Consider the following 123,813-nt stretch of genomic DNA (forward strand, 5'->3'; position numbering starts at 1 on the left):
ACTCGGGACCACCGGAACTGGGACCACCGGAACTGGGACCACTGGACCCGGGACCACCGGAACTGGGACCACCTCACTCGGGACCACCGGAACTGGGACCACCGGAACTGGGACCACCGGAACAGACACGGAGGAGGTCTTCCTTCTCCTCCTCTGTTTCTGATGGCAGTGTGTAGGTTCTGAGCTGGGCGGAATCAGCGGCGGATGGGGCTCTGGGCTGGACCTCACCAACCCAGAGTCGAAGGGGGGCCATGGTAGAGAGTGGTGTTGAACTCCCTCTCGCCCATCCACTCCTCTGCGACCTCCCCGGGACCCACGAAAAATGACTAAGCGGGTTCCCTTAAAACAATCTCTCCTCTCCCGCTCGGTGGCTGAGAAAGAGAAGTTAGAGTACATTCCGCTGGATCTAGTGCGTGACGGAGTCCTTCTGTCACGATCCACACAAGAACAGAAGAAAGGTAGATCCAATATGCAGTATGTGTTACTTTAATGTTACGGTAATCCAATCTCATAAACAGTCCAGGCAAAGGTCAATATCCAATAGAGCAATCCAAACATAAACAGGAACAAAACAAACGGCAAGAACAGAACTCGGAAGTGGTGTGATACAAACAAGGACTCCGTTACACACACTAAAACAGACAGGGTTATATACACAGGGAATCGACAATGATAATGGGGAAATGGCTGAGTGCAATGATCAGTGATAAGGGACAGATGAGTGCAATGATGAGACAAGGATCGTGGGGAATGTAGTTCCAAAATGTGATAGACACCGTGAGGAAGGAGGACATCTAGTGGACACCTGGAGAACACAACCTGACACAGTGACATCGTCACAGTCATCCAGCGTAAAGTGTGCAGCACGGTACCGCTCCAATTCGTTCGTTAGGCCCACATCAGCAGCATCATCGGCCCTTTCAGCGAAGTCCACTCTAGGTCTTTTCTTTCTCTGACTTTCGTTAGTGACGTCTACGGAAGGTAAAATAGCATTTGTCAGTAATGTCATTTACCAGCATTAAATTGAAATATCCCATTCATCATTAATAACGCAGCCACTTACCCTCGCCTGTAGATGTCCGTGGTGCTGTAGTGCTTGAAGTCTCAGGAGAGTCTGTGGCTTCAAAAGACACAGGGTATATGAGGTTGCCAACGATTCTGTGGAGATTTTTCCTTTCAGACTCGGTGATCATTTTGAGACTTTTGTAGCGGGGGCAGAGGAAGAGGGCGATTTTGTGCGTGTCTGTGAGGATTAACTTTTGATGGAGTAGAGCAGGGTTCTCAAGTCTCACGCATTGGCCGTGAGACACACGCAATTCAACCAGTTCACACGCTCACACGCCACATCGTGTATTTCTCACGCTGAAAAGGCAATGCCAACCAAGTTGTCCTACAAGTTTTATATATAACGTTGTATATGAGGCGCGGGCACACAAAGTGAAATTTCCTGCCGCCAGCACGTATCTCGGCCAGATTGCGTTCGTTAATAGGCAACATAGATGCGCGAACACACGGAAGTTGACGGAACATTCTCGGCCACCGTACGTTCGTTACTAGGTAACCAACAACATCGCGCGAACACGCGTCGTGATGATGGAGAAGGTACGTTGGGAAAAAGCTCGTCTAACATTTTTAGGCTAGAACATTTAATATATAGCCCATTGTATTATTATTGATGCATTCAAAAACTCTACAACTACTTTGCAACCAGGCCAGAAGCTTTGGCTCAGTTTGGCTAGCTTACGTTATCTGAAACTAAGGGAAATGTTAGTGGGTATGGGAAGGAATGAAGATGTATTTCTTCATTTTATTTTAAATAAATTTAAATGTATTTATTTTATTTTAAATTATATTATATATTATACTGTATTAATAGTATTTCTAGTTACATTAAGGCTATATACGTATTAAAGCAGAGTGCTCTGGGTAATATTTTATATCCTGTTAAAACATAACGTTACATTAATCATTGATTGCCATTGCATTTGTATTTTTCAAACACTTGCAACACAAAACACATTTCATAAGCTGGAGTGTGTACTCTTGTGTACACACACACACACACACACACACACACACACACACACACACATACCTTAATAATACTCTAATATGTCATTTGTTCTCAATGTCCCACCACACAATAAATCATTATACCATTTCGACTAGACACATTCAAAATGCAAAAAATATTTGTTTTTCCAAACTGTTTGGAGCAATTTGTGATTTTGAAATGTAACATTAAAGAGTATATTTGATGTGATTAATTGCTCTGTCATTTATCAGATTTACCAATTGTTATAATTTCAATTTGTGCTGGTTAATTATGAACAATGGGTAAATTTGGGGGGCGGGAACAGGTGGGGGCGGGGCTCCATTAGGGCTCCTCCCCCAACCGCATGTGATCTCACTCCAAGATTTTGATAAAACTTGAGAACCCTGGAGTAGAGCAAGTGTGCGTGTACGGAGCAAACACAGGGTCTCCAAAGACTGGTTGGCAGTGTGCGCCCAGATTGTAAAACCACAGCATCACTAAATGCAGTGTCGGGTAGTCCTCTCCCTGCAACTCCTTAGATGCTTTTTTGAAAGGCTCCAAGAAATCTATCACGGTTGTGAGCGTGTTTTGATATATGCCTTCCATGCGCTCTGACTGCCCCCTGCTTTCGAGTAGCTCATTAATTTCCCTGTATTGCTTGCTCACAGATTTGAGTTTCACTTTCAAAAAAGTGTCTCAATATCAGATCCACTGAACGTATGTTTCAGAATTGTGTTCAGAACATGGGCTGCACATGGTATCCAGTGATAATTTTTTAGGGCAGCTTTAATGTTAGAGAATTTAAGTTTACCCGACTCAAACCGGCTTTACAGTGTAGTAAGATGATATCTAAATGCTTAGTTTTATGATTAAAGCTTTGTGGTTTTGATTTTGGTGGGCAAAACATATAATGCAGTGCAATACAGTGATGACTGATTCCTCCAAAGCCCGATGTATCATACTTGATACTTACATTTTAACATCCTATAAAATATAAGTTATTCAGTCTATTTCTGTAAGTGTTCAACTTAAAATATTAATAACAATATAAATGTTATCCTTACATTTCATTTATAAAAAATCAGTAAAGATTTCACAGCAAAAAGGCACCTGAAGGTGAATGTTTTTACAATTATACTAAAAGACTTTTACTAATGAAATATGATACAGGAGGCTTAGAGTTAAAGACACTTTGGTCCCACCGTTAAGTCGCTTTAAGTACTATGTACTTACATCGAAAAATAAGTACAATGTACTTATTGGGTTCATGTTGTATTGTAAAACTTGCTGCTATTGATGTACTTATTGGGTTCATGTTGTATTGTAAAACTTGCTGCTATTGAGGTGGGATATAGGTTAGGGACAGGTGTGGTGGTAGGGTCGTTTTAAGATTTAAGGGTGGATGAAGGTGTAAGGGAAGGATCAACAGTGTAATTACAAATGTAATTACATAAATTAATTACAGCTGTAATTACATGCAAGTATTTTCAAAATATAAGTGCAATGTAAAAACATATATGTACACAATAAGTCCATTGCATCAAATTATTAATTTCAATGTTAGTACATAGTAAAGCCACTTAATATAAAGTGGGACAGACACTTCTAATGTTCAGAACTGCATATTCTACGTAAGTATAACTGCTACATTTGACAAACAGAACTCACTGATGAGAATGTGACATCCCACAATGCAATGCGCTAAACTTGACATTTCATTTCCAGTTTGGCTAATGATAGATACATAAACTATTATTTTTATCATAATTTTAACACAAATTTGGTACATAAATGCAAAATAATATTTACTTCCATTAGGGCTGACTTCTAATAGTCGAGGATTCGACGATTCGATTCGGAGAGGTCTGATTCGACTATGAACCTCATAGTCGAATACATGGGCGTCAGTTTGGTTTGAAATGTGCTGGGGACAGAGACGCATTCGCATTTTCAGAAGGGCTGGGTACCATTTTTATTTTATTTTTTCGCTTTCGCGCAGGTCATGTTTTGAAAGACGATGTCCTGTAGCTTACTAATGTAAATAAATAAAAATGTATTCAAAAATCTGCTTCACATTTTCAGCAGGGCTGCGGAGCGGCTGTGAGTTGACTCCACACGGTTCTCATGTGCGTTAAAAAGCTTTACGTGGTTTAATGTACCTAAACAATGATTACCAAATTCCCCTCTCATGTTGCTCCTCATAACCACTTAAAATGGTAAAAAAAAAAAATCGAAACCAGAGTCCAATTATTATGGACGTTAACTGATATTAAGCGTTTCTGCTTCACATTTTCAGCAGGGCTGCGGAGCGGCTGTGAGTTGACTCCACACGGTTCTCATGTGCGTTAAAAAGCTGACTCCACACGGTTCTCATGTGCGTTAAAAAGCTTTACGTTGTTTAATGTACCTAAACAACGATTACCAAATTTCCCTCTCATATTGCTCCTCATAACCACTGAAAATGGTCAAAAAAATCGAACCCAGAGTCCAATTATTATGGACGTTATCTGCAGGGCAGGACTTAGGGTGGTGGGGGCCCCTGGGCTTGAGTCACTTTCGGGCCCAACCTTCTATACATTACTTTAAATAGAACAAAATGATACATACACAAGCTATGTATTAGAGCTACACAATTCTGGATAAACTGAGTATAAAAATAGAGATCACGATTCTGAACAAACAACTAAACAAAATAACATAATTTATGTTAATTGCTGAAGTCTGTTAAAAATGTTTAATTAATCTGAATTATAAAAAATAAAAAAAATAAAAAAAACTTGGGTTTGAATGAATGATTCAATTCCTCAATCAAATGCACTTGTTTCATAGATGAATCAGCATCTATCAGCATCTATCAAGGTACAGTTCAGCCTATTATTGATTTTTATTTCCACTTCCCTTTTATCCAAAGAGACGGAACTATTTGCACTGTATTTATCAATGGGAAATATATCATGCTAAAATAATCTGTCATATAGCCTACTGTGGCTCACATTAATGGGGTCGCTTGCAGCACGAATTACGTGACCAGCAACATAGTCTGCTTCAAATATTGTGCGTAGTTAACAGTGAGTGGTGGTTTCAGACATTATTTTATTAAAGTGCGTTGGTACTGACTCTTATTCTGCCTGACAGAAAGAAAAGCTCGTAGCTTACTGAAGGAGGAGCGGTTTGATATAGTATGACCAATCAGATGAAAGGGGCGTTTCAGCGCCGCCCACGTGTGCAAATGAAATATTGAACCCATAAACCGATTTGTAAACCACAAACGAAAAATGAAAAATCGAGCCAAAATCTCATTTTTCGTTTTTTAAACTAAACTAAAAAACGAATAAACGAGCTGGTTTTCATTTCTCGTTATTCCATTCCAAACAGGAAATGAAATGACCAAAAAGTACACGGACCCGGTCACCATAGATAGACAGTGTTACATGTTAAAAAACGTAATAATTTATTTATATGACCACTGATTGAAGCTTGAACATTTTTTTTCCAATAAATAAATAATGATTAAAAAAGTTCAAAGTAATCATAAGTTTATTGCAATGCACAAATGTCTTGGTCAGAATGAGGATAAAACACTTATTTACCTGGAAAACATGTGTTTTGATTGTGGCATTTCTTTGAGATTTAGAATCCAGTATTCCTATAGGCTAATTATTGTTTCTTTTATGAATTTAATGAAGAACTCTGTCTCGTATTCTGTCCAACCGATCCATGTAGGCTATTTTGTGTCCATTCGTTTTTCCTTTTTTAACCCCTAATTGAAAAACGAAAAATGAACGGTTGTTGTCTTTTTAAAGCGCAAAGTTGAACACCAACATTTTAATTTGAACTGGCTACACCAGCTGCTGCGCAAAAAAAGTAAATATCGACGAATTTTCTGATTTTTGTTTATGACTTTTTGCCCCTTTATTAAACATTTAAAATATTCACAAATTAATATGGAAAACATGTCGATTTTACTGGTTTCAAAGGCCAAATTAGAACCTGAAATTGATGTTTTTCCCGCAGTGCTGAATGAGAAGAGCCATTAATATTATTAATAAACTATTGCTTTGGCTAAAATCACATCTCCATCTTCGCTGTTAAGCAGATGCGCTTTTAGAGAGAAATGCACATTTCATACAGATTAATCAGAAGGTATTAGCTTTCGATTCGAATTTGTTCATTTTAAAGTGGACATTTCAAGCTTTAGCCTACACAGGCTATATTTTGTTTCAGTTCTCGAGCTCCAGTTTACGGAGATCATGAAAGTGCGTCTGATTGTTTTCTTTTATTTTACAAAAGCACAACGTTTTCTTGTTATTGTGAGTTTACACAAATAAAAGTAGTTGAGAATAATGTATTATTATTTTCTGTATGACCAGAAATGATAGAGTATTTTAAGTTGTTTCCACTGTTGATAGGAAAATGCAAGTGTTCGCGCCCGCGCCTCCGTGCCATGCAGTGCGCGCTCCACACTCAGCTTTGTTCCTTTTTTTGCATAAAAGCGTCTTCTAAATATAGCCTATTAAATGTTATAATATTATTATTTGCGTAGCTATACATGGACCTCGAACACACTGCGTCTTCTAAGTCAGGTGACTGTAAATGCGCAAAAACTGTTTCCATTGCAGTTTTGCGAAATATTCCTTTATCGAATTGCCTGAAAAACCACCTCATGCGAGCGTAAACATTTTTTTTTTTTAGATAAACGGGAGTTTTTGCGAAATTGACGTGTTTCCATTGTGTTTATTTTCAATTTCAATTTCAATTTGCGCAATTTGAAGGGTAGTGGAAACGCGGCTACTGTCTAATGCAGACAGGTTTTTTTCAACGGTTCGGCAGTAAACGAGGCACTAGCCTACGTAACTGCCAATAACCATCGCAATCAGCAAACCTAAATTATATTTTTCATTGCAGGGCAGGGCCAGGTAACAATGCTAGACCAATCAACAAACTTTAAATGAAAAATTAAATAACTGACATATTATTGAAAAAATCAAACGTAAACGGGCGGGGCCCCCTATTGGGCGGGGCCCATGGGCTTGAGCCCAGTCAAGCCCAATGGTAAGTCCGGCCTTGGTTATCTGATATTAAGCGTCTCTGCTTCACATTTTCAGCAGGGCAGCGGAGCGGCTGTGAGTTGACTCCACGCGGTTCTCATGGGCGTGAAAAAGCTTTACGTGGTTTAATGTACCTAAACAACCATCACCAAATTTCTCTCTCATATTGCTCCTCATGTTTATGAAATGTTATGATATATGTGTGATATATATGTGTTTTTTAGCTCTTTTGTTTGAAATGGAAAAAATCTAGCTGCTATCTAAAAAAAAAGAAAAAAAAAAAAAAGGTTCGACTATCAGTCGACTATGGCAAAATCTAACGAATCAGATTCGACTATGAAAATCCTTAGTCGAAAACAGCCCTAACTTCCATTGACTAAAAATGCATTGTAACAAGTCCATGTGACTAATGTGCTGGAGAAAACTGGAAAATGGGAGGATCTAAACGCAGGGTTTTTAATGAAGAAATAAATTAAACAGATATGGAACAAGGAACAAAGGAACAAAACCACGAGGATCACGGAGACAGAAGCAACCATTTCATGTACAACAACTGACAAAGTAACAAGTGAAACAAGGGCTATAAATACACAGGGGCAAACAACTTATCTAATAATAAGGAAACAAGATACGGCTGGGGAGTCTAATCAACGTAAAAACTACAAAGGACTACAAAACATGGCACAGAATAGGAAATAACAAAAGTCCACTCAAGACAAGGGGAACACAAGACAGGAATCATGACATAGTCCCCTCTTTAAGGAGTGGATTCCAGACACTCAAAAAAAAAAAAGTCCAGGAGGGTAGTGGAGTGGAGGCGGAACGGGGAAGGGATGGAGGGCCAGGTCCGTGGGGAGGAAGAGGAAGAGGTCCTGGAGACTGCGGCAGGACAGGGGGCCAGGGCAGAGCAGGCTGTGCAGGGGGCCAGGGAGGCTTGTCTGGAGACAGGCGTAGCGGCAGCCATCTTGTACGGAGTCACAGGCATAGCGGCGGCCATCTTGTCCGAGGATTCTGGAAGGGCGGCCATGACGGGACGAGACTCTGGAAGGTCGGCCATCTTGGCAGAGGGCTCTGCCTTAACTGGACTCTGGACAGAGGCTGGAGACTGAAGGACTGAAGAAGAATGCACCGGTTGGGATGGTGGGGCGAGGGTTCCTTCCACCTCACCTACTGTGTAGGACAATCCACTTAGCCTCAGGACATCCCCGAGGTACTGCTGCAGGGAACAAGAGGTTGTTGAAGCCGTTGGAACCTGTTGGACAAGATGATAGTCCAACCCGGTTTAAGGTGCCCTCATTCCAAGGTACCTTGTAGGAGAGTTCTAAAAATTCCTCCACATAATCCTCAATCTGGCGGCCATCTTGTGTCCTGGAGAGTGCAGGTTGGCAGGATCAAACAAAGTGGTGCCCATGCTGCCGTAAGCCGTCTTAGATCAGGTTGTTACTGCTGCCAGATCCAATTGCGGTCAGTTGTTCTGTAATATGCTGGAGAAAACTGGAGAATGGGAGGATCTAAACGCAGGGTTTTTTATAAAGTAATACATTAAACAGATAACACAGAACTCAAGGAACAAAACCACGAGGATCACGGAGACAAAAGCAACCATTACATGTACAACATCTGACAAAGTAACATTTGAAACACAAGGGCTATAAATACACAGGGGCAAACAACTTAACTAGATAATGAGGAAACAAGATACAGCTGGGGAGACTAATCAACATAAAAACTAAAAAGGCTTACAAAACATGGCACAGAACAGGAAATAACAAAAGTTCACACTAGACAAGAGGGGAACACAAGACAGGAATCATGACAGTGACAATAATGTAGCATACAAAAACATGTTTATTGTTGCATAATGTTGCAGTTTGTGATCAACAGTAGACAATCATTCAATTCTAAACACAGCCAAATAGAACTACATAATATTTACAAAAATTGCATTGTTGTTTTCTGAATTACGAAAAGTCAAAGATTGCATTATAAGGGCCAGATTTACTAAACAGGGCAAATTAGTAAATACAGCCAGATCATTTTCATAATGACCAACCAAGATAATCTACCAAGAGCAGCGCGTCTCAGCATCTGGTTTAAGACAAGCTTTTTTCAGCATTAAATAATGGTGCAAATACCAGTACATTGAGTAGCGCAAAACATAGTAAATCACCTTGCATGATTAATTTAAATATGCTCCTCCCATAAATGTTGATTCTGAAAGGGAAACTCCTATAAATGCATATGCAATAAGATCAGCCACAAAAATAACCCTGTTCACGCCTTTTCAGCGCTAATTTTCCACTGCGTGTCTTTAGTAAATCCTGGCAGTAGTTTTTTAACGCCAAAAGAGGGTTTGCGCTGGTGCAAGCTGTTAGTAAACCTGGCCCTAAATTTTCTCTTTCTTGTCCACCAGACTCGTGAAGAATGGCAGAACGTGTTCCTGATCGCCGCACTGGTGCATTACGGTGGTGTCGTGTTCTACGGGATTTTTGCGTCCGGAGAGAAGCAGCCGTGGGCAGATCCAGAGGAGACCAGCGAGGAGAAGTGTGGCTTCATCGATGAAGACGAGTTGGCGGAGGAGACCGGTGACATCACGCTGAGCAGCGCTCCTTTTGGAGGCCAGGCCGGTCTTGGAGGCCCCGCCAAATCATATGGGGCCACAACACAGCTGAACGGGGGATGGGCGAAAAGCTGGGAGAAAACCGAGGAATACATCCAGGAGGACGCCGAGCAGACGTATAGAGGAGACGGGTACTCGTAGATATTTAATTTCCAATGAGTCGAAACAAAACAATTTTTTGAAATAAGACAAAGTAAAAAAGAAATAAAGAGAGATATAAGTGATTATAGACACACTCAACAAGCATAGCTGTAGGAGTCAGAAACATCTTTTAAAAAGAGTCTTTGTCCAATCTGAAGTAAATATATAAAGAAAATATTTAAGAAGGAATAATGTATTGAGATATATAAATGAGAATATACAGCTAATTAGATATAAAATGTCATATTTAGGATTATATAAAGAATTTATATGGCTAAATCAGTTTAAAGACAATGTAAATGTTTCTTTTAAAAGTACAGATGTTCAATTATTACTGTGGTTTACAACATTTAATCAACTGACAACATTTAATAGCACAGACATCTGTAATCAAAGCACAGGTCTTGGCTGTTTTTTAAAGGTTTAGACTAGTTTTGTTTTAGTTTTGTGTCTTCTACTGTAACTTTAATAGATGAGTAGTTGAGTTTAATTGGTCAGGACCAATCAGAGCAGTAGAGTAGTTTAGATTAACATGTAGTTTTGTTCAAAAGAAACAAGTGTTTACTCTGGTTTAAAGAGCTCTTGCCATTGACCTTACAGAAAATATGCAAAATTTGGGTTATTTAACTATATTATATAACTTAAACCTACAAAGAATGCTGTTTATCATTATGTTCATGTACTGTATTACACATTATAAACTGGTCCCTTTAATTGGGACATAAACCTAGAAGGTAGAGCAAAAATAGACATTATACAACTGCTTGGTGCAGAAAGAATCTAATAGCACAAAATTGCAAATATATCTGATACTCATGTGTATTAAAATAAGTGTGAAATATATTGAAAAACCTTTAAATGTTTGAAACGTCCTAAAGTACACTTGAGAAATTTTTAAAGTGCAATCTTGTATAAATTTTGTTCAGCTACTTTACATCAACGATACATTCAAGTGTGTGCTTGGCAATACAGTCCTGTATTTTAAGTGGTATTAAGCTGGTCTTCATTTAAAATGTTTCATTTTAACCACCATATAATGACAAACCAGACATTTTGATACTTTGAATGCACTGACATGTTGTTATTTGAAAAGAAAAAAAATAAGTAATTTCTATCTTAAGTATGTGTTTTGACATGGATTTACTGTTTCTGTGAGACTGTTGTGAAGCTGGGTCAGTGATATCTGTGCTTACTGTTTATTGGGCCATATTTATCATAGAAACTGTCATAAGAGCGAGGACGGTTCATGTGGGTTGTATATTGTGATGCAACTGAGAGCCTCTTGTATGGTCGAATCCTGAATAAGGACCAGGTGATCATCTAACGTATTTAACTGTCGCCATGCAAAGCTGATGTGATGTGTTCTTGAGTGAATCTCACGAAACCTGTCAGGGACAAGTCTACAGGTCTTATTTAACATATTTCAGTTTTAGTGTTTATGAAAAAATAATAAATGGTCATCAATTGCTCACCCTCATGCCGTCCCAAATAAGACTTTTGTTCATCTTCATCGGAGATTTCTGTCCCTCCATTGACAGCTCTGCAACTACCACTTTGATACTACATAAAGTACAACTAATCCATATGAATCGAGTGGCTTAGTTCATTTTCGGAAGAGACTTGATCGCTTTATATGATAACAGATTTAATTAGTCTTTTATTCACATATAAACATTGATCAGTGAATATAAACAGAAGTTCAACCATAACTGCTTGACACGTGAGAACAAACCTCATTGGTTCTTCTCAAATGTGCTGCGTAGCACCAGAATGAACATCATTGGTTCTTGCATGTAAAGCAATCATGTTTGAGCTTCCTTTTTACCTTAACTGATGTGTGAGTTGATGAATATATGAGATTAAAAGCCTAAATTCAATCTGTTCATCATATAAAGTGATCGTGTCTCCCCAGAAAATTTGGACTAAATCACTTAATTCATATGGATTAGTTTTACGATATCTTTATAAACTTTTTGAAGCGTCAAAGTGGTAGTTGCATAGCTGTCAATGGAGGGACAGAAAGCTCAGATTTCATCAAAAAGATCTTTTTTTGTGTTCAGAAGATGAACGAAAGTCTTACGAGTTTGGAAAGACAACCGTGAGTAATTAATGACATAATTTTCATTTTTGTGTGAAGTAACCCTTTAAAAAGACATATTTGCATTAAGAAAATCTGTTTTTTGACAATTACGACAATTAAGCACATTTCCCCCAAATTCTAATTATAGTAATGCAAAAAAATAAATATATATATATATATATAAAATACTTTTTATTTATTTATTAAACAGTAAAGTATCTCAGTCTTATTACTAATATTATTTGTTATAGAAATAAATAACCTGGGTGGTGCTTATTTTCATGAAAATAATGTCATTGTAATAATAATGTAATAATTTTACAGTCCTAAAGGCTTCATTTTCTTTAAAAAATGAAATGTTACTTGCACATGTTTTGTGAGATTCACTCTGATGCTCCATTAATGACACAAATCAGTGTGTTGTGTTTTGTTAACCAGCAGTAATGTGTCAAAGTCTTACACTGTTCCTTGATCAAAAAATAATAATAAATAAATAAACAAATAAACAAACACAACTATTAAGAACATGTACTGCAATAATTTACTAATAACATCAGCAATCTTGTAATATTCACCATCGACAAATCTGGATTGTCTAGTTTACAGAGTCATTCGAATGGTTGCGAAAGTCTTATCGAAACGTCAGAACCAGCTTATGTTTGTTCTGATTAGAAGATACGTGGACATTTTCAGAGGTTGGAATCTGAGCCATGCTTTAAGTTGTTCTGAAACTCAGCTAAATGTTTTCTAGATTTGTGTATTGTGTGATAACTATATCAGAAACCTAAAGCTCTTTTCATGGCCTCTTGCCTGAGACTGAAGTGATTGTTATATTCTGTGGTTGTGTCAAACAGAGCGATTTGTTGATGTCAAAAGGTGTTAAACTGTATGAACTGCTCACTAAGTGTGATTTTTATATACAATTATTCAAATGAAGACATTATGATGTCTCTCCTTTGATTTTTGTGATCGGTGGACCAAAAATTAAAGGCAATTTTCTGGTTTTGAAAAGATAAGAGTTGATGTTCTTTATAGAGTATGATGATTATTTTTGCATGATATAGTCATTAAAATCATCCTGGGCATTGATTTGTTGTGTCTCTCTTTGATTTTACAGACTTTTCTGTAACAAAGTTTCTCTTTTACAAACATCAGCTTGATAAATTTCAGTGGATCTCACCTTTTTATGATGTGTTGTTAAAGTTCTTCAGCGCCTAGAGTTCAAGCCAGTTTACTGCATTGATTTCAATGAGGATGATGTATCACAGCCCTTGTGAAAAAGAAGTGTGCTTAATTGTACTGAACAAAACAATCTCTGTTACTTTAATTTCCTGTTATCACTGGTTTGAAACAAATTACAAAAAGCTGGTTTCAAACAATCTATTTTGTTAAAAGCTCTAAATAAATGAAAGTGACTTGACTTGACTATTTATAAATGTATATAATATTAATCAAATAAAAGACCGCTTAAGTGTACTTAAAGAGAGGAGACTTTCATGATTGATTCTCAACACACTTATACTTTTAAAAAAGTGCACTTTGTAACAATGTTAAATTAAGTTTTATTTTAAAGTGTATTTTAAATCATTACGTTTTAATAATCTTTTGTCATGCTTTAAAGTGCAATTATGTTGATGCGTTGACTAACATATTTAAGCATATGAAAAGTACTTGTAGTTCTGTGTGTTAAACGAAATTACCTTTGAAGTTAATATATTTCAGATATTCCAAATGTCAACTTCATCGTTACAAATGTGCAATTACAAAAATAGTTAAATAAATGACATATGTTTAATGGAAATTACATTAAATTATACTTAAATAAATAAATAAATGCTTCTCAGTACATTAATTACAGTATAATTTCCATAAAAAATACGTTATACTTAAAAAAAAAGTATACTAATGTGTAGGGCTTACACAAGGGCTTGTGAAAGTGATGCTCGATCACATGCTTCCTGCAACGTACATCCTCAAAATATATTTAATTTCCATCAAAGCATTAGTGTGTAAACCTTATATGTAGCCAGAGTCGATAGATTTGACTCATTACACCAGTGGTCAGACCTGATTTAGGTGCACGACCAACAAAGGACAAATTACCACCAGCAATTAAATGGAAACAAATCTCTAATCAATACCACTTAACAGCCCTATAACAGGCTGCTGAGCGTGCTGGTCTATTATTTGTTTTTAGACATAAAAGTATAGAACAGAATTAAAGACCAAGGCCAATACCAGACCCCCCAAAATCTAGACCATACCAAACCTTCAAAAACCCAGGCCTTCTAAAACCTAGACCAGTACCAGACTCCCAAAAACTAAAACCTAGACCAGGCAGACACCACAAACCCCAGAACAATAAAGACCCTCTAAATCAAAACATCTCAATCAGTTGTTTGATTTTAAAGTATGTTTCATTGTTTTTAGTCTTTCAACTTGAATATGCTAAATTCATTCATTTGTTAATCAGTCAGCATAAAAATCTTTAAATTCTCCCTTTACGTTTCAACCCTGCTGTCTTGACTGGACAACGGTATGCTCTGTTGAAAAGAAAGATGAGCCGTCTCACTGTAATGACCTGGGCTGGCTTCCTCTGTGGCATGTGTTAATGTGACAGGACACACATTGCTGTCACCAGCCGACCGGAACGTGTTTTCCCACAGCCCACCGATGACACGCGTCACGCCAATTGCCTCCGTGACAAACCCACCCGCGTGATACCCATCATCTTAAACCCCCCAAAATGCAGCACACACAGTATGAATGTATGTGTGATGGTGTATACTGATAGGAATAGGCTAAACTTAGTCAGTTTTGGAATCACTATTCTGTTTTTGACCAAACAAAGAGTAATGGATGTGTGTGTGTGTGTGTGTGTGTGTGTGTGTGTGTGTGTGTGTGTGTGTGTGTGTGTGTGTGTGTGTGTGTGTGTGTGTGTGTGTGTGTGTGTGTGTGTGTGTGTGTGTGTGTGTGTGTGTGTGTGTGTGTGTGTGTGTAATAAATGAGTCTGATCCAGTGCTGTGCTTGGGGCAGCAGGTGTTGAAGGGTATCCCAGCATCTCTAGGGGCCGTGGGGCTCTAATCAGCATCCAGAATGAGTATGTAATGACCAAACCTCTGCAGGGCTCATGGGACACCCTCCCAAATCGACTTAACTCTCCCTAAACAGTTATTGCAAAGGGGGTGTTTCATCAGATGGACTCATGTCATGCAGAGAGGCAGAAGTAAGGTTTGCTCAAGCAGTCTGTACATTAATATGATGTTCTCTAAACCTGCTGTCACAAATGACTAAGGAATGAGTCAATGGTGACTCAAACTGAGCTCTTATATCCTAACCTTATCTTTTAAATAATTATTTTTCTCACTTATTTTCTTTGCTAAGGCAAGCATCAATATTAGTATTAATACTATTAGTTACTTGAACAACCCCCATATCCTTAAATATTAACCTTCAAAGCAAAACCTATCCCAACATATTTTTTATGTTGCGGGTCACCTGTATTAATGTATTTTACCATGTTGAAATGATATGACCGCTAAACATACAAGAGAAACCTTACGCTCATCATTGGCTGCCGCCATTATTGGATGCCGTCATTATTGGATGTTGCTAGTTGATTAGTATGGTTTGATGATGCTAAGAGCAAAAATTAGGAACACATTTAGATAACAGAAAGACAAACAAAGAAAAACAATGAGCTGAAATATTGGTACAACATATGCAAGTTGGAAGGATTTGATGACAGAGAAAATCCTGAATAGTGATGGCCAAGTTGCAGGTTTTTTGTTGGGTAAGAGAATTAATTACTAGACCGTCTGAAACTCACTAGAATCAGTATAAATTGTATAAAACCTTAGAAGATTATGCTTATCCACTTCAAAAGATGGCAGTGCAGCATCTAACACCATTGTGGTCTCAGTGCTTAAAATACAAAAAGAACAACAATGCTAACAATAGCTAAATAACTACTGAATGCCCCTTTAAATAAACCCCATTCTAGCAGCATTCTACCAATTCCTAGCAACCACCCTGAACACTGTCACATAGAAACTTCCTATCAATGCTCTAGAAACTTATATAGAATATTTTAGCAACCGCATATCAGTTACCTAGCAAATACATAATAGTCACATCAATGACTCAAAGTAACCTAGCCACCATCTTGCAATGCTCTATAGCCACTATGGGAGATATGCACACTAGGATGTCTAATGCCTGCTACAGACTATACAATTTTGGCAATCCTATAAGTTCATTACAAATCTCTCTGTATGGCATAGATCCAATAAACTTGGGTATGACATGTGTGTAGACTTTACAATAATGACACCTATTGAATCGTAGAATAGAAGAATAAAACATCCTCAGCATGAGCTAGTGGTAAACAAATCGAGCAAGATGAATCGCACTTTGGCAATTGTGTTTTTTATGTGCGCTGAAAAAAAGAGCGAAAGAGGACAATATGGATGCTGTCATGGTTCGGGAAAAGAGGCCAACTTGGCATACCAATCTTGTAAATGGAGCTTGAGGAAAGTAATTTTAAGTTTAAGCGCCATTTCGCGTTGATCAATACCGCATTTCATGTTGCATTTTTATTGGCTAGTCAGTAGACGTAGGTCATAGCAAACACACTGTGAGATGAAGCTAAATTTATGACACTGTCGCAGGCTATCTTTTGTCGTAAGGCCTTGATGACTGCCATCTCTGAACCTCTCTCACTGTAAGACATAGGACCAGCGTTTAGGAACCACAGAAATCACCACGATTGGTCATCTTTTATCTGAGACAGTCCAAAATCGTACGGTGTGTACCAGGCAAATGTGGTTGATTAGCAAATGTGAACGGCAAAAAAATCATATATGATCCAAATCAAAATTCATTTGTGGTTTGAAATCCTCTAATCGTATTACTGGAAATCCGTTTCAGTCTGACTGCTCTGAATCGGATTTTGCAAGGTTTATGTGACTTTCTCACGCCACATAAAATGTCAGACGTTCTTATACAGGAAACATGCTGAAAGTCACTGCAGGTACAAAGTTGTATAATTGCAAGTGCAGGTAAAGCAGAAAATTTAAATAGCCTAGTATAGAGATGTTTTGAGGCCGGCGGAGACGACAGCAGAGAATAAAGCCACACATACTAGCCTCCAACGCTTCTGCTGCTGACTCACAGTAGTCCAGCACAGCGGCTACATATTCCTTAGAAATGCCAAGGTCATGGGCAAACCATGCGCTACGCTCTATCATTTGATCAATGCTTGAGGGCAGGAGAGTGAAGTTTATGTACACAGCACTTGCTAGCTGGCCTCCCTTACACTAGCAACAAACCATGACACCCTAGCAACCACATAGCAACACACCAACTTCCCCTCTGAGCTCGTCTGAAATCGCATAACAACGTTCTTGCCACCACCTATAAAACCCTACAAACCACTTATAAGCACAGTATGTCATTTTTGTCACTAGAGGTCTTATTCAAAACAATACCAAAGGTGTAGCTTGATGGCGCTGTGAAGGAGCGTGGAATGATGGGAGGTGTCGTCTTCACCTCCACTGCGATGGAAATCAATCCAACAGGACTCACAAATCATGTTCATGGATGAGGTAATGAAATAAAGTTTTATAACCGTTATGTTTGATCACTTTTTTTCTAATGAATTAGCCGCATGTTTAATGCTAAATTACTACTCATGCATGTCACTTTGTTGAATTAAATGGTGGGGTAACGCAGTGCAGTTTATGTGTTCAAAACAATCATACTAAAAGTACATTTGAACGTACCCACAGCACATGCAAAAAGGCTGACTTACTATATACGTATAACACATACTGTAGGCTATTTAATTACAGTGCCATAGACTTGTTCTCCAGACTTGTTAAACTGTGTTAGGAAATGCCACTCCAATATTGATTCTTGTGTTATTTCTCCTCTTGTCAAAAACTCATTTTGGGTCATTTGATAGCTCTGTGCTCTTGGAGCTATATTTGGCGACAGAACCTGCTGCAAATGATAACGAACAATTGTGGTCCATGGCTACTGTGCGAAACAACAACAGTGGCGTGTTCGAAGCTTCAACTATTACTTTCACATTTTTTCATGAGACTCACTGTGTTGCCATGGTTTTTATGGCAGTAAAATCGGAAACTGAGGATAACGGGGGCATGATGCCATTGACAGGTGATGCAATGATTAAAATTGGTTAAAATAGCAGATTTCTGCTATATAGCAGAAATAGCAGAAACATTTGGGATAATGTAAGTACACAAGTCAACAAAATATATAAAAATGTGCTAGTGTTTTTTGGATATTATAATGTAATAATCTTAGACCACCCACAACCGCAACCTAGCAAATAACCACAAACCCTAGCAAAAGCAAAATAGTTAAAAATCACTCAGAATACCCTAGCAACCACCAATCAATGCTTTTGTAACCAACCAAAACATCCTAACAACCATACAGAAATGTGTCAACTACTACATGGAAAACTGTAATATTACAGTGGTGAATTTTTCTTCATAAAATGTAAAAATCAAGTTTCAAGAATCTACAGTAACTGATCAATATAGGTTGTGCTAAATTACAAAGGAAGCTCCTAGGGGAAAGAGACCGGTGACTTATCTTAAGAATGTGTTGGCCAGTTGTTTCTCTGTCATGTTTATGAACTAGTGATGCCCTGAGGCATTTATTCATGTAATTAGGTTTTAAATTACTTTCCCCATGCACAGGGAATAGAGGTTCAGTCTCTCTGCAGCATGTGCGAATTACACAAATGCTGTCTGACATCTTTGTGTTTGAAACCTGACGGGTTTGCAGGTGAAAGGGGTCCAAAAAAAGTCTGGTAGTATGGCTCAACGGCAAACATATAGGCACAAAACTAAATGAATATTTCATCACTTATCAACACTTTTCCTCTGCTTGAGAATCGTCCCCTCCCCCTTCCACCGCCCTGTTCTTCACACCATCTTAAAATAGTTCGGTCTCGCTGATGCCGTGGGAACTGACAGTATTTTTTTCTCCCTAGAAAGAGCATCTCTGCATTGGCTCAGGTTGCCAGATTTGCTCTGTAGAGACCAGCAGTGGATTATTTAGCATTCTTCCTCCATCCTGGAGAGAGAAATGAAGGAGGTGCCTAGAAATGCGCAGTTAAGGTAACTGAGTCACCATGAAATCAAAATCAGCCCTATTTACTTTCTTAATATACATTACAGCATATGTGTACATACAGTGCCTAAAAAGGCTGTCTAAGTAAGATGCTTACTAGATTTTGAGGTAGAGACTGCTCAGGTCTAGAACTTAAATGTAACATATGTGAGAATATCGGTGTCTTTCTCAGGAGAATAAACTGAGAAGCAGAAGACATCGGAAAAACTCTATTTGCTCTTCATTTGATCGCATTGCTGTCTAAAAACAACTGAGATATTAGAGAGATCTCCTTTGTTGTATTCTTCCTGTGGTCTGGGACTCAGGTGTGACTCAAGGCCTCTCACCTCTCTCTCTGACAGTGATTAAGAGGAGAGAGAGACTTCTAGAGAAAGACAGGAGAAGGAGACAGACAGAGAGAGAAAGAGCAAGAGCCAAATCCGCTTAAGCACACACTGGGAAGGGCCAACACGTCCCCAGGGACCAACTCTGCTATTCAGAGCTGACCCTCAGCAGATGGGATCTGTGCATGTATGTGTATGAGTCTGAGAGAGACATGGCTTAGATTTTAATGAATCCTACATCTCTCTCTCTCTCTCTCTCTCTCTCTCTCTCTTTCTCTCTCTCTCTCTCTCTCTCTCTCTCTCTCTCTCTCTCTCTCTCTCTCTCTTTCTCTCAGCTTTGATTAAAATGTTATTTAGATGAGACCAGGGAGTGAGAGAAAAAAACATGAAGAGATGAAAAGGCTTGGGACTGAATCGAAATGAAAAGTCCACAGAAATAATGATGGTGTAACTGTGCGTTGCTTGTATCCGTCTTGCTTAGCATCTAGGATGGATGTTTTAGTTTATTTTTTTAGTCCATCTTAGTTGATGGTCTCACAGCGAAATCAACAGTTTTGTTAAAACACTTCCACTATGACCCAAGACATATATCATTTTAAAGCATCATGGGCTTTAGATCCAAAAGCTGTTCTAAAAATAAGCAACATTATGCCTTATAAGATAAGGTATAGAGAAGGCGGTGTAAAGCTTAAGATGAGAGCTTGATTATAAAAATATTTCCTTCTATACTGAAAAGTATTGATCAAAAATGTTCAGTCTAACATCAAACCATTTCACCAGATAGCTGTGTGTGTTATGTGTTTTATTTATCAGAGTATTGTGTCCATCGGTATGGGAGGTGAGTATGATAAAAAGGATGTTAAAGACAGAATAGTTCACCCACCAAACCTACTGTATACATTTATTCTGTAAAAACAAAAGACAACATTATGAACAATGAAATGTTTTGTCAATGGGGTCCAATGTTGTTTTGGATAGTCTTTTATTGTATGGACAAAAAGCATTGAAGCATGCATTTTTCTAAATCTTTACACATCAAGAGTATCCAAATCCACATTATGACTATGTCAACCGTTCTGAGTCTGTAAGTTACTCTTGTATTTCATTGACACTATAATTTAGAGGTTTAAATGTGTTTGTCACTCCCAAAACTCATTGTCTACTTGGCTTTAATGTACTACTACAGGTCCCCCTGTCAATAATTGTATCCCTTAAAACTCATATTTGATCACCAAAATTACATATTTAAACTTAAATTTAAATTTATTTATGCCTTAAAATAGCTTGAATGTAACTCTATACCCTTGCCTCATTTAGTGGTTCTATGAATATGCAAATGAGCCCCGCCTCCACTCACTCACTCAGCTCAGAGATCCACTGGTTGACGATCACACGTTGATCTGATTGGTGACAAGGTAGTTTGTGACGTCAGAAACACCAGCGATTTCAAACCACGTTTTTGAGACTGTCTTTAGTTCACTGCAGTTTTAAGGAGAAAATACAAAATTTTCACCACAGGGAGACTTTAAATAAACACACATGAACCAGCTAATCAAGGTCTTCAGAATTACTAGAAACATCCAGGTAAATGTGTTGGGGCAAGTTGGAGCTAAAGCCGAGGGCACACTGTGCGATTTATAATAGTCCTTTACGATTGATGCTTGTCAGACTGTACGAACATGATCATCACTGTAAGCCATGTCACACTATAAGATCTCAGTTGTCAATTGATGTCAGACTGTACGGCAGTCAAGACGCGTTAAAAGCGGACGCACGCAAGAAAACTTGTCCTGAGTTTTACATCATCAATCAATGACACGTTCAGTGACCGTGAGCAGCATTACATTCGGGATTGAAATGGTAGCTACAAAGAAATCGTACTCGGTTACTAACGTAACCTCGGTTCTCTCTAGAAGAGGGAACGAGTACTGCGTAATATCTTATGCTAGGGGAAAACCTCTTTTCCACGAGATATTGAAGCCAAAAAATGATCCTTATAATTTTGTATTATTGCAAAACGCGTTGCAGCAGCATGCGGCCATGGGCGAGACAGCTCGCGCGCCCATTGGCTGCTCTGCGGCAACTGCATCAGCCTACCGAGTGAGGCCTGAGGTGATGTCACGCTTCGCGCCCTCTGCGTCACGTCCCGCCGAAACGGGCGTGGCTTAGCCCTATAAAGGAAGGCTCGGGACAGCTGATCCCTCCGCCGCAACACACACTCTCATTGCACTAAAAGAGCCGGGTGTCTTTTTCAAGACGCCCCCTTTCCTAGAGGATCACGCAGCTCTCGCGCTCGCTGACGGCGACTGCCCTCACTGCGAGCCAATTGCCTATGGTGACTCTGAGGACTCACCTGGCATCCTTCTCCGAGGCTGCTCCTCCTGACAAGACGAGAGACGTTCAGTGACTGTGAGCAGCATTACACGCGGGATTGAAATGGTAGCTACAAAGAAATCTCTAACATTAATTTTGGTCATGGCTTGTCTTGAAAAACTAAGACAATTTGACGGTTGTCGTAGGAGAAGTCACACTGCAGGACTGAGAGGCAAATCTTCTGACTTCAGAAATCTCAGAATTTCGTTGGAGGTAAAATTTGTTTGCAGCGGCCATTAACCTGCTGTCGGTGAACATGTCGAACTAACGATCAAAGACTTCAGATTTTAGCCTAGGATCAGAGGAATCTTTTAGGATTAGCAAAATTAGTCTCAGACGGCCAAATCGTGGCCAAAATCGCACTGTGTGCACCCGGCTTAAGCTCTGCAGGATATTGGCCCTCAGGACTTGACATCCTGTAAGGAAACTTTAACAACCATGCCAATTGAAATTTGAAGTTGAAGTTGAAGCCAGCAACTACACCAGGTTTCCTCAAATCTGACCCTGGAGGTCCGGTGCCCTGTGGAGTTGAGCTCCACCCCAATCAAAGACACCTGAGCAAGCGTATTAAGGTCTTCAGAGTTACTACAAAATTACAGGAAGGTGACTTTAATCAGGGTTTCAACTAAACTCTTCAGTGCAGTGGGCCTACACAGATCATCCAGCCCAAATATCCAACCACTACCCTACATGGCAATTGCTTTAGCAGAACCTAAAAAGAGCCTGTCTTCCTGAAAAAGAACCTGAAAAAAGAAACCACTTCTTGGATTCATTACCCCAGAATGTGTTGCAAACACTCCTACCAAACCTCAAATGTTCTCACTAACAGCAGCTGCTGTGAACACACTGTCTGGTCCATGTGGAGATCTATTTATATAGTTATCTATCAGCAGAGCTGTCGAGCCTGCTGATGAAATCCAGGCAACACAAGGCAATATCACACAAGATTGAGAGCTGTTCTGAAATGCTGTTATAACACAAGAGGAGAGCTAAAGGGGTCATAATGATTCTAAAAAGAACATTATTTTGTGCATTTGGTTTGATGCAATGTGTTTACATGGTTTTAGGTTAAAAAAAAAGTCATTATTTTACACATACTGTACATTATTGTTGCTCCTGTATGCCCCGCCTTTCTGAAATGTTCCGATTTTTACAAAGCTCATCGTTCTGAAAAGCACGGTGGGCTCTGATTGGTATATACATTTGGGCGGTGTTCTGAAACACACTGACGTAGATTTGTGGAGGCGTGATTAAACTAAGCGTTTTAGGAAGGCGTGGCTGAGCTTTTACAAAGAATATCTTTTTAGGTTTGACACTTTGAAACAGCTACATAACACAATAAAGAAAAAGGAAAACATGAAATCGCATCACATGACCCCTTTAATACTTTCTACAACAAGAGACAATGCATCCTATATGCTTTAAGTCGACACAGACAGTTCAAAGCAAAGGAATGAAACTAGGTCTACGAAACATCTCCATACTTTCACACTGTCACACATTAGGCTCTGTGTTCTCAAATACTGAGTGTGAGTCAGATATTCAAACACAAGCAAAATCACCACAATCACATCTAGATCAACAACAGCGCTCTTTAGAGGGGCTAGGCACCTCAGTCACATTTACTCTCATGGTCCTCTTCTCTTTCCCTTTATCCCGTTTTCCATTTCTTTTCTGGTTCCCATTCCATTTTTCCTTCCTTTCCCTTGGTTCCCTTTCCACTACCTTTCTGGTTCCCCTTCTTTTTCACCATTCTGCTGCTTATTCCCATTCTTGTTTGCCTTTCTATTCTGTTTTCTCTTTACCTTCCCTTTCTCTTTCTTGTTCCCATTGCCTTTCAAATATTGCTTCCCCTTCGTTTCACCTTCACTTTCTCTTCCTTTCTGGTTCCCCTTCTCCTTCACCATTCTGCTGCTTCTTCCTGTTCTTGTTTTCCTTTCCAGTCTGTTTTCTCTTAACCTTCCATTTCCCTTTCTTATTACCATTCCATTTCTAATTTTGCTTACCATTCATTTCACCCTCACTTTTCTCTTCCTTTCTGGTTCCCCTTCTCTTTCACCATATTCTGCTGCTTCTTCCCGTTCTTGTTTGCCTTTTTATTCTGTTTTCTTGTTACCTTCCCTTCCTGCCCCATTCCCTTTCCCATCTTGCTTCCCTATTCTCTTTGCTTTCCTCTTCCTTTCTGATTCCCCTTTCACTTTCCCCATCCTTTTCTAGTTCCCCTTCTCTTTCACCATTCTGCTTCTTCATTTCTCCATTTCCATTCATTTTCGACTTTCCAATTTGTTTTCTTCTTAACTTCCATTTCCCTTTCTTCTTCCCTTTGGGACTGCTTCCCCTTCTTTCTCATCATCTTAAATTACCTCAGTGAATTTGGGCTGAAGTGAGTCTCAGAACTTTCCATCATTTTTCACTTCTTCTCTGTGCTCTTGTGCAGAACTGAGAGAATATGAGTGATGGAGGTGTGAACAAATGATCAGCAGACGTAACAAACAGAGCAAGTGCTAATCACAAAGACAGTTTGTCTGAAACCTTTCAGTAATTCCATTACTCACACACCAAATGCTATACAAGTTTTCACTATTGAACGACATCTGTTAGTCAGATGAAGGATTTTTTTTTTAAATCTAAAGTTTATGTATTTCCCATGTGAAAGAGGATAGGAATGTGTTTTAGTATACTGTCTGATGGATTAGACTGCATGGTAAAATAAGCATGCATTTGAGCCTTTTATGTAGACATTTCAGGGCATGGTCATGGACTCTAAGGGCCCTATTTTAACGATCTGAAACGCAAGTGTCAAGCGCAAAGCGCAAATAACTTTGTGGGCGGGTCTTGGGCGCTGTTGCTATTATACCGGCGGATAAATGACTCTTGCGCCAGGCGCAAATCTAAAATGGGTTGGTCTGAAGTAGCTTCATTATTCATAGGTGTGGTTTGGGCGTAATGTGAAATAAACCAATCAGAGCGTCATCTCACATTACCTTTAAGAGCAGACGCGCTTTTTCTAAAGCAGATTCCTATTGTAACGACGGATTTGCCAGGCGCGCGCCAGGAGCGGTTCACAGCCGAGGAGAGCAACGCTCTCATCACGGCCGTAAAAGAGAGAAGTTACATTGAAATGGAGAAACCCACCCAAATTAACTTTGGTTAAACAGGCGTATGATAATTTGGGTAAATGTGTAAGCTAGATGTATGCTTTTATAATAAATTGACTATCTATCTATCTATCTATCTATCTATCTATCTATCTATCTATCTATCTATCTATCTATCTATCTATCGTAATAATGTATGATTTGCAAAAATGAAAACTGCTGCTTCTGTGTAGATGAGAGAATCAAAGTGTATGCGCGTTGTGCACACGCTACATTGATTATGGCCAAGCATGCGCCATTAAAATAGCATATGAATAACATGCGCAACGCGCCATTGACTTTAAACTATTTTTCCTGGTCAGTGGCGCAATTGTTTTCTAAACCTGCAAAATAGCACGAGGGTACGGTGGCCCAGTAGTGCACAACACAACGAAATGTAAAAAGCAAACATAAGTTCACAACACAACGGAAACAAGCCACAACACAACGAAATAAAGCCACAACACAACGGAAATAAGCCACAACACAACGGAAAATCCACAACACAACGAAATAAAGCCACAACACAACGGAAATAAGCCACAACACAACGGAAAATCTACAACACAACGGAAAATCTACAACACAACGAAATAAAGCCACAACACAACGGAAATGCTCCCCCGACCACTAGAGGGCTCTTGGAGCCCAGTAAAGTTAGTTTTCCAAGCCATTGTTCTAGAGTCAGCAGTCTTTATATATAAATACCACGATTAGTTTTAACAGTGTATATCAACATAAAATATTACTTCAAAATAACCTACATGAATTATAGCTGCGTATTTGATTTATACTCGAGAATGCTTGGACGCGCTTCCACAGCGCAGGGCACGTCTGGCAATTCCACCAAGTGGTTAAAACGTATAATTTATTATAATATAATTTGATAAATAAAAATAAAAACCATTTGGTGAAATAGGAAGGAATTGGCACAATTCCACCTATAATAAGTCAGTCTGGTCACTAGGAACATGATAAAAGAAAAAAAAACTTTTACAGAAATTTCCTAAAAAAAATAATTGTTAATTACTGTAAATACATGAAGGGTATTGGAAAAAAAGTCATTATTAAGTCATTATAAAAGTCATATTAAGTCAGTCTACTATCAAAAACAATCAAGCTTTGGATTTTGAATATGTCTGTTTTTGAATGTTAAAAGTAATTTTAATTAAAACAAATTATACGTTTTAACAACTTGGAGGAATTGGTAGACGTTCCCTCAGGGATAATGCGCTGTGGTAGCGCGTCAAAGCATTCTAGAGTATAAATATGCAGCTATAATGCACGTAGGTGATTTTGAATTAATAAATGTCGATAAACAATGGTTAGCTACATACTGTTAAAACTAATCGTGGTGTTGATATATTTTTATAGACTGCTGACTCTCTAATGAACAATGGCTTGGAAAACTAACTTTACTGGGCTCCGAGAGCCCTCTAGTGGTCGGGAGCATTTCCGTTGTGTTGTGGCCTTATTTCGTTGTGTTGTGGATTTTCCGTTGTGTTGTGTCTTATTTCCGTTGTGTTGTGGCTTTATTTCGTTGTGTTGTGGATTTTCCGTTGTGTTGTGGCTTGTTTCCGTTGTGTTGTGGCTTTATTTCGTTGTGTTGTGAACTTATGTTTGCTTTTTACATTTCGTTGTGTTGTGCACTACTGGGCCACCGTACGAGGGAACGTTTGCGCCGGAACACGCCTCCTCTTTGCGCTGAACCGCCCTGGGGAGCGCAAGTGTATTTCCTAACTTACCGACGTGCATCTGTGGAGGGAAAAGTCTGCTTTGCGCGGGTGCAAAATAGGAATGATACATGCGTCGGTGTACAAAGTCAATTGCGCTGGGTGCAAGATAGGGCCCTAAAAGTACAACAATTCACTTAGTAATTTCAGTAAAAAAGGTGCACCTTAGTAATGGCTTATGGCTCTCATAACTTTTATAGTCAAATAATACGTAATCTTATATTATTATTTAAATATATATATATATATATATATATATATATATATATATATATATATATATATATATATATATATATATATATATATTCACATTTTAAACTCAGAGTAAACAATTAGAACCAGTGATACGGAATATCACTTTTTGGGTGTTTGTTCTTCAGTATTCGTCAGCTTCTGTTCCCCTGTTGTTCTAAAAAGCTGTGTCCATCATCTGTCTGCAATCTCTCAGAGCTTTTCATCACATGCTTAACAAACCATGTCCTCATTGGTGCTGTCACCACCCCGCCCCCAACACACACTCACACCAGCTCGCCAAGTCCATGGGGAATACAGATAATAAAGGTGTGTTTTCATATGTGGAAAACATGTGTTTTTCTTTATTTTGTGTGTTCCAGTAAATAAGCCATTTCTTTTGTAATATTTTAGTTATTTATAAGCCATTTAAAGGCGTTGAGTGTGCAGATTGTGTTATATTGTGATGCTTGAATCAATACTATTGCATCTATTTGTCATTCAAAACTACAGTAAATCCACCAAAGACAGATCACATGACCTTAGAGTCCGTTGAAATAATGGACTTTTAAGATCTCATGAAATCAAAATGATAAAGTTTATAGCTTTTGTTCATCCTTAGGAAATTCTATTTGCTAGTGTTCTCCAACAACTTTTACAGATACAGATGCACACATTCCACACTGACCAATATTGATGACAGATCATCAAAATCAGATGAACTACACAGATTTTTGTCCAAACAAATGCTCTCTAGAATGAGTATGTCCCTCCCCCTTAATACCACCTGCAAAAAATAACAAGTGGCACGGTTTATGGCTGTGGCATTATAATATTTACTCTTCGATACTCTCCATCCAAAATGTCAGTTTCAATAGGAAATACGGTAACATATATATAGCTCATCAAACGATTTCATTGGTTCTTTACATGAAATATCGACAAATCAATTATGTCAATGTTGAATTAAAATGATTAAGATGTACATAAGCACAATTATGGGAAGGAATAAAATAACCTGTGTGTACGAGTACTGAATTTACATCACTTCAAAGACATTCCAACATTCCTGCATAATGTCTCTCCAGAAGTGAGAGGCAGGAAAATATCTGTATTGTGGAAGAATAATGACATCAAGTCCCCCTAAATAATGAATTGCTGTGTTAGGGAGGAAATCTCGCCTCTGATTATTCACTGTGGAAACGGTTGTGTTTTCTCAGCATTGCCCTGCTGCTTTCTCACTGCATATTTGAGCTGAGAGAACACATTTTCTTTGTTTCCAAGGAGACAGGGATGAGAAAAAAGAAGAAGAACTATTTGTCTGCTGTCAAAGAAACCACAGCATCTCCAGAGCATGTGCTCTGGAGTCAGAGAAGAGAGAAACTAGTGTGTCTGCAATTTCTTTCCTGGTTGAATGCAGGATATAGAGCAGGTATAATTGTAACACTTTTTGGTTTTTGCTCATTAATTAAAAAATGTTAGCAGTCCATCTGTAGTCAATATTTGTATCCCTTAAAACTCATCTTTGATCACCAAAATTACACATTTAAACGGTTTATCCTTGAAAAAAAATTCTTCATGCCTTAAAATAGCTTGAATGTAACTCTACACCCTTGCCTCATTTAGTATACACAGTTCTATGCATATGCAAATGAGTCCCGCCTCCACTCACTCACACCAGCTCACAGATCCACTCCTTGACGATCACACGTTGACCTGATTGGTTACAAGGTATTTTCTGATGTCAGAAACACCAGCGATTTCAAACCGTGTTTTTGAGACTGTCCCTGGTTCATTGCAGTTTTAAGGACAAAATACTGAATTTACACATGGTTTGTCTTAAAGCACATTAAAAACACCACTCATATAATCAAGATTATATAAGACATATAATCAAAATTAAAAACTTGATTTCCAACACAGAGGGTCTTTAAGCTCAAAGGGGCTCTATGTAGAACTCAGAAACCCTTGATATTGGCGACGCCGGTGGCCATTAAGTGAACTGCAGTCAGCAACTTATTGCTCGCACTCTTAAGGCTGATTTATACTTCTGCGTTGGACCTACGCTGTAGGCTACATGTCGGTTTTCATTTATACTTCTGCGTCATTGTCCACGTCGACGTGCAATTACACATGCAGAGGGAGCATGTGTAACCCCTGAGGGAGGGGTTCTAGCAGACCAATCACAGCGCTTGTGGTCCGTGTAGAATTGACACGTTGTTTCATTTTTCGAGCCTACGTCGTACACAGAGCCTACGACGTAGCTATGGCATAGGATTGACGCAGAAGTATAAATCAGCCTTAACACACCTAAAGTAACGTACAAGAGACTGAATGTGATTCAAGGCCCTGATATGCTGATGGCGAAGTTCTTTTTCGCTCTTCGCTTAGAAGTAAAAAGAAGTTGGAAATCCCTTTACAGCGATGTAATGTTAACGAACATCCCGACGCCGTCCATGCTGCTGATGAATATGTAAATATGTGCTGCGTGCTTTCCTCTAGATAACAAAATAAACACATGAAACAAAAATGCCAGCGGTGAGAAAACAGCAGTTAAGAAAGCATCTGATCATAATGATGTGAATGTTTGCGATTCACCGGCATCATGCCGACAGATGAGGTCATTCAAATTACACTGTTATGATAGTTTGAATATAAAGCATGTTTGAGACTATACACCATAGACTTTAATAAAAAGATGGACAGCGCATCGCTGCTCTGCTTCTTTCCACTGTAGAAAAACGAAGCCAGAATATCCCAATAATGGTCGTTGCCGATTACGCCGTTCGGAGGCCGAGTCTGTGCCGTGGTGAAGCCGCGGTATCAAGGTCCCGAACATACTCAATCACGCACAGCTGTCAATCATAACGTTATATCACGTTTTTATAGCATCACATAACTAACTAAAACCAAACCTATTGGAAATGAACACTTGAACATACATCTGTGTGATAAGAAATTACAGAAACAATCTTTTGAAAAAAATGTTTGAAGTGTAATTGGATTTTTTATTTTTTTTTGGCTCGTGTCCCATTCGATTACATGGAGAGGATGGGGTTTATGACCTATACTGCAGCCAGCCACCAGGGGGCGATCGAAATGCTTTGGTTTCACTTTTTAGGACCCATACGATATACCAATATAGATCTAGCTATGTGAGACTATCGTTTGAATGAATCCCTTTTCTTTGCTCTTTCGGCATTATCCTGAACATTGTACAAGCATTTGTTTCATGTGTCATAGAACGGAAGAGAGGATCTCGGGAGTGTGAGAAAACGTCACACCCTTTTGATTTTCATGGCCTTCACATAAAAAATCAGTCGTCAAGCTTTCATACACAACGGAGGTCGGGGAAGATCTCGTTTTTAAAGTTCCGTTACAAGCTGTTCACACAATACAGATTTATTTATTTATAAATATCCCAACCAAATCAGGCCTAAAAACATCATTAAAACATTCAACTTGAAACCATAACTGTTTAAAATTCAGTTCTTCACAATGATCCTGTTTGTCATTGGACGCAAAATCAATTTAGAGATAAGACTGACTAATTATTTATTATTTATTAAGAGTACAGGACCTGTTTGAAAAGGAAATGAAACTGCCACTTTTCTATTTTAAAGCAATTACAAACAACGTGATGCTTTTGAGATTTCAGATGAAGTCATGAGCAATGAGGTTTGATTGTGGGTTTCAACAATCTCAAGTGTCCTCATAAATCAATGAACGTGTGACCCTGGCCGATGCAGATTCCAGATCTCTTTCTCCTCCTCCTTAATGTGACAGACATATGAAACCCAGGCCATGAAGCACGCGCCTGCGTGTCCCCGGGGACCAATTTAAAAGGCGCACGCGTTTGCTGCCTGGCCTCTTCCTTCTATTCAAATGGAATCCTGTGCTTAATGCCAACGGTTGCCACGGCGACTGTGATGCCACCATCTGTCACACGGCCTATTCAAAGCAGCCCAGCACCATTTCTCTTTAATGAAGGAGAGATGTGTATTTATTAATTATACAATGATGAAAAACAGAATTACAGTTTAGCCCTAGCGCGCACTGACATGGAAAACTGCTGCTTTGCAATGTTTCTCAGGGTTTTTTTCACACTTTCACACCAATGAATTTCAATGATTATTTTATCCTGCTTAGAAAAGGCATTTTTAGCTGATTTTTTTTTTACCCGATACTATGACCTTGAAGAACTTTGTGTTTCTGTATTTTCCATCTTAAAGGGATAGTTCACCCCAAAATGAAAATGTTGTCATTACTTACTCACCCTCAAATTGTTCCAAACCTGTATGAGTTTCTTTCTTCTGTTGAACACAAAAGAAGATATGTTGAAGAATGTTGTAACCAGTTGACGGCACTCTTTGACTTACATAGGAAACAAATACTATGGAAGTCAATGGGGTCCATCAACTGTCTGGTTACAAACACTCTTCAAAATATCTTCTTTTGTGTTCAACAGAAGAAAAAAACTCATACAGGTTTGGATCAATATTAGTAAATGATGACGTCATTTTCATGTTTGGGCGAACTATCCATTTAAGAGGAATTTAATAAGGCAGAATATCACTGATCTACTACAATTCATTTATTTCTTAAAGTCCCCCTGTGGTGAAAACCCAGTTTTTAATGTTGTTTATATGTCTATGTGGTGTTTTTAATGTGCTTTAAGACAAACCATGTGTAAATTCATAAGTCGACACCATTGCTGAGTATTTTCTCCTTAAAACTGCAGTGAACCAAAGACAGTCTCAGAAACACGCTTTGAAATCGCTGGTGTTTCTGACAACACAAACTACCTTGTAACCAATCAGATCAACGTGTGATCGTCAACCAGTGGATCTCTGAGCTGAGTGAGTGAGTGGAGGCGGGGCTCATTTGCATATTCATAGAACCACATATACTAAATGAGCCAAGGTTACATTCAAGATATTTTAAGGAATGAATAAATTTTTTCAAGGAAAAAAAAATGTTTAAATATGTAATTTTGGTGATCAAAGGTGAGTTTTAAGGGATACAAGTATTGACTATTATTGACAATTTTTAATGAGTAATATCAAAAAGTGTTGCAATTATCCCTGCTCTGTCCTGCAATCAACCAGGATAGAGTTTTAAATGATGAAATTATTGAAAACAGGGGGACTGTAAGAAATGCATAAATGTCAAATATGATAGCAACTCTGTTAAAAATATAATTTAAGAGCTTTATTTTTTATTCAGCTATAAATAAAATAGCTCTAAGAACTCAGCTCTGAAATAAAGCACATGTGTGATGGTGTAAAGAGCGCTGTCGCCCCCTGTCGGCCGGGAGCTCGAGGCATCACGACAAGAGAAAGGGTCTTTCTTTCTCTGGATATATTTCTCAATGAGGGACAAAATGACGTTTAGAAATTTCAATAATGAAAAAAAGACAAAATATAGGCAATGGAGAAACAAAATCAATATTATGATGGCTCTTATAAAATAACTATAATATAATAACACCTGAAATTATTACAAAATGACAAAATATCAGAATTTACCTAAGAGAAAAACATTTTTTGTTGTTAAAAATTGGATATAAAAAAATATTTAGGCTATTATAATTGCTGGCTCTTAAAGAAAAGAAAGAGTCAAAATATAAAAACATGCCAAATATAGGCTATTAATAATTATAATACTATGGGGGAAAAGGCACACAGTTCTAACCTAAAATAGAGCACATTAGTTTAATTAACATCAAATGTTAAATAGCCTAGCTAATAATATTATTGAATTAACTTCCAATCTTCAGTTGAATGATTAGATCAGTCCATACACTGATGCCCTTCACATTAAAGTCTCCATCCTCCAGTTTGAGCGCGTTAAGCTCAGTCTCAGTGTCCTCTTTTAATGGCGCTCCTGAATTTAATAAATCTTTTAATCGATCAGCCAGTGCATTAAACGTCACTGGCCCCTCTGACGTCGGCACCCACACACTCTCCAATACGTCATACTGCAAGCAGGACGCCCACTGTTTCACAACACCCCAATATGCCCGTTTAAACTCCGGAGACTGTCGGGAGAGGACAGTGCACAGTCCGGGAGACAGCGATCTGCACAGTGCACTCAAACACCCGTCGCGATCTTGGATCCAGGCGAGGATAAAGTGCTGAGTGACGGCGCTCGTGTCGTCATCACTGGAGAGGAGCGCAGCGGCTATGACGTCATAAAGGCTTCCCGGTTTTCCCGCGCTGTCCCTGAGGATGGAGTCCAGCACTGTTCTGGCATACTCCTCATTTCCCGAACGAGTTAGGAGAGAGTTCAGGAGTTCCCTGAGCAGTTTGCCTCTCACTTCTGCCTCAACCTGTAACCCAGGATGACTAGTCCGGTCAAACGAGCAGCACAGCAGATTAAAGGCAGATTTGCATGTAATGAAGCTGCTTTGATCAAACTGGAATTCTTGTGCTGCAGTTTTGGGATTTGGGAAAAGCATTTGAACGACGGAGTTCGGCGAGTAAGGGTTTGAGAGTAGATGCACGAGCAGCTTGTGTTGACACTGAGCCAGGTCCGAGAACATGACTGGAGAGTGCGCCGGGAGCGCGTCCTGCAGCCGCTGGTTGGTGTCCTTCAGGCCGGCCTCCAGTGCGGACCGGACCGTGGGGTTGCACTGGAAGCGGGAGTGGAGCTGCTCGCAGTACTCGGCCCACTGGAACGCCCGCTGTAAGGTGTGCTGGTCCCACTCACGCACGCGGTCCGTCTGAGACACGGCCAGTAACTCCAGGATGTTCTTCAGTTGTCTCAGCACAGCCTCCATGAAACTCCAAGCACTGTTACCGCACATAAACAAGTAAGCATGGAATATGAACTTCAGCCAGCGCGTGCTTCGTTCCTGATTCGCTATTGGTGGAGGACGCGTACGACGTCACTTTTTTTTCGCGGTACTAAACTTCCGTGACAGTTTTTCAAAATAAAAGTTGCAAATATATATTTATATATTTATTTTTTACACAAAACGATCTATTGAATAACTTTGATCACTTGTTCCAACGTATAAATAGAATCTCATTTTTACAAATGGTTTTCTTTTTTTGTGTGAGTGAAAATCACGTTTTGTAGCCTATTTTATTTTAAATGTTGTATTAATTTTTATCTGTACTTTATATAATACTATTTCTTTGTAAGATTTGTATGGTATTTGTGTTTTTCCGGCCAGTTAACGTTTTTCTCTACTGTGTGGCTCGTGTTATGGTCTCTCCTGCACGGAGCTGTCGCATCGCGCTGATTAAGACGCGTCGCGTCGCGTCTCTCAGGGAGGCGGTGAGATGAGCGCACTTTGAACTGAGACTCGCAATGACATTCGGCTCTTTGAGGCTCAGTGTCATGGTAAACAGTCTGAGGACCCTGTGCTTGAGAAAAACATGAATTCGTTGGAAACGAGAGACTACTATTGAAGAACCGACTGCAGGCAGTGCATTCTGGAGGGTGAGTGGGTATTTTTTCTGGAAAGAGAAATGTTTCTGATAGATAGATGGATAGATAGATAGATGGATAGATACATTGATAGATAAATGGATGGATATAATTACATATAGTAGCCTACAGTAAAATATTTTTATTCTTTTTAAAATAAAATGCATTAACGTTGAAAAAGTTCCTTCAACATTCATTACCCTAATTATACTTACATAAGTACTTTTTTGAGGAATGCATCTAGTTTAGATCTGCCTACAATATAGTCTGTTTTTGTGGTTTCTCTTTAGTGTTAAAATAGCTCATGAAAGCACCAGCAGCTTGGAAATATTACTACAGTCATAAAATGTCAAGCATACCCACTTGAAAACAAAAAGAAAATAACAGTTTTTTTTTGCTATTAGACTGCAGAAGGCATTTGAGTTTCTCTCATATATGAGCTGTTCAGTTAAATGTGTTATTGTGCACTTATAAAGCCTGCAAATATAATTATAGCCAGTCTGATACATCAAGCATTAAGGAATTGGATTATGCAGACAACTAGACTGAATAACCTAACTGGGAAAGGAAATAGACTTTGATATGAACTTCAAAAAAATTCAGGTTGAATTTAGAAAATGTGATAAAATGATCACTGCATGGAGACTGAAGGCGTCCTGTGTGTGTGTGTGTGTGTGTGTGTGTGTGTGTGTGTGTGTGTGTGTGTGTGTGTGTGTGTGTGTGTGTGATTGATTTACCCTTCACAGTCCTTTAAGGGCAGAATACAATGTGTGTTCTGTGCTTGATGAACATGACACAGCGTTGAAGCTCAAATAACTGCACCAGAATCAGACAATCGAGCTGGAGTATTATCACTTATATTTCTGCATTAGTCATGGTCAGTGTTTGGTTTACGGATGGGAAATTCACACAAACTATGGGAGACACTTATTGCCTTTATATAACTCCACTGTCACAACTTCAAATTAATCTCATCTGTTTGCTAGAAAAATATTGACTGAAAGAATATTATGTTGTTCAATATAATTGTCTGAGCTAAAGGTTTGTCTGTCACACTGTACACTGACCTTTGGTATCAACCATATGTGTCCAATATGTGAGTTTATATGTGTGGTGGTGAATGTACCATATAAATATAAATGTACTCTCCATCTTTGAACTGTGCGGGCGTGTGTTTGCCGAGCATCTGTTTCAAGGTGGTGATCATGCAGTTTTGTGAGTGTCTAATGTCAGCAAAAGATGAGCAGTCTTTGAGAAAAGAGAGAGATTTTAGTGAATGCTATTAAGTGCCACTTTTCTGAAGGAAATCTGTGTGGTACTTTTTCACGCAAAACCGGATGCCATAATGCTATATAGTTGTATATCATATAATTTCATAATAGCCAACCAAGTACAAACACTGTTTTATGATGATATTATGAAATAATTTTCGAGCATACAGAGCTCACGCTGAACAAAAACTGGCTTAAAAAATAAAATAAAAAATTCTGTCATTATTTACTCACCCTCATGTCGTTCCAAAACTGTAAGACTTTCGTTCATCTTCGGAACACACGAATGAAGATGTTTTTGATGAAATCTGAGAGATTTCTGTCCCTCCATTGACAGCTACACAACAACCACTTTGACGCTTCAAAAAGTTCATAAAGAGATCGTAAAACTAATCCGCCTGAATTGAGCGGTTTAGTCCGAATTTTCTGAAGAGACTCGATCGCTTTATGAACAGAATGAATTTAGGCTTTTATTCACATAAACAATCATAAACTCACACATCAGTTGTGATAAACAGAAGCTTAAGCATGTTTGCTTGACGTGCGAGAACCATGAGGTTCATCCTCGTGTTACGCATCACGTTTGAGCTTCTGCAAGAGGTTTGTGTTCATACGTGAATAAAAGCTTAAATTCAATCTGTTTATCATTTAAAGCGATCAAGTCTCTTCAGAAAATTTGGACTAAACCACTCAATTCATATGGATTAGTTTTATGATTTATGAACTTTTTGAAGCATCGAAGTGGTAGTTGTGTAGCTGTCAATGGAGGGACAGAAAGCTCTCAGATTTCATCAAAAAGATCTTCATTTGTGTTCAGAAGATGAACGAAAGCCTTACGGGTTTTGAACGACACAAGGGTGAGTAAATAATGACAGAATTAACATTTTTGGGTGAACAAACCCTTTAACTTGAACACATCTTTGCCATTGTGTTCACATGCTCAACAAACATGTATGTGGCTGCAATGCTCAACGCTTTACAAACACATTGTAAACAGAAACCTTTGACGCCTCTCTCTCTCTCTCTCTCTCTCTCTCTCTCTCTCTGTACACACACACACACTTACATGTGTGTGTGTGTGTGTGTCATTGCTAAAGTGTTGTGTTTAGAGAGGTTTTTATAGTATCTATGTTCTTGGGAGGTTGCTTGTTGGTTGCTTACTGATTATGTCAAAATACCTTAGTCTAATTATTTGGGTCTCTATATATCGCTTGGCTTCCTTCTTTAGTATAAGTGTGCAGGATCATTTTCTCATGCTTTTTATCATCTCCCAGATCTGATTATTTTAGAGTAGCAAAAGTGATGCAGGCACTACTAATAATAAGGCCAATCTCAGATCGTATCAGCTTTATCATTCAAGCCCTGATGATCACCGAATCAGTATGGGAAATATTAAAGACAGACAGCACTGATATTATTAGTGGACCACTGTTCACGTCTCAAAAGGCATCTTCCTTTGTCCATATGGGACAATTTGTCCTTTTTTTAAATTCCTTAGGGTGCCGGTAACACCTCTTTTTTCCTCTTTCTGTTTCTCTGTTACTCTCAACCTTTTCCAGCACAGGAGCTCTTTCATAAAGAAAAGAAAAGAGGAGATTTGGGTTTATCTGATAGACGTTTGGCAGGTAAAGTGAACTCTGGCTATTTTGTGAAACAAGAAAAATATACAGATTGACTTTCAGTTCGCATTGGACTGCCAGCCATTCAGAGCTCAAGACAACAATGTGACAATTGTTGGACCCAAGTTCTCATTCCCAGGTTGCTTAGTGGGATACAGCAGAGAAAAACTTAGCAAGAGGCCCCATTCTGCATCACTGAAGATATTTACACTTCTCAGAACTCATAACTTTTCTCTTGTGCCTCTGGAATTCACATGTGATGCAGTGAATTATGGGTAAGGGGAAATCCCTCGCAGCGCTGGGTGGCATCACAAATTATAGCCCCATTTCTGTGTGCATAATAAACCAGACCACTGCCACTGCATTTAATGCGTAAAAAAAAAAACCTTCAAACAACAATGATATGCAGTAACAAGTTTTGCTGAGAGACAGAACCAGATTAACTTGACAGGATTCACTAGAATTAAAAAAGAATGCACTGCCTTCATCCGTGTTTGTGTAGATCACAGATAGATATTAAACTGGATTGGTACACATTCTTCTGCAAATAGCCTCAGGTCGTTACAGGGAATTGTAACTGCTTTAGACAAACAGGGAAATGCCTCTGTGACTAATAGAGGCTATAGCAGTTATTGCAGAGACACATTTGTTATCAGTAAATTGAACAAAACCTCACAGGGTTCATAATCCTCAACATCACTACATAACCAACTAATAACCAATGCACACTTTCATGACGTAATGCCGCTTTGAGTGTCGGGTAGAAGACTTTTTTTTGTGTAACAATTATGCTCACCAAGTCTGCACTTATTTGAATAAAAATAGCATAAAAACAGTAATTTTGTGAAATATCACACACATTAAAATAAATGTTTTTAATATATTTAAAAATGTAATTTATTCCTGTGATGCAAAACTAAATTTTCAGCATCATTACTCCAGTCTTCAGTGTCACATGATCTTTCAGAAATCATTCCAATATGCTAATCAGTTGTGCTGCTTAATATGAATATAATAACTTTGATGAATATGAAGTTCAATTACAACTATTTATTTGAAATAGAAATCTTTTGTAACATTATAAATGTCTTTACTGTCACTTTTGATCTATTGAATGCATCCTTGCATTAGTTTATTTCCAAAAACCCAAACAATTGAACTAGTTTATGTAGACCAGAATAGCAAAGATAACTGGTGGTGGACTCTTTTGACTTAGGGAAGTGAGAAACCATCAAGCGACCACTCAAAAAACGTACTCGGTTACTAACGTAACCTCGGTTCTCTCTAGAGAGAGGAACGAGTACTGCGTAGAATACGCTAGGGGAAAATCCTTTTCCACGAGAATACTGAAGCCAAAAAATTATCCTTTAATTTTGTATTAATGTAAAACGCGTTGCGGCAGCATACAGACATAGGCGAGGCAGCTCGCGCGCCTATTGGCTGGTCTGCTGGCAACTGCTTAAGCCTATCGAGCGAGACCTAGAGTGACGTCAGACCCAATGAGGGCGCTTCGCGCCCTCTGTGTCACGTCCCGCCGAAACGGGCGTGGCTTAGGTCTATAAATACCGCTCGCAGGCATTATTTCTCTGGTTTTTCATAGTCGAAGCAACCAGAGCGCGTGCAGGCACGGCAGGATACGCAGTACTCGTTCCTCTCTCTAGAGAGAACCGAGGTTACGTTAGTAACCGAGTACGTTCTCTTACGAGAGATACTCTCGTACTGCGTAGAATACGCTAGGGGAACCTAATGTAAAACGCCGTGCGTGCTGGGATCTGATACCATAGACTCAAGGGCGACAGCCCGGAGTTCATACAGTACATAATCACCCAGGGGACTCACAGGGAATCCTGGAAGAGAGGGGGGTTAGCCACTATCTTCCTTATAGCAGCATAGAGCAAGGATTGCAATACTCAATAGCTGCATAACTGACAGCGCCAGCTATGAGATTTTGGCCATACTAGACCGACAGTAGTCTGGCCTGTAGTGCGGGAACCTCTAGGTTGTAAAACCTTATAAATGTAGACGGAGAGGCCCAGCCTGCCGCCATACAAATATCTTGCAAGGCAATCCCACTTGACCATGCCCACGATGAAGCCATGCTTCTCGTGGAGTGCGCTTTGACACCCAGCGGGCACTGCATGCCCTTGGTTGTGTAAGCTAGCGCTATTGCGTCCACTACCCATCTGGATAGGGTATGTTTCGAAGCTGCTAGTCCCTTAGAACGCCCGCTGAACGAAACAAAGAGCTGCTCCGTCTGTCTGAAAACAGACGAGCGAGACACATAAGCTCTTAACGCCCTGACTGGGCAAAGGGAGCTTTCGTCCATATTTCCTTCAGTGACCGGCAAGGCAGACAGGGAAATGACCTGTGCTCTGAACGGTGTATTGAGGGATTTAGGAACATAACCGTGCTTAGGTTTGAGTATAACTCTAGAGTCATTCGGCCCAAATTCCATGCACGTCGCGCTTACTGAGAGCGCGTGTAAGTCCCCTATGCGCTTCACTGAAGCGAGAGCCAGAAGAAACGCCGTCTTGAAAGACAGGTGTTTAAGATCAATCTCCTGCAAGGGCTCAAATGGATGACCTTTCATGGCTTCCAGTACCGTAGAAAGGTCCCATATAGGGACTGTTGGAGGTCTGGGAGGATTCAGTCTCTTAGCTCCTCGAAGGAAGCGAATAACTAAATCGTTCCTTCCAATAGACTGGCCGAGCGTGGTCGAAGAGAACACTGCTATGGCCGCTACATAGACTTTGAGCGTGGAAGGGGACCTGCCCTTATCCAACAGCTCCTGTAGGAAGGAAAGAACCTCCGTCACACCGCAATGCAGGGGTGACACACCACGAGCTGTGCACCAGCTAGAGAACACTGACCATTTTGAGGCATAGAGACGTCGCGTAGACGGAGCTCTGGCCTGTGTGATAGTGTTTAACACTCCCTGTGGGAGGTCAGCGGGTACCCGTTGATGGCCCACACATGGAGGGACCACAGCTCTGGGTGAGGATGCCAAATCGAGCCGTTGGCTTGAGAGAGGAGATCCCTCCTCAGAGGCACTGGCCACGGGGCGGTGCTCGCTAACTGCATCACAATTGGGAACCAAGGTTGGCTCATCCAAAGGGGGGCTACAAGCAGCACTGAGCATCCTTCTTCCATCGATTGATTTATAATTCTTGATTTCTCTTTAAACTCACTTACAACGAACATTTTCTACTTTTCCTCACCTCATAGTTATAACGCGGATTGTTGAGCAGACGCGTCTCAAGCCTTGTGATCCAACGCTGGATACTCTTATAGGTTACGTCCGTGGATCACGGCTGAACGCGTCTTCTCCGCACTCATTTAAGTTACAAACAAACATTTTTTCGCCTATCGTGCGTCTACTCTACACCCGTACCACTGAAAAGACGGATTATATCCAAGACTTAAGCCATAAATTAGTATTAATATTGATAGCACCACTGGTAGCGTCGTTGCTAACTTAACTTACTGTCCATCTGTTAAAATGGCGAATATATCAAATGTAAGTAGTCTACCTTTTGGTGCAGGTGAGGACACATTTGAGCTGCACGCGGTGCAGTCTGAGCTGGAAGCTGTTGAGAAACAGATCCACGACCTTTTAGTAAGAAAAGCCGAGCTGATAGACCGGCGTTTGGCTCTCGAAACATCATGTGCCGAGGCACACAAATCAGAGATTAATGTTACTAACCCGCTGACTCCGACCTCGTCTACTCCGTGCGTTCCTCAACATCGGTCCCGAACGTCGAGGTCGCGATCAGCCATGGTCTCGTTCACTCCGGCTCCAACATGCCATCACGAAGCCTGGATTTTTCCGCAGCGGAAGTCGCGAGTCAGGTCTAGACCAAGAAAACTCTCTCCGACCCTCCCGGTTTTCGAGATATCCACACAAAACCGCTTCTCCCCTCTTCGCGAATCAGAACGCGATGCTGTGATCATCGGCGATTCCATCGTTCGACACGTACACGTTACGTTAAATAAAAGTAAGGTGCACAGTCACTGCTTTCCTGGTGCTCGTGTTTCTGAAATCGCTGCTCACGTTCCCGAGATTCTGAACGAGCGCGTCGGAACCGTGGTCCTGCACGCGGGAGGGGCCGACATCAGACTGCGCCAAACGGAGGTTTTGAAGAAAGACTTCAGGAATCTGATCGATACGGTACGCAGCACATCGCCTGATATAACGATTATTGTGTCAGGACCGCTTCCCACGTATCGACTAGGTCATGAAAAGTTTAGTAGATTATTTGCGCTTAATGAATGGTTAATGTCATGGTGCAATGAGCAGAAACTTCTCTTTGTAAATAATTGGAATCTGTTTTGGGAGCGTCCTAGGCTTTACCGTGCTGATGGCTTACACCCAAGCAGATTCGGATCGGATCTTCTGTCAGATAACATCTCCAAAATGTTAAATACCTTTTGACTAGTAAACAAAAGTCCAAATCATAGTCTCTGCTGCACCAATTTAACTGATATAAATAGTGTAGAACATTGCATAGAAACTGTGTCTATTCCTCGTTTAGTGAGATCAAATCATAAATCTACTGCAGGATCTAGAAAAAATCTAATTGTTATTAAACCAGAAAATGTTGCTATTGGTAATCAAAAACAATTTTTAAAGCTAGGTCTTCTAAACATTAGATCACTCACACCTAAGGCAGTTATTGTAAATGAAATAGTCACAGATAATAGCTTCGATGTACTTTGCCTTACTGAAACCTGGCTTAAACCAAATGATTATTTTGGTTTAAATGAGTCTACTCCAGCAGGATACTCCTATAAACACGAGCCCCGTCTGAATGGTCGTGGCGGCGGTGTTGCAACAATCTATAGAGATTTTCTCAATGTTACTCAGAAAACGGGTTATAAGTTTATTTCATTTGAAGTACTTGTACTAAATGTTACGCTCTTAGATGTTCGAAAAACATCCCTATTATCTCTAGCCTTGGCTACCGTATATAGACCGCCTGGGCCTTACGCTGATTTCCTAAAGGAGTTTGCAGATTTTCTCTCAGACCTATTAGTTAACTTCGATAAAGCATTAATTGTTGGAGACTTTAATATCCATGTAGATAATCAAAATGATGCGTTAGGGGCTGCGTTTACAGATTTATTAAACTCCTTTGGGGTCAAGCAAAACATTACCGGACCGACTCATCGATTTAATCATACACTCGATTTAATTATATCACATGGAACCGATCCAACCGATATAGATATCATTCCACAAAGTGACGATGTCACTGACCATTACATGGTAACTTGCATATTACGTACTCCTGTAATATATCATGCTGCGCCGCGTTATCGATTAGGCAGAACAATCCTTCCATCCACCATAGATAATTTTTCAAACAGCTTATCGGATCTGTCTCAGCTGCTCAGTGAACCCAAACAAACAGATGAACTTGAGGAATTAACTAGCACTATGAGCACCATTCTCTCTGGATCATTGGATATTGTTGCGCCCATTAGATTAAAAAAGGTCAGAGAGAAAAGTAAAGCAGCATGGTACAACAATACTACGCGTGTTCTAAAGAGAGAAACCCGTAATTTAGAGCGTAAATGGAAACAAACCAACTTAGAGGTCTTTAGAATCGCATGGAAAGACAGTATGTCACGTTATAAAAAGGCCCTAAAAGCGGCCAGGGCTGAGCATCTACGCAAACTAATAGAAAACAACCATAACAATCCTAAGTTCTTATTTAACACCGTGGCGAGACTAACAAATAAACAGATGTCTCCTGAACAAAGTATTCCATTACAGTTTAGTAGTAATGATTTCATTAAGTTCTTCACTGAGAAAATAGAAAACATCAGAACCACAATTGTAAACGTTCAATCCTCAATCGCGCCTTATAATTCAGCCTCAATTATCACGCCGCAAGAACAATTACAGTGCTTCACAACTATAGAACAAAAAGAGTTAAATAAACTTTTTACTTCATCTAAAACAACAACATGTTTATTAGATCCCATACCAACTAAACTATTGAAAGAAGTGTTACCTGTAGTGGAAGAGCCTCTCCTCAATATTATTAACTCGTCTTTATCTTTAGGTTATGTTCCAAAAACATTTAAACTGGCAGTTATAAAACCTCTCATTAAGAAACCACAATTAGATCCGAATAATCTAGTAAATTATAGACCCATTTCAAATCTACCTTTTATGTCTAAAATACTTGAAAAAGTTGTGTCCGCTCAACTGGGCTCTTTCTTACAAGAAAATGACACCTATGAAAAGTTTCAGTCTGGATTCAGGCCGCATCATAGCACTGAAACTGCGCTCGTTAAAATCACAAATGATTTACTTTTAGCTTCTGACCAAGGCTGTATCTCAATATTAGTTTTACTTGATCTTAGTGCTGCGTTCGATACTATAGATCATACAATACTCTTAGATCGACTACAAAATTATACTGGTGTTCAAGGACAAGCATTAAGCTGGTTTAGATCGTATTTATCTGACCGCTACCATTTTGTTTATTTAAATGGAGAAAAATCTATCATAACTCCAGTAAACTATGGAGTGCCGCAGGGATCTGTGTTAGGCCCTCTATTATTCTCAATATATATGCTACCACTTGGAAATATTATAAGGAAACATGGAATTAGTTTCCATTGTTATGCTGATGACACTCAAATCTATATTTCATCACGGCCAGATGAAAACGCTAAATTATCCAAATTGACAGAGTGTGTTAAAGATATAAAAGATTGGATGACGCATAATTTTCTTTTATTAAATCCAGACAAGACAGAGGTACTACTTATCGGTTCAAAAAACCACCCACAAAACCTCTCACAATACAACTTTAACATAGTAGGATGTCCTGTTACTTCATCCTCTACAGTAAAAGACCTGGGTGTTATATTAGACTGCAACCTGTCTTTTGAAAATCATATTTCATATGTTACAAGAACAGCCTTTTTCCACCTTAGAAACATTGCTAAGCTACGTAATATGCTATCAGTTTCTGACGCAGAAAAGTTAGTTCATGCATTCATGACCTCGAGACTAGATTACTGTAATGCGTTATTAGCCGGTTGTCCTGCATCCTCAATAAACAAGCAAGAGTTAGTCCAAAATGCCGCCGCTAGAGTTCTAACTAGATCAAGAAAATATGATCATATAACACCGATTTTATCATCCCTACATTGGTTACCTATAAAGTCCCGTATTAATTACAAGGTATTGCTACTGACTTATAAAGCCCTAAACGGCTTAGCTCCAGTCTATTTAACGGATCTTCTATCGCCCTATAATCCATCGCGCTCTTTAAGGTCACTAAATTCGAGGCTTTTGGTCATACCTAGGATATCTAGGTCCACCAAAGGAGGGAGAGCATTTTCACATTTAGCACCAAAACTCTGGAATAGTCTTCCGGATACTGTTCGTTGCTCAGACTCGCTCTCCCAGTTTAAAACTAGATTAAAGACGCATCTCTTCAGCCAGGCATTCATATAATACTTTTAATCCTACAGTTAAATCCGACCTCTAGTTCATAAACGCCAGAGGAGAACTGGCCCCCGACTGAGCCCGGGTTCTCCCAAGGTTTTTTTTTCTCCATTAGGTCACCTGATGGAGTTTTTCGGTTCCTTGCCACTATTGCCTTTGGCTTGCTCAGTTGGGGATATTTGGGGATGTTTAATTTAATTAATCAATCAACGATACTATTGATCAGCATTACCGAACGTAGACGTTCCACTAGAAACAAACATTGATGTATTGTTCTAATTTATTACTGTGAAGCTGCTTTGATACAACCTGTGTTGTGAAAAGCGCTATATAAAAAACTTGACTTGACTTGACTTGACTTCCCTGACCCGTTCTACCACCTGCGTAAGGAGGGAGACGGGGGGAAAAGCGTAGAGAGGACGGCGAGGCCACTCGTGGGACAGCGTGTCCTTGCTCTTCGAGAAAAATTCTGGACAGTGAGCGTTTTCCTGAGACGCGAACAGGTCTACTTCCGCTCTGCCGAATTTCTTCCACAGCAGCTGGACTGTCTGTGGGTGCAAAGACCATTCTCCTGTCGGAACCTGGTTCCTGGACAGTCTGTCTGGTCCTATATTTAGGAGCCCTGGCACGTGCGCTGCTCTCAGCGAGAGCAGGTTGCTGCGGGCCCATATCAGGAGGCGCCTGGTTAGCCTGTACAGAGTCAGGGACCTGAGGCCGCCCTGGCGATTTATGTAGGACACCACTGAGACGTTGTCTGAACGTATTAGCACGTGGTGTCCCTTTATGAGGGGACAAAAGCGCGTGAGCGCTTTGCTCACTGCCAACATTTCGAGGCAGTTGATATGTAAGAGCTTCTCCTGCTTTGACCATTGGCCAAAAAGCGGTCTGCCCTCGAGCAGCACTCCCCATCCCGAGGTGGATGCGTCCGTGGACACCACCATCACTCTCGAGGAAGTCCCCAGGCTTACACCTGATTGGTACCAGTCTTTTGCCTCCCAAGGTTTCAAAGCTGCAATGCACTGGTTGGTACTCTCTTTCTGAGCCAGAACTGCAGTGGGCGCATGCGCAGAAGGCCCAACTGGAGAACTGAAGATGCTGAGGCCATCAGACCGAGCATCCTTTGAAAAGCTTTGAGAGGGACTATCGCGCCGCAGCGGAACGAGCCGGCTGCGCGCCGAATGTCCAGTGTGCGCTGAGATGACAGGCGTGCTGTCATTAGCAGCGAGTTCAGCTCTATTCCCAGAAAAGATATAATCTGTCTGGGGAAAAGCAAGCTCTTTTCCCAGTTCACTGCGAGACCGAGATTCTCAAGGTGATCGAGTAAAATGGTCCTGTGCTCTACGAGCTCTGAGTGAGATTGGGCTAGAATCAGCCAGTCGTCCAGATAGTTCAGCACTCGTATGCCCCGTAATCTGAGGGGTGCGAGCGCTGCGTCCATGCACTTCGTAAATGTACGGGGTGCCAGGGACAAGCCGAAAGGCAGGACTGTGTACTGATATGCCTGGCCCTCGAAGGCGAATCTCAAAAATCGCCTGTGACGTGACGCTATCTGTATTTGAAAATACGCGTCCTTTAGATCTATTGACACAAACCAGTCTCCCTGGCGGACGTGCGCGAGGATTTTTCTGGTTGTGAGCATCCTGAACTGGTGCTTCATAAGCGCTCTGTTCAGCTGCCGCAGATCTAGTATGGGTCTGAGACCCCCGTCTTTTTTGGGCACCAGGAAGTATCTGCTGTAAAGCCCCCCCTCGCTTTGAGCTTGAGATAGGGGTTCTATAGCCCCTTTGCTCAACAGTTTCAAAATCTCGGCTCGAAGTAGATGAGCTACTTTCGATTCTACCGTGGTCTCGACGCGCGCCATGAAGCGGCGAGGGCGTCGGCGAAACTGCAGCGAATAGCCTCCTTTTATGATGTTCAGCACCCATCTCGAAACCCCGGGAAACTTTTCCCACGCAGGTGCGGGAGTAGCTAGGGGCTGGATGCGAAGCACGCTCTGATCGGCTCGCGATACAGCGGCTTTTGTGTGCTGTGACATAAGCGTCGTGCTCATGACATCTGAGGCAGGGGGCGCGCTGATAACAGCGGGCAGAATGCCCGCGCTCGACTCCTCCGCAGTGTTTAGCTGAGAGGAGGAGGGCTGGGCTAGTTTCATGTCTGTGTGTGGGCGTGGGCGCAGAGCAGCGGGCACATACACCACCTTTACAGCATTGCTCGCGTGAGCAGAGCATATGCATACTGGTCCTGTATTTACAGGGACCGTGAGACATGTGGGAAGTAGCGTTAGTGGGCACTGGGTAGTGGGCACTTTTGCTACATTTGAAGCGCAATCGATCTGAGTCGATTTTATGTGCGCGAGCCCTGTGTGAAGGGCTGTGCTTGTGTGTAGGAATGGGCACTGAGTAGTGGGCATTTTTTCTACACATGAAACACCGTCGGCCGTGGCCGGGACACCAGAAAATGCACTCTTTAAGGGATTTATCTGGGTAGCCGTAAAAACGGCTTTTGTGTGCAGGCAAGCGGGTAATGGAACCGGCTTGTTGGCTGCTAAATACGCTGGACCAGTCACATTTCCTGGAACTGGACGAGCGGCAAGCTTTGGTGGAAGTCCGGCCGCAGCGGGACTTGGACACCGTCGCTTTCCTAGGCGTGCTAGGATGATTTCGGGGCCTCTGGCTTCAACGCAACCTTCTGCCGCGGGCCACGCGGGGCGGGGCGGCGGCCGGATGAGCGAGAGCGCGGTCTCGAGCTCTGGGTTTGGCGGCGTTGAGAAGAGGAGGCGGCGGGCAGAGGCTTAGGCTGTGAGCTCTGAGCAGACGGTTTCGCACGGCCTGCTGCAGAACCGGAGCGCTTCGGGAGGAAGTGCTTCATGGCCTGGGTCGCCTTCTGCACCTCAGCGAACCTATCGGCGAAATCTTTGACCGAGGTTCCGAAGAGGCCGGCAGGGGAAAGCGGCGCGTCGAGGAACGCGGTGCGTTCCGACTCAGTCATGTCAGAGAGCGTAAGCCACAGATGTCTCTCAGACACGGTGAGCGAGGCCATGCTCCGTCCAATGGCCTGTGCTGCTGACTTGGTGGCGCGAAGAGCGAGGTCTGTAGCGCTCCTCAAGTCCGGCACGCAGATTGCGTCAGGTCCTCTCTCGTCCAGCTGGCGGAGGAGATCGGCCTGGTATATCTGGAGCGTGGCCATGGTGTGCAACGCTGACGCGGCCTGCCCGGCGGCGGAGAAAGCGCGGCGGAGCAGGGTTGACGTCGTGCGGCAGGCTTTTGAGGGCAGCGCCATCTTAGCACGCCGTCCAGCAGAGGGCGGGCATAAGTGTGCTGAAATAGCCTCTTCGACTGGCGGCAGGAAGTGGTAGCCTCTGTTCTTTGCGTCGTCGACAGCGGAGAACGCCAAAGAGACAGAGGACCGTGTCCTGGCCGAAAAAGGGGAGCCCCAAGATTTAGCGACTTCTTCATGAAGCTCAGGAAGAAAAGGCACTGGCTTGGATGCAGGTGAAACGCGCTCCCCAGGCAGGAAGTAGCCGTCCAGCCGGTTGTGAGCAGGCTGCTCAGGCGTTATCCACTCGAGGCCGAGGCTCGCCGTGGCCTGAGTGAGCACGCGCATGAGCTCCGCCTCAATGCTCGCTCTCTTTCCCGTAGAAGCACGGGCAGGGGGGGCGGGATCCTCAGAGCCCGCCCAATCCTCACTGCCTGATGCTATGAGAGAGCAGGAATCCCCCTCTCGAAGCAGCGCGTCGATCTCATCAGCGTCATCGACAGAAGCGGCGGCAGACCGCGGCCGCTGTCCGTCCGAAAGTGAAGCTGATGAAACTGGAGAAGCAGGCGGGCGCACCGGCGAGCTTTGACGGCTGAGAGAGGGCTCCGGGATTCGCTGAGCGCGGCGCTTCTTACGGCGCGGCACAACAGCAGGTGTGGGCGCAGTCTCGTTGAACAGTGCCAAGCGAGTCCTCAGAGTCGCTAATGGCAACAGCTCGCAGTGATGGCAGCCGCCATCAGCGAGCGCGAGAGCTGCATGTTCTTGACCCAGGCAGGAAGCGCAGATGACATGGCGGTCCCCGTCGCTGAGTGCGGCTCTGCACGAGCCACAAGCAGGCATCTTGAAAAAGACGCAGCTCTTTTAGATGGTGTGAGTCGCGCCGGCGAACACACACACACACACAGTGCAATAAAAGGATATGGGCGCTGGATAGCGCAGCAGGAAGGCGATGAAGGCGGTGCGGCCGGCAGCTTCGTCGACTCGTCCCGCTGAGGTGCTTCTTCAACAGCGCGGCTTCTTCTCGGATCCAGCGATGTGAGTTGCTTCGCTGAAGGATGAAAAATCAGAGAAATAATGCCTGTGAGCGGTATTTATAGACCTAAGCCACGCCCGTTTCGGCGGGACGTGACGCAGAGGGCGCGAAGCGCCCTCATTGGGTCTGACGTCACTCTAGGTCTCGCTCGATAGGCTTAAGCAGTTGCCAGCAGACCAGCCAATAGGCGCGCGAGCTGCCTCGCCTATGTCTGTATGCTGCATCAACGTGTTTTACATTAAAACAAAATTAAAGGATAATTTTTTGGCTTCAGTATTCTCGTGGAAAAGGATTTTCCCCTAGCGTATTCTACGCAGTACGAGAGTATCTCTCGTAAGAGAACTCAAAAAACCACATTGCAACACCCTAACAAACACTGAACACCTTATCCCATGCCTAGCAATGCCCTGAAAAGAACAAGATATGTCCTAGAATCCAGTCAGAACAACATAGCAATGGATCAGAGAATACTGTCAAAGTTTTCACATCATCTAAGACGTATTTTCTTCAGGAAATTGAATCTAGTTAGGTTATCTGAATATTAAATGGCAATTTGTTCTGAGGTTTTATTGGGAAAAGCATGTTTATGTGTGTTTATAGAGCTTTTGGGTCAAAGAGAATCACTAGGGCAGGACTGGAGAGGAGCCACATAGTGGCTGTTCTGTCTTTAAAAAAAGAGAGTGAATATTATATCACAGGACAAAGAAAAGAGAGCCTGGAGCTGGACTGTGATGAGAGGATCAGTATGGAGGATAAGAGTCTACTGTGAAACAACAGAAAGTGCTTGAATGATCAGAGGCACTTTAAGAGAGAAAGACAACGTTTGTGCTCTGTGGGAAAGGGAAATAGTTCATTTGAGGAATTTTGTCAGAGCCAAATGATTGAATTAATGTTATGTAGTTGCACTGATGTAGATGTGTTTGTTTTCTGCAGCATGTGTAGTCCTCTGAGCGGTAAGCAGCAGCCGGCTGGCCCGGGACTCACAGATCTGCAGCAGTACAGTCAGTGGCTGGCCAGTAGACATGAGGCCAGCTTGCTGCCCATGAAGGAAGACCTGGCGCTCTGGCTCTCCAGTATGCTGGGTAAGTCATTTATAATTTGCTCCAATATCTTAGCGCTTCCCATATCTTTCAAATCAGTTAGTATCCATTGAGTCTCAAACAAAAATGCTCACTGGTCTGTTCTGAGTCATGGACAACAGGGAAAACTGGGACAGTGCTACTGTATAAATACAAATAATGCAACCATAAAATGCTATAAATAAAATAATAATGCAATCAACCATAATTATACATTGTTACGATTGCAAATAAATAGCTGTATTTCAGCCTACATTTCTGAAAACACCTGAAATGCATTGCTCTGGGTACATTTTGCTGCACTTTTCAAGTGACACGTCCACAAGAGGCGCTATTGTTTTTCTCCATTGCATTTTGTTCAATTATATTGTGGTGCTTGTAGTATGTCTCACAGGAAAATGCTACCGGCATTAAATATCATTCGTTCAATTTTCTCTAAAACGGTTGAAATGTGAATGTGGCAACATATTATTACATTGGTTGCTTTTTGTATCAAGGCAGTTAGGAATTCAAATATAAGTGAGTGGTCAGTGGCGTTGAAAGGTGAACTGCTTCCCTGCCAGCGTTTCTGAAAAAAAGTTGCAAGCCACCTCTAGCATTTTTTTTATCACTTTCACAAAAGTGTCATGGCCCCCAGAATATTTTGTTGTATGAATATCTGAATGCAATAAGTCAAAAGAAAGAACAGACACTCTTGCTTTTAAACTTTTATTCTATAGCGTCGTCATAGCATTTTTTATTTTTTTTTATCAACATGAATGTTTCATAAAAAAAAGCAACATTTTGAGCAAAAACATAGATGGAGTAGATCGAGTCCATCAACTCTAAGGTTAAGAGGTTAAGTTAATGTTAATGTTAAGTTAACATCTAAGGTTGCACAGTACTATACCTCATCCTGGGTCGATATTTTATTTTATTTTGTTTGAATTTTGCCAATAAACCTGCAATTTGCAATGGGGGTTGAATAATTTCAATTACAACTGTATGCACCTGCTTACATATGCTATCACTGGTTTCTGCTTCTTCTTCACGTCTTTTGATCTGGAGATTATCTACTCTTTCAGAAGATGCCTAATAGCGCCCCCTACCGTATAACAGTGGAAATACTGAAACCCTGAAAATTCCGTCAATGGCGGGGAGGAATTGGGTCTCATTCATGAAACACGAGCAGAACGAATTTTTGTGTAAATCGTGTGTAAAGTGGTTCTGGCGTAAATTTTCGGATTCATTAAAATGTTCGGATTTTCCAAACGTTAGTTGGTAGCCTACGAAAGAAATCTACACCTGCTCCCAGCCACGCGTAAGTAGTGCGTTTAACATCCGAACGTTTTGCTCATTAATAAGGCTGCATTTTAATTCATCTTAATCGGGTACATATTTACACAGCATTTTGAAAAAATATTATATATAGTAATTACATACGGTTTTTCTTTTTACTTTTATTATGAGAGCCAGTAATAGCATCTGCAAACACAGGGCCGGCGCTAGCCATTTGGGTGCCCTAAGCACAAATGCTTGGTGGTGCCCCCCCCCCCCCCCACCCCCCACCCCCCACCCCCCACCAAGGGAATAACAACCATTCAGAATTTCTTAGTTAGGTTCTCTTTACTTTCAAAATAACTGCTGCAAATAAATAATTTTACATTAACAATGGCACCAAACATGAAAAGAAATAAATAATATAAAGGTTAAAATTATAAATACCAAATACCACCACAATTACTAAAAACACAGATTTGGAACAATGTAAACACAGAAAGTTAAAAGTGCAAAGGTCAGGCACAATACAATAATTATGTACATAATTTGACAACTCTGTGAATATGAAAATATACAAACACTGAGATTGTGTTTTTTTTTTTTTCTTCTAATTGCAGTTTCAAAGTTAAAAAAAAAATAAATATATATTTTAGCCATGCAGGGCTAAAGCCCCGGATCTTTTGCACTACTATAGCGACGCCCCTGGACATGCATAGGCGTAATTTGCGGGTAGGACCACTTTTGAAACATCTCGCGGCACAAATGTACCAATACAAACAAACAAAACATCTCTAGTTAACCAGCAGAGCCTTCATTTAATTCGTTTTTTAAATAAGAGTCGATCTAGCGCTGAAATGTGTTGTTTTTTTAAATCAACTGATCAAAGTGCTCGTTGCCGAGCGATCAGTGGCGCGGATACTATGTTTGTTTCTGGCTCGCGCACAGCCTTCACTCAGACGCGCGTTTCAATCCGTTGTGGAGAGACTCTCTATTCGCTCCGGTACAATTAGAAAACAAAAAGCACAAAAAGTGTCCCTGCCTGATATACAACCACTAAAAAACATAATCGGTTTTGATGAGAAAAAAAAAAAAAAAACTATATGAGTGCGGATTAGAACTCAGAACCTCTGACACGCTTGGCAAAATTTCTACCACTGGACCACTTAAAAACACACACAGTTTTCGTCGGATCAACATATAATAGGCCTCATTGAACGACCACTTAAACCCAATATTAACATGCTTTAGACATATTTTATTTGTTATTTATACTAGTACCCTATTGTGATGATTTTTCACGACCCAGATTTTTTGGTGCCCCCCCAAGCACTTGGTGCCCTACGCGCAGTGCGTGATGTGCGTGTGCGGAGCGCCGGCCCTGTGCAAACAGAACACAAGTCCGCAAGTCACAAGTGTTGCAGTCAAGCTTCATGTCGAACCATTTTCTTTTCACTTCTAGGACTGCTCGATTAACAGATGAAACTCCATTAACTGCATCTGTAATATGCTGCCAAGCTTCCTTTTTTTTTAGGACCTGATACGCCACTATGTACTGTACGCTTGAAAATAAAATGTGGCGCTTTGAATGAACTTCTGATGATAAAACTTCAATTTCTGCATCTGAGAAATTTCTCTTTTTCATTCGCTTTTGAAAAGACATGTTGAAATCCTTCGTTTGGTGTCATAATATGATGCCCATATATAGTTGTCAGTCGGATTTAATGGGCGGGATTTATGGTAATTGAGAATGAGCGTGCACGCGCGTCCCATTTACGACTGATTGGAATTCATTAACACACACACATTTCACTATCACATCTGACGTTTACGAAGTATTTGTGAATCAGGATAAGAGTTTTCGGGAAGGTCTCTTTACGCGCAAATCACTCACATATTTACTCGTATATTTGCGAATGTTTCATGAATGAGACCCATCGTGTCATAAATGACGGAAATTACCAGGAAAGAGTTAATGCTCTATCACGTTTTTAAATTAACATACCCCGACTAGGGATGCACTGTTACCAATACCAGTATCGGTATTTGGCCTGATAACTGCGCTCGTGTACTCATACTCGTACTCATTAAAATGATCCATTACCCAAAAAACACCACGATACAACGCTGCATGTGTACATGTTTGATAACTGAACAACTGAAGGAAATATTTTGATAAATGAATTAAGCCAACTAATTTGATTCATATTATTTTGGTTTCTCTACCCAATACTTTTAAAAATGACAAATGCAATGAATATACAGGTATCAGTTCTCTATATCGGCAAGTACCAAAAATGAAAGTATCTGTATCGAACTTGTTCTAGAAAAAGTAGTATAGGTGCATCCCTAATCCCTACCCTAAACTGATAGTTAACAAAAGCAAATGTGAGAAAAAATGCATTTGCTGAAGCAAACATGACGCTTTTGGATGACAGTCCAACCTACTGCCCTAAATAAACCAACCAACAGGCTAAATAAAAACTGCTGTGAGCTAAATGAACGAACTGTGCAAACAGAACATGTTTGTGCTTTTAAAAACATTAACAAAATAGACTAGAGCGCAGGGTCTCGAAACATGTTTTTTCTAAGTTAAACTTCTTTTAACATAACACAGCTGTAACATGTACGTTCTGTGTCCCCCCCCTTCATTAGGTTTCATTTTGGTTTAGTCCTGTGACCTAGTTTTCCCCAGTCTGTTTGATTAGTCATTTCATTCACCTGTTCCTTGTCATTCACTCATCAGCTCCCTTTGTTTGCATGCATTTATACCCTGTGTTCTCCCTCAGTCTTTGTTCATTCTCGCTAATGTTATGTTGTGTTTAAGTGAGTGTCTCCTGAGTTTTTATATTAAATACTGTTATTCCTCTTCATCTGGCTTTTCACTACACCACGTATCGTAACAACAGCATTATCAAAACCTTGTTGTGAGCCCAGACAAGGCACAATGGTCATAGATGTTTGTTCGAAAACAAATCATGCTGTGCCAGTGGCTAAACAAATTTCTGATTACGCTATAGCCCTGACAGGCCTTGCCCTAGTGCTGCCACTGGTTGTGACTTGTGTTTTACGGGACTCATACCCAAGTGCAATGCTGTATCAGGTGATGACTGAGCAAGTTTACTACGTCTAAAATCCGCCATACAAAATGGAGCTGCTGTCACATATTTCCAGTGAGCCTGGGCGCTACTAACATATGCGTGTGCATTAAGGCTGTGTCCTAAGTCCTCCTTCGTTCTGCTGGTGTACAGTATTCTGCAAGATGGAGAGGAAAGGTTTAAATTAATGTCTCATTATTCGCTTAGGTTGCTCAGGGCATGTCCAGCTACACTCTGTGTATCTTTCTTATCTTTTTATTTATTTATTTATGCTGCTATCCATTAGTTTAAGTCATTAACAATAATGCTGTCCTTAACATGTCACACATTTTATGAATGTTTTGATTTTATTTAATATAATCTTTTTATGTGCATATACAAGCATGATTGCATGTGTATGTGTTTCCTTTTCTAACATTTCCCATCGTTAATTAGATTCTGAAATACCACTCACCATTTGAACCAGGAGACAAATTCTGAACCGAAAAGAATGGTAGTGTGTCATGGTCCTGGCGTCTGTTCTGTGTGTGTGTGTGTGGATGGATGGAGGGGGATGTCTGTGGAATTTCTGGCAGCTCTCAGGCTGTGAACAGCCAGCTGAAACCAGGGCTTTGTCTTTGGTCTGCCTGGAGCAAAAGGAAGCCAGGAGCCGCAGTGGGCCGCACAGGGGCTTCATATGCAACCACACACCAACCACGAGGTCCCTATCCAGATCTTCCACACTCTTTAGTGGCTTACTCCTGTCTCTGTGTTATTTCTTTAGCCAAAATAACTCCTCAGATCTCTGAAACTGATCTGTGCTACAGGAACACAATTTGACCTTTTGCTGGTCTTTCCAGGAACCATATATATATGAAAATGACCTATTAGTTGTCATTTAAGTGAAATTACTGAACTTAAAAATACAAGCTTGATAAAAATGAGAAAACTTCAGATGCCAGGCCAGTAGTTGGCGATGTCACTTTGTAAACAAACACTACGCACCTGCGCACATACAAATTATTTTACAGAGCACTGTGCCATATGCACATGCCTAAAACACGTAATAACCATGTGCATGCCTTCACCGTTTTCACAGATTCACTTTTTTTGTAGTTTACATGGAGATAACAGTATCTTTTAAGTATCTTAAGTGTGCAGCGAGGAGTGAGACAGAGACAGTTTGTGTCAAAACAAGAGCAAGACATCAATGAATACTTTTACATCACTGCACCACAACCACATGTTGTGTCATGTTGAAAGCAGATAGAACACATTATAATCACTGATTCTATCTATACTGGATACAGATGTGCATTGAATTTCTAACTGCAGTATTATTGATCTGACTGCACTCACTATTCGATGAGAACTGAAATGAACTGGACAATGACATCACTGTTTTCTGCAAAGCTGCTTTATAGCCGAATTGAACTAATTTAATAATTGATGATCTTTACAATGGAACTGAATCAACACTGAGCTGACTGCTTCTTTTTAGAGCTGCTTTACAGCCAAATTGAACTCGGTTTGTATCATCGAATCATTATTTTCCTGTTATCTCTGTAAAGCTGCTTTGAAACAATCTGTATTGTATAAAGCGCAATAAAATAAAAGTGACTTGACTTGACTGACACTCCATGCGCTTGAGCTACTCCCGACAACAGGACAAATGGAAGAGAAAAAGAAAGTTTGCTCTGACGCGTCTGGTTTAAACAGCATGTTTGCGTCTCTGTACAGCCTTCAGAAGGTCCTCAGCATCAGGAACAAGTAAATGGTTTATTTTTAATGCTGTCCCGGATTGCATCATATGGTTATGTGTACAATCATACAGTGGTCGATAAATGACAAACCTTAAAATGTAACATTTCAGGAATGAGGGTTAATAATAATAATTAATATTTTGCGAATATATGACTTTTTTGTGTGCATAACATTATAAGTGAACCTCAAGGAACATATTAAACTAATAATTACATGCCATGATCCCTTCAATACTGCCAGGAGACTGAGTAATTTCAAAGTAATCTGTTCAATCAGTTCTCACCTATCTTTTTGATACTGGATTCATAAATATCGGGATAGATAGGTGGTGTATATTTTGGTTCTGATATTCAACAATATTATTGATCTGTCTGCATTGACACCATTATATGAGAACTGAACTGAGCTGGATGATGACATCACGGTTTTGTCCAGAGCGGCTATATATATAAATGAACTAAATTAATAACTTTTTTACATCACTGAACTATACTTAAACTGGACTGTGACGCTATTGTCTTCTAGAAACAAACTTTGTAGCATTATTTTCCTTTTATCTATGGAAAGCTGCTTTGAAACAATCTGTATTGTAAAAAGCGCTATATAAATAAAGGTGACTTGACTTGACTTCTTTGGAGATGGAGCGAGTGTAATATATTGTCTGAGATGAAATAAAGGAGGTACATTCAGAAAGAATTCCACAAGCCCTCCGTCTCTCCTCTCCACTGCATAGGCTCAATTACCACATTTGGAACTCATTAAAACATCTAAACCCCCTCGACCACTGACTCTTTATAAAAAAAAAAAAAAAAAACATGGAGTAGATGAGAAAATATGCTCTTTCCACAGAAACTCCAACCCCCTGCTACCACCTCCTGTTTCACAGTGACATCATGTAGAAAGAATGATAGTCTGGAAGTCAGTAAAATGCAGCCGCCACATGTTGATCTCTGTAGAATTGAGTCTGTGTCTCTGTGTTTGTTTCATCTGGATTACTATTGGAAAATAAATCAGCTGTTTCCTTCCAAAACACTTGTCTGATTTTGGGACTGAAATTTGTTTATTTGTGAATCATAGCTGCAACAGATGTCTGGAGTTGGGACGGTTTTGCGTCATTTAGAGTATGATCTGAGAATGCCTTTAAAATCCCTGAATTTTAATTTGAGTTTGGTGCAGATTTTTAGTTTAAATTTGAGTTTAAGCGAGAATTAAGATTAGATGAAATACAAAGAAATGTACATATATTCTGTTATCTTAGATTTTGATAATACATTTCATTTTTCAATAGGAATACCTACAGTATATACATGTCATCGTACTCATTACAATAATAATGTAACAATGAGTATGATATAATGAGTAATGATAAGTATAATGATGTGAGTATTTCCAGAACGATATTAACAATCCAATATGATATTAATACTGTTTGAAATGTTACTTATAAAAATGTGTTTATAAAGATAACCCAAGTACAATGAAGAACAACCAAATCAGAGTTTTTTTTGTGTGAAATATTAATCTCCTTCTTTCATATTTTGCATCAGGTGTGGAAATCACAGCCGAGAGCTTCATGGACAGGTTAGATAATGGTTTCCTGTTGTGTCAGCTGGCTGAGACTCTGCAGGAGAAGTTCAGGCAAAATGAATCCGATGTGAGTTCACCAGAAAAGGTACTAATTTATTATTGTTTATACGCAAAAAGCACTTACTCTGTAAGGCCATGTAATCGTGTTAAGAAGTTATATTTCATCCTAATACGACTATAATTGTTTTGAAGCATGTTGCATTGATTGTATTATATAATCCATATATAAAATTATATAATAAAATCATTAAATAATACAATTTAATTTAATCTTAAATATATTTCATCATATAGGCTGCAGTTAAAGAGTAAGATAAACTGCATTATAGCTGCTGCAAGGTTTATCTGAATAACACTGATATACGTGTATACAGCTGGCTAATGAGAGGTCTGCAATCTGGGTCCGTATAAAAGGTGTTTATTGTGTTTTAACTGGTGAGAATGGCACACTTGGCCAGTTTGACGAGTGACGAAAGAAACGTGTGCGGAAAGCCCTTATATGGAGATAATTTGGGCATGTTTTATGCAAATGACTAACCTTGTGCAAGCGGCCGATTGTTTAGAATACTCCAAATTCACTAACATCAGAACGATGTTAAGAACAAATTCATGTGCATACGAACGTGTTGTGAATTATGTGGAGATTTTTCATGAGAAGTTCTCCTGTGCGTACAAATACGAAATAATCCACGCAATTATTAGTGAATGAGACCCATTGTGTTTAGGAACGAGACGCTGTGTCATTGCGTTGACGCTATGGTAACTTCTTCAGTGTGCGCCGGTGTCTGAATCACATGTAAACACACACCAATACTATTGGCCAAGGACAAAGTCAGGTGACGTTACATAGTATGTGACTACGTCCATAAAATGGCACCGTCAAACAACATCACCTGGTTCATTTGTCTGAAGAAGCCGCACAGGTGTACTTAAAGTATGGGAACTCCCATTCGTTCCCATCTCAGAGAACCGGGTTACATACTTTGCAAAAGTCTTAGGCACATTACTATTTTCGCCAAAAAAATAACAATTATATTTCTAAACATAAATTTTGCCATCAATTGTAATAATCCAGTGAGATTTTTGTATGCACAAGGAGTCTGGCAACAGCCAGTATGCTCCACTCGGAAATCTGGTCTCACCTTCATCGAGTCTACAAATGATTACATGAAGAAACAGAAAATAGCTGAGAATCCAGAAGAACTGTGGCAACATCTTCAGCTTGCTGGCAGGAAAACACTGAGCTGACTGAGTGATAATTGTGAGTGGATATGGGGTGGAAACCCCGCCGGAAACCGCCGCTCCACCAAAAACTGGAGGTGATGGGGTTGGCAGAAAGGTTTCCAAAAGTCATCTAGAAAGAGAAGGGCTATGATATCGAGATACCCCCCTCTCTCTCCCTCGAATATGCTTTTTCAACGATGATGCTGAAGCGGGTGAGAGATAGCCTGCAAGCATCTCAACTTGTGGTTTGGTTATTGTGGTCTAGCCCCACAATAGCTGAATAATCTGACTTCGCTGTTCTTTGAACATGGGCAGAATATGGAGATTTCCATGACCTCACAATCACTTTAGAGGTTGAGAAAGAAACAAAGGTGCCTTTTCGGTGGCTGGGCCCGACCACTCGTAAGGAAGCACTCATCTAATTTATTATGAGGCGCTTCCCTCCTCTGATTGGGCCAATTGATGTTCAATTTAGCCACCGCTCGAGTTACTACCTCGAGCAGCTCCTTATAAGATTTAGAGTAAGAGGGCTGCTCGACAGCTGCACCCAATTCAAAACCTTCCTCAACATCCAATTCCTTGAGGAAGACTCAACCGAAGGCAGGTCCTCATCCAGACCAGAAACAAATCGGAGAGCGGGCTTCCAAATCTGGAATGGGACCCTCTGAGTCTGTGGAAAGAGCAAGAGAAAAGTCATTGCCTTTCTCAGGCCCATCCAACAGCTCCACCTGCGACCCCAATGATTTCGCCTCGCTGCCTCAGTAGACGCAGAACCCAAACCACGGGTTGCAGAAGCCAAGCTCCCGTCATTATTAAAAGAGCGAGGTGGGAGTGGAGCTTCCTCATGTAAATCTCTCACAGTGAGGACAGTCAGCCCCCTCGAGGGCTGACCTAGTGTGCTCTACTCCCAAACAAACAGCACAACGTCATCCCCAGAAACAAAACGTGGGCATGGCGAAACACATCTCCTTAACTTATTCATGAATTAATCCAAACTCCTGTTCTAAAACATACAACAGAGATTTAGACAAATGATTGACAGACATGTGGCTTCTTAAGGCAAAGATGCTGGTGACATTATTTTCAGGGACCATTTTATGGATGTAGTCATCTATTACTTAATATCTCTTGACTTTGTCTATGGCCAATAGTATTGGCGTTTACATGGGATTCAGACACCAATGCATGCTGAAGACGTTCCCATAATATCAACGCAAAGACGCAGCACTGATGTTCCCTCCGAAGGGAACATACAGTTAATTCAAAAGTTACTAAATATGAAGCACATTTTAGGTGACCTAAGAAAATGTTGTTTTCAGTGTTAACTGTGCCATTTTTCCAAACTAAGAATCAAGATCAACTATAGTGACAGGACCCTGACAGCTACACCTGTGGTTGGTGTGCAATTGTAGTTTTATTTCTGTGCTGCGCAAATCATGTTATTTTTCGCCACTTGATCAAGCCTCTCTTCATGATGAGATTTTTTTTTTTTTTGTCATTTCTTAGTGTTGGCATTGTCTCTCCTATTGAGCTCTTTTGCACCGCAACCATTGAAGTTCCCCTTTGTTTCGAAGGAGCTTAACTTTGAGGCTATGGGAACATCCATTGCGTGACCGGTGTTTGAAGCCTGTGTGAAAATATGCCAATTGATTGGCAGATGGCACCCCTATGATGTCACAAGAAGTGTCTGTGAGTATAAAATGGTGCCTTCTTTAGAATTCATCGGCCTTTTTGTCTTTAGGATCCGCTCGTCTAAGTGTGTGCGTGTGAAGATATTTCCTGTCAATGTAAGCTTGAGATCAGAGTGAATGCTGTCAGCTCTTGAGGGAGCTGTATATGCATGCACTGTGATGCATCGTGGTGGGGAAGCTCTGCTCTTGCTTGATTCTTTTCTTGAAGGATCAGAATTGAGCGTCTGCACCTCGTGTTTTGGACTCTGCGTTGCAGAGGCATTTGTTTGATCTTTGCTCAGCAAAGCTGCTGGAGTATGACGTTCATTCCCACCCCTCCATGGAGAGTTGCTGCATAACCCCAGGTTAGCCCTCCATGCAGCGTAGCTCACAGCCGTTCAGTGTAAAACTGCTATGGTGGCCATGGAGAGACATCTGTGACAAGGAGAATTGCAATCTTTCTCCTTAATTTCTCTCATCTTGCACTCTTGACTGCCTGTGAGATTGTCATAGAAAAGTTCACAGAGGTGTAGTCTCAGATAGCAGCTTTTAAGGAAATATATCCCTATTTGGGGTCTGTGATGGTTGAAGGAGTAATATGTACCAGAGATGGACGTAACATATTTCTCTCTTGCTTTAGGCTCCTCCATCTCCATCCTTTGCTGATGTCCTGTCCGGCTCTCATGGACGGGTTTTTCCTACGGAGAAGTTTACGAGCAGTTAGAGCTTTTCTCAGCACTGATGCCCTTTTCAATTTCTCATGCTTAGAGATTAGAGAAAATGCATCTTATGTTTGCTCGCTTCTCTAGGAGAACCTTGCTTAACACTTACATGCTGCTTTCTGCCTCAATAAATACGAAGATATGAGTGTATGCTCCTTATATATTTGCATATGAAGGATTGGTTAGACACAGCTAAAAGAAGATAGGCTATTCCGCCTCTCGCATCCCACTTTATCAGCCATTGTCTCCCCACAGTTGTGAATTTGGAAATAGTAGTAACATGCTCTTCCCGTGTTTACAGTTGTGCACTGGTTGGCATCGGTGAAGAAAGATGGGCTATTCCACTTCTCATGTCCCATTTCCTCACATGCCATTTCTCCTTTATAAATACGGAGATAGAAGTGTATGCTCCTTTTATATTTGCATAGGAAGGGTTGCCAGACATAGCTGAAAAAATGGGCTATTCTGTTTCTTGCGTCCCACTTCATCAGTTATCACTCCTCCAGTGTGGCTTTGGGGTAGAGCATACAGTAGATGGGCCTCCTCTCGCTCAAGAGGGTCATCATGCTGAGGCCTCCGCTCCCCAGAGCTCCGTCTAGACAGTGACATAAAGTGTGAATGGTTCTCTGTGGGCCTCCTTGGTAACTTTATGGTGTCTTTATGGTAGAGCGAAGACACGCCACTTCTCGTTTTAGAGGGTCTTCATACTTAGGCCTCTTCCTCCTAGAGCTAGACAGTGATATCAAGTGTGAGAGGCTGGGCAATACAGCCACTGCCTCATCAGTCGCCCCTCCATTTTGGACCTGGAGGTGATAATGAGGGAAGCGTTTATATACCTCTTTATATAACGGAGGCTTGTACAGATTAGTAAGACTGAGCAAATACCCCTACTTCTCATCTGTCGCTCCTCCAGTTTGGACTTGGAGGGTATAGTGTGGTCATAGTGGAACTATATAACACGTTTCCTAAAAGTTCGTGTGGAGTATGAAGACAGAGTATAAAGGTGGCATCACGCTGTGGCAGCTCATTGTTTTTCTTCCTTGCTAGAGCTGTTGGAATAGGCAATCATTAGTCGATGAGGCTAAGGGTATAGAGCTTGGCCCTCCCCTGTCATCATTGGGTGTTAAAGTAGGGTTACATTCTCCCCTGGGTATAGTTGCTGTTAATAATGCCCTTCTTCAAAAGTCATAATGAAGGTTAAAGCGGGCTCCTTGACAGAGCAAAGGTAGATTGAATCGCAATCTGTGATTCACTCTCTCATCTGTACTTTTACTCCAGTACTTTAAATCTGAAAATCAGCCTGCTGAGAAGTTACCTTGCATGCTCTCTTCGCTAAGGCCATTCCTATTGCTTAAGAGGTAGTAACGGATTGAGGATTTTTAGAGTTGCGATAGCATATTCCTTATGGGAATTAAGGGCATTCATGTCTTGGTGATGTGCCTGAACGAACTTTGACATAATGTTTAATGTTTATGTTTCTTAATGTAAACACTTAATGTTTCCGGTGTAAGTCCTTTGAGTTATCGGTGCTAGCTCACTATGATTGTGCATATCTTCACAGCTTTGTGAGGCAGGCACTTGTTCAGTTAATGTTCCCATGGTGTCAATGTTATGGCACAGCATTGAATTCCCATCTGATCTGCCAATCAATTGGCGTGTTTTCACACATGCTTCAGACACCGGTCATGCAAGGTGTTCCCATAGCGTCAACGTTATGACGCAGCATAACTTAGACGTATTCCACACAGCAACTCATCGTTCTTTTTCTTACCTGTAAACCACATTCACTGGTTCTAATTGTATTGCGAAAATAGCTGTAGCGGTTGACCCAAACGCAGCAATTATTTATCATTCACTAGAATACAATCAAATAGCTTTTCCCACATATTTTGCATTTGCCTTCATTTTATGTATTCTGCACAGGTTTATTATTCTGCAACATCAGAATTTTGTGGCCATACATGCGTGCAGCTCAGAGGAAACATTGATCCTGACCCATCAATACTTTGGAAACTGCTCAGTCTCTAAAATAAAATTATTAGACCATTTTTCTCAAACTATAGACGGTTTTTGCTGTAGTTCCCATATAATCAACTCAATTGCAGTTGAAGGATAATTCCCAGTCATCTGTTGTGTGATTGTGAATTGAACAGTAGTCAAGTCAAGTCACATTTATTTATATAGTGCTTTTTACAATACAGATTGTTTCAAAGCAGCTTTACAGAGATAACAGGAAAATAAAGCAACAAAGTTTGTTTCCAGAAGAAAATAGCATCACAGTCCAGCTTAAGTAAGTTCAGTGATATTTCATTTTTGTTGTAAAAAAGTTATTAATTCAGTTAATTTATATATATATATATATATATAGTCGCTCTGGAGAAAACCGTGATGATCAATAATTATTGTTGAATATTAAATTAAATGTTAAATTTAATGTCCCCAACTACATACATATGTACATAACATACATTAGAACATTAGCACTTTGATTTCATTATTTCATTGTTTTATGCATTTACTCTAGCAATGTTGCATGTAATGTATGTCCTTAGCATGTAACTTAGCATTTTAAATACTGCCATTTATCGGGTTCAGGTGCTTGTATTGAATGCATTTTTAGTTTCTCTCTCACACAAAGACTTTTGTCTGGATTTAGGGACGCTTGCATTTTCCTGCCAAACTTCGGCATTGTGGGACGATGAACTTTGGAAAATCACTGAGCTTTTTCATTTTAACAGAGCAGTCTAATGAAAGCCGTGACTTGTTAAGTGTTCAAAAACTCCTCCAGATGGGAAAACCATTAAGATCAGGAGATTTTTTCGATGGTAAATTAAGAAAATATTTCTGCTTGTCTTGGCCAAAACCCACCTCTTACAGATACTCAGAATGGGGCTTTCTGTTAGTTATGACTCGCTCCAGTTCTGCTAATAGAGTCCCTGAAGGATAACAGCACAAGAACTACACAGTAGAACTCATGGACTGTAGTTTTCTCAATTGGCATATCAAAGTAATCATGATGTAAATACCTGGATAGTTTTGTATGCACTGAATATTGCCCACAACAAAGAGGTGTTTAAATAGAGGAGAGTTTGGTAAGAAGACCACATATTTACGAAGGATCTGTAATATAAACCTGCCTGTGATTGAAAGGTGTACTAAGAAATGTAGTAAACCTTCAAGATAAATGTATTTTGCCCGTCAAAACAAATGTCAAACATAGCAGGTTCAATGATTTTCCAATGTATTAGACATATGTCATTTGTCTAAATATTCCAAATTAACATCAAAATAACATTACGGATCGAATTACAACAGACAACAACATAGCTGTAGCTGCAGTCAACCCAACACCAAACACATGGTTGCAAACTCAAAACGAAGGAAAGATAAACTACAACATAGGACAAATAAAGATAGATGCAAGATATACAAAATACAAAGAATAAAACCCCCAAAAAACACAAATAAACCTTGAACAATACAATATACATACACCCCACCACATGGAATTTACAACACATGAAATAATATCAGAAATCCATCCATTGAAAATAACTGAACATATACGTTAGTAAACATCTTTAACAGCAATACATTTCTCCAAATAACATGGATGGCCAAAGATATAACATGGATGGCTACATATTGTTTCATGTTCATGTTTCAGGTTCCTGTCACAGACTTTGCTTCTGGGAAACATAATCACTTGGTCTCATAAGAACAAGATTGAATTTCAAGACTGTTTCATTTCAGTCAATACTTTACAATCATATAGTTTCAGTACAGATCCATTTAAAACACCAGTCAAAAATGACTAAATAAATAGAAGGTTAAACTTACTGTTATTACTATTTTTAGTTATGTAAATCAGGCTATTTTAAGTTAATATGATTTAAGTTTAAGTTAAGTTAAGATGAATATAAGTGAGATAATAAAGGGTGCCAAATTCTGCCAATGTTTTTAAATGTGTGTAAAGGTGTCAGAGCCCTGCTGCATGTTGGGTTGGCAGATCGCTATACATGTGTGAAAACAGCACGGATGTGAGGAATATTTGAGGAAGTGACTCCTCAGGGATAGAAAGAGTGAGAGTAAACTGCAGTTCATTGATTACACAGTCCAGAGGCTACAGAGACCCAAGATCAAACACATCCACTGCCCTCTAAAAGAGAAACAGAGTGAAAGAGAGAGTTTGTTAGTGTGTAAATGTCTTCTGAAGCAAAACAATAGGTGTGTGTAAGAAATATACCAATATATTTAACTTTTTAAACATAAGCACATTGTGAAGCGTCACATCACATAAGTGTTCTCTGAAGCATGTAGTAAAACTAGCGGGGGAAGAAACTGCACTTATGTCATGCTTCATGTCATGGTTCATAACCGCTACGCCAGGGGCGTGTCCTTCATGGAGGCAAGGGAGGCAGTGTATCCTCAAAGAAATTGGAAGTGAAAATAATTCATTTTGCAAAAATAAAACAGCCAAAATATTACATAATGTGACACTAAGGGCCAGATTTGGTAACAGCTTGTGTCAGCTCAAACCCTCTTTTGGCATTAACAAACTACTGTCAGGATTTCCTAAAGAAACACAGTGAAGAATTAGCGCTGTAAAGTCGTGGAAAGGGTTATTTTTGAGGCCGACCTTATTGCATATGCATTTGTAGGAGTTTCTCTTTAAGACACAAAACTTAAGGGAGGAGAATATTTAAATGAATCATGCAATGTGATTTACTAAGGTTTGCACTAGTCAATTTACTGGTATTTGCGCCATTATTTGCTTGGCAAAAAAAGGACGTCTTAAACCAGATACTAGATTGTGTTGTTCATTATGAAAATGATCTGGCTGCGTCTGTGCTCTTTAATGTGTGTGTCGTCAGTAGATCACGTGCAGAACTTTACACTATCATCGGTGCTTTTTTGAAATTGCACTCTCACGCTAATTTGACCTGTTTAGCAAATCTGGCCCTAAAAAGTGTATGAATCACTCATTTTCTAAAGCAGTGGTTATGGAAGTAAAATAATGTCAAATGTTTTTGAAACAAAAAGCCTGTTCAATTGCACTACTTGAAAAAAAATAGGCATTGCATTAACCATGCTTGCATTTTAATGCATTGTATTTTTAGGGCTTGCATTTTTATGGGCTGAAATTCAACATGGTTGAATATTTAAGCTGTGAATATTTCAATTAAAAACATTTCAAACACATTTTCATTATTAAAAATTCAATAATCCATATTCACCTTTCATATTTCACTTCCAAAATATTCAAACTGTTTAAAAATACAACCTATAATATTCAACAGGCAATTTTCGATCCATTTTATTTCGCTTTGCAAATTCGCTTCCACAAATTCAGTGGTTCAAATTCGACAGTAAATTCAACGGAACTGCAGGAAAAGCAGTAGATTACCGAGATACTCTCCATCTGCTGTTAGTCAACCTCACCAGCAGGTGGTGCAAAAGCGCATGTTGTTGACGAAAAAATAAGTTGACTAGAAAAGAACAGCTGAACATCAGTTCACAAATAAAATTAGTAAAAAAAAACACTAACTTGATGAGATTTATGTTTTAATAAATAGAACATTAATTGCATAGTGTAAAAATACAAAATGTAATTGAATGAATAAATTACATTTGATATATATATATATATATATATATATATATATATATATATATATAAAAAAAAAACTATGAGGACTTTGCCTCCTCATTTTAAAACACTACTGCATGCCACTGGTTCACCTTTTTTTCTTACACACACCTATAATTTCGCTTCAGAAGACATTGATTCATCCACCAGGGTCGAATGGATTACCGTCATGATGGCTGTATCAAAATTTTGGTGCCCATTCACAGAGAGATTGTTTTAAAATGTTGTGTTTTTCTTAAGAAAGTTATACATACTCATGGCATGATGGTGAGTAAATTAGATTTTTATTTCTGGGTGGAGTATCCCTTTAAAGGGAAATTAAAATGTTTACTTAATCACCTTCAAGTTGTTTCAAACCTGAATGAGTTTCTCTCTTCTGTAGAACACAAAAGGAGATATTCGTAACCAGACAGATGACGGCACCCATTGATTTCCATACTACTGTGGTACTCAATGGTGCCCCACAGATGTTTGGTTACAAACATTCTTCATAATATCTTATCTTGAGTTCCACATAACAAAGAAATTCATACAGCTTTGGAACAACTTAAGGGTGAGTAAATGATGACAGAATTTTCATGTGTGGGCGAACTATCCCTCAGAAACAATCCCATTATCCCATAATTCCCAAATGATTGCCAACAGATCACAATTTTTCAGCAATGGTGTATGGGCCCAAAAATGTATTAAGAAATGAACCGGTGTAAATTTTTGGTTTTAAATGTTAGCTTTTATAGCATTAGCTTAATTCAACGTTCTCACATGTGGGACACTTCTAGAACGGTGTTATAGATTATAACAGCTGGTTTTGTTTTTGTTGTAGTTCTTCTCATCATTCCAGTGATCAAATATTACTTTACAAGATGAACTAATACTTTAAAAACTAGTCATTGGGGAAGATTGAGAATGTTCTGGAAAAGCGAGAGAAAACAATCCATTCCAGCAACTAGTACATTCTTCCAGCATGACCTCATCTAACCTTTCTTAGTGTGCTGTATGAAACTATACACTGGGTAAATCTCCCATTGACATTCATATGTTATTTGACCTCCACCATCTCTTTGTGCATGTATTTATCAATCACTGTCACTCTCATCCTTATTGATTATTGATTAGAGAAAGGGGGGATTGTGTTTGTGAAAGCATTTGTGATAATAGAAGCCTGCAATCCGAACCCCTGTAGGGGAAGAGTGAGAGAGAGAACAGACAAAAAACAAGAGAGATCACAAACTGTTCATGGTTAGTGGGTGACGTCTGCCGGCTAAAGCATGAAGAGAGACTATGGTGGAAAAGGAAAACTGTAGGGAATTAGAAAGGAAAGAAAGGAAATGCAAGGGGAGAGACGGGAAATGGGGGAGTTTCTAAAACTTTTCTAAATCCATGGCCAGTAAAATTATTACTTTTAACCAAAAAATACTTGTTTACCCCACACCTAAAGCATGTGGTTTTGCCTTAACATGTAAACAGAATCTCTGGTTTGCTGACTGGAGCTCTGCTTCGAGACCTATAGTGAGCTGCCTAATCAGCATTTTGAAGAAATAGTTTGACCAAAAGACCCTACATTGGACACGCAGTTTGGAAATGGATGGATGGAGCTTGCCTAAAAATAATATGGGCATTTGAGATTTGAACATTATGATGGGTACATTGTGGCAAGCAGAGCGGAGCCGAGGGCGTGAGAGAACGGTGTGAGGCTGGTGGTGTGATTGATAATGAGCGACACCTGCGCAATGCACCGGTCTCATATATCTCACGGAGGAGCGGAAGCATAAAAGAAAGAGCGACGACAGTGAAGGACGAGAGAGGACCAGGCTTGGACTATTTATGTTTTGTTTATGTGTGAGGCAGTCGTCAGTAAGGGACTGCTGTTTTTACTTTTTTTTTTTTTTTTTTTTTTTTTTTTATATGATTAAAGTGTGAAACCTTCAGCGGTTCCCGTCTCCTTTTTCCATGATCCTTTAACAGTGTTACATAGATAATGACTGAATTTTTTGACAACTGTTGTGGCCTGTTTTGCCATAACTGCTTGCCAACAAACTGTCCATTGTTACCAACGTTTTTTTTTCTTTTTCTTACGCTTCTTAAAGTAGCGAGTCATTAGCTCAACAACATGCTAACTCTATTGGTATTGGAAACAATTGTGAGATGACTCTTCACATGAAGTGAGGTATTTAAATCAATCACTTAAGAAGTTTCATTTGAATTTGTATGGCTTCCTCAGAAGGTGTAGCTGCCATGTTTACTCTAGATAGCAAGGCAACTAGCTATGTTTTTGAATGTTTAGATGAGTTAGGTCAGACACATTCTTTACACAAGTATTCAAACACATCTGTGAGCGCTTGGCCAGCATACTTGGATTGGTTATTAGCTTCTAGCAATGCAAGATCGACATGCATCGTTGCATTGCAGAATGTGTTGCCACGCAATTCATAACCAAATGCAAGTAGGCCTATGTTCACTGACCAAGCTGCATTTGCGTACTTGCATTTAGTTCACCCCAAAATTAATTTTATGTCATAATTTACTCACCCTTATTTCATTCCAAACCCATAAGCCATTTGTTTTATTTTGTTTTTTGCTTCGAAACTCAAATGAAGATATTCACTCATCATTTTTGCCCATCCATTGGAAATGAATGCAACCAACACTTCTATGCTTCAAAAAATCCAAAAAGACATTGTAAAAGTAATCCATATGAATCGAACGATTTAATTAAAGTCTTCTGAAGAGACATAATGGCTTTAAATGATGAACAGATTTGATTTAGGCTTTTATTCACTTATATACATTGATCAACACACATAGATATAGCTAATCAAATATGGTAAACATGAAAGCTCAAATATGCTTGCTACATTTGTGTTCTGAAAATGAACGCAAGTCTTGCAGGTTTGGAGCAACACTCATATGTTTTTGGCCTTAGAATGTTTGGGGTGTTTAGATTTAAGCCAGCCTTCTCTTCAAGGCCATTCCTCTTGCATGTAAGACAATTTAAATGCAAATGTCCATCTACAACGCCATTGAGTAACAAATTGAGCAAATTCTGTCTTTCAGTCGATCCCCAGTCGCAGGATTCCTTGCCGAGCCAACGCCGCATCTGGTTCCTTTTTCGCCAGGGATAACACTGCCAACTTCCTGTCATGGTGTCGAGAGGTGGGCGTAGGTGACACCTGTCTGTTCGAGTCAGATGGGCTTGGTGAGTCTTTTAAACAAATCCATCTCTGACACAGCAACAAAGATTTATAAGTAAATAATAATCTCTGCCTTTTTTAAATCTGCCCCGTAAAGACTTTAAGCCTGATTTATTACAACAACTGCATCTCTGTATTTCTAGAGTAAAAGCAGTGAGAGAGCATGTTGGACTTGCACAAGGCATCAGACACAAAATCACATTTTATTTTATTTTATGCCTATGTGTTTGATATGTAAAAATGCATCTTCACATCGAATTGTTAAAAAGTCCCTATTACTGTCATTTACAGGTTCATAATTTTGTTCAGTGGGTCTGCTAGTATAGGTTAACATGATTTAATGTTCAAATACACATTTTCCTTACAAGTTACATTGTTGCAGCACCTGTTTTCACACTCTGTCTGAATGCTCTGTTTTAGTTTGTTTCTTTTAAACCCGCCTTCCGAAAAGCGTTATCTGCTCTGATTGGTCAGTTGGCCAAGTCTGTTGTAAATGGTCTTCCGCTTAGAGCGTGTGCTACAAATGTAATGCCTTACCTTAACCAAATGTGTTACATGATGTCGCTACATAATGAAAATAATGGCAAGATTATACTAACAAGGTGTTGCAGGGGGTTTCTGCTGGATTTGAGATTCACTCCCTTTGGCATAGACTTTGAACTTTGCATATTGTTTACATGCACAAACAGCTATATTACACACTAAAGGAAAGGTTAAAAAAATCATAATAGGTCCCCTTCAACATTTATTTAATAGAGTTAAGCCTGTTAAGAGAGACTGAACCCAAGTCCCCTTGAAAAAGTGGACAATGGTATGGACCAGGGATGGGCAACTTCGGTCCTGGAGGGCCAATGTCCTACAGAGTTTAGCTCCAACCCTAATCAAACACACCTGAACAAGCTAATCGAGGTCCTCAGGATTACTAGAAAGTTACAGTCAGGTGATTTTTTTTCAGGGTTGGAGCTAAACTCTGTAAGACAGTGGCCCTCCAGGACCGAAGTTGCCCATCCCTGGTATGGACCATGGTTCATGTGGCGATGAACAGGAGATGTCAATGAACAGTGTGATTTTCAGTAAAATGCCCTCATAAACTGGTAAATATTGTAACTGACACACTCTGATGTTCTCCCATGTTCACCTAATAAAGTGTTAAGTGACAACATGGAAAGTGACAATCATTCTTGGGAGAAAAAAATCAAGGTTTCAAGGTTTTATTAAAGGGTTAGTTCACCCAAAAATGAAAATTCTGTGAGTAATTACTCACCCTCGTGTTGTTCCAACCCCGTAAGACTTTGGTTCATCTTTGGAACACAAATTAAGATATTTTTTATTAAATCTGAGAGCTGTCTCACTCCTCCATAGGCTTCTACATGTATGTTATTGAAACTTGCCAGCCCAGAAAGTTAGTAAAATAGTCCAAGTGACTACAGTGGCTCAGCCATAAGTTTATCAAGCGACGAGAATACCTTTTGTGTGCAAAAAACAAACAAAAATAACTATTAATTTCCTTCTGTGTGGGCCTCAGATGTGAGTTCACGTAGTGTAACAGCGCAGCGCAACAGCGCAGCGCAACGTCAGAACGTAGGCTCACTATTGGTCGACGCTGGTCATGTGTGTGATGTGTGTGATGCTGGTGAGCCTACGTTCTGACGTTGCGCTGCACTGTTAAACTACTTGAACACACAAGAGAATGTACAGAGAATGTGTGGTGTGTTGTGTGTACATGACGCAGAGATCGAATGTAGATGTATTTGTCGAAACTTAAGTATGAAAAGCTGTCCTAACCTCACTTTCATATGAAAATTCATAAACATCTACCTGGATGCCCTTAAGATTTGAAATGCAGACCAGTGCAGGAGCAGATTTGTGAAGTGTGTGTTGCTGTAAATCTGTTCTATATACCACAAACTGGCTAATCTTTAAATTAGCATATTAGCAAGTGTGGTGCATGATGTGGTAAATTACAAGTTATTCAGCCATATTTCAATTCAAAAGAAAAAACACATTCAAAAGCGAAAAAAAAAATACTTTAATAATTTTTTTCTTCCTTTCCCCCTCAGAAATAGCTAAATGAAAACATGGATGCGTTATGTTCAGGTGGGATGTTTGAGGTTTGATATGGAGATTACGGATTTTAATGCATGTTGTTTTGTGTTGCCATCACTCAACCTCACTGTATCATGGGAAATGTAGTTTGTATGCTCCACAATTCCTTATGAAAAGCATGGCGTGTTGTTCAATCACTTCATGCTAAAAACACACTGAGAGTCTCACGCTGAGAGAACATTAGCTGTCAGTGAGTGTAATAGTGTAATGAATGACTAATTCATCATCACCGTGTCATTCTGTGGTCTTGGTTTCATCATTCATCCATATTGATGTTTTCAGTAGTTCTTTGATTTGTACAGTATGTTAGCACAAAATACAGTGTCTTTTTTATGTTTTATGTCTCATGTTTTTATTTGTATGTTCTTCTAGTGTTACACAAACAGCCAAGAGAAGTTTGCCTGTGCCTGCTGGAGCTGGGAAGAATAGCATCCAGGTAGTCCACAACATTTTTTATTATTATTATTCTTTCAGCACTCGCACTCTCATGTCGCTCCAAACTTTGGTTATTTGGTGAAACATAAAACACTGCAAAATTATGTAATTTTTTGATGTCTTGTATTTTTGTCTTGTTATCTAATCATTCCTGAATCAAGATACATTTACTTGACAAGCAAGTTTAAACAAGTTTATTTCTCTGACCTCGTTGGCAGATATTTTTTCTTGTTTTAAGCATAAACTCACTTAATTTTAATCAGTTTGTAATTAAACAAGACTTATCTTTTCATTTAGCTTATTAAGTAAATGTATCTTGATGATTAGAATGTTTAGCCGATACTTTTGTACTAAATAAAAATACAAAAATCCTGAGTAAGATCCTGAGTTTTTTTTTTTTTTTTTTTTTTTTTGAATTAGATATTTTGAAGAATGTTGGTCACCAAACAGTTTTGGTTCCCATTGACTTATATAATGTATATAATTGTATATAATCCCATTTAATAGAAAAAGTATATAATTTAATATCAAATCTTACAAGTAATGGTAAATTAATTTGGCCAAACCCATTCAAAGAATCTTGTGGTTCCATGACTATATTGCTTTGTTTTTTGTAATACGCAATTTTGCATTGTATGTTTCAAAATCACAATTTTGTTATACGTGTAATCAAAGTGTGAATGGTAATTTTTGTGACAGGTATAAGGTAGAGCCACCTGGACTTATAAAGCTGGAGAAAGAGATTGAACAGGAAGAGAAGAGACCTGAACCTCCACTCTCACCTGTACCTCCCGCTTCCAATTCTCAATCTCCATCCGTTTCTCCGTCCATCTCGTTATCTCCATTCAACAAGACCAACTCCAGCAAAAAAAGTACCGGCAAGCTACTGGATGATGCTGTGAGTAAAATTTTTCTTTCTCAGATATCACTATTGTTATCTGTACCAAAAGTTCCACTCTGACAAAACTTTATTTTCCTCTAGAATGATAATGTACAGTTTTTTGTCATTTTGCATGTAATGTGTGTTCCAGGTGAAGCACATTTCTGAAGATCCACCTTGTAAGTGTCCAAATAAGTTCTGCATAGAGCGACAATCGCAGGGCCGTTATCGTGTTGGAGAGAAAATGCGTTTCATCAGAGTAAGTAAAAATCGCAACAGACCTTAGTCAGGTTAGATGCCATATTTACAAAAATATGGAAATATGTGACTCTGCCTACATTTCTGCGAAACCTGAGAGACGTTACTCCGTGTTCATTTTGCTGCACTTTTCAGGTGAAACATCCACAAAAGGCGCTATGAGCAATAAAAAAAAAAATCTCCATTGCAGATATAGGTTAATTAAGCAGACAAGGGTCATGAATATAAAGTGCCCGTGAGTACAGAATGGTTGCAAAATTATATTCGGTACTTGTAGCACGTTCACAGCAGTTTCAAAGTGAAATGTCTAGTAATTTGTGCTAAATTGAGTGATACATTTTAAATTCCAAAACAGTTAAACGTTACTTTTATACTCGGCACTGTTGTACATTACTCGTATCTGAGCGCTCTGCATCGCTGTATCAGGACAGGTGAGTTACAGAGCAAGTTTACTATGTCCAGAAAGGCCATAAATATGGAGCGGATTATGTGGTGCAAATGTAAAAAAATTATTAGTTTACAAATCATGCACTATAGTAAAAGTGTTTTGATTTCAGAACTGTAATGTGTATGCTGTGTTTCTTTATTTCTGGTTCTCCCTGTGCCCTAATTTTCCTACTGTGTCAAATTAGTCATTATGTTCACCTGCTCTGTCAATCATCTTGTTAGTTATTCTGATTATTTAAACCCTGTGTTCTCCCTCGTTCTATGACCGTTCTCGTCAGTGTATGTGTTAATAGGAATTGTGTATATCTCCTGCGTTTATCTTGTTTCTGAGTATTTGCTATTTAAATCTATCTCCTAGTATTATTACTCGGCACGCAATTTACTATTATACCACATTACGTGACAACAACGTAGTATTTACGGAACTGCACGAAAATATATGAAGAATCTGTAATTTGGCCAAAATTTATTTTATTTTGTAAATTATAAACCAATTTTGATTTTGATGGCTGCAACACACTCCAAAAAAATTGGCACAGAGGCTAAATAAAAGTGAAAAGATTGCAGAATATCCAAGTTAAACTGTTTTGAAATAGTGTTCACAATTAGCAGGTGAACTGGTAATAGGTGAGGGTATCGTGTTTAGGTATAAAATGAGCATCCACCAAAGGCTCTGTCTTTTCAAACAAAGATGGGTCATGGCTCACAACTTTGGGCCAAATTTCATGAGAGAATTGTCAAAGAAAAAAAAACAAACACATTTCTCAATGCATGATTGCAAAGTATTTACAGTAGGTCTTTCACCAACTACCATACACAATGTTGTGAAAAGATACAGGGAATCCAGAGAAATCTCAGTGCATGTAGGGCAAGGCAGGAAACCTCTGTTGAATATGTATGACCTTTGACCCTCAGATGGCACCGTCATGCTACTGTGTTAAATACAGCCACATGGCCTTGGGATTACTTTGGAAAACCTTTGTCACTGAACACAATCTGCCACTGCATCAATAGATGCCACTTGAATGTATTTTACACAAGGTGAAAGCCAGACATCAGTTCAATGCAGAGATACCGGGGAGCCCGAGCTCATCTCAGATGATCCAAAACACAGTGAAAATATGTGCTGTGTCAGAAGAGTCCACATTTCTGCTTGTTTTTTTGGGGAAAAAAACAGACATCAAGTTCTCAGTCCCAAAGACGAAACGGACCATCCAGACTTTCCATCAGTGACCGAGGGTAAATGCAAACATCTGTCCTGGTATGGGGTTCATCATGGGTGACTTTGCTTATGTGTGAAGGCACCACTGATGTGGAGACGTATAGAGTCACAGAGACATAATCTGCCATCAAGATCTTTCCTGGGAAGCAAGAGAGTGTCAGGCCTCATTCTGCACATGCTAAAACAGAGTGGTTTCACTCTGCACCATAGAAGGGATGTGCCTCATCCTTAGTCCATATCTGTCTCTTATTGGAAATGTATGATGGCCCATCATGAAGAGGAGAATCAGACAGTGATGACCACAGACTGTTGAGCAGCGATCTTGTATCAGGAAAAATTGGGAAAGGAAAGTGACACAGTGGTAAACATGCCTCTGTCCCAACTTTTGTGGAGTGTGTTGGAGCCATCAAAATCAAATTTTGATTATATTTACAATATTATGTTAAAGAGGATTAACAAATCACAGATTCTTGATTTTATTGCATTTTACAAAATGTCCCAACTTTTCTGGAAATGGGGCTGTATACTCTAACAGGCTCATAATTATCAAGCATCGCATTAGTTCAGGCAGGCCACGTCAGCCAAGCTCGCATCAGCTGATAGCCAGCTGTTCATGACGTGTTCCAGTCCAGGGTCGAAATCTATCACTGCGGCACATATAAACTCCCATTCCTTCAGTATTTCCTCCATAGCATCGCTGCTCACATTTAAACTCCCTCCTCCAACCCCAACTCCACCCAACCGAACCTTTAATCATTCTGACTATTTTGTTTTTCCTGTACAGTTCAATACATTGCAAGCTTTTCTATCATGTGTTTGTATTTTCACAACTCCTGACTGAAAATATGAATAATGCATAATGTATAATTAATTCTAAAGTGAAAATCATAGTAACATACTATTAATAACGAAAGTCATTGTAAGCTTTTGAAAACAGCAGTAATAACACAAGTGTTTCTACGTCCTTTTAAAGGAAATACCAATTACTAAGAACCGTATATATAATATTTGGAATACATTTTTTGGGATTTTTTACATTAAGTATATTTATAGTCTTTCACCATCCTGGGTCACTTTTTTTTGCTAAGCTTCAAATGTTTTCAGAGATACATACAATTCTGCCATATAACTCCACTGTGCTACTTCTCCATTTTAATAAAAAACATGCGCTTAGATGGATGTGTTTGACCGTTGTGCTTGTGTCTTGCGTCTTTTCCAGCATCTTATGCAGAATGCAGCATTCAAAAAATGAGACGTTCAACTTTTAAAAAACACATCTCAAGACCTTGTCTTTTTCCATTCCACAATTTTAACCACAAAAACGTGTTTTGTGTGAATGGTCCCTTATGCTGCTTTTTTTTGTGTGTGTGTGTGTGTGTGTCAGGAAGCAGCTGACGCCTTAAAATGATTTCTAGAAAGGCAGCTCACTAGGTTTTGGAACAGAGATTACATTTTTATTTACATTTCACACACACACACACACACACAGCAGTGGGGTGTCCCATAACAGCACAGACTCCACTAAATAGTGATTAGTGAGGCAGGCCTGGTTACCATGGGAACCTGTTACTTGGCAACAAACGGTTTAAAGATGCTTTTGATCTGAGTTATCCTCATTGTGTATCTGTGTGTTCAGGTTGTGTGTTATTACTCCGAGCTGTGCAGTAATACACTGATAACTGCTCTCATGAGAGGATATATGCAAGATTACATCACTCCCATCCGTCATAGCTCATTAGAAGCTGTGTTTAAATGAGTGTTCTCACTCATAAATAGGACATGAAGACTGGAATTGTGGCCAGGTCTTAGAAACTCCTGGTTGGCTGCTTAAACTTTAATAAAATGCAGGTGCCAGTGTTTTTAAGAGATTTTTTGAAGTTTAGATATAAATTGAGAGGGAAAAAGGAATAGATTGAATAATCCATGTAAATAATTCTGACATCTCTGGTTAAAACATAGCTCACCAGCATATGTTGTGTTTTGTGCTGGCGTCCCCATAGACCCTTTTCACAGCAGCGCCATCTTTGATTTTTAATGGGAATGCAAGCAAGGATGTAGGGATAGACATTCATCTCTTCAGTGGGTTGTGCTACTTTTTAATGTGTTTTTGGATTGTTCTGTGGATGAAACACTACAAAAATATCTTGCCAAGAAATTTCATTTGACAAAAAACTCCCGACAATATGAGCTATGGAAAATTTTAGGCTAAGTGATCTAGGAGCTTTATACAGCTTCTTACAGCAGATGCTTCTTACAGCGGAAGTCTATCCCTCACAGCCTCACATTCATACCTGTCATGGCGCTGCTCAGAATAAGGTAAGCTAGCTTCACCAGAGAAAAATAGGTGGAGGACACTGACTGCTGGTAGGAAAATTATTTGAGAAATCACAAAACTCAATATGGTGGCTATAAGGATAAAAATCAAACAATTCAGCCAATCACTGCACATTACCTGGACCAAAAATATATATATTTTTTACAGATTTTGTTATGTTATAAAAAGGTCATAAACAATGTGAGTTGGTGATTTGGAATGAATTTGACAATCTGACTCATACCTACATTTGTAAGTAAAATCACCATGAAGGTCCACCCCTAAAACATACACATGAATGTGTTCACACCAAAACAAATGTTCAGCATGAAAATTAGGTCTGATTTTCACTTGCTATTTGTCTGTTCAGACCAATGCAGAAAGGCAGACAGGCTTAATGAAAATGCAATTCTGTCAGGACCACTTCTGTCAAAGATAATTGACCATTAGCATACAGTTTGGATTCGCGGTTGTAACAGAGTCACCAAATCAGCACTCTCCGCCCACTCGTTCACTCTCCCCAGAATTCTGATTCCCTGCACCTCAACATCATCATCACTATATAGACTCTCTTCTCCTTCACTCCCTTGTCTGGTCTTGTCCCTACGAACGCATACAGACTCTATCCTGATACCTACCTGTACTTACCCGCTTCAAGGATTCCTTACCCGAACTCCGTCTTCAGACATCCATCTTCAGCTACCTGTCATCCACCTATAGCCTGCTGCTCTCTCTCCGTTCATCTACAAGACACAGACCCGTATTATCATCCAGCTAAGTCCTTCATCCATTCTGTCTCTCTGCCACAAGCACACCTGTCTGCATCACTGTTCGGATCCGTGCCACTGCTCAATAAAACTGTTTACGTATCACTTACTTGTCTGCTTCCCTCTGTATCGTGACAGAAAACCAGACCACATGCAGAGGATCGCCCCACCGATCCGTTTGCAGACCTGGTTCACGGCGTTCGTCCTTCCCTCCATCCTTCAATAGCTGTCAATCCACCCACCATCCCGACGATCTGATTCAAGCCGCACGTTCATCACTTCCGCACTCAGCACCTTTTGCAATGCTCCCTATATTTTGTGATGCAGCCTCACCAGTTCACCACCGATCGCGCCAGAGTCGCATTTGTCATCTCGCTGCTGGCTGGACGTGCACTGCAGTGGGCTGAATCAATGTGGCAATCCAATGCTCAAATCATTACTTCACTCTCAGATTTCTTAAGACACTTCAAGGAATGTTTGGACAAACCACTTCGGAACTCTCTGTTCATGATCAACTGTTCAATTTACGCAAAGCAGATAATTCTGGAAGCACCTACGCTCTTCAATCCCACACTCTAGCTGCCACGAGTGGCTGGAATGAGACTGCATTGCTCACCACTTTCTGACAAGGGCTTAATCCCGAGTTTTGTTAACTGATGGTTGTTTATGACAACGCGATGGGTCTCAAGAACTTCATTCAAAAAACCAGTAGCTTAACGTCTCACCGCTTGTTCTCTCCTGAACCCCGCTGTGTATCCTCCGCCCTCTGCACCATCTGTCGCCCTTCCAGCACCTGAACCCATGCAGGTTGATTCCTACCATCTAACTCATGCGGAGCGTCAGAGGAGAATTCTCCATCAACTGTGTCTCTACTGTGGGAGAGAGGGCCATATCATAACCGCCTGCCCGGTTCGACCACCACGCCCATCGTTGAGTACCATTCAACTTCCACCTCAAATAGACTCTTTATCCCGTACTACGGTATATGTCATAACTCCCCGCATTTGTGTTTCAGCGCAAACTCTCAACGACTCGGGTTCCACGGGGAACTTCACCTCTCCCCAACTTCTCCAAAAACTAAATATCCGTAAAAAACGCTGTTCACGGGATTTGAGGATTCACACCATCCAAGGGAAGCCGCTGGGTCGTGGTCATATCTGGCATCTCTCTCCCACACTGACACTCTGCATAGGATGCCTGCACACCGAGGAGATCACGTTCATGGTGCTGGAAGGATCCACCACAGACCTCATCCTGGGACACTCGTTGATGTCACAACACCAACCTCACATCAACTGGAACACCAGGGAAGTATTACAGTGGAGTAGTGCCTGCTTCCAATCCTTTCTCTCCACTGTCCATAAATTCTCCAAGTCTCGTTCTCCATCACTCGCCACCCCGGAACCACCATCACTCTCCCTCAATTCTACCTCCGTTGAGAGCCCGGAGATGGATCACAAGGTGGCGATCCCTCCAGAATACCGGGTGTTCCAGGATGTCATCAGTAAGCGATTAGCAACCCAACTTCCAGAGGGCAGAGTTTATTCACTGTCCATCCCAGAGCAGAAGGCCATGGAGGAGTATATTCAGAAGGCACTTCAACAATGCTTCATCAGACCATCTACATCCCCTGCCGCTTCGAGCTTCTTCTTCGTGGCAAAGAAGGACGGAGGCTTGAGGCTATGCATCGACTACAGTCACCTTCACTCAAGTACAGCTATCCACATCCTCTGGTCCCGACAGCTCTGGAACAGCTACGGGGAGCTTGCATCTTCTCCAAGCTGGACCTGCAGAGCGCATACAACCTCATTCGTATACGCCGAGGTGATGAGTGGAAAACAGCCTTCATTACCCTGTCAGGACACTATGAATATCGGGTCATGCCGTATTGCCTGTCCAGCTCACCTTCTGTCTTCCAGGGCTATATGAATGAGGTATTCCGGGAATTCCTCCAATGATTCGTCATGGTCTGTATCAATGACATCCTCATCTATTCCTGGAACCTGGCCGAACATCACCTCCACATTACGCAGGTCCTCGAAAAGCTCCGCCATCACCATCTCTACCTCAAGCTGGAAAAGTGCGAGTTCCATTCCACCTCCGTACATTTCCTGGGATATGTCATAGATCAGTGGTTCTCAACCCTGCTCCTGTAGGACCCCCAACACTGCACGTTTTCTTTGTCTCCCTAATCAAACACACCTGATTCAACTCATCCGCTCATTAACCCATGTGATAATGAGCTGATGATTTGAATCAGGTGTGTTTGATTAGGGAGACAAAGAAAACGTCTCGGTTACTGATGTAACCCTCGTTCCCTGAAGGAGGGAACGGGAGACGTAACGTCGACGTGACGACGTAATTGGGATCACTTCAGGGAGCCCTATCAACTTCGAGTGTCTACAGAACGAGCCAATGAACGTTGGCGTGCGTGAATCGCGTCACGCGCCCCGCCCCGCCGCGCGGGTATAAACAGGAAGCGGGCGCACGCACACATTGTTTTTCGCTGAGGAGCCGAGATTTGTGACGGCCATGCAGCGATGGTCAGCAACGGTGGCGACGGGACGTTACGTCTCCCGTTCCCTCCTTCAGGGAACGAGGGTTACATCAGTAACCGAGACGTTCCCTTTCAGTCGCTCACGTTCGACGTAACGTCGACGTGACGACGTAATTGGGATCCCATGGAAAACGCCACGGTTGCTGCCACATCCAGCGCCCTACGCAAGACTCTCAGACCCCCAACTGCTGGGGCGGAAGATCTGCGTAGAGGGAGTTCAACTGCTGTTCCATTATACCCCACACAGCGGAACTCTTGGATAACACTGGGAAAGCGTACCTCTCCAGGGGAAAGAACGCTGCGGAGCCACATCCTGCCCGAAGGGAGGTAACATGTGGAGAATACACATATGGACTGGCCGAAGGGGCAGTGCGACATATGGAATGTCACTGGGGTGGCTCCACCCGAAGGGGGAGACACACCGGACAGTGACGGCAGAGCAGACTCTGCCAAGGGAAGACACGGGCTCACCGCAGGGAACTGGTCGTGGAAGAATACACATATGGGATCGCCGCAGGGATCACCACATATGGAACCCAGCCTAGCACAAGTTACACAAGCATACGAGCACTAGGCCTGGCGTCGGACGCTCCGCAACGTCCGACTGCCGAAGGGGTGCGGAGGAACTCACAGGGTTCGCCAATGGGGAACTCGACTGGAGTAAAAAGCGCACGTATCCGTTCCTAGGAAGGGAGTGGCGCAGCAAGCCGACACTAGAGCGGGAACTTCGGTGTTACCGGCTAGTAGAAGCGAGCACACAGGAAGAAACCGGCTCAACACGTAAGCTATAAAACCTAGCGAACGTGTTAGGTGTCGCCCAGCCCGCAGCTCTACAGATGTCTGTCAGCGAGGCGCCGTGAGCCAGCGCCCAGGAAGAAGCGACACTCCTAGTGGAGTGGGCTTTCAACCCAGGCGGGCAGGGCACGCCTTGGGCTTCGTAAGCCAAGGCGATGGCATCCACTATCCAGTGGGCCATCCTCTGCTTGGAGACAGCCTTCCCTTTCTGCTGGCCTCCGTAACAGACGAAGAGCTGATCTGAGGTCCTGAGGCTTTGCGTTCTGTCCACGTACAGATGCAGAGCGCGACGGGGACAGAGAAAAGCCAGGGCTGGGTCTGCCTCCTCCGAAGGCAGCGCTTGCAGGTTCACTACCTGGTCCCGGAAGGGAGTGGTAGGAACCTTGGGCACGTATCCGGGCCGGGGTCTCAGGATGACGTGAGAGTTATCCGGGCCGAATTCTAGGCACGATTCGTCGACCGAAAATGCATGCAGGTCCCCTACCCTCTTGATAGAGGCCAATGCAACCAGGAGTACTGTCTTACAGGACAGAATTTTTAACTCAGCTGATTGCAGAGGCTCAAAGGGTGGTCTCTGAAGTGCCGAAAGGACCAGAGACAAGTCCCAAGAGGGTATAGAGAGTGGGCGAGGAGGATTCAGTCTCCTCGCTCCCCTCAGGAACCTGACGATCAGGTCATGCTTTCCTAAAGACTTACCATCAACAGCATCGTGATGTGCAGCAATAGCGGCAACATACACTTTAAGGGTGGAGGGAGACAGCCTTCGCTCCAACCCTTCTTGCAGGAAGGAAAGCACGGCTCTGATCGAGCAAGATCGGGGGTTCTCCTCGTGAGAGGAGCACCAGTCAACGAACAGGTTCCACTTCAACGCATAGAGGCGCCTCGTAGAGGGGGCTCTAGCGGAAGTGATGGTGTCAACTACCGCAGGGGGTAGGTCACCTAGAACCTCCGCGTCCCGTCCAGGGACCAGACATGGAGTTTCCAGAGGTCTGGACGCGGGTGCCATAAGGTGCCCCATCTCTGAGAGAGCAGGTCTTCTCTCAGAGGAATGGGCCAGGGAGGGGCTGTCGCGAGGAGCACTAGTTCCGGGAACCAGGTCCGGTTGGGCCAATACGGCGCAACTAACAAGACCTGCTCCTCGTCCTCCCTGACTTTGCACAAGGTCTGTGCAAGAAGGCTCACTGGGGGAAACGCATACTTGCGTAGGCCCCGGGGCCAGCTGTGTGCCAGAGCATCCGTGCCGAGGGTCCCCTCGGTCAGAGAATAGAACAACTGGCAATGAGACGTGTCCGGGGCGGCAAACAGATCTACCTGTGCGGTCCCGAAGCGCCCGAAAATCAGCTGGACCACCTGGGGATGGAGTCGCAATTCTCCCGGTAGCACCTGCTGCCGTGAGAGCTCGTCGGCTGCACGGTTGAGCAGGCCCGGAATGTAAACGGCACGAAGCGACCTCAGATGCTTCTGACTCCAGAGGAGGAGATGGCGGGCGAGTTGTGACATGCGGCGGGAACGTAGACCACCTTGGCGGTAGATGTACGCAACGGTCGCAGTGCTGTCCGTACGGACCAGTACGTGCTTGCCTAGAAGCAGCGTTTTGAAACGGCTCAGTGCAAGACGTACTGCTAACAACTCGAGGCAGTTGATGTGCCAATGCAGTTGAGGCCCCGTCCACAGGCCTGAAGCTGCATGCCCGTTGTACGTGGCCCCCCAGCCGGTGGTAGAGGCATCCGTGGAGACCACAGAGTGCCTGGACACTTGTTCCAGGGGAACACCTGCCCGCAGGAACGAAGGGTCCGACCACAAGCTGAGAGTTTGGCGACAGTGCGGGGTCACTTGGACCCGGCACGAGCCGCTCTGCCACACCCATCTCGGGACTCGATCGTGGAGCCAGTGTTGGAGCGGCCTCATATGAAGCAATCCGAGCGGCGTAACCGCGGCTGCAGATGCCATATGCCCCAGGAGCCTCTGAAACAGTTTCAGTGGTGCCGCTGTTCTGCGTCTGAGCGTGCTCACACAGTTCAACACTGACTGGACACGGGCCTCGGTGAGGCGCGCTGTGATGCTGATCGAGTCCAACTCCATACCGAGAAAAGAGATCCTCTGCCCGGGGGTGAGTTTGCTCTTTTCCCAGTTGACCCGAAGCCCTAGGTGGCTGAGGTGACTGAGCACCATGTCCCTGTGTTCGCACAACTGCTCTCTCGACTGGGCCAGAATAAGCCAGTCGTCGAGGTAGTTGAGGATGCGAACACCACGCTCGCACATGGGAGCAATGGCCGCCTCCGCGACTTTCGTGAAGACGCGGGGCGACAGGGCCAGCCCGAAGGGTAAGACCTTGTACTGATATGCCCGTCCCTCGAACGCAAAGCGGAGAAACGGTCTGTGTCGAGGGAGAATCGAGACATGAAAGTACGCGTCCTTCAGGTCGATCGCTGCAAACCAATCTTGGGGACGGATGCATTTGAAAATGCGTTTCTGCGTAAGCATCTTGAACGGTAGCCTGTGAAGGGACCGGTTCAGGACGCGCAGGTCCAAGATTGGTCGTAACCCACCACCTTTCTTGGGTACAATGAAGTACGGGCTGTAGAAGCCGGTCTTCATATCGGCTGGAGGGACCGGCTCGATCGCGTCCTTCGCCAGTAGGACTGCAATCTCCGCCCTGAGCACCGGGGCATTGTCCGCCAGAACACGGGTGAACAGAATGCCCCTGAAAGCAGGGGGGCGCCGGGCGAACTGAATCGCATAGCCGAGTCTGACGGTACGGATGAGCCAGCGAGACGGGCTGGGAAGCGTTAACCAGGCTCCCAGAGACCGAGCAAGCGGGACTAACGGCACCACAGACGTACCCGGGGTGGGGCAGCGTGGCGGAATGCAGGGACCCGACTCGGACGGCACAGCGGCCCGAAGTGGGGTCTGAGTGTGTGGTGCAACACATACCTGCTTCCGTCGAGGGGCAGAGCGGGTGTGCGGAGGCGTCAGTGCGTCCAGGACACAGCCACTGCTGCCTGCTGGCGATGAAAGAGGGGCTGGGGAGTGACAAGGCATGGCGGCGTCGTCGACTGCCAAGCGCGCCCTCTTGGGGCCCAGAGGTTTCAGAAATTGCTCTTTTTTTGAAAATGTGGGTACCACTGACCCGTGGGTCAGTGGCGGAACAAAAAGAAAAGGAAACAAAAGATTCTCCGCCCGGCCCTCCACCGGGGGAAGGAGTGGCGCCTTCGCCATCTCCTGAAGAGCAACTTGATCCACCTCCGGGCCGCCCGTCTCAGGGTCGTTTGCACCGTCGCTTGCCTCCTGGTTTGGCAGCGGCCTGGACGGGCGGGGTCGGCTTCCTACGGCTTGCTCCGCGCTGAGGCCTGGATGGTTGCTGCTGCTGCTGGGGCTTAGCGGGAGCGGAGGACGCCGCAGAAGGCCGACCTCGGCGACGAGCAGACGGAGGGTCTGCGGCCGGCGGACGGGTGGGAGCAGCAGCGGTCCGCCGGGGCAGGATGTGCCGGATGGCCTCCGTCTGCTTCTGTGCGGCCGAGAACTGTTGGGCAAAGCTCTCGACCGCGTCGCCGAACAACCCAACCTGGGAAAGAGGGGCATCCAGGAACCGATATTTATCGGTGTCCCTCATATCCGCCAGGTTGAGCCAAAGGTGGCGCTCCTGGACCACCAAGGTGGACATCGCCTGACCAACTGAACGTGCGGTTTCCTTCGTCGCCCGGAGGGCGAGGTCGGTTGCCACACGGAGCTCCCGGAGGAGCTCTGGGTCAGAACCACCCTCGTTCATGTCCATGAGCGCCTGGGCCTGGTGGACCTGCAAGAGCGCCATGGCATGGAGGGCGGAAGCAGCCTGTCCACAGGCCTTGTAAGCCTTCGCCGTTAGACCGGACGAAAACTTACAGGCCTTGGACGGGAGGCGTGGATTACCCCGCCAAGAGGAAGCGGACGCCGGACACAGCTGCATCGCGACGGCCCGCTCCACTGGGGGGATATCCACATACCCCTTAGCTGCCCCGCCGTCGAGGGTGGCGAGGGGTGAGGAGCCACTAGAACGGCTTCGGGCACTATACGGTGCCTTCCACGTCCTAGAAAGCTCCTCATGCACTTCCGGAAAGAAAGGTACCGGGGCGGCGCACTGAGAACCAGCACGGCCCGCCCCGAGAAACCAATCGTCCAACCGAGAAGGTTCGGGACGTGGTGGAGGATTCCACGCAAGCCCAACCTTCTCGGCGGCCCGGGAAAGCATAGCAGTCCATTCTGGATCTGGCTCGGACAACGCTACACACCCCGAGGGGGGCAACGCAGCCGAGTCGTCATTTCCAGAGGACAGCTCCCCCTCCGATGCTGCGATCGACATCTGATCGTCAGCTGGAGCCCCAAAGGAAACGGTTGGCCGTTCCGGAGAAGGACCAAGACGTTCACTAAGGGGCCCCAATGGCGACAGCGCTTGTGAGGCGTGAGGGGCCCGCGGAGGATGACTCGACGGGGAAGCCCTCACGGTAATCCTCAGATCACCCTGGTCATGCACTGAAGTAGGTCTATTCTGCGGGGCAGAATAGACACTAGATCGGGGCATAGGCGAGGGGACTGCACCTCCCTTGAGGTAAGCGAGTCTCGATCTAAGCGCTGCGATAGTCATATTCCCGCAATGGGAACATGAACTATCCACAAAAGCTGCCTCAGCGTGTTGAATGCCCAAACACGAGAGGCAACTGCTGTGGCCATCTGCTGGCGCCAGGGAACGACGGCATCCAGAAACGCACAAGCGGAATGACATCTTGAAAAAGACGCAGGGTCACGCTTGTGTTGCTCTTTTAGTAAAAATAAAAAAGGATTTAGAAAACTCTCTTTTGTGTTGAGGCACCCAGGGGTAGCCGCAGTGTGAATGCACACACAGAGGAAACGCCCACCGAACCGACACACACACAAACACAAACACAGTGCTGTGAAACAGCAGTTGAGAGCTGCAATGCTCGCGGCCACCGCTGATCGCGCCGTCACACCAACACAGGAACAGAGAGATGATCCTCTTTTTGAAGTCTTCAAAGGCTGATTCTGATAGACAAAAAGTCTCATAGAAACTCGGCTCCGAAGTGAAAGACAATGTGTGCGTGCGCCCGCTTCCTGTTTATACCCGCGCGGCGGGGCGGGGCGCGTGACGCGATTCACGCACGCCAACGTTCATTGGCTCGTTCTGTAGACACTCAAAGTTGATAGGGCTCCCTGAAGTGATCCCAATTACGTCGTCACGTCGACGTTACGTCGAACGTGAGCGACTGAAAGGGAACGTGCAGTGTTGGGGGTCCTCCAGGAGCAGGGTTGAGAACCACTGTCATAGATCAATGTGGCATCCAGATGGACCAGTGGAAGGTGGATACCATTCGGAACTGGCCTCAACCCACTAGTATTCGCAAACTTCTACAGACGGTTTATTCACAACTGTAGCCTACTCAGTTCACCTCTGACCTCTTCACTCAAAGGCCGGCCCAAGTCTCTGTCCTTAACTCCGTCTGCCTCAGAGGCGTTTCTACAACTCAAAGAAGCCTTCCAAGCCGCTCCGATCCTGGTCCACCCGGATACAGATCTCCCGTTCATCGTCGAGGTTGACGCCTCCTCTACTGGGGTCGGAGCGGTCCTATCTCAGCGGCAGGGTGATCCTCCTAGACTCCATCCATGTGCCCTCTATTCCAAGAAGCTGTCCCCGGCATAGCAGAACTACGACATGGGTAATCGAGAACTGCTCGCCATCAAGCTAGCTCTGGAGGAATGGAAACATTGGCTGGAGGGAGCATATCACCAGTTCGAGGTAATCACCAATCATCGAAACCTCAAATATCTGCGGGAAGCTAAGAGATTGAACCCACGTCAAGCCCGGTGGGCTTTATTCTTCACCAGGTTCGATTTCAACATCTCGTATCGACCTGGAGATAAGAACGTTAAGGCTGATGCCTTATCACATCTTCATCAACCTGTGTGTCTTCACAATGATCCTTCACAATAACTGATTGCTGCTGAAACTTTTGCTGTAGTTTCACAGTGGTAGTATGGCCAGTTTTGAGTGTATTAATTACATAACACTTTAAAAAAAAGGAATTAAACACTAGGGGTGTAACGATTCGTTTTAACAACGATTCGATTCGTATCGCGATTCGTGGTTGTCGATACGATTCAAGGATGATATTGGTTCATTTAGAACGATACGATCCGAAACGATTCAGTGACTTGAAATCGATTCAGTGACTTTTTAGCCAAAAATTATTGTAAGGGAATCAGGTATCAATTAATTATGGATATAAACAAACAAGTAAACAACAATTAATGTCAAATGCATTCACATTTTATTTGAATAAAGTAGGACTGCACGATTATGACAAAAATCATAATTGTCGATTATTCCCTTGATATTGTAATTGTGATTAATTACGATTATCATAACATTGAATGATGTTTTGAATAGTTTGGTCATGGGACCCACATTTCCCCATGGTCATCAAGCCGCGACCCACCTTTTTAGGAATTATATAGGCCTATTATAACACATTTGTTTACACAAAAATTGTTGACACACAAGTTCTGTCCCCCTTTACTTAACATACAAAAAAAATTGTAAGAATATGACAAATACTGATAAACAGTAGGCACTGCGAGGTTAAGCTATATAGCATTCCCAAACTAGTTTTTGTTAATACAGTCTTGGTATGAGCCCCCACAGTCATATAAAAATATACAAAATAACCACTAAGTTGCATTTTGTTATGGAAACAACAACAATTAGGCTACCATGGTGATACACTAGTAGTAACTTAGCTTACTAATTTACGACGTTGCATGCTCGTATTTCTTTTGCGCTTTAGTGAAGTGATATAGCGCGCGCCGGCGCATTTGGCGTGCAATTGAAGAGTGCGCGCTACTGCAGTATAGCGGCTGAGAGGACAGGAAAGTCCGTTTTTCTGAGGTGAGAGACTTTGCGCTGCTTGTTGTCTTTGCGCTGCTGCTGGCGCGTCACGCATGGCGACGACGTCACAGATAGGCAGACTGAATCGAGTAACGTTTAACGCCTTTATCATTAAAAGTGCTAAGAAAAAACATCCATATAAAGTCTGACGTGCCTAAATCCAATGCGTTACTTCCTAGTATCGATACAACCGATTCATTGCCTTTTAAAACGATATTAGATCGGATATATGTCGTCCGGAAGGCCAACTTGCCGAGCACAGATCGATGTAGTTGGATCATAGGAATATAAATCCAGGGCTCCAGACTGCGACCAATTGGTCGCATTTTGCGACCATTTTTCCTGCCGGTGCGACCAAATATTTATTTAGGTCGCGCTGGCGCGACCACAACGTTGCCGAGCAGCGAATCCAAACAAAATAAAAGCGGAACGAAAATGCGCTACTCCTTCATGCTTCACGGACCGTTTATTAGTTCGGACCAATAATAGACAGCGCAGCGCCCCGAACTTGCCAGTCGCGGGCCGATCTCGATCACGCGACACTGTTACAAGGAGATCCAGTGAAGAAATCCATTGAATTCGCCTCAGAATTAATAACATAATCGCTGCGAGATCCAGTGAGAAACGTTCCGATTCGGCGCAGAGTTCTCTGTTATAAACCATAGATATCAGATCAAACAGCGCTGACGTGCAAACCAGGAGAAACACTTATAGAAGGCTTTCAGTCCACAAATCAGCGACATTCACCATGGATTTAATGTAGTAACTGTAACCATAATGTGACAGAAATAGTCAAACGCTTACAAGTGCTAACTGTTACTCATCTTTTTCCAGCACTTCAAAACTATCATATATAAATGTTATTTTTAATGTGATTTTGGTCATCCTTCAAAAATTGTCTTATTTAAACTCTTATTTAAACACTTATTTAAAAATAATAAAATAAATAAATTACCATTGTAAACAGTACGATGCTTATTGGCTATTTTCACTCCCTAATATATATTTTTTTCACTCGGTTTGCTTTTTAATTAAAATTAAGACATTATGAATGATAATAATTAAAGTTAATTTCATCTACACCCTAAATTAAGCTTAGTGCTTTATTGCCAGCCCCAGTGCTATCAGATATTTTCTGTAGAACTCAGTGGCTCCGGTGCCGCTGCCCTCAGATGTTAGTCTGATGCCTGTGAACTTAAAATAAAACTGCACATTGTAATATCTGTACGTTAAGTCTATTTATTATTAAATAATTTGTCAGTATTACAGTTATTTTGGGGGAAATTTGAATAATTGCATTGCAAGCTGATTTAAGGTGTGCCCCTAAATTTTCTGCTTGCGCTCCTAAAATTTTCAGTCAGGGGCTACAGCGCTCCTAGTAAAAAAAGTTAGTCTGGAGCCCTGTAAATCGATACATCGATGTAGTTGATGAATCGTTACACCCCTATTAACCCTTGTGTGGTGTTCATATTTTTGTTACTCAGCCAGTGTTCGTGGGTCTGGTGGACCCGCTGCATTTTTGGGTTTTTAATTCAACACAATCAAAAATATTATGTTAAAATACTCAACATATGTTTACTTCATCCCAATTACAAGCAATATAAACAGCATATATGGTTAATATTTTCTCTTTACCTTTGTTAGATCACATTTAAGAATTGCAACCTCGTGTGAGAATGGCAGGAGTAGAAACACAAAACTCACTCTTGCACTCTTTCACACTTACACACAATCTCTCTCTCACACGCACGCACACACACACTCATGCACACACATACACACACCCACAACACACGCACAGACACACACAACACACACACCCACAACACACACACACAGACACACACAAAACACACACACACCCACACACACACACACACACACACACACACACACACACACACACACACACTCACTTGGATATGTGGTGTACGGTCACTCTCCAGGCATAATGGTTTTTCTAATGTACAAACTGTATAATCTATCCCCCTACACTAACCCTACCACTAAACCTACCAATCACAGAAAACTTTTGGCATTTTTTGAATTTCAAAAAACACCATTTAGTATGTTTTAGTATGAGGACACAGATGTCGTCATAAACCATGTTTACGTTGTAATACACATGTCATTATACACATTTGTGCCCTTATAAACCATATACAAGAACATACACACAATAACAGCAGGCCCTGACAGGAGGAGGACAGAATAAAGGTACACAGGACCTACAATTTCCACACTTTTATTAGCCCCGGGTCCAGTGGACCCGAACATCCTGTGTGTAATATAAATGTGTAGGGGGGGTGTACAGTGTGTTTTCATTGAAAATGTGTTCTGATATATATTCCTCACAGAAAATGAGCCAAGGCCAATGAGTCTCAGTTTGAAAAAATAATTAACTGTATTTTTCTTTTGATAAAAAATGAAAACGGGTCCAACAGACCCGAACACCATACAAGGGTTAAACACTGGATTAGATCAGTGAGTTAAGAGACTGATATTGCTTTATTTAAAGGCAGTATCTGCGTAGTTGCTGATGCAGTGACCATATCTCACTTCCGCCAATATGGATCAATGATTTTGATGCTCTGCACTTCAGCTTTTCATAAAATTTTCTGTCCAATCAAATGCTCTCCAGAATGTAAAGCGTCCCGCCCCCTGCATTATAAATAGACACTGAAGCTGCAAATCAGTCACTTTTTCACACATTTTCTATTTTCTACATGGTGAATGGCACATAATGCCCTATATAGCGGGATAGGGAACAATTCAGACAGTGTAAACATTCTTTATATTGGGGCGAATGAAGTCTGGGTTCACATTACTCTGTCTGTTCCGGTCCAGAGACACACAGAGCGGATCATATGCGAGTCAGCGCAGACCACAAAACATACAAACCAATTTGAATTCTGCAGAGAATGCTGTATTTTAAAACGATACGGAGGACATTAGGAGGAGAAACGGTTAGAGATTAGGAGGAAACTGCAGCTTTACCGAGCTCAATGGCACTGGCCAAGCTGTGATATAAACAAAATGATATTGGCTATTTAAAAAAATGGGAGGAGCTGTTCGATATGTCTCGCACTGTATTCCTGTTTCACTGTAAATTACGTCAACACATCGAATAATGCTGCGTGTTTCAAAGCACTTCATTGGGCCTTTTAAACTTTTATTTTGAAATTGTGATGAACAGGTCGCATATTTAGAAACATATTGATGTATTCTCTTATGTTGGTGTAGGTTTATACATGATTTACCTTACAAATCTGATGAAATGGCACACATTGTGTTCCCAGATGAACGTTATAAGCAACCCAAACTCTCAGCATATGCAGAGATGGAGTTTGAGTTGCGCTCCACGCATGTGATGATGATGATAACATAGCATGTGGAGCAGAATTTACTGTGAACGGAGCTGCTCTGAGATACATGTAACTACACGCATAATAAATCAAAGCTCATATATTAAACCCGCAGAGCATATATTTATTGTGAATTCACAATAGCTCTATGATATAGTATTTAAATGGTTTTAATACATTGTGCAGCCTTAGAAAACGGTCAAATAATGTTTCATAGATTCTCGTCTGTAGAATGTGCCACTTCCGGTATTTTGCTGGTTACTCGACACGGGTAAATTGCAGTGGAGGATTTTTTTTAATCGAGTTCTGGAATTGACTAGCAAGACTGCCAGAACTGATTCTATATGCTTGATATTCACTCTCTGACAGTAGGTGGTGCTTATGGAAAAGCAGAAATACAGCGGTACACAATTAGGGCAGCACTGCGCACCTTTCAGTTTTCTGACACCTGCTTTTCACGGATAAGAAAGGAAGTCAAACAGTTTTAAATTCTAGCTATTCAGCCATTCGCTATGGTGTTTACCAAACAAAATCAAATACAAGAGTACAGAAACAAAAGTTCTATTTCTTATTTCTTCGCATTGATGGCATGTGAATGTTCGTTTTGGTCCGAACAGATGCATTAATAGCCAGCCATTTCAAATTGAAAGTGTTTAACAAATTTTAGTACCAAACATTCATATTGGTGTGAACAGGTCTTTAGATCGTACAAATCGAATTGTTCAAAAAATCGAATAAGATTTAAAAATTTTCATGAGTATTTATTTTGGTTGTATTGTTTTACCCTTTTCCCAGATCCAGACTTTCAATCGGAAATTTGTTGATGAATTTTCACATTTTATTACAGTTTTTAGAAAATAAATGTATAAACATCTAAATATTTATTGTCTTCAGATATTCGGAATTTGACATTTTATTCCAAAAATGTTTGATTTTAGATTATATTGAAATTAAATTTGTATGGAAGTTTGTTTCCGCCAGGGAATAAAAAAAAAAAAAAATGTGCAAGATAATTGCGACTTAGAATCTAACAAGTTTACATCTCGCAATTCTGACTTTATGACATGCCAGTGTGAGTTTATATCACGCAATTCTGAGAGAAAAAAGTCAGAATTGTGAGAGAGTCACAATTACCTTCTTTATTTAAGAAATGCACTGTTGGACATTCATAGTAGACAAATTAAATATGCTCTCTCTTGCTCTCCTTCTCTCTGTCCATGAACGCAAGTGATTTGATTTGAACTTTCCTCTAGCTGTCTAGATCTCATTACTACACAACTAATGTGATTCCTCATTTTAAGGTTTAGATGCGAGTGCTCAGATTTCATTTAAAACACTGACTGCAGCGATTCATCAAGCTAAACCACTGAAATTGATATTAATTCAGTTGCCTGTGGAGAATCACATTAGTCAGAGCTGATTTTAATTTCTCTGTCCCCGAGAAATGAATCAGGCTGCATCACTGCCGCCCCCTATAGAGAGAAACTAACAACTGCACCAGCAATTTCATTCCTTGTGGACCCAGAACAAAGACTGTGCTGCTTGATACATTGAGAGCCCTCTTAAATAAAAATAAATACAGTTTGTGCCAACCGTAATTCAAGTAATTCATGTTTTGTGAATTCTTGGCTGCTTTATGCATGAAAATTCAAGAGACACTGATATTCAAAAGACCAAACACAGTCACACTTCTGCTGTTTATGCATTTCTAGGCAATAATAATAAATAATGTTTAAATTAAAAGTCAAGTTTGTTCACTTTTGTAAGATAACTCTAGAGAAGAGCATTTTCAATTGGTTACAACATGTTTAAATATATATATATATATATATATATATATATATATATATATATATATATATATATAATATTTTCTTTTATTTTCCAGAGAGACTGCCTTGAAATGTGTGTTTAAATATATATATATATATATATATATATATATATATATATATATATATATATATATATATATATATATATATATATATATATATATATATATATATATATATATATAATATCATTTTCTTTTATTTTCCAGAGAGACTGCCTTGAAATGTGTTGCCCAGCAACCAGGGCCAAGGCTAAAAAAAAAAAAAAAAACCATACAAATATTCTGCTTTCTTGTTCGTTTTGCAGTGAAATGAGAGAATCCTGTGAATATGTCTCAAGGACACATTCCTTTTGTGTTTGTCTTTGAGAAAGACCTTTCTTGTTGAAATACCCCTCAGATTCCCCAGATGGTTTAGGATAGAGTTATTAGAAAGCTGCGTTTTCATTTAGTTGTCATTTAAATACACCATTTGCTTCAGTGTGTTTTTCTTTTAGCCTGTTGAACTTTGGTGCTCCTGAGAGAAATTGACTGTGTATGTTCCTTATTGAGGGACTTTTTGGGGGGATAACCTTCAACATCACAGACCTGAACTGCTGTATATAACAAAAATGTGTGTGTGTGTGTGTGTGTGTGTGTGTGTGTGTGTGTGTGTGTGTGTGTGTGTGTGTGTGTGTGTGTGTGTGTGTGTAGAAGTCATGTGGTGACTTGTAGAGTCTGATTGGTAATATATTTGTGGCTCCAGTGCCTGAGGCCCACACAAACGCCCATCTGGAGGGGCTGACCTGTGAATGTTCCTCCATCAGCCAGCTAAGAGCCTTATGAATCTTTAATATAATTTCCCTGCAGGGTTAATATGAGCTGCAGCTCACAGTGTGAGATTTTTCTGCTGTTGTTTATTGTTTAGTGTTCAGATAATTCTCCTGTCCTCACATAACTGTTTTGAGCGTGTGTCTGCAGGCTACGGCTGGTTCAGCTCTTTATCCCACAGGGGAGGGTTACAGTGCATTATCAGAGTGACATTTTGTCATTTCTCACCCTTTATGAAAGATTCTTTAGCAGCTTGTGTGTTCAAGGCCGCTGGGACGGAGGCTGTAATAGAGGGATGAATCACAGCAGAATTGCTACTTTTTATTGGGACTGTGACTAACGGTTATGTGATGGGGGTTTGAAGTGTATAAATGGCATTTTTTTGGAGCTTGAAGCGATTTTGAGAAAATCAGGATCAGATTTATTGTTATCGGTTGGTGAAATAGAAGATTGTGATACTAGAAGATGCTGTGCTTTAAAAATGTTGTAAAAGTAAATTCAAACCAAAGATTTGAGTAACTGAGAAACAAAAGTTGCACATGCACTAAAACAAATAATCTCACACAGAAATTTCAGGCTCATATTAAGAATTAAAAAGTAGCCATGACATGGATTTTTTTTTTTATGTTCCTTATTAACCACTTATAATGTTAATTAAGTTACAATTTTGCAAATGTTTTATATAATAAATGTAGTAATTTATTATTAAGAAGATCGTTTTTTTAGTCTGTTAATTTGATTGGACAGTTTTGGGGGTTTAAAGGTGCCTTGTATAATGTCCACCAAAATATCAATTCATACTCCACATTCCATACCAGATGGGGGCAGTATACCTCCAGAAAGTGAGTTGGTCTACTCTAGAGTAACAACCGAGAAATGGCATAGTCTCTATGCTCCGCCCCTACCTTCACAAAGACCCTAGAGCCATAGCCGAAGCCGAGCCAACTCCTAATAGAGGACGGTTTGACTCCAGAGGAACGTTGGTTGATGTCAAGTGATTTTGAAATATGACATCTTCAAGCTACTCCCCTTCACCTTTACCAGTGAATATGTTCATATTCGTGAGACACACGCAATTTACACTTTTCACATGCTCTCACGCCACACATCAATTTTCTCACGCACAGAAAAATCACGAAGCAAAGAGGACACGGAGACCGACAGACTAGACAGAGCAGGTTAGTTATGATATAAAAAAATCTCAGCTCTCAGATTCTGTCAATTTTATTACGCAATTCAAACAATAAATACCGTTTTGGCGCTTGTAAATGTTACACGACAGATCCCTAGCGCACGTGAACCGATCATCTCTACTAGCTAATAGTAAAAAAAACACAAACACTGTTGAAAGATACAGTAGGCTACAACTTACCAAAATGTATTCCTCATACATAATATCGACCAATCAGTGTTTTTTATCAGCGTGAAGAGGTCAATAACATAGCTGGAGAACAATTATGTCAGATTTACCTCAGGAAAGCCATTTAATAAACATAATATAGGTCACGTAGTTTGCGATTCCAAAAGTGTTTTCCCTGCAGCGGGTGGTTGTGGTGGTGGTAGGGGTCTCTTGCCAAGGGCTTTAGCCATTCTTCCGCTCTCTTCCCTGAACTGAAATGTAGTAGTGAGCTGTACTTTCCACACAATTGACATCAGGTTCAAGTACGCCCACAAGCCGTGCGAGTTATTCGTGTACTGCAGTTTGGCTGGTGGTTATGTTGCCCGCATACCGCCTCCCATGGCCGAAACTGGTATTATGACACCTGTCGGGCCATGGCTAGTAATTTAGTATGCTAATTCAGGTTGATATCTCTGCAGCACTATAACTTGACATTTTTTTAATGACATAATCGCCCTTATTTCTTATTCTTTTGATGCGTGTAGCTCATTTTTTGGATATTTTTACCTCAATTTTTACACATGGCACCTTTAAGATAAAACATAAAATTATATTTATTATTTAAATGTAAAATGAATTCAAACTAATAGGTTTTATAGAATAAAGTGATACAGTATATGTCATGCATTTATCTAATTATTTTAGAATTAAATAATGCACTTGGACACAAAAATATGCACGTCATGTCATTGACCCTAATAATAATTCTTTCTGTTTAGGAACTGTCTTGATCTGATAATCTGAGATAATAACAGATGTTGTGACAAGGCAGTGGACTCCTACATTTAGACCTCTGGAGAATGTAGACAGCTGAAAAAAATAATTTACTGCAGCCTCTCTGTTACTTCACCATAATCTCAGTCTCACACGTCTCTTTGCCTAGAGGGAGTTTCACAGTGGGAACCGCAGGTGACAGATAGCCAATACAAGGGTGTGATTACGCCACTGGAGGTGTTAAAGGAGTTTAATGGCAGGTACTTTATTCTACAAATGAGCTTTCATGAATGATTAGGCCCAAAACTTTTCCGTATGCTTGGCCAGAGCATTGGGTCCATCTGGGTCACGGCACCAACTTAAATGGTTCCACATTGCCCGCTTAAAGCAGAGCTTAAACCATCAATAATCAGCACGGGAGTTGGATGCCCTAACGTGGACACTGAAGAGTGGAGCCCCTAGCATAAGTCGCTAATGTGTCACAGCACCAGTGTAATCGTTCAGTATGTCCCACTTTGAGCAGGGCTCGAACTGATGATGGGAGTTGGGTGTTCTAACAAGGACGCTTAAGGCCGCAGTCTCTAGTGTCAGTTGCTAGCATGCCTCTTGACACCAGGAAAGTAAGGTTTACCTGCACAGCTATCTCGTACCAACTGGCCTTCATCACACTCTCCATCCGGCTCACAATACCACTGTAATCAGTTCCACATATCCTAGTTTGAGCTCAATAAATGTCATGGGAGTTGAACATGCTAACAAGAAAGCTATATGTGACATAAAATTGCACATTAACCAAGATTCAAATGTGTAGCCAATGTAATGTAAGTGTGGAGTCCCATTCAACTAAATTAACATGAAGTCTTGCGTTCCTGTGGCAGTGACAACCCTCAGTTCTCAAGGGAGTCATAGAGTTTATTGGAAGTAAAACATGTTTTCTTATACACTTAGCTAGCTATAAACGATTGTCTGGTTGTCTTCAGACTCCTGAATGCAGGAGTCCTCTATAGGGGCTTTTCAAGTTGTGTACTTGTGTTGCATCATGAATTGTGTTCTGACAGAGTTTTGTGGCAGCTCAATCCATATGTATTATCCATTAATGTTGATTATCCATTTGGGAGAAGTAACATGACCTGAACAAGACATTTTTACACTTAGAAGAGTTGCATCTACATGCATCTCACCTCCTGATGAATACGAATCATCTTGCACAAAAGTGCTTATCCAATCAGTACCAACGTATGACACTCAAAAAAAGCTTTTAGCCAAGAGTCTACTTTCACGTACTTGCATAGAGTGCAGTGTATGTTGGGATGTAAACTCAACCAGCCAACCAACCTAGAGATGTGTATCTCTTAACTCTTTTTCTCTGTCTCCTCAGATGCTGCATAATAAACATGTGATGGTGCGTGTTGGTGGAGGCTGGGAGACGTTTGAGAGCTACCTGCTAAAGCACGACCCGTGCCGCATGCTCCAGATCTCTCGTGTGGAAGGCAAGATCTCGCCCATCTCTGGAAAATCTCCAAACATCAAAGACCTTGCGCCTGACAGCTACCTGGTAGTGGCGGCCCACTACAAAAGCAAGAAGTAAAGAAGAAATGTACAAACGAAACAATGACTTGTAATGTAACTTTGAAGCACAGCTCACTGGCTAGCCGTTGTAGATGCCACAAGGACATGTGAACTTGTGTTTAACTTGTGTTTAAAGGAGAAAAACTGTTTTAACACAAAAAAAATTACAGTGTAGATCAGCTAGTTTGACAATGTACAACTAAAATACTGAGGCAACTGGAATACAGAATCAAGGTTGTTTTATTTGTATACCATTTTCTTTTGTGTAATAACCTTATACTGTAAATTCAATCCTGACTAATGAAATCGCTGGATGAATCCAAACATTCATTTCTACACTGGTGGTTATTCCTTTTAGTGCTTCATTTGCTAACAATATTAATGACTTTTTATGGGGGTATTATTATTATCTTTTGATGCCATGATATATATTTTCTGGCATTTATTGTGTTTGACTGTGATGGCCCTGCTCTTTTGGAGAATGGAATCTAATCAGCCAATCATTGTTCTTGCCAAACATCAGAGTAGAAAGAAATGTGATGGAGATGAGTGTGACCTTGCAATGGTGGTTTTTGAAACTACTGATCTCCTGAGACCATCCAGTGAGCGACAGTTCTGTGCAAAGTCAATGAAGAATAGCCAGACTGGAAACTTCACAACAGTGCAAGGCAGAAGAACACACCTGAAGACACATTACTATAAACCTTTGAAGTCGGCAAAGAGGAAACTTGAGTTCAGTGTAATCCAGTGGTCCATAAGAACTCAATCCAATGAATAGAGCACCTTTGGCATGAGGTAGATTCATTTATCAAATCTGCAGTGACTGTTTGATGTCATTGTTAACAATAACCAGAATCTCCAAGGACTTATTTCCAGCTCTTTGCAGAATCAAGGTTTACCCAATAAAGTGAACAGAACATTGAGTATTATTTGCAGGATAGCAGCAATGCAAGAGGTTTGAGTGTGTCGTTACAAGACGAGATTTATCCGTTTAGCAGCAAATAGTTGCAAATAATAATAAAGAGGTTTTTTTTTAATCAAACACAATCTTTATTTAAGCAATGACTCTCTGTGGTTGTTCTTCTAAAACAGTTCCTGGTCTGAAAGCGTGTCACTGCCCTCTACTGGTAAACATGAACATTGCAATTTCTTTGTCTGATTTATTGTATTATCATACAGTGTTACAAATTTTCACAATTGGTAGAACCCATATCTTTTTCAAAACTCTACACACAGTTCTCTTTACCAACTTTCAGCACAGCACAGCAGTACATGTCATATTAAAAATGCACTAAAACTACCAAAACTCTTCATACATCTCAAATCAACTCACCTCAAGAAAAACAAACATGCTTTGTCACTCATAAAGCAATGACCAAAAACACTCACAACATGTAGCATTATACAATGTTTTCTTTTGTAAAAAAAAAAAAAAAAAAAAATTCTTTACAAAACAAGAATTACAGAAGTTTTCCCCTTTAGTGGATGTTCATGAAATTGAAAGACTAAAACCTGTGTGTTAGTCTTGTGTTCAGCTACATCAAATTGTTTTGATAGTTTTTTTTTTTTTTTTTTTGATTTGGAATATATTCAATATTGTATTACTGTAGAAATGCTGTCTTATTTAGTTTCATATTATGTTAGGTTTTAAACTTAAAATAGTGTTGAAAAGAGTGTAAGCATGTGCAAATTGGCCTGTAGGTACATAGTTTTGTTTGAGAAAGTGATTGTCGTCATAGATTGCATTTCGTACCAAAGAAATGATAAATTAGAGACTGATGCTGTGCTCACTGTGTGAAGAGTTTTGAAAAAGTGGCCTAACTATTGAGTCCAATGATTGTAAAAAAAAATATATAATATATACATATATATCTCCTTTACTCTCCCACTCTGAAAGACACCTGGGAAGATATCTGTTGATTATTTGGTGCAAACCGATTTCCCTGTCACAAGCAGACTGTGATTGCTGTAGGCAGAGGTAACAACTAATTTAAACCGTAACATAAACCGTTTCTTAAAAAGAAATTCATCAAAGGCAATATATGAAGAATTCACTCAGAGTTCCTATAGATATAATATATTTCACACTAATCACAATAGATAATTGACAAGTCATATTATATGTCATGTCACTGTTGCATGGCCCAGAAATATGGATGTTGAGTTTAAATGCAAGTTAAGATTTTCTTAACTTTAGACAACCAAAGCCCTTCAGAAAGAGTAAGTAATTGAGGTCTAATAAGATAAAGTAATGCACATTCTACTTGGTTCAGCAAGTCATACAATCAACAGGCAGTGAAAGTGCTAACTGACAGAATTCATGTTTAACTTCACTCTTAAATATCACACAACATTTCCCACTTGCTCACTGAAAAATCCTACGAGCTTAAAAACCAAAACACACTGGTAACTGATGCTTAAATATAAACGGCTAGATATGGATTAAATGACCCAAAATCCAATATAAAACATGCTTTTCAGTTGTATAAATGTGTATTAAAATGAAAAACGTCAAAAAATAGAGAGCACATTGGTACAAAAGCTGCGTCTGTGAAAATGATGCATGAACATAAACGGAATAGGTTGTGAAAAAAAATACATTAATAGCTAAACTCGGTATCCCAGGAACCCACTAGCTAGCCCATCTTGGCATTAAAGGGGCGTGGCCTGGATGCGCACTGGCGAATCAGAAGAGCTGGAGGATTAGCTTTGTGCAAGAGCTTGGCAGTCTCTATGCAAACTCCCCTGGCTAGTGTACACTTCAAAATAAAGAAAGAAAGCACAAAGAGTTTTAAGAATCTCTCAAGTCAGCGGGAAATACTGCAGATGAAGGTTCAAGGTTGATCCCCAATGTAGACACACCAGTGATCTTCCCTTCAGCCTGTGTTAGCCAACCTGCCACTGGAGAGAAGAAGAGAAGGGAACACTAAAATAATCTTACTTCTCTTCATTCAGTGGGGAAATAACATCAAATATCAGTAAAAGAAGGTCTTTAACCTTCAGAAAAGGTTGTCCGACTCAGAAGGCCAACCCAAATATTATATTAAATATGTTCTATTCATTTTAGAAATGTATTTTTATGTATTTATTTCAGGTTGGCTATAATCCTTTGGAGAATTTATTTTCTAGAATTAAAGTAATACAATTAAATCCTGGATCCTGAAACTGTTTTTATACAAGTAATTTAATCTTCAGTCCAATATGCTGATTTGACATTTCTTATTATTATCAATGTTGAAAATGTGGAAGTTAAAATTAACAGCATTTAATGTAGAAATCTCTTGTAACATTATTAATGTCACTTTTGATCAATTTAATGCATCATTGCTGAATAAATGTAGCCTATTCATTTTAATTAGAATAAAAAAACCCTGATGCCAACAGTAAAATGAAAATATAAAAATGAATATTGATTCATGTGTCAAAATATCAAAATATAATTATGATTGTATGTTGTATTTTAAATTAAAGTCTACAGAAGTGATACAGACTTTTGATTAAAATTACTCTGTGCTATGCAAAAACTAATAATAAATGAATGAGTAAGTTACCCTTAGCCCCCCGCCTCCAGCAGGAACAGAGTTCATGGTCTGTTTCTCGGTTTCTTCCTGTTTCTTCTTTTTCCTCTCCAAGGCTTCTGGGTTTTTGACACCTCTGTAGGTAATCTACACAAAGATCACACAAAATACTGCTACCACACCATACTTGTTACCCAAACACTTGATTTATTCAGTAAGAACAAAAGCAAATTTCAAAAATGAATCAAAAAGTGTGTGATATTATTCAGTGCTCACGTGCTGAGTTATGGTGCACCTTAGACAAGCTGGAAATGTGAGTACAGAGTGTGCAAAAACTAAAACTCACCCATCAACAATGAAATATAACTATAACCTGATAACTAGCCAATGCCATCACTGACCTTATGCAATGAGTTTTAATCTAGATCTGCTGTACAGCCGAAACGAACTCGGTTTGTATCATTGAATCCTTATTTTCCTGTTGATCATTGTAAAGCTGCTTTTGAAACAATCTGTATTGTATAAAGAGCTATAGAAATAAAGGTGCCGTGACCTTGAGAGCAGCGCCATGACAGGTATGAAAGCGAGGCTGTGAAGGATAAACGTATACCGTGTTTTCAATGGCATCCGCAGTAAAAAGCTCTATAAAGCTCAACAAATATATTTATACAAATGCAAAACAATATATTTGTATATATATATAAACTTTTACAATTTAAAAAATAAACTGTTGTTTTGCGCTCATAAGAATGTTTTTACTAAATATATATATATATATATATATATATAGTGGTAGTATCATAGTTGTAGTCTTGCAATAGTTCTTCAATCTGAATCGAAGTGGTTCTTTTGTAAACAACTCACTCACTGACTCACATCAACTCAAAATGAACCCTTTTACACGAGTCAAACTTTATAATACTAATAAATTCTACAGTAACAGAGGTAATGGGACTTTGTTAATGATAATCACGTTCACCATTATGCCAGCAGAAAAAAGAACTGTACGGCCACAAGCATTATGAGATTCCAGCAGCAGTGAGAATCAGTGTCATGTGTTTCAGCTGTGGGATGCGTCCAGAAGTGTGGAAGGAGGACAGGAGGAGGAGGACGTGTACTTACCGTGACGCTTTAGCAGTTCTATGCTTTCCCTTACACCTCTGAGAGACAGTGAAATGGCCCTCCAATTACATATGGCGAAACTAAAATCACTACACCATAAAACACTGGGTGTTTAAAAAGGATTTAAAATGGGATCCCTATTTCTCTTTCTTAGATATTTGTTTCCTTGAAAGGCTGAAGAAGAATGAATAAAAGCAGAAAGATACAGAGCAGGATTGTATAATGAGAGGATATTAGTATAACAAAACAGATTTGTTGTAAAGTGATACCTGTTATATATATATATATATATATATATATATATATATATATATATATATATATATATATATATATATATATATATATATATATATTTTACTCTGACAAGTAAATGACAGATTTACTTTTCTGAAGGACAAGCACATGAAAAGGCTTAATGTCGTCGAGGCCTGTTATAGTAATGAATATACAGTGTGGTGCTGCTGAGACCTGTTAGACTATCAGTGTTATGAATTTGATCTTATATTGTCATTGTGGCTGTAAATGTGTAATGCCTCAGTGACGAACTATCTACTGGCAACAACTGGGGTCAGAGCTGGTGACGATGACAGGACTCCATTATAAGTGGTCAAATCCTGAGCTTGTTCTGATCCTCAAATAATAGTAGAAATCTACTGAAGCACAATTCACCAATAGTATTTCGAAGACAAGGTATTTCAACTCCATTTTGAGGTCATTTTCAGCTCAATTTGATTAATACATGAATCTAACAAAAGCTCTTTCATAAAGTGATTGAAAAAATGTAAAGTGTTTGTGTTGAGTAGTTGTTTGTGAAGTCGTAGTCGTTTCTCATGAAAGCAGTTTTTAAGGAATATTTGTATTTGTAAATTTATTGGTCAGGATAAAGGACTATTTAAGTTTACACTAAACTGATAAAAATGGTAACAAATATACACGTTCCACATTCTAATCATGTAATGTTTAACTTAAAAAAAGTTTCAAAATCAAACCTCTTTCTGTCTCTTCTCTGCAGCTTCTGCTAGCTGTCTTCTCCTTGTCTCCTGTGAAAAATAAATGTTTCAATAAATAATAGTAATAAAAATCGTTTTATCCTGACGAGTCACGACCACAAAACGTGCAGGTCATTATATTCTCATTCATAATGTCACTCAGTAAGTTACCATTATAACGAAGTTGGCGTTCCGTTTAGGCTGTTTAGGAAATGATAACACTTGAAAGATGAACACAGTTAAAGATGTAATGTAAATGAACGCATAAATATAGGCTATAAAAAATACTCACAGGGTCTGGTGTGACTACTCCATCATCTCCAGCTCCACTCAGACAGGGTAAACACATACCCATACTGATGTTGTAGCACAGGGACAAACACAACTAAATTTGAGATCACATATGATGATGCCAGGCCGCTAAGATGAACTCTACAGTTTCAAAGCTTTTCTATGCTGATATAAAGCCACTGTCAAAGGCAAAGCTGAACAGAGCTAACTTAGCACTGTAAACAAAGCTGTGTTGAGCTAACGTTACTTTAGCCAGCTACCGCTACTGGCTACTGATAAATAACGTTCACCACACTAACGGACTAATATAATCTTCAGCAAACCTCCTTCTCACGGCTCCCGACATATGTTTTTTTTTATTTTGGTGTGTAAATAAATTTGATATTACTTTAGCTGAAAGTGAAGTTCTTCTTCTTCTTCGGTTTTATAGCGTGTGGCACTAACGTTAAGGTACATTATCGCCATCTACTGATTTGGAGTGTGGACGATAGATAGATAGATAGATAGATAGATAGATAGATAGATAGATAGATAGATAGATAGATAGATAGATAGATAGATAGATAGATAGATAGATAGATAGATAGATAGATAGATAGATAGATAGATAGATAGATAGATAGATAGATAGATAGATAGATAGATAGATAGATAGATAGATAGATAGATAGATAGATAGATAGATAGATAGACATATCTCATTAACTATATCCTGTCTACTGTGAGATGTGAATGACTGCAGTGACTTTAATGGCAAACATGAATCTGTAAAAAAAAATTTGATTTGTATCTCTTCTATCCACTGTAATGCTGTTGCTATTGACATCATCTCTACTGTGTATACTTAAATGATCTGCTGTTCTCCTATTAACAGAAATGTTTAAGGATGGAATACTGAAAGCAAAACCTGTTCTCCCTATATTACCCTGTATCAGGATATTTAGATCCATATGTAACAAATGCTTGATATTCAGTTTGTAGCCTATCTTCAACAACAGCTACAGTGTTTCAAGAGTCTTTATAAACTTTCATCAACTCTAGTACATAAAAGTTCATGAATACTGCAGGAAACATCCATTGTGGAGATGAAAGTGAAGTTGTCAGGATGACAGTTTTACAGCAGCTCTGATAGTTGAGAGCAGTGAAGCTCAACAGCGCCATGCTGCGGTATGGAAGTGCATGAACGTGCACGGTACCACTGTATATTGATAGTGTAGTTCCTTTACACTTTGATACTGTAAACAATGGTACTGCAAAAAAATGCAGTAAAAATGCAAAAAAAAAAAAAAAAAAACCCAAAAAAATACCTTCCAATTCATGTTGTCACCTAATCAATCAATCTAGTATAATAAAATACTACAAAGATATTTATAAATAACATGTCAGTTGGAGTCACAGGTATGGTAAATGTCCATCAGAAGGGGATAAAGGGGCAATAAAATGGCAAAATCATGGAAAAAAATAGTTGTTTACCAGGTGTAAGTATTTTCAAATTATGGTGTATAGGCTATGTAACATGAATTACCCAATCAGAAGACTGCACTTAAAGGGTTAGTTCACCCAAAAATGAAAATTATGTCATTAATGACTCACCCTCATGTCGTTCCAAGCCCATAAGACCTCCGTTCATCTTCGGAACACAGTTTAAGATATTTTAGATTTAGTCCGAGAGCTTTCTGTTCCTCTATTGAAAGTCAATGGACGGCATACTGTCCATGTCCAGAAAGGCAATACAGACATCATCAAAGTAGTCCATGTGACATCAGTGGCTCAATCTCAAGTTTATTAAGCGACGAGAATACTTTTTGTGCGCAAAAAGTAAACAAAAATAACGACTTTATTCCACTATTCATTTCCTTCTCTCTAGGCCTCGAGTGAGTTCACGTAGTGTTTTTGCGTAGCGCGTCTGTGTTGTACGTCACACGGATCACACATGACCAGCGTCGGCCAATAGTGAGCCTACGTGTGACGTACAACATAGACGCGCTGCGTAAAAACACTACGTGAAATAGCTCGAGGCCCAGAGAGAAGGAAATGAATAGTGGAATAAAGTCGTTCTTTTTGTTTACTTTTTGCGCACAAAAAGTATTCTCGTCGCTTTATAAACTTAAAGGACAAATCAAGTGAAAAATGAACCTGGGGTTAATTAACACATGGTTACCGAGTCGATCGTTCCCTGCGATGCGTTTTCATGAAAATCGAATGTAAAGAGTTTTATCTTTAAAAACAGATTAGCTCATAACAGTAGTATATTGGGCACAGAGTAAGTAAAAATAAATCGCTAGTTAATACCACTAACAAGGCTCAAAATAGCCTCACACTAACACGGTAACATAATGAGGGTCCTTACATACAAACCGAAGCATTGAGAACTTTGTAAGTGTACAGACAGTTTAATAAGAAGATACTTTATAAAGACAGTACATTACGCGTTGACATGCAGGATCCATCTTGGAAAACAGTCTCGACTAATCGAGCCACGAACGCCGTCGATAGGATAGCTGGTCAATAGGAACTACGTTTGTGAAATCTAACGTAGCACGGCGTATTTATTAGATATTTTATCTATTTTTTTTATGTTCTAGATTTATGTAGCAAATGAGAATTGATAAAATTATTGTATAGCCTATATTTTGAGACAAAGGTCTTCTTAGTGATTTTCAGTTTTGTTCAAGCTCATTGAATGAAGCAACAGTTTATGTAAGTAATTCATTTTAATATTAAGTTTTTCAATCATTTATGTAAACGCATGGTATTTGGGGTTAAAGGCGCCCCTGCTGTTGGGAAGAAAGGCACAAAAATGAACATGATAATAAACAGCTGACAGACTTTTCCATGCAGATGGTAAATATCATGTCAAGTCACCTTTATTTATATAGCGCTTTTAACAATGTAGATTGTTTCAAAGCAGCTTTACAGAGATAATAGGAAATTACACTAGCAGAGATTGTTTTGGCTTTACAGCAGCTTTAGAATAAAGTTATTGTCCAGCTAAAGTTCGTTTTGATTGATTCACTTCCATTGCAAAGATCATTAGTTATTAACTCAGGGGCCGCTAACACGACACCGTTCCAACAGAAAACCCTTAACATGCTCCGGCCGCTCATTCGCACAACAACAGTGCCTGGTGGCTCGAGAACGCAAACCTTGAAATAGGTTCCAAGGAGCAAGCGTTGAAAAATGTTGAAAAATGTTGTCATCAGCGTAAACTTCCAAAACGCGGATCTGTGAAAACGCTGACGGCGTGCAGATGCATATTACGTGTTCAGTCTATAGGTATGCATGTTTGAATATATACATACATATATACATGGACAAAGTTTCAAAAATTAAATTGTACGTTTGAAGGAGTATTTCTGTGCCAAAAATACTCCTTCCGGTTTGTCACAAGTTTCGGAAAGCATTTTTCGAGTATGGGCCTGTGTGACGTCAGATGGGGCGGAATTTCCTTATACGGGTCCTAAGGGCACTTCTCCCAGAAGGGCGCGCACGCACCCGTAGACCAGAGTGAGAGAGCGAAAGCAGTACGCCCTTCCACATATCCATGTGAACCGGAACTATTTTGACAGCGTTTTATCTGTAGAGGTAAAGGGAAGGAGGCCTTCACAGGGGAGAGACTAGTTGACACTTCAGGACTGCATTGTCATCATGTCCAGGCGCAGGTCCTTCATCAGATCTGGATACGGCCTGGATCCGGCAGACTGCGGTAAACCTCGGATAAACAGAGAGACTAATATTAGCGTAGACGCCATTCTTCTTATGATGAAACGAGTACATCAGGATTTATGGGAAGTGTCCCGGTTCCGGCTGACCTAATCTATGCAGCCTAACATTGAATTATAGAAGTTGATAATGTGTTATTTGTATGCTAGGTCAAAGTGTTTTTAGTCTAGATTTGAACTGACAGAGTGTGTCTGCTTCTCGGACAATGTTAGGAAGATTGTTCCAAAGTTTTGGTGCTAAATAGGAAAAGGATCTACTGCCAGCAGTTGATTTTGATATTCTAGGTATTTTCCAACTGTCCAGAATTTTGAGATTGCAATAGACATGAAGGACTATAATGCGTTAAGAGCTCACTCAAGTACTGGAGAACTAAACCATTTAGTGCTTTGTAAGTAATTAGCAATATTTTAACATGTATACAGTGTTTAATAGGGAGCCAATGCAGTATTAACAGAACCGGGCTAATATGGTCATACTTCCTGGTTCTGGTAAGAACTCGAGCTGCTGCGTTTTGGACCAGCTGGAGTTTGTTTATTAAGCGTGCAGGGCAACCACCCAGTAGAGCATTACAATAATCTAGCCTTGAGGTCATGAACGCATGAACTAACTGTTCCGCATTTGTCATTGAAAACATATGTCTGTTACAGATCAGTCAGGCTCTCACACCAGCCAATCACAGCGCACTCCCTCTCCTGAATTCTAATCACACACACCTGCACCTAATCATCACCATCATCACTACCACAATAAAGACACACTCCTCACTACTGTTCTTTGTCTGGTCTTGTTCACATGAAGAGGACTACTTAACTTGCTATCTCCAAAACTGAATCTCCTAAATTCTCCAACGCCCATTCTCCAGTCTCCACTCCAGGGTCTTGTCTCCATTGTTCCATGTCTAGCGTCTCGTCTCTCCTCTCCTCTGTGTCTTCGGTCTTCTTCGTTCCTGTCATCCGTCTCACCCACAATCAGTCATCATACCTGTGAGAAGAACCATTCTGCTCATTGCCTGCGCACTGCTCTCCAAATTATCATTGTTCATATCACTTACCTGCAGTTTTACAGATACTAGAAATGTGACTTTCAAATGAAAGATTGGTATCAAAGAGCACACCCAGGTTCCAAACCAACGACGAAGACTTGACAGAGCAGCCATCAAGTGTTAGACAGTATTCTAGGTTCTTCTGTGAGTACGTTATTTGTCCAATAATTAGAATCTAGAATTAAGTAGGAAATTACTAGTCATCCAGTTTTTTATTTTATTTTATATCAGCTATGCATTCTGTTAATTTTGTGAATTGGTAAGTTTTGTCAGGGCGTGCAGAAATATAGAGCTGCGTATCATCAGCATAACAGTGAAAACTAATGCCATGCTTCCTAATGATATCTCCCAAGGGTAGCATGTCCAGAGTGAACAGCAACGGTCCTAGTACTGAGCCTTGTGGTACGCCATACTGAAGTTGTGATTGATATGACATCTCTTCATTTCCAATGCCTCATTTTATGAGTACAGAACCTATTTGTGCTAATGTAGAAGTTTGGTACCATTCTGGGCAATGTTAGTGGGGTAATTTACAGGATACATCCTTGGATCCATTAGCGCCAGCACTAAGCCATTCAGCTGATCTCTAAATAAGCTCAAACTTTAATAATGTTCGACCAAGGGAAAAAAAGGCTTCTGGGGGGTGTTTGGCTCGAGGTCATGGTGCAAAGGACCCTAGGTTGATTTTACTCCGAACCATCCCTTTAACCAGATCATATAATAAAATATATTTTTTATTTGTTACTATTGTAAAGTTTTATACATTTAAATGGGATCTCATTCAATGCTTCCAGACTCAATTTTGTTTCTGTGTTTTTAAAATGAACATTTTAATGACAGTATTGAACAAAACTGAATTCTTTTATCAAAATAAACTGAAAATAGTGAAAACTTTGCTAAAGTGATTTTTTTTTTTTTTTTGATCAAGTATTAACTTAGACATTATTAAACATATAAGTACAAATAAGTATTTGTATCAAAATTGTGCCTTTTGGCCCATGCATAACGGTATTGTTTTCAAAAACTTGGACTTGGAAATCCATTTTCAAAAGTTTGTTTTCAGGCCCCCAAAACGCATAAAAAGTTTTACGTTTTTAGTTGAAAACGGTGTCGTGCAAACGACCCCTCAGACATAATGTGACAATATAATACATTAATGTATTAAAGCAAAACACAACCCAGACAGCAACATAGTGTCTGCCCAGATCGGGCCCACGTCTGGTGCCAATTAAGACTATGTCTGGGAAAGTAGATTAAAATGCTAAGACCTACTTGCTTACAACCCACCGAACTCAGGTAGTGAACTACTGTACACTGCAACAGCCAAGAAGAATAAAACCTAGAGAAAGCTAACTATTAGTATTCCTATTCATCTCAGTGGCACCTGATCAGCTGATGAGGGACTCCCTGGAAGTATGCAATTTGAAATCTGCCATCTTTTGGATCTTGAAAAGAGGGAACCCTTGTGAACCCATGTGTAGGACTCATCACTGCACTTTTAGACTGAAGTGAAGCCAGACAGCAGCTGCACTCAAACTATAGCACTTAAAGCACAGTAAATGATAACATAACTACTGTATGTAACCTATTACATTATTTATGGGAGATTGTTATAGGAGATTGTTGTCAGATCCGGAATACTGTTACATTACAGTAACTGTAACTTTTTGCAAATGTATATAAAACTCCACCCCATGTGTGGTTGCTGAGCTGGATCATGTACAGCACTGTTAAACATCACTGTGGGCTCATAACTGGCACCAGCTTTCTGCTGAATATTACACTATAGTTCAAAACATCACAATGAGCAAACGTCAGTGGTAGGGACTTGAAAATTGTTTGCAAAAGAGATGCAGCTTCAGCCAATCCCGTCGGACTGTTGCAAAGAGCCGGAAAGCTTTGAGTTGGGGAAATGGCCAGGACACTCATCATCACAGGAATCTGGTAATTCTCTGTGTTCATCTTCATGTTGAATTTAACAAGAGGGTAATGTGGGTAACACATTTAAAGCTGTTGTGCTTGTGCTTTTACTATGATTTGTTTTTAGGGCTGCAACTAATTGTTTTGATAATCAGTTAAGTATTTGTATAAATTAACCAAGATTGATTTCCAGTGTTTTATTGATTAGCTTTTGAATTATAAAGATAAAAATACATTTCTTTATGGATTAATTTCGTTATTTTCCTAACACAATTTATAATTTCTTTCGTTTGACTTTGGGGTGAAATGTGACACAGATGACAAATGTTTCTTCATATTGCCTATTTTGAATATTGCTAATAAATAAGCAAAATTGCTACTTTGTTACCTGAGAGAACTGTCACATATCTTGCAAGTTTTTAAGAGGTGAAGTGGAATTGTGTTTAGCTAAAGAGATTCAGGCTCAATAGCATTTAAGAGACTTAATTGTTATACTAAATAATCAATATGAAGGAAGTCTGAGACAGAGACTATCGATCATGCTAATGTGGAGGATGCAAGACATGCTGTGAACTGCTTTTAAACGGATATCAACATCCGGATATCAACAAATATAATGTTGTTCTTAACCTGTGTGCTGTTCCCTCTCCCGTCCTTAATGCTGCTAGTTTCCATAAAACCACTGTTTACAGACTTCTGTCAGGCTCCAAAGCAGACAAAAATTACTGGTATGGATCATATTATACTGTATGTTATCATAAATGTCATAAAATGTTCAAATTGTTTTTACAAGATTTTTTTTTTTTTTTTAATAAAAGAGGGTAAATTGTCAAGTCAAATTTATTTCTATAGTTCACACACATTGCATTAAAGCAGCTATAGCTTTACAGAAAATCATGACATTAATGTTTATAATATCCTAATATTTTTGTCTTGTAGTCACATTATAAGATTAGAGCTGGGCGATAATATAGTTGTTGTTGTTTTTTTATGACATAAACAATCAGGTTACTGAATATTACTGTATGCATGCAGATAAAGTTGTATATACAAATGTGACACAAGACATGCAGAGAGCGCTGAGCACTGATGGATGAGCACTGAATTCTGGGAATGATGGTCTGTCCACTTGCAGCCTGCCCGACAGGCATGTACATGTCCACTGTCCGTCTAGTTTTGACGTCTCAGCCCGCAGGCTGTCATTATTACGGAGCAAGAGCGTGTAAGAAAATAATGTAATCTTCATGTTAACATGCTTCTGTTATGTCTTGGCCGATGAAAATGCTGTTTATTTTTTTATCTGTGCATGGAGTGGGTGTAGATTTCTGTTTGGAAATGCATCGTCCTGCTGATAAGATATTATAGCAACTATATGACAAATATAGAGAACGTATATCAGGGCATGTTGTCAATGATAAACACTTCAATTTTATAAATTAAAATCTGGTTGTAAATATACAGTATACAATTCTAGTCTTTCAGCATAATATGAGTAAGCTTATCAGTTGTTTTTTATGTACTGTAGCAGCAATGTTCAAATTTAACTCTAAAAAGGGAGAAAAATTATAAAGAAATTCTTCTTTGAAAAATTTGAAAATATCAGTTATACAGAACAATAACCTTTTTAGAAACATGAAGTATGATTTTATATATATGTATTAAATATTTAGTCTACAATACGGCCAAAAGACTGTATGTATGTGTGTGTATATATATATATATATATATATATATATAGGGGCTATTTAAAAAATACCATTTGCTATGTATATATAAATATATATATATATATATATATATATATTTACTTTGTAAAATGGACCAAAGGGTCTGAAAGAAAGAAAGAAAGAAAGAAAGAAAGAAAGAAAGAAAGAAAGAAAGAAAGAAAGAAAGAAAGAATATATATATATATATATATATAGGATATATATATATATATATATATATATATATATATATATATATATATATATATATATATATATATATATATATGAAGAGTTCAGATGCAAAAGCCTCTAAGTGCCATCTGAAATTTTCTTCTAAAATGATCATTTTTATCAAGCTCGTATATTTAAGTTCAGTATTTTCAGTTAAATGGCAATGAAGATTACCTATTCATTGTCATTTAAGTGAAATTATTGAACTTAAATATACGAGCTTGATAAAAATGATCATTCTAGAAGAAAATTTCAGATGGCACTTAGAGGTTTTTGCATCTGAACTCTTCATATATATATATATATATATATATATATTTCTTCCGCTTCCAGAGCGGAAGAAACGGAAGAAGAAGAACGCCAACGATTACAATAGGTGCCCACGCACTTTCAGTGCTTGGCCCTAATAATAATAGGAACGCCAACAGATACAATAGGTGCCTACGCAGTGCTTGGCCCCTTTATATATATATGATCTTTATATATATATGATATATGATATAGTGATCTTGTTATATTCAGGACGTCATGCCGAGTTGACTGATATCAAATTTTTCCATATCGACCATTTTAGGTGTCAGCCATTTAGAATTTTGTACCAAAATGCTGTATTTTATGAATGTAAAATTCGTATCATTATGTACCATACAACTCGGTATGGGTCACCAGTACGATGCCCGGAATGAGCTTGAGATGTTTCGAACCAGCGCCACCTAGTGGTAAAATTAAATTTTCAAATGCTTATTACTCTGGATGTGGTTGACTTATTTTCACGGGAGTCATCACCTCAGGTTCCTGAATCCTTGCCGAGTCTGATGATACCAAATATGCTAGGTTTTGCCTTACGGTTTATGTAGCGTTGTGATTTAGTGCTTAAAAAACATTTGCCAATATCTTTGAAACCGTTAGACCAATCGAGACAAAACCACCGTCAGAAGTTTGCAAACTTAGGTTGTTGGCCACATGCTAATGCCCAAATGTCAAAATATTGATAGTAAGAGGTAGTAAAATCTAATCAAAGTCAGGTGTCAGTCATTTTTTACGTGTTTTTTTTTTTTTTTTTTTTTAATAAATGTCTATAACTCCGAAGCAATTAAGATATTTTCACCGAAATTGACACACACATGCATGGGTTCACTCTGAGGATACATAAAAAAAAAATGGTGGGATTGCGCTTCTTGTTGGCGCTATAATAGAACAAAACATGAAATTGCCATTGACTTCAATACAGGATTGTGATATAAAATACTATACTTTATGAACGTGTTAGCGTATCATTACGAAACTTGGTATGAGTCATCGGCAACATGCCTTGAAGGTACTCAAAAAGTTTCAGGGCAGTGCCACCTTGTGGTAAAAAAGTTAACAAAATTTCCAAACATGCTAATAACTTTTGAATAAATCTGCATATTGTAATGCCACTGGTCTTAAGGTTTGTCATTGTCACCAGACTCTGACCACATCACATCAAATTTGTAACTACGCCACCTATTGGTCAAAAATGATAATCCATTAAAGGGTTACTTCAGGATTTAGCATTAAGCTTTGTATTAGTAGAAAACCTGTAGTATTTTCGAATTACCATGCTTTCCACCCTCATATCCCCCTGAGACAAGAGATTTATGTATTTTTTGTCTGGAAAAAATCCTCCGATGACGCAAAAATCGTCATTTTGCGTCATCGGAGGATTTTCTGGACAGAGGCTAAAGACTACAGCCAGTAGAAGGGGCTGTCCCGCATGTTTTCAACCCGCCCATAGAGGGTGGGATCTCCCTCACAGAATGTACACAGTGTCAGCCGTCTTTCTTTGGAAGCTAAGCTAGCAGGCTCTTGTTCTGTGGAGAAAGCTGAATAGTAGGAGAAAGCTGAGTAAGTAACCATCCTCCTTTTCCCGGACTTGTCCGGCGGGCGAGATCGTTCAAAATGTTCGGGATTTAGCTTTTGCTTTCTGCGGTCGCCATTCATTGTTTACATGCACACCTTTCAATCTAACTGAATTCATTCCGATTGGTGAATTTGAATGTAGTGTTTACATGAACGCTAAACAAGTGATCGGTTGATGTGCGTTTTACCATTGCTAAGAAAAATTCCCGCTCCTCCGTGAGAGATGCGAGACCCGGCGCGTCTCAGTAATGACACCACCGGCCTTGCGCCGTTCTCCCGCGGCCGTCAGCCTCGTCCTGCTCGCCACAGTAAACATGATGAATGGCGACTGTAGAACGCAAAAGCCGAATCCCGGACATTTTGGACGATCTCTAAATCCCTCGCAAACTCATCACGTAGGCTAGCCTTGTTGTTTACAACTGCGCACTCTTACCGGTAGGCGTGGCCTCCTAAGGCAGCGAAGCAAGTGCATTCTGGGAGTTGTTGTCTTTCATCCACATAAGCCAAAAATACATTTTCTGGCTTTTCTCAGTCTAGAAAGCTCCAAATTCAAAAATTTCTTCACATTTCTTCTACTTAAATGACCTATTTTAAATACACATTCATCTTCCCAGAGGTGAAGTATCCCTTTAAATCATATTTTTAGTTTATGTATATTATTTTTCAGCCATTTTGCCTAAATTCATCTTTAAATGTCTTTAATTGCTCCTTGCTTCAGTTGGTCTGACACTCCCAGCCATGTTGGCATGTCCTTTCGGGTTTTTTTGCGCTTGGCCCCGATAATGGCTGCTTGCAGCTATATTTATTCTTCTTCCGCTCTGGGAGTCTATGTCAGCCCATAGAACCGTTTGCGGTAAAGTTGTAACAGTTTGACATTCTGATAGAGGACAGTCCCAACATTAAATACACCAATTTTGGTGTGTTTAACTCATTCCCTCTAGCACCTGTCCAAAGTTTCACTCATATTTATGCAAATAACTTTTGAACCATCAGGCCTATAAACAAATTTTTTTCCTCCTATTCCTGAGCTCATGACGATTCGATTGTACCCTATGACGTAATTTTGAGTCATAAAAATGTTCCCACCATTTTGAATAATTATATATATATATATAAAAAAAAACTACTTTTTCAAACTCGTCCTAGACAGTTTGTCCAGTCTTCACCAAAATTGAACCACATCATCTTCAGCCAACTGCGACAAAAAAGTAATGGCATTCAAGTTGATCCGTAAAACTGTTCGCAAACAACACGCAAACAAATTTTACGTAGCGGTTGCAAAAATACACTTAAGGCTATATCTCTGCAATGCTTTATCGTATTCAGACCAAATTTGGTATATGTTGTCACAAGCACAACCTGGGTTTCGTAACTGTGCCACTTACAGGTCCGGATATATGAAAAATGGCTATTTTTCAGTTTGTCAAAAAATCATAAAATTGGTCTCGTTAGATTCAGGGCAACATGCCGAGTTGAATGATAACCAATTTTACCATATCGGCCATTTTGGCTGTCGGCCATTTTGAATTTTGAGCTAAAATGCTGTATTTTAAGACACATGAACGGATTGTTACGAAACTTGGTATGGGTCATCAGCATGATGCCCTGAAAGAGCCTAAGAAGTTTCGGACTAGTACTACCTAGTGGTAAAATATTTTTTTTTTTTTCAAATGCTTATAACTCTAGATGTGATCGACTTATTTTAACGGGAGTAACTTTTTTCGGCTCCTGAAAACTTGCCGAGTCCAACTATACCAAACACTCCCTGACACTCCCAGCCATGTTGGTATGTCTTATCATCGTCTTTGCGCTTGGCCCCGATAATTGCTGCTTGCAGCTATATATATATATATATATATATTTTTTTTTTTTTTATTATTATTATTATTATTTTTTTTTTGAAAGTCGATTGAGCTACAAAATTTGTGTAAAAACATCCCATGGTAAAATATGACAGTTTAAATATAAAAGACAAAAAATATTATTAATTAATTTGAACAAATACATAGTTAAATTTTCAGATAAAATTTACCCTCCTAAAAGAGCACCGTCCTTCGGATGAGACGTAAAACCGAGGTCCTGACTCTCTGTGGTCATTAAAAATCCCATGGCATTTCTCGTAAAGAGTAGGGGTGTAACCCCGGTGTCCTGGCCACATTCCACACATTGGCCCTTACCAATCATGGCCTCCTAATAATCCCCTTACATTGAATTGGCTCCATCACTCTCTCTCCTCTCTCCACCTATCGCTGGTGTGTGGTGAGCGCACTGGCGCCGTTGTTCTGTGGTTGCCGTCGCATCATCCAAGTGGATGCTACACACTGGTGGTGGTTGAGGAGAGACCCCTGATATGATTGTAAAGCGCTTTGGGTGTACAGTAGTACATATGAAAGCGCTATATAAATGCCTCATTCTATTCTATTCTATTCTACCCTCATCACTGACTTTTGCCGGAGTGTTTTTTTCTACAGATTGAAATTATTAACTGCCGGAAAGACACAATGTGTCTATAAACAACACTGAAATCAATAGCACTAAATGTCTGAAATATCCTCCACAAATTCATTCAGTTTGAATTGTTGAAGTGATCAGCTCAAAATTAACTCACAGAAACTCTATCAAGAACATTCTAACTGTCTGTTGATTTCTTCTTGGTTCATTGATTTAAGCTCTGATAAATATTTAATCAGCGAAAGAGACTGCCATGTTTCATTTAATTAATCAAATTGCCCAGAAGCTAGAGATGAAGTTTGTTAGAATCTTATTGCTTTGGAACATCATTTGCCACTTTCATTTACCTCAGTGACTGCAAATCTCCTTCACTTCTGCCCATCTGCAGTATTCTAATCAAGTTTTGAGTAATATTATGTCTCGATAGTAACATTATGTCTCAGTAACCGGACCTTAAGACTAATATGTAATGTAACAAGAGAGAAATTAGCTAAGACATACCATCCCAAGGGTCCTGTCCTGTGCAGAACTGGCACAACGACAATGATTCCCTTGCAGTGGCAGTTTGAGACGAGGCCAGACCCTCCAAGATCAAGACTAGAATCAGAAGCTCTAGGGAAACATCTTCAAAAACAGATCAGCTGCCCAGGTGTGTGTCATTAATTTTCCTTGTTTGCCTCAGTATTTATCTGTGTTGCAATTTCTAAGTTGCAGTTGATTGACGTTGAATAATTATAACTAAGGTTAAATGATTATTATTGCTTTAATGTTTGTGATCGTTTTGTTGTTAACCTTTACAATATATTCAAACAAACTACATTACCCATGAGCAGTGGCGTGAGTGAGCAGGAAGTGGGTGGAGCCAGAGCGTCAGTCCGTATCATAGGCTCTACGGCTGTTTTGTTATGCTTTCAACGTGATTTTGTTTATCATCAAAAATTCTTGTTCAGTAAAGTTTCCTGCAAAGCTGAGATGACGCCTGTTTCATTATTTTGCTCCAAACTATTTCAATCTGCCTGTCGTTTCAGTTGTCATTTTAGGTTGTCGTTAATGCTTACATTGAGTTTGGTGTGGATATCTTTCTGTTAATAAAGTCTGTTTTATATTATTCATCCATACTCTGTTCCTGTTTACACCACGCTTAGCACACAAGATGACAGAACAACCGACCAGACAATGATAAATGGATTGCATAGCGAGATTCACCGCATTAGTCAGGAGGGGCTTCCGCTATTGGATTTCACACTTAATTTCAGTCAGCTCGCTGTACAGACCAGTCTCTCTTTTGGATCGGTGCCAACTATTACCACCAAGCTTGCCACATGAGTCCTAAAAAGTGAAGCCAAAGCGTCTCGATTGCCCCCAGGTGGTTGGTCCCAGTATAGGTTATAAACCCTGTGCTCTCCATGTAACATATTGAACGTGAGACGAACTAAACAATCAAATTACACTCCAAATTTTTTTTTTCAAAAGATGGTTTCTGTCATTTTAGGTAGTTTTTATTATGCTAAGTTTTTTCAAAAGATGGTTTCTGTCATTTTAGGTAGTTTTTATTATGCTAAGTTTTGGTTTGGTATAGGTTTGCTTTTAGTTAGTTACTTGATGCTATAAAAACGGGGATGTGACATCATGATTGATCACTGATGCGCCAACAGACTTTTTTTCAGGATCTTTGGGAGGAGATTGGAGCTTAAACTTTAATTTCTACATTTCAATAACTGTTTATTTAACACCTACATAAACTGTACTAACGAAGTGTAGGCGGAGCCTTGATATTGAGGCGCTTCGCACTCACTACTCGAGGCTCAAGATGTCAGTGCCATATTGGGACACTGGCGGCTTCACTTACTACAATGAAAAAAGAATGAAGGTGCGTCATCCATCTTTTTTTTACAGTCTATGATTACCACCCATTAGACCTCACAGGCATCAAAGGACTAATCTGGAGGGAGGCCTTCATCAGGTGTCTGGAGAGTGTCTGCCCCTGATCCAGACCACAGCCTGAGAGTAAGAATCGGCGGGACTTTCTGAACAGTTTATATGAGTGTGGAAAGAGGAATTCCTTGTGTCCCTTGATCTTGCCAGAATGTGCACCATCTTCTTAAGTCCTGCTGACCCCACCCAGCCTCTCTTTCCCACCACTACTACATACTGTGATCAGGAGTCTTCTGTTTTTTTGTTGGTTTTTGTGCTGCTCTCTACTCTCATCCTCAGTCCTCAGCCAAACTTGCCACTCAGTCGTCATTGTCCCCCATCAGTCTCTCAGATCCTCCTCTTAGTGGCGTGGTTACACCGCAGACCTGCTGGGAGCCTATTCCTCCTGGGCGTGATGATCCCATGGCTCCACCTCCAGCCTCAGAAAGCTCTGTCCCACCTCGACCCATCGCCCTGACTCCTACGTCTGCGCTCCTTCCTACCTCGACGGCAGTTCTGTCAGGACCACTATCATCAAAGACGATTGACAATTAGCATACAGTTTGGATTGGCGGTATAGTTCTGTTCTGGGCAAGAACTCCCTGCGCATCTATGTAGCCTAGCATGGATACGAGCAGGAGTGCATTTACCCCCTTAGGGTAAACAGAACAGAAACAACATGAATGTATTGCAGATATCATTAATGCCAATAGTTTAATGTACAACATAATTCGAGAATTTAGTCTGATTCAAAGGGGAATCAGAATGCCAAATCCTGACTGGACGAGAGGAGGAGCTGGGGATGGAGGAGGGAATTAGTCAAGTCAAGTCAAGTATATTTGTATAGCGCTTTTCACAATACAGATTGTATCAAAGCAGCTTCACAGTATTAAATTAAAATAATACAACAAGGTTTGTTTCTAGTGGAATTTATTGATTGATAAAATTAAATTAAATATCCACAAAATATCCCCAAATGAGCAAGCCAAAGGCAACAGTGGCAAGGAACCGAAAAACTCCATCAAGTGACCTAATGGTGACCTAAAACTCCATCAGGTGACCTAATGAAGAAAAAAAAAAACCTTGAGAGAACCCAGGCTCAGTCGGGGGCCAGTTCTCCTCTGGCGTTTATGAATTAGAGGCCGGATTTAACTGTAAGATTAAAATATTATATGAATGCTTGGCTGAAGAGATGCGTCTTTAATCTAGTTTTAAACTGGGAGAGCGAGTCTGAGCAACGAACAGTATCAGGAAGGCTATTCCAGAGTTTTGGAGCTAAATGTGAAAATGCTCTCCCTCCTTTGGTGGATCTGGATATCCTAGCTATGACCAAAAGCCTTGAATTTAGTGATCTTAAAGAACGCGATGGATTATAGGGCGATAGAAGATCCGTTAAATAGACTGGAGCTAAGCCGTTTAGGGCTTTATAAGTCAATAGCAATACCTTATAATTAATACGTAACTTTATAGGTAATCAATGTAGTGATGATAAAATCGGTGTTATATGATCATATTTTCTTGATCTAGTAAGAACTCTAGCGGCTGCATTTTGGACTAACTGTAGCTTGTTTATTGAGGATGCAGGACAACCAGCTAATAAACCATTACAGTAATCTAGTCTCGAGGTCAGGAATGCATGAACTAACTTTTCTGCATCAGAAACTGATAGCATATTACGTAGCTTAGCAATGTTTCTAAGGTGGAAAAAGGCTGTTTTTGTAACATATGAAATATGATTTTCAAAAGACAGGTTGCAATCTAGTATAACACCCAGGTCTTTTACTGTAGAGGATGAAGTAACAGGACATCCTACTATGTTAAAGTTGTATTGTGAGAGGTTTTGTGGGCATTTTTTTTTAACCGATAAGTAGTACCTCTGTCTTGTCTGGATTTATTAAAAGAAAATTACGCGTCATCCAATCTTTTATATAATATAAAAGTGTATATATATATATATATATATATATATATATATAATATATATTTGAGTGTCATCAGCATAACAATGGAAACTAATTCCATGTTTCCTTATAATATTTCCAAGTGGCAGCATATATATTGAGAATAATAGAGGGCCTAACACAGATCCATGCGGCACTCCATAGTTTACTGGAGTTATGATCGATTTTTCTCCATTTAAATAGACAAAATGGTAGCGGTCAGATAAGTATGATCTGAACCAGCTTAATGCTTGTCATTGAACACCAGTATAATTTTGTAGTCGATCTAAGAGTATTGTGTGATCTATAGTATCGAACGCAGCACTAAGATCAAGTAAAACTAATATTGAGATACAGCCTTGGTCAGAAGCTAAAAGTAAATCATTTGTGTTTTTAACGAGCGCAGTTTCAGTGCTATGGTGCGGTCTGAATCCAGACTGAAACTTTTCATAGATGTCATTTTCTTGCAAGAAAGAGCCCAGTTGAGCGGACACAACTTTTTCTAATATTTTAGACATAAATGGAAGATTTGAAATTGGTCTATAATTGTTAGATTATATGGGTCAAATTGTGGTTTCTTAATGAGTGGTTTTATAACTGCCAATTTAAATGTTCTTGGAACATGACCTGAAGATAAAGATGAGTTAATAATGTTGAGGAGAGGCTCTTCCACTATAGGTAACACTTCTTTCAGTAGTTTAGTTGGTATAGGATCTAATAAACATGTTGTTGTTTTAGATGAAGTGATACGTTTATTTAACTCTTTTTGTTCTATAGTTGTAAAGCACTGTAATTGTTCTTGCGGGGTGATAATTGAGGCTGAATTATAAGGTGCGATTGAAGATTGAACGTTTACAATTATGGTTCTGATGCTTTCTAATTAGCTCCTGAAAAACATTAGCAATCTTGAATGACATGACCTGTCAGAGCTAACGCTATGCTTGATCGTGGACCATTGGCTATTCGGCTGAGCCGGGCTCCTTCATACCATCGGCTCCACCTGGGTCGGACATCACCATGCCTCCACTGCGGACTTGCGGACCGTCCGGTGCTCTCAGGTCCCGCAAGCTCTCGGTAATCAGCGTCCCATCACTCCCTTGGATCTCAGTCTGCGATCTGGGCTCCACTACCTATGGCTCCATTGCTGTCTGTCATCCCCCTGGTGTTATCAGCCGCCATGGCTCCTCCCTCCATCAACTCCGTCGTGGGCTATCGTCCTGACGTCACTTGGCTCCTCCCATCATCTCAAACATAGTTCTCGTGTCCATTAGTAAGAGATATGACGTTATGTCATACTCACCGATACAACACATATCGCCCATAAAAGAGCTTTGTAACTTTCTTCTGCAAAGCAAGGACTAAAATAAAGCAATTTAATATGAATTAATATCGATTCTGGAATGAAAAGAAAACCGATTTTAAAATCTGTAAAAAAAAAAAAAAAAAAGCGATGAATCATTTTTTTTTTTTTTTTTGCCCTAACACACACACACACACACACACACACACCAAAACTCCATCAGGTGACAGAATGGAGAAAAAAACCTTGGCAGAAATCAGGCTTAGTCAGGGGCCGGTTCTCCTCTGGCCAACGAACAAACAGTGTATGATTATGATTCAGGCAGCATTTCAGGTCCAGTTCCATCTGGTTGAAGGTTGGAGTCATCATTTGACCGGTATGGAGACGAGTTTGTTGAGGTGTCCATGAGGCCTTCACAGGGCTGATGAGGCTGGCACTTCAGGGATGCGTTGTGGTCGTGTCCAGGCACAGGTCCATCATCTGATCTGGATATGGACCGGATCCAGGTCTTCAGTAAACCTCGGAATAAACAAAAAGACTAACATTAGCGTAGATGCCATTCTTCTTATGATGTATATAAGAAGCAATATTTTAAAATATATATATACAATGTTTAATAGGGAGCCAGTGCAGTGTTGATAGAACCAGGCTAAAATGGTCATACTTCCTGGTTCTAGTGAAAACTCTAGCTGCTGCGTTTTGGACCAACTGGACTTTGTTTATTAAGCGTGCAGGGCAACCACCCAGTAGAGCATTACAATAATCAAGCCTTGAGGTCACGAACACATGAACTAACTGTTCTGCATTTCTCATGGAAAGCATATGTCATAATTTAGATATATTTTTAAGATGGAAGAATGCAGTTTTACAGATGCTTGAAATGTGACTTTCAAATGAAAGATTGGAATCAAAGAGCACAGCCAGGTTCCTAACTGACGACGAAGACTTGACAGAGCAACCATCAAGTGTTAGACAGTATTCTAGTTTATTACATGAGGAAGTTTTTTGTCCAATAATTAGAATCTCTTTTTTCAAGGGTAGCGTGTACAGAGTGAACAGCAACGGTCCTAGTACTGAGCCTTGTGGTACACCATACTGAACTTTTGATCGATATGACATCTCTTCTTTTACTGATACAAACTGATAACAGTCAGATTAAGTATGATTTGAAC

The 123,813-nt window shown here is 40.4% G+C and overlaps 4 protein-coding genes across 6 annotated transcripts in view; 2 read left to right on the forward strand and 2 right to left on the reverse strand.

The window, feature by feature from the left end:
• The window catches only part of slc17a6a (solute carrier family 17 member 6a), a gene marked incomplete at both ends in the record, with an annotated part of 40,038 nt that extends 30,194 nt beyond the window's left edge, over positions 1–9,844 (forward strand). The window contains one exon of the mRNA XM_081356112.1: positions 9,497–9,844. Coding sequence (XP_081212238.1) covers positions 9,497–9,844 — 348 coding nt within the window. The remainder of the gene's footprint in view (positions 1–9,496) is intronic.
• A 22,068-nt stretch (positions 9,845–31,912) lies between these two features.
• Positions 31,913–33,754, reverse strand: fancf (FA complementation group F). Its single transcript, XM_081356113.1, has one exon. It carries the CDS (start codon positions 33,697–33,699, stop codon positions 32,653–32,655), a length of 1,047 nt encoding a protein of 348 aa, XP_081212239.1. The 5' UTR covers positions 33,700–33,754; the 3' UTR covers positions 31,913–32,652.
• A 412-nt stretch (positions 33,755–34,166) lies between these two features.
• Positions 34,167–98,639, forward strand: gas2a (growth arrest-specific 2a). Of its 2 annotated transcripts, none has more exons than XM_081356114.1 (8): positions 34,167–34,340; positions 49,908–50,056; positions 57,699–57,823; positions 70,059–70,200; positions 72,674–72,737; positions 73,436–73,634; positions 73,768–73,875; positions 98,414–98,639. In XM_081356114.1, exons 2-8 carry the CDS (start codon positions 49,909–49,911, stop codon positions 98,621–98,623), a joined length of 996 nt encoding a protein of 331 aa, XP_081212240.1. In that variant the 5' UTR covers positions 34,167–34,340; position 49,908; the 3' UTR covers positions 98,624–98,639. The 2 variants fall into 2 exon arrangements, with proteins under 2 accessions (XP_081212240.1, XP_081212241.1); XM_081356115.1 differs by having other exon boundaries at positions 34,186–34,340; positions 57,699–57,805.
• Positions 98,640–99,644: 1,005 nt separating this feature from the next.
• svip (small VCP interacting protein) lies at positions 99,645–105,009 on the reverse strand. Of its 2 annotated transcripts, XM_081356127.1 has the most exons (5): positions 104,529–104,990; positions 104,237–104,287; positions 103,245–103,282; positions 102,156–102,269; positions 101,364–101,505 (listed from the first exon to the last, which is right to left on the reverse strand). In XM_081356127.1, the coding sequence occupies exons 1-4, from the start codon at positions 104,589–104,591 to the stop codon at positions 102,188–102,190; spliced, it is 234 nt and encodes a 77-aa protein (XP_081212253.1). In that variant the 5' UTR covers positions 104,592–104,990; the 3' UTR covers positions 101,364–101,505; positions 102,156–102,187. The 2 variants fall into 2 exon arrangements, with proteins under 2 accessions (XP_081212252.1, XP_081212253.1); XM_081356126.1 differs by lacking the exon at positions 103,245–103,282 and having other exon boundaries at positions 99,645–101,505; positions 104,529–105,009.
• Positions 105,010–123,813: the final 18,804 nt, after the last annotated feature.

The sequence above is a fragment of the Scardinius erythrophthalmus genome (assembly GCF_964197995.2).
Source record: "Scardinius erythrophthalmus genome assembly, chromosome: 24".
Lineage (NCBI taxonomy): Eukaryota > Metazoa > Chordata > Actinopteri > Cypriniformes > Leuciscidae > Scardinius > Scardinius erythrophthalmus.

Coding starts and splice junctions, on each gene's coding strand:
- fancf (XM_081356113.1), bottom strand. CDS start 33,699: ATGTGCGGTAACAGTGCTTGGAGTTTCATGGAGGCTGTGCTGAGACAA.
- gas2a (XM_081356114.1), top strand. CDS start 49,909: ATGTGTAGTCCTCTGAGCGGTAAGCAGCAGCCGGCTGGCCCGGGACTC. Junction 50,057..57,698: donor CTGGCTCTCCAGTATGCTGG/GTAAGTCATTTA, acceptor ATTTTGCATCAG/GTGTGGAAATCACAGCCGAG. Junction 70,201..72,673: donor GTTCGAGTCAGATGGGCTTG/GTGAGTCTTTTA, acceptor ATGTTCTTCTAG/TGTTACACAAACAGCCAAGA.
- svip (XM_081356126.1), bottom strand. CDS start 104,591: ATGGGTATGTGTTTACCCTGTCTGAGTGGAGCTGGAGATGATGGAGTA. Junction 104,288..104,528: donor GAGTAGTCACACCAGACCCT/GTGAGTATTTTT, acceptor TATTTTTCACAG/GAGACAAGGAGAAGACAGCT. Junction 102,270..104,236: donor CAGAGAAGAGACAGAAAGAG/GTTTGATTTTGA, acceptor ATCTTTGTGTAG/ATTACCTACAGAGGTGTCAA.